General features: G+C 32.8%; 1 protein-coding gene across 1 annotated transcript; it reads right to left on the bottom strand.

Moving 5' to 3' along the window:
- Nucleotides 1-39,528: 39,528 nt before the first annotated feature.
- On the bottom strand, nt 39,529-143,615 carry LOC126890320 (neurexin-3-like). The gene is made up of 3 exons (XM_050659184.1): nt 143,497-143,615; nt 61,027-61,779; nt 39,529-39,657 (listed from the first exon to the last, which is right to left on the bottom strand). The coding sequence occupies exons 2-3, from the start codon at nt 61,609-61,611 to the stop codon at nt 39,529-39,531; spliced, it is 714 nt and encodes a 237-aa protein (XP_050515141.1). The 5' UTR covers nt 61,612-61,779; nt 143,497-143,615.
- Between the last annotated feature and the right edge of the window lie 564 nt (nt 143,616-144,179).

Genomic DNA, 144,179 nt, shown 5'->3' with positions numbered 1-144,179 from the left:
AGAAGTTTTGGAGTGTTCATGAATGCTTATCAACACTAATTAATCATGTTATTTCTAATCCGCAGGATATACCATCATTCCTAACTCAGGGAACCACTTATTTAATTCCGAAGGATCAAAATAACACCCAAGATCCAGCCAAATACCGCCCAATTACTTGTCTTCCAACTTTGTACAAATTGGTCACATCCTGTGTAGCCCGGCGTATCTACCAACACTGTGCTCTGAACAATATCATAGAGCCTCAACAGAAAGGATGCGCTAAGGGTTCCATGGGTTGCAAAGAACAACTCATCATCGACTCAGTCATTTCTAACCAGGCATATTCCAAAAAGAGGAATCTTTTTACTGCCTTCATTGATTACAAGAAGGCCTTTGATTCAGTGCCGCATGAATGGCTTATAGATATATTGAGAATATATAAAGTCGATGATAATATAGTGATCTTTTTAGAGCATATAATTACGGAGTGGAAGACTAGAATTCACCTTCAAATACCTGGTGAAAAAAACATCGAAACTGAAAATATAGCAATCAGCCGGGGCCTGTTTCAAGGAGATTCGTTGAGTCCACTGTGGTTCTGTCTAGCTATGAACCCATTATCTCAGCTATTGAACTCCACAGACGCAGGTTTTAGCATCAAAAATAACAACAATGTGGTGGCGAAGCTTAATCATTTATTGTATATGGATGATTTGAAATTAATGGCTTCCACTCGAAACCAACTCGATGAGATGCTAAAAACTGTAGAAACTTTTTCTAATGATATTAGCATGCACTTCGGACTAGACAAGTGCCGTATTTTAAATATAGTCAGAGGAAAAGTACAGCCCGGAGGATTCGATATGCAAAATGGCCAGAACATCGAGGCCATGGGTGAAAACGATATGTATAAATATCTTGGAGTAAAGCAAGCGCGGAGAATTGACCATAAACAAATGAAAACAGAGATAACTACTGAGTTTATACGAAGGGTAAAACAGCTGCTTCACTCACACCTTAATAGTAGAAATTTGATTAAGGCACTAAACACCTACGCATGTTCCGCGCTTAGCTATTCATTTGGCATGGTTAAGTGGACAAAAACGGACATAGAAAATCTTCAGCGAAAAGTAAGAACGCACCTCACAAAGGCACAAAAACACCATCCAAAAAGTGCAGTAGAAAGAACGACATTACCACGGAATTTAGGAGGAAGAGGACTTATGGAGATAGGTGAGCAATTAGACAAACAAATTGCTAATTTAAGATCGTATTTTCAGATGCAGGCTGAAACATCTACTCTACATCGCGCTATCTGCGCAGTAGATGACACAACACCGATAAAACTGAGGGAAGCAGAAATTCGCATAAACCACCTTACTAAGGACGAAAAAGTGCGCGCCTGGATGGGTAAACCTCTGCACGGGCGACATCCCAATGAGGTCAGCCAAGATTATGTCGACAATATAGCGTCGAACTACTGGTTGACATCAGGAAAGATGTTCCCTGAAACGGAGGGTTCATTACTGGCCCTTCAGGATCAGGTTATACCAACCAGAAATTACCTGAAATATATCATCAAAGACCCTCATGTTCAAAACGACAGATGCCGATATGGATTTCGAGCCCAAGAAACCATCCAACATCTTACAGGGGGCTGCCAGGCATTTGCTGCAACTGAGTACAAGGAACGGCATGACGCAGTGGGAAAAATCCTTCATCAGGAGATAGCTATCAAGCTGGGACTTCTCCAAACCGACCATCTCCCATATTATCAATACGTCCCTGAGAGTATGCTTGAGGATGGCAACTAAAAGCTAAACTGGGACCGCACTGTGCTCACAGACCAAACAGTGGCGCATAATAGACCAGATCTCGTATTAGTCAATAAATTAACGAGACAAACAACCCTCATTGATGTGGCGATTCCTAACAACAATAATCTACGTACTAAATTTACTGAAAATATCGCCAAGTACAGAGATCTGGAAATTCAAATACGGAGACAATGGAGAATGCAAAGTACCCAGACGATACCGATTATTATGTCTACTACTGGAGTCATTCCGAAGACCCTCCTCGAAAGCATAAAAAAGCTGGGTCTTAATGAACATCTTTATAAGACCATGCAGAAAGCAGTACTACTCGCAACGGCCAGATGTGTCCGAAAATTTTTGGGAGATACACCTGCATACCAAGTCACCTAGGGCTCGATAACACGAAAAGAGTCCCACCAGAGCTCAATCCTTTTGATACCGTAGGTATCTGGGGTGAGTCAATTTTCCCCTTAGAGGGAGTGCGTGCCGTATGGCTAAATCTGGATAATAATAAACACCTACGTTTGTTCCGCGCTTATCTATTCATTTGGTATTGTTAAGTGGACAAAAACGGATATAGAAAATCTTCAGCGAAAAGTACGAACACACTTCACAAAAGCACAAAAACACCAACCTAAAAGTGCAGTAGAACGAACATTACCGCGGTACTGAGGAGGAAGAGGACTTATAGATATAGGTGAGCAATTAGATAAACAGATTGCTAATTTAGGGACTTATTTTCAGATGCAGGCTGAGACATCTACTCTACACCGCGCTATTTGCGCAGTAGATGACACAACACCGATCAAACTGAGGGAACCAGAAATGCGCATAAACCACCTTACTATGGATGAAAAAATGCGCACCTGGATGGGCAAACCTCTGCACGGGCGACATCCGAATGAAGTCAGCCAAGACTATGTCGACAATACGGCGTCGAACTATTGGTTGACATCAGGAAATATGTTCCCTGAAACAGAAGGTTCATTATTGGCCATTCAGGATCAGGTTATACCAACTAAAAATTACCTGAAATATATCGCCAAAGACCCTCAGATCCAGAACGACAAATACCGATATGGATGGCGAACCCAAAAATCCATTCAAAATCTTACAGAGGGCTGCCAGGCATTTTCTGCAACTGAATACAAGGAACGGCATGACGCAGTGGGAAAATCCTTCATCAAGAGATAGCTATCAAGCTGGGACTTCTCTAAATGGACCATCTCCCATATTATCAATACGTCCCTGAGAGTATGCTTAAAGATAGCAACTACAAGCTATACTGGGACCGTACTGTGCTCACAGACCAAACAGTGGCACATAATAGACCGGATCTCGTACTAGTTCATAAATTAACAAGACAAACAACACTAATTGATGTGGCGATACCTAACAACAATATTCTACGTAGTAAATTTACTGAAAAGATCGCCAAGTACAGAGATCTGGAAATTCAAATATGAAGACAATGAATAATGCAAAGTATCCAGACGATACCTTTTATTATATCTACTACTGGAGTCACTCCGAGGAACCTCCTCGAAAACATAAAAAAAGAAAGATGCATAAAGCTGTACTACTCGCGACGGCCAGATATGTACGCAAATTTCTGGGAGATACTCCAGCATACCAAGTCACCTAGTGCTCGATAACACGGAAAGAGTCCCATCAGAGCTCAATCCTTTTGATACCGTAGGTATCTGGGATGAGTCAATTTCCCCTTAGAGGGAGTGTGAGCCATATGGCTAAATCTGATAATAACACCACAATTCTAACGCTTCTAATTTGTTAAGATTCTTTAGTTTCGTTTTTCAAAGGACAAAACGGACCAGACGTAGCACTTCAATACTCTTAGATTGTGTGGTCAGTGTCAGACTTCTACTGCACAATACAGAACGCCATCTAATAAAGCTTTTTCGTGCAAGGTCTATTCTGCTCGAAATTTCCTCATCACTTTCAACCCTGCAGTCAATCGAGCTACCCAGACATCTAAAGTGTTCTGCCCTTTCCAGGATTTTGTTACCTAATTTTAGTACTGAGTCTTTGATATTAATTTTTTCGACTACCATCCACTTTGTTTTCTTTGTGTTGATTGTTAAGCCCTTTGCAGTACATTATTTGTTGTTTACAGCGTTTAACAGGGTTTGTAGGTCTTCTAGACACTCTGAAATTATGGCGGTGTCATCTGCGTATGTGATGTTGTTAATTAATAATTTCACCACCGCTTGTAAAAACTTTGCGACGATTATTTAACGGTTCCTCAAAAACCGGTTCGGTGTAGGAATTGAATAATGTCGGTAGCATAACACACCCCTGTCTGACACCACGCTTAATAGAAACGTGCTAAATAAGCGAAATTAAAAAGTGAACACTTTTTAATTAACTTTTTTTTTCTTTAAAACTACCAATCCACGGAAAGGGATTTTAAAAGTTCCTGCTCTTCACCGTGTTAGTTTAAGGACTTAAAATAAATTTTAAAAGTTGCATGACACACACGGTAACCTTTCCGAAGTAAAAATAACTTCGATCAAAGTTCGATATCAAACTACTCCATTTTATAAATTGGCTGCCGAGAAGTAATGTATTACTTTCAAATTTCCGGATGGAAACACCTGATACAATTCATAAGGGTATCTGAAAATAAAATCACACGATATAACCGATCTCGTATACGGATACGTCTACAATACTATTTCGAGTAAAAAGGTAATGTGACTATCTTGTTTCTGTTTTATTGGTTACTCTTTTTCAGAATAAGATAAACACAGTTAGAAAAAAAACTTGATTTCCAATTTTCACAAAAAATGAGCATTTATAATTATTTGTATAGGTGAACGTCAATGCGCTTTATAAAGTACATAAAAATAGTTATTGGTTAAAATAGCCAAGCTAGATGAAGAGTCCATCAGCGCGTAGAAAACGCGTTCCAAGATTGCAGCTTAATTTTGAATATTTTGTCGAGATGGAAGTACAGAGCCCAATTTGAAAAATATGTTAGTATGTGGAAGCTACTCTATCATTAAATAAAATATTACAAAAACGAGCCTGTGGAGCCATTGAGAAGAACAAAAAAACACACTTTCTTTACATAACTTTATATAACAAGAAATTAAACTTGACTCACTTGGTAACATTTAGCACGCCTATTAGAGTGGGTTGGTTGTATCGTCGTTCTCGTTAGCGACATTATTCCGATTCGATTTTTTACACATAAAGTTACTCAAAAAAGTTACAAAATAACCAAGTTACTCAAAAAGAGGTCCTTATAAAAAATTCACCGGGTGCCAGGTGGTACCCTGGTCAAAAAATTGTTTAAACACAATTTTTTTAAACAAATACACAAAAATAATTTTTTCACTTCGAACAAATTTTTTTAGATAAGTGGGGTCATTCTGAGCAAAACAGTTTTCTTTTCATTTTTCTCTAAATTTAATTGTTGTCGAGTTATACGCGATTTAAAACTTGAAAAATTTGAAGGAAAGTCAAAAAGTGACCAAATCGACGTATAAGACCCCCCCTCCAAGAGCCTGAAGAAATTTTTGTCATTTATTACCAGAGAACGGCAGTTCTCGTCAGTGGCGCACAATACCCCTACATGCGACACTATATATTATATACACGAAATTTTCGATTTTCTAAACCTGACTGAATTGAAAATTGGGTCAAACCCCATCTTAAAGTTTACAAAAATACTCGTCCATCCATATGTCAACTGTCCATTTTGGTCCAAGGGTGTGGATTTTGCGGACCTTCCCATTTAGGGTCTGTTTTTCGTTCTCTTGTCCAAAACTCACACAAATTTCAAAACTTAAGTCCAACCTTTGCGGCTTTTGATAGTACTGATTATTACTTTTCCAACGCATGTCTAATTTTGAAAATCGGTTATACCCTTCAGAAGTTACCGAGCTCAGAAGTAGGACTCAATTTTTATTTAAAAAAAGGGGAAAATGCTTGTAAGTATGTATGTGTGTGGAGAAGTTACACCGATCTGAATTTTTTTTGAAGTGAAAACTTTTTTACGGACGGTGTGCGATTTTTGGAAGGGGGAAAAAGCATTGAATTCGCGACCGTCATCGCGACCGTCGTCTCTTATGTTATATATTATGTGCATGTATATTGTTGTATAATTTTTTTGAGAGAAAAATGTAGTAAATAAATTTATATCAAAGACCAAGAAATTAAAGATTTTCATCGCCCTGTATATGACCAAAAATTGTAATAGGATAATTTCGTGAGTAATCAGTGTTTTCGCGGAATAGTGAAATCGTTAGGAAGGTAGTTTTTCATAATGGGTTTTTGAACGGACTAAAACAATGGTGCGGTCAGAGTAGACAATACAGTTTTATTTCGCTTTGCAATGAACAATAAGACATTTTATAAAAAAAGTCGAAGAGGGTTAAGCAGTAAACAAATTTATTAATTTTATAATGTAAGGTTCTCTGTTTAGCAACGAGAGTAATTTGATGTCTCCCAGAATTTAACAAATTGGAAAGTTGTATACAAACTAAATCGTATCTTAAGAAATGAGAATATGGGTGTATTGGGTAGAAAGGATGTTTGGTGATTGGTGGAAAATGATGGATGGAAGGGATGAGAGTGTTGAGTCTGATTTTTACGATAAAAAAAATAGGCACTGTGAAATTAATATCTGAATACAGCAGTCCAGTTTTCGAAAAGTGAGAAGTGAGTGTAAAGTGGTGAAGTTGGCCTTTGCAAGCAGAATCAAGTTGAAACGAAATCGTTGACCGGTTTGAGCAGTTAATTTTCCTGTGTCCGAGGAAGATTCCTGTTTCTGTCTAGAACGAGTAGCCGATTTGTATCTATTTGCACAAAATATCGAGCAGAGAGAAAACTGAGTCGAGAATTCAAGCGAGTCCTGTTTGTTTGTGTGTGAAGAAATTTGAACGAGAGGGACCTTTCGCAACATCCAAAAGTACGTGTGGGAGGATCGAGGACGACGCAATCCGGGAAAAGAAGTGCAGAAGAAACAAAAAGGTTAGTCAAATCATTTGTGAAACGGAGAGAGTTTGTTTATATCCACACCATATTTGCGTAATTTTTGTATTGAACAGTTCTACAACACAATTAGTCATTAAAAATTTTAAAGAAGAAATAAGTAATCAATTAGAAAAAAGAGAAAAGTAAATTTTACTAAAATTTGTAAGAATAAATAACGAAATATTTAAATATTTTTTTTTTTTGTTAAAACAGAGGAGATATCAGAATTAAAGCTTAATTTAATAGATGAGAAATAGTTGCAAAAAATTTAAATTTTAGCATATCTTTTAAATTCTATGTTTATGGTATATTGGATAAATAAATACAGTCGAGAAAATGAAGCATTTTGGCTCTCAATTTTTTCGTCCAGCATGGATTTACTTGAAATTTTCACAGAAGGTAGGGAATAGTCCAAGGATCATTTTCTATATCATACTGCTGTACGCTAAAACCTTGGGGGTAGTTGCCACCCCATCTCGGGGGTGTGAACTTTTTATTACATTTTAACCATGTAAATCGATGTAAAAACTAATTAAAAAAAAAATGTTTTTTACATTTTCTTCGTAAAACTAATATTTTTAGTTATTCGTGGTTGAAAGTAACAGTTTTTCGACGGAAAAATCGACTCTTTTAGAGGTTTTTTTGAGAATAACTCGAAAAATATGCATTTTATCAAAAAAACTGTCGATATCAAAATTGTATCTTTTAGTAACACAAACGAAACTGTTTTTCTATAATATTTTTACGACCAATACAAACCGAGATACGGCATGTTAAAGGTTAGCTTTTTTTCGTCAAATGCATAATTTGAAATAATCAAAGCCAAATAACGAGAAAACTTTGCATTTTTCCAGGAAAACTTACATAATGTTTTTTCAAGTATATAATAAGATCTTCCAAAAAATAATAATAAAAAGTTTCTAGCATAAAAATTGAGCAACTCATGATCAAAAAAAAAGTCGGTACCTATTTTTCTCTACGAAAAAAACAGTGAACACAACCCCCTAACTACCATTGTAACTAAAAATTGATCTTTGCATTTCTGTAATTTATTTTATATTTATATTATCAATACACCCAAGAAGTTTGACTTATTTTAAAGGCCTAATTTTAGAAAACTTGGAGTGTAAAGCAAAATTGATTTTTTTGCAATTTTGCATTTTTTATCATTTTCTTCAAAATATCTCCGAAAATACTGGAGATACGAAAAAAATTATACACTAGCAAATTGTAGCTTTTTAATAGCTAAAATATCCTTATGCATAGATTTTCATTACAGTGAACAGTTAGCGAGATATAGCTGTTCAAAACATCTATTTACGAGCAAACATCCCCTTATTCGAGCCTTTTAAACCCACCTCAATTAAAAATTAAGGGATCTCACGGAATTTAACTTACACAGTCTTATTACTCTTCAAAAATCCTACTAAACTGTTATTGAAAAATCTTTTTATCGCCAAAAATGAAGGAGCTATATTTATAAAACTATTTTTTTTTTTCGAAAAATTCGAATAGTCCCCCTATAGAGCATTTTCAATGTACCTATATAATACCACAGAGCCGGTTCGTATACTGGATGACTAAAAAACTATTTGTATGTGTATTTTTATATATTTTTAAATTCGTATTTTTGTTTAAATAAATGTTTTTGTAATTCTTTAATTCACTTTTTTTTCTGTATAGATCTATTACATTTTCTACTTATAAAAATTGCAATGTTATTAAGGGTGCTTTTTAAGGGTTGAAATATTATGATATTATATCCTAAAGCGATAAACAATCATTATTTAACCAGTCAAAACCAAATTTTACCTATATTAAAGTTTAAAATGTTTTTATATAATTTTTGACAATAACGGTAGTTTACACCCCTAAAAATAATAAATGTCCTTGAGCATGATATAGAATATGAAGTAGAGGGTAAGATGATCCTAACCCCAAATTTTTATGTAAATTGATGCAAGCCGAAATTATTCTTTTAGGATAAGTAAACTTTTCATATATAGCTCCAACAAGGGTGGTTTTAAGGGTTGAAATATTGTGATATTATATCTTAAAGCACAAAACAATCATTATGTAACTAATAAGAAGCAAATGTTGACAATATTAAAGTTTAAAATGTTATTTTATAATATTTTACAATTAGGGGTGGTTTTCACCCTTAAAAAACCAAAAGCGTAAAACGGCTCAATATAGAAAATGAACTAGAGGGTGAAATGAGCCTAATCCCAAATTTTTGTACAAATCGATGCTGGACGAAAAAATTGCGAGGTTTTGCCATTTTTCCAGCTTCATTTCCTCGACTAATAATATTTTTAACATTTATACCTCGTCCAATTTACTTACCGTTGCACGTCATCCGCGCCATAGCCTGTGACACGATACCAACACGAAATATCTAGGCGGTAAGTGTGTTCCCCTTTAGAATCATTTTGATACTATAAAAGAACACACCCACCGCCTAAATATTTCATGTTGGTATCGTGTCACAGGCTATGGCGCGGATGACGTGCAACGGTAAGTAAATTGGACGAGGTATATATGACATTAAGTGTGTTTAATTTCCCTGTTTTTTCCTAGATGGAGTAAGCAACTAGAGATACCAGAAGCCACAAACCAAAGGTAAAGCATCACAATAAAATAGCCCTGAGAATAAAGTTTATTAGAAAATTTAATTTAAATTTGGTTTTGTTTTGGTTTGCAGTAATTAAAATAAATGAGTAATTAATTAAATTAAGAATTTGCTCATCACTGTCATAAAAGAGGGAAATACAGAGCATAACAATTTATAAATTGTATAGAGGTATTTAAATTTAAAATAAAAAATGTAAAACCTATTTTAGGATGGGGAAAAAGGATTGATTTCGCGACCGTCATCGCTTCGGCGAAATAAATTTGGTACATAATATATAGGTATATTATGTGTAAGTTTATATAAATTGTATAGAAGTATTTAAATTTAAAATAAATGTAAAACCTATTTTAGGATGGGGAAAAAGGATTTATTTCGTGACCGTCATCGCGACCGTCATTTCTTCGGTGAAATAAATTTTATACTTATAATTATTATGTGTGGATACTTGGGATCATAGCTACGAATTAAAAACTCGTATTGAAAAAGGCTCTTTTAACAGTCTTACGAAGATTCTCTGCAACTTGTCTTTAAGTATTAATACACGCATAAGAATTCTTAGATGTTACGTCTTTGGTGTCCTCCTCTACGGAGTTGAAAGCTGGAGTCTTACAGAAGATGCCATAAAACGATTAGAGGCGTTTGAAATGTGGTGCTATCGACGTATATTGAGGGTCTCATATATACCACACAACTAACACACCTATTCTCCAGAGGATAAGAAAAGACAAAGAAATAATTAAAAATTAATTAATTGAAATTATTATTGAACCGATTACTTTGTTTGCCCGTTACCAAACCAGGATTCTCTAGAGAGACTAGGTCTAGAAAATAGTTAAACTTCAAATGCCTTGGGTTAGCAGAATACTTTAATAACAAAATAGTATTTTCTATCTACATTCAAAAGTAAATATCTATTCAAATGTATGGTTTAACTGTTTAATAAAATAAGGGGTAGTAACTTTGCAGGAATAAATTGCACCTGTGGTGGCATTAAGCTAGAAATACAAAGGCCATTTGTTCGCCACCTCGCATCCATAAACAATTGAATCGGCGTTATCCTTAAGTTCTTCGATACCTAGTCCTCTTGGAAGCAATTTTAGTTTATTTCTTCTCTCCTAATGGTATTGAAAACACTTCACTTTAAAACGACATCGACACAGAGGAGACTCGTTTCGTGTCTGCAGTTTTAAAAATAGCACACTAATTTAGGAACACGAGGCGTACGCTCCTAATCTAAGTCGTGTAGTTTTTTCGTTATTAACTTTTTAAATCTGAAATAATTTTATTGTGGCATGTCTAAGTCAAATATTGTGCTTATATGAAATTAATCCAGGATTGATTATAATAAAAATTGCATTTTATCATAATTGTTATTTGACGCTTTGATTTCAACCCCGGAAATCGTTTTCAAAATTAATATATTTCTAACGAAAATTTTCGATTATTTTAATTAGTCACTCCTATTTTTAAAAAAGACAACAAACTTGATCCCAACAAGTATCGTCCGATTAGCTTACTACCAGTTGTTACCAAAGTCATGGAAGCCATTATTTCCGAAGAGATGACTAAATTCCTTCTCCAAGAACATGTTATTCCAACACAACAACATGGATTTGTTTCTGGTCGCTCTACTATAACCAATCTCCTACATTGTGTTAACGACTGGACGTCATCTCTTAAGAGTTCACAGCCGGTCGACGTTGTTTATCTAGATTTCTCTAAAGCTTTTGACCGTGTTTATAAGCGCAGAATTCTACATAAACTAGAACATTTCGGAGTTCGCGGTACTTTATTATGTTGGATTGATGATTTCCTGACAGATCCACATTACAAAGTTGGAGTTGGCGAATCGTTCTCACAGCACAGGTTAGTGAAAAGTGGAGTGCCGCAGGGTTCTGTTCTTGGACCCCTGCTTTTTACGGTTTATACCAGCGATGTTCCTTTCTATGTTTTAAGTAAAATATTTTTATATGCTAATGACACAAAAATATATTATGCCAATCCTATCACAAACCAGTTAAACCTCCAAAAGAGACTTGGACTCTATTTTTACTTGGTGTTCCTAGTGGTTACTACTCTTAAACGCGGAAAAATTGGTAGTGCTTAGAATTGGTAAAAATAATCCACTTGTGCCGTACTTCGTTAACGGACAACCATTAGATTTAGTGTTCTCGTATAACGACCTCGGTGTTATCGTAAACAGCAGCCTAACGTGGTCCGACCATATTCAGTTTATTTGTAAACGTGCGAACTCCAGACTCTATCTTATTCGGAGGTGTTTTTCGAGAGTTCCAATGCAGTCATTTTGTAAACTTTACACTAATTACATAAGACCGATTCTTGAATATGCTGGCCCAACGTGGTATCCTGATTTGGTTCGAGACAAAACTTTGTTGGAAAACGTTAAAGAAAAGCCACTCGAATTCCATTGGGACTGAGAAGACCTTCCTATGAAGAAAGGCTCAGTATGGCCCACCTAACTTCTTTTGGATTTCGCCGACAACGTGGCGACTTATTAACCACATTTAAAATAATAAAATTCAATTTCGGAAATCTCGACGAAATGTTTACCATCAATCAAGATGAACGCCTTAGAGGTCACCAATTTAAACTTAAAAAAGGGAACTTTTGTACGAGATCAAGACATTTTCTACCAAATAGAGTTTTCGATATTTGGAATAAACTGAATGATAACATTGTCTCAGCCCCCTCTACCAACACATTTAAAAGCAGACTTGACCGTTTTCTAATATAGCTTAAATCTTTTTGTATGTGAACCCAAATTGTATTTTTTTTGTTGTTGTTGTTTTTGTTTATTTTGTATTTACTAGTAGGTTACTTATCTTTGTTTTTGGGCATAATAGGGACTTGTTCCTTTTGCCCTTGTTCAAGTATAATAATAATAATAACAGTGGCGGCTCGTGGCCATGGATTCAGGGTCGGCAAGGTTTTTTTGTCTCCTCATATAGGTATACCATCAAACTAAAAGGCTCACATCATCATAGGAGGCTTTGTTGTTTTTTGTTTTTTTTTTATTTGATGTACTTGACATTCTCTCTTGTTTCATGGTGTTTCGACAATACGTGTTGATTCTTTTGAGACAAGATAAATCCCGTTTATTTGAGGCAGAAATTGGTGGTAATAAGAAAATTGATGAACAGTTTGATGTAATGAATTGCAGTACTTACTACATAGAATTATACATACATATTTTGTAACTTATCCCACTTTCTGAAAATATTTAGATCGGCATAATTTTTAAGTACCTAACTTGTAATAACAAATATCTTGGAAATTCTTTGGCGAAGGTAACTTTTAAATTTTGAATCGTCAAAGAGGTCAAAAATTTGCAAATCTTCAAAATTCGAAAAACGAGTATCTATTTGTATATAATAGTAGGTATCCAAAATTTCAAGATATACCTACTCGTTTTTCGAGATATGTATCATGTCGTTGTCTTTTTTGGGATGGTTCGGAAATATCAAGCGAATCCAAAACGTCACTGCGTATATATTGGAAACTACTATCATTACGAAAATCTCTGAGATTTTGCACCAGCTTTCGTATTCTACTTTTGGAATTAATAATGTCAGTTGACTGATTTTGAACAACAATGAATATCTTGGGCAAACTCTGTCTTAAAAAATTTAAAAGAATATTAAAAGAGTAATTATTTAATAAAGTTCTCAAGGATTGCTTCACGGATCGAGGTATCGCTACTTTCAAAATCGTCGCCTTCGATAATAAAATCAAAAATTTTCAAAAGCTGTTCACGAAAATCTGCTGCAGATACTAAAACTACCAGAGATATGAGATAATCTGCTTGGATAAAACTAACCGAGATTTAAAATTTCATCGCGTCTGACAAACTGTTCGCTTTTTTTTCGAAACAAATTTGTTCTAAAGCAGTAATCCGTTTAGGTGAGCTAAACTGGCAAGAAAAGACGATGGTATCATGCAAAACTAAATTCATTATATGCGCATAATAGTGAATAAATAAAGCTTGTGATACAATAGTTTTAACTTTTGCCTGGAGACCATTCAATTCACCACACATCACAGCAACGCCGTCATAAGATTGCCCCAGTTTGCCCTACCAATTTATTTTTGATATCAAAAAATTTTAATCTGTTCTTTAAAACACCAAAAATCTATTCAGCCTTATTGCTTTTACCCACGTCTCTAAAACCTAAAAACCTCTCATAAATATTACCACGTAGCGCGTACCGAACAACAATAATTGATAATTGTGAATGACATGATAATCAGAAGTTTCATCTACTTCCAGCGAGAAGCTAATGGTTTTCTAAATCTCAGATTCAATAACGTTATTCAAAATGTAACTATTTGATTATGTATATTAGTTCATTCTGTATTACGAATACACTTCGAATCAGAAAGTATATATTTCTAAAACAATTTTATTAATTCTCTATAATTACTTTGATTTTTAACAAATACTTCGATCCATCATGTCCACTAAATGATAATTCCTGACAACTTAAAAAAATTACAATATCAATTAAACGACGTAAAACGGCGTGATTATTTTTGACAATTTTTGCCGATGATTCCAAATGAAACACCGACCGGCAGACTTAAAATGTGCTGTACCTGCCGCTTATGCCTAAGGAGAGAATGTATGTTCGCTTGCTCATCGACTTGTTATTTCGTTGAGTTTTACGTGTAAATCGTCAAGCTACGGATGAGTTGGGTACGGCTAGCCGAAAGGTCAGATGAATGGCTCGTATCATTCATTTTTTGAGAAGTCTGTTATGCGCAGGGATCACTTAACGCTCGAATTGATCAAATCCTTTTAAAAACCATGAATAAAATTTAGTCTGTATTATCTGACAGATTTTTTTACTTCACAGATACAAATATTATAAAAATCTATATCTATAAATGTGTGGGTCGGCACTGCCGACCCTGCCGACCCTGCCGACCCTGACCGGCCGCCACTGAATAATAATAAATTCTGTTTGATATTTGATGTTTCTGATAATAAATATCTGTTTGATGTTTCTACTTTTTTAACTGTTTAGCAAAGTCCAAATAATAAATTTTAGTATGTGAGTGTCGGTCGATGAAAGAAATGCAAAACCAGGAACAATAGTCTGATATTTAATAACGGTGTGAAGTTATTTTTTGAGTGCAATAACAATAATTTTAAACGAAATGTCTAAGTAAGCATATTCAAATTTTGTTTCTATCGGAACATCCATGCGATCACATAGGGGTAGGGTCAACGGGGCTACGAACCCCTTACTGTATTTGGTCTATAAGTATTGTTTTTATTTTTTTTTTCTGTCAACTCTAAACTTCAAGCGATCAGTAGAACACTAAATAAATGTACACGACAACCGTTTCCAAAGAATTAAAAGAAGCCATAAAATCCAATAAATGTAAAAAAAATAATCGTTTTCGTTTTTATTCAATTCGAGTCTCTTGTCATCCTCTGAAACCGTGTTTCGGGGTCTCTACCCCTTATCAAAGAGGCTATGCAAGTAGACTGAATAGAATCAACTCAGTGTTGCCAGGTAGAGAAGAATGAAAATCCCCATATGGCGGTAAAAAAGTCGCTACATTGTCGCTACGCTACGTATCATTGCATTTGCTAGCAAGAGAATTGGGGGGGGGGGGTAGAGGTGTTTATTTCAAATATACATCGATGTATTTTGCGATGTATCAAGCAAAAAGCTTGCATCGATGTTTTTCGATACATCGATGTTTTCGATGCATCGGTAAAACATCACATGCGCATGCGCGTGTCACTTATTATGTGGCACACGCATGCGCAGCCGCCATGTTGAATCAAAACGGGTTAAAAAGATACGCAAATATGCAAATAAAAAAGTTGTTGTAGATGTAGATGTATTCCGGGGAAGCCCCGAATAAAAAGAAGCGCAAAACGAAAACTGGCAGATTACAAAGCAATTGGTAATCAGTAGCGCCACACTCTTAAATAAATCAGATTTAAATATCAAATAAATCAATTCATGGGTCAAATAATATAATTGGACTTCGAAAAATACAAAATTGCTTTTTGTAATATATTGTATTTTTTAAAATAAATATGATATATTTTATTTTATGCTCCAGAAAGTCGCTACAAAATGGCTTTTTTTTGTAAATCGCCGCTACGTCGCAAAGCACATAAAAAGTCGCTATTTTCGCGATAAGTCGCTACCAATGGCAACACTGAATCAACTCGAAACGAAGAAGAACTGCATATATTAAAATATCTGCAGCAGAGTGTGGTTAGACTGTCCTCTAACGGGGAATGACAAAATAAATAAAAATAAATTTCGACCACGAGTCCAGTATTCTGTTTCAACACTCTGCTGCAGATATTTTAATATATGCAGTTCTTCTTCGTTTCGAGTTGATTCAATTCAGTCTATTTGCATAGCCTCTTTGATAAGGGGTAGAGACCCCGAAACACGGTGTGAGAGGATGGCAAGAGACTCGAATTGAATCAAAACGAAAACGATTATTTATAAAACGATATAAGGTTCATACCTTACCCGGTTTAGAGTACAAAATGACCACGTTTCGTTAAAGTATTCTGAGACGCATTGTTGGAGTGCTCCTCCTAGCGGCGCCGCTTGGTACTTTCGTATCTCGGTTAACAGAATACTGGACTCGTGGTCGAAATTTATTTTTATTTATTTTGTCATTCCCCGTTTGAGGACAGTCTAACCACACTCTGCTGCAGATATTTTAATATATGCAGTTCTTCTTCGTTTCGAGTTGATTCAATTCAGTCTACTTGCATAGCCTCTTTGATAAGGGGTGGAGACCAAGAAACACGGTGTCTGAGGATGGCAAGAGACTCGAATTGAATCAAAACGAAAACGATTATTTTCTTTTCTTTTTCATACCTTACTTGGTTTAGGGCCGGTACTTTATGTCTTGATTAACAGCCCGTTAGTTAACGGAGGTTTAATCGGGACCTGTTTAGGGTCTCTTGCGTTGTAATAAACGCAATTATAATTATTATTATACTTATTTATAATTATAATAATACTTGTAATTTGTAATTGCATTTATTACAACGCAAGAGACCCTAAGGCTACGGCTCCACGGGCTGGAAATTGACGCTAGCAGTAGCCGCAAAACGAACTTAAGGTTCCGCAGAACGGAATAGGAATAGCCGAACTGTACCGACTACAGGACTTGTGCGTAGTCGGTTCAGTTCGGCTATTCCTATTCCGTTCCGTGGAACCTTAAGTTCGTTTTGCGGCTACTGCTAGCGTCAATTTCCAGCCCGTGGAGCCGTAGCCTAAAGAGGTCCCGATTAAACCTCCGTTAACTAACAGGCTGTTAATCAAGACATAAAGTACCGGCCCTTAGAGTACAAAATGACCACGTTTCGTTAAAGTATTCTGAGACGCATTGTTGGAGTGCTCCTCCTAGCGGCGCCGCTTGGTACTATCGTATCTCGGTTAACAGAATACTGGACTCGTGGTCGAAATTTATTTTGATTTATTTTGTCATTCCCCGTTAGAGGACAGTCTAACCACACTCTGCTGCAGATATTTTAATATATGCAGTTCATCTTCGTTTCGAGTTGATTCAATTCAGTCTACTTGCATAGCCTCTTTGATAAGGGGTAGAGACCCCGAAACACGGTTTCAGAGGATGGTAAGAGACTCGAATTGAATCAAAACGAAAACGATTATTTTCTTTTTTTTTCACACCTTACTCGGTTTAGAGTACAAAATGACCACGTTTCGTTAAAGTATTCTGAGACACATTGTTGGAGTGCTCCTCTTAGCGGCGCCGCTTGGTACTATCGTATCTCGGTTAACAGAATACTGGACTCGTGGTCGAAATTTATTTTTATTTATTTTGTCATTCCCCGTTAGAGGAGAGTCTAACCACACTCTGCTGCAGATATTTTAATATATGCAGTTCTTCTTCGTTTCGAGTTGATTCAATTCAGTCTACTTGCGTAGCCTCTTTGATAAGGGATAGAGACCCCGAAACACGGTGTCAGAGGATGGCAAGAGACTCGAATTGAATCAAAACGAAAACGATTATTTTCTTTTCTTTTTCATACCTTACTCGATTTAGAGTACAGAATGACCACGTTTTGTTAAAGTATTCTGAGACGCATTGTTGGAGTGCTCCTCCTAGCGGCGCCGCTTGGTACTATCGTATCTCGGTTAACAGAATACTGGACTTGTGGTCAAAATTTATTTTTATTTATTTTGCCAATAAAAGTAGCCTTCTCTTAAAAATACTGCAATAATAAAAACTGCAGACGCATCGCTAAATCTGAAATTTGATAACTAACACGGAAAGAGTCCCACCAGAGTACTTTGATACCGTAGGTATCTGAGATGAGTGAATTTTATCTTTACAGTAAGTGTATTAAAATGTGTAACGTATTAAAATAATTTCAATTTTGAACATTTTGCAACGTCAATAATATGGAATCCGCCAAAAGGAAGTTTTAAATTTGAAAGAAAAAGTCGATGTGGTTCATTATGCGGAGACGCATAGTTAAGTGTTAGAGAGTCAGCAGACAAATTTTCAATAGGAAAAACTCAAGCTAGTGAAATTTTAAAACATACGAGTGATTTAATTAATCAATTTTCTGAGAGCGTAAACCTGGAAGCAAAAAGAAAAGATTTAAAAACTTAGGGTGCTGCATTAGACCTAAATATTTTCGATTGGTTTGGTATAATTTGGTCTAAAAATATTCCTCTTTCTGGTAAAACTATTCAAGAAAAGGCATTAAAAGTTGCAAGGGAACAGGCAACTAAGTGTTAATATGAAAGCTTCGAGTAGATGTCTCGAGAAATTTTGTAAGCGACACAATATTTTCTTCAAATCTGTATGTGCCGAAGCAACTGCTGTATACAGCTGCTCTATATTTTTTAGTGCTTTCTAGCTGAAAGAAAAAGCTGCTTACTTTAATAAAAATATACTCTCCGCGAGACATTTTTAACGCAGATGAGACGGGATAATTCTTTAGAGTTTAAAGCATTACCCAACAAAACTTATACCCTGAAAGGCAAAGGGTGCACTGGAGGCTTTCAAAGATAGGATCACAATTCTACTTGGCACCAATATAATAGGGGACAAAGGAAGGCTACTGGTAATCGGAAAAAATAAAAACCCTCACTGGTTCAAGGGTATATACGTAGAGGGTTTACACAGTAACTCAATGGTAGAGCAATAGGGAGTCGTGGATGACAAAGGCAATAATGACAGACTGGCTAAACAAATTTGATAGAAGAGTGCATAGAGAAAGTCGGAAAGTTCTTTTGTTCCTAGACAATGATGCGTCTCATCCAGAACTTGTGTTATGTAATGTGTAATGTTAAACTAATATTTCTATTTAAATATAAATACATACAATTATTTAAAAAAAATTTAAGTTACCTTATTTTTTTCTCTTCAATGAACACCTCATTTAAACGGACACTTTATGCGGATAGACTACTGTCCGTTCAAAGGAGAGTTCACTGTATGTTTTCCATCTTTTGCATTATTTGTTCAGTTATTGGCGCGCTCATCACCGTATGTTATTTGTATTTTATCTTATACATAACTGATTCTCATTTATATACATGCATTAAAGTAAGTTAAAGTAAGCGCTCTTTCGTTACTAGCTACCAGAGAATCTACAGTGAAATATCTATGGTTTACAAACGATGTGACTCGAATATCTTACAAACTAAAATAAGCTCACAAACTTGCAAGTTCATCAAATTCTCCCTGAAAGGATGTGGGATTATAAATCAGCTCCACAGAAACGCAGTATATTGACGATGATAGATTTATAATTTTATATTTTATATTTTATATTTTATATTTTATTTACCAACAATGCCAGCTTTATTCCAAAACACCCTCATACATCCATCCAATTTTAAACCTTTTCAATTTAACTCAGTAACTTGTTAAAAATATCCCTAATTCTTGAAACATTTTTTAGTCTTAGATGTTTATGTTACATAAAAGGACCTCACATTTCTACCCAAGTTACGAGTTCAATTGATACCTTGTTTTCACTTCCAGTTGATACACCCACCTATCTATAGCCAACCAACCTACATATCTTTATATCATATCAGCCTCCTCCTGTAAATTATACTACTTATCATACTTTCAACACTACTTTGATATCAGACCTCCACATACTATAGACTATCTAATTTACTCTTACAATTAGTACATTTAAACCATTTTTCATTCATAGTAAACTCAACTTTCATCAACACAGTTGGACTTGCTTCCATTTTAAATTCGAACCACAATCATCAACCTTTACACATAAATAAAACATCGTAGCAAAAAAATTTTCCCACTTAATTACTGGGTCCCAGATGTTCCTATACATAAATGGATCCATTTTCGCCAATTAATTTATTTTCATTATTATTATGTATAGATGGTTGCATAAAATCTGGCTAATTCTCCATCCACATTATAAAAATCATTTAATACATCCTACATAATTGGGGTAAACTTTATTATAGCCACATCTTTGTTGATGTTAGTTACTACTGTTGGAAATTAAAAAAAAATATCATATCACAATCAGTTGGCTGAGGTAACACATTGTAACTATTATGTCATATTGTCACATTGTTCGGTTTTATCTTTGACACCTTTCAGAAACATCACTTAACTTTCATTCAGTTGCCGTAAAGTCATCGAAATGTAAACAACTCAATTTTTTGCATCCCACATGTTGGGAAGTTAAATACCTTACCTTAGGGCATTATTCCTGTTGCCATTTGTCCATCACAAGGCATTTTAAGTAAATATGCATCTGTCAAGCATAAATTTTATATTTGAAGGGTTATTACCCCTATATTTCTTTGGTGGCTCATCTAGCATCCAGACTGTGAGTATAACCGCTTGTTTTAAACCTTAGTCAGAATTTAAATATCAATTTTACATTAGTAAAATAGGTTATACTTACTTTTAGGTCTTACACTGATGATGATTTTGTAATAAAATCGAAAACGTTTTGTTCTGATGTAGCCCTTTAGGGATTTGAATAAATTTTATACCTTTTACAAAGGATTTATTCCAAATTTTTTTGTGATTGATGGTATACAGCCAACTACAGGAAAAATTTTCTTTCCTTGTGGATTTCGATTTATAATGTTGCAAATACTTACACTACCAATTTGGTAAGCAGTAGCGCCAAAACAAAACTATAGGTTATATTAACCTATAATTATATTTTTCTATTATATGAAAAAACAGAGAATAATGTAAATTACCCCATTATGCCCGTCGTATAGGGTACGAAATTTAAACAGGGAAAAGTCTATTGACAAAATTCGCATATAAGTATGTCTTCATCATCCTCATCTTCTACACCTGCATATGAAATGTGAGCCTATTTATGGCAACTGGAACAGCATATTATCCATCCCTCTCTGGATCTCGAATAAAAGTCTCCGTAGTACAAGCAGTCAGTGTCACTAACTTTGTCTTCAGAATCTGACTCTACTTTGTTAGTTCTTTTTTTCAATTTCGACTTTTTACTTGTCTGTGATTAGGCTTGATCATCGGCTATCGTACTTTTTGCTGATTTTGCCTTCATAGCCCGCATTTTTTCTTATTTCTGGGATTGATTCACTTTAGCCACTGCTACGATAGCTAGAAAAAAGTGAGAAATCAAGTACAAAAAGCAAATAGACTGGTATGGTGCCTTAATAACTTTATATGGCGAAACCTACGTATTACTGAGATGAAGTCAAGAATTTATAAAGCCAGTAAGACCAATAATATGGCTAAAGACATTAAAAGAAAATTTAACGTACTGTGTATAAACGAAAGGATACTAAATAAAAAAGAATGGGATAACCACATAAGCAGAATGAGAAAGACTCGTGTGGTCAAAATAGCAGTATCAGTCGACCGCGCAAATCATCACCGCATAATCAAAGGTATCAATTCGCCAATGAAGAAGCAGAATTACTTATAAAGAGAAAAAAAAAGCCTATACAGACCTATTCTATATAAGACCAAGACTTAGTTAGTCTAAACTGTTAAGATTTTATTTACCTCCAATTAAAATAACAACACTTACAGGTTAGTAATAATTACTTACAATTTTTTTTAAATCTTTGAAAATGATTTCCGGATAATATTTTTCAAAAGAATTTATTACATGGTATATTGCCATAATATGTCTTTTTCTCATAGGCACCTTTCAGTGCGTCACAGTTTTTCGATTTCTTTCTAACGCATTAAATTGTATGTGACAGAAAAAAAGGCACGTCCGTGATTACAGACATTTATAACATTTATTCTAGATGTCGATAGATGGCGCTATAATAAAAAAAAATTAATTATTTACGAATTATATAATATATCTACAAATATAATCTGTACAATTTATAGACAATACAAATCAAAGAAAATACCATTTTATAAAAACAATAAACACAATTGATTTGTTTTTTGCCAAATTGCAAATAAAATATGACAACTGTCAGATTTAACTAAAATGTCATGTTATAGTAGGGGAGGAAAGTATGCTAAATGTGCAATCACTCGAGCGCTTTGGCGACCCATTGGGTTGTGAAGAGTAGGTCCTAAAACCAAAAAAAGTTAAGTAAAGTTTTCCATTTTAGTGGGGACTTTCCATTTTATAATTTAATTTTCCATTTCCAACAATCATTTTTTTCGATTATAGCGCCATCTATCCATAATTTAAAAAAATATCTTTAACAAAATTACTTACCTTTAAGAAAGGAATCCAAATCTGCAATAAAAAATGGTGACTCCCATTTAAGATTTTAAAGTAACACCTTACCCCACCTCCATGGGGGGTCGTGTTTAGTGCCATTTTAAATTTAATGCCAAAGTAAAATTTTAAATTTACCCCCCCACCCCCATCCATGGAGAGTCGTGTTTGGTATCATTCGATAGATTTTTTAAAGATAATGAGCACGTATTTTTTAGTTTTTCGATCTGTCGTTCATTTCGGGAAATATTCGCTTTTTTCTTGTGAAACTTTGTGACTCACCCATTTCCTTACGTCACGCCCAAATCATCAGATTTTTAAAATATACACTGTTTTGCATGTCCTTAACTTACCTTTCCTTAATCTGACGATTTGGAGTTTTTCTAGGGATATATTTTTTTCGCCCCCCCCCCTTAACCTACTCCCCTGTATTAAGAGCCAATATATGGCAGAGGTACATTTACAGGGTACAAGGTTTCTCCCCAAATGATAATCTGACGCGCTCGAATAACTGCAAAAGTCCCTGCTTGGGCTCCCCTACCATTAGAATAAATGTTATAAATGTGTATTATCCAGAGACATGTTAATGATAGACCAGGCTAGTCATATGCCACTCAATGAATCGAGGTGTAACGCCGACTTAGGATTCAGTGGTCTAGCCTTCTTTGTCTGTCACATGCGCGGGATCGCTTGGTTAAAAGAGATAGATAGACCACCGATCGACTGTTTCCATGCTGTTTCCGCGTTACGCTTTTTTGGTGAGTATGCCTTGTCTACGCTTAATATGTCAATGGTATTAATTGTCACGGACTTATCTTTGTTTCTCTCATTTGTGACGCACTGACTCCCATGAAAAGGACCATACTCGTATTTAGTGGATAGTGTAATGTTAAAACAACTTTCATTTTTGATTCACAGGATTTAATTTGATTAGTTTTTTTTGTAAACTCAGTTCCAATTAGCATAAAGCAACACTTTCCACTTACCGTAAACCGCATTTATAACCAACCTTTAAGCAAAAAATCCAAGATACTCTCCTTCGTTTAAATTCGCTTTCATAAAAATTGATTAAAACGGAATATTATTCGCCATTATCCTTTTTCCTTCTTAAAATATGCAAAAGAATGTGAAGCTCAGCATCATGGCGCCAAAGAATATTTTTACTGATGAATAAAATCACAGATCAGGTATACTTAAATATTTTTAAAAAACTCGTTGTATGTGAAGTAAAAAAATTACATAAATCTTACTTTAAATTTTATTTTTAACTTTTTTGTTGCAATTTAAACATTCTTTTTAAATCGTAGTTACTATACATTCTTCTCCTTCCTTATTATTCGGCTCTACAGCTCTATGTGAGTCTTCGCCGCGTTTTATAATTATTTCCTCCACTCTTACCGGACTTGCACAATAACCTCCCAAGCTTTTACGCCATCAATTTTTGTCTTTTGTTCTTATTTCCGGCCATGGTCGTCTTATATTATGATCCATCCGGTTCCGAGTCTTCACATTGAGCAGTATTCGTTTTTACGATTGGTAGGTGGCAAACCTTGAAAATCACATTTCAGCCGGGCTTGGGACCGGCAGTGGTAATGGTAAAGCTACTATAAATATGCATGGTTATAACAGCAAATCTAATCGGACGTAAATTAAAGCTGTAGGGTCAGATAATAGAACAAGTAATGAAGTTTAAATATCTAGGCCTTACACTATCTGGCTACGGAAAGCTCAAAACAAGTGTAAAATTAGGTGAATAGGGCAAACAGAGCCGCAGGTTGCCTGAATGTCACACTGTAGAGAAATAAAAATATCGGAAAAGAAATGAAAGGCAGAATTTACAAAAGAGTCATCAGACCAATAACAGACATACAGTGGCAGTCATCAGACATACGTGGCACAATCTGACACAGAGAGGACAAAAAGATTTCTAGAAACAGCGGAGATGAAAACCTTTTAAAAAGTCGATGGTAAGACTCTTTAAGACAGAGCTAGAAGTAAAGATATACGACGGAGATGCAAGGTGGCATTAATAACTGGGTAAGAAACAGAAGAGTAGAATGGAGTGACCACATAAGCCAAATGACAACAAATAGAGTAGTAAGGACAACGAAAGACGGTTCCCCAATAAGAAGACGATAAGTAACAAGACCACAAAAACGATGGAACGACAACTTACTGGAGACACATTGAAAAAACAGAGTCATGTCTATACATAAATAAAAATAAGAAGAAGCTTGTACCCCCATCTTACGTAGATCACTCGTTTTTTCATCCTTTAGTCAGTGACGGTTTAAGGCATCATGGGGCCTTAGGTCGCAATAAGAAGTACGCCCCTTTATAGCGACCATTTATTTAAAACAAATTTACAGATATTTATTTTGTTTTGGGAAGTAGTTACTCCAAAAATAAATTACGACAATGTAAAAAAGATCATTTTTCTATTTTTTTACATTTCGCAACATCTTCTCAAATAGTCCATAGCTAATAGGCCAAATAAAAACAGGGATATTGTGTTGATATGTGATTTTGTCCTGGGTATGAATGCCACCCCTTCGGGGGTGAAAAATCATACATTGAAAATAACTGCGGACATGTATACACTGATTAATTCTAAGTAACTTTTGTTCTATCAAGTTTTTTAACTAAATCAATACTTTTTGAGTTATTTGCGAGTGAATATGTTTATTTTTCAACAAAAAAAAACACGTTTTTAGACGGTTTTTCGCAAATAACTTCAAAATTGTGTATTTTATCGAAAAAATATTCTTGGAAAAATATAGTGTATACAAAATTTAAAAAATGGTGTATGTAGTATGTATGAAGTATGTAGACCCAGTATAAGCTGAACTGGAAAAGTAAATTCTTATTCGACAAAATGAAGCACTTTTCGATGAATAATCATCAGAACTTTTTTAATGTGTTAAAAAAGTTTTATTTTTGTTTTTTTCTTTAAACAAGTTTCAAGTATGAAAATTAAACAAGTAAAGCTTAAAATACCGTTGACTCCTTTTTTTGGCAAAAAATCTTGAAAATTTACTAAAATCTTGAAAAAACTTTAAGTATATTATTTATATGATCTGTTTCGCCAGTTCACAGAGCTTATATTTCAAAACATTGGGATTTAAAGTAAAACAAATTTTTTGAAATTTAAAAAAAAATGCCTTTTTTTCAAAATAACTTAAAAATTATTAGTCGTACCAAAAATCATAAAGAGTAAAAAAATGTAGGTTTTGCTTTTCTGAATATTTCAGATTTTTGCTTTTTTGGAAGATAAAAATTGGTTAAGATATGACTGTTCAAAATTTGCCTACCCTGGGTAAAGAATTTTTCATTTATTCAAAATTAATTAATTAATTAATTCAAAATAAATTAATAAATGGCAATAGTTTCTATCCTTGTGGGATCGGTACTCACCGGAGGCACCGCAGACGTTCGGATATAATTAGCGTCTCTTTGCGAAAACAATGACGACTTTGCTAAATAACAAGACATTTACTCAACACACACACTACCCATTACACTAGGTACCTGATTGGAAAATTCACTGTACCATGTTAATGGCCATTAGTTGTCGAGGCATTAAGCCAAATAAAAAAATTGCATACACTCGTGATTAGTGACTTGTTCAAGCCCTTTCTACTACAGCCTTTTTATAAATAAGCACTTTATACCGATAAAACTTACAGAGCATATAAACAATACATAAGTAAAGTAGCTTGTGAAGCGGTAAGGATTAATTTCATTTGAGATGCCAATTAGGGGGTTATTTTCACCCGTTTTTTTTTACCCAAAAAATGGGATCAACTTTATTCTGAGCGTATCTTGCTTACTTTTTATGTTAGAAATTTTTTTAAAAGCAATGATAATGTGCTTCATTTTTTGATTATTTCACGTTGAAATATTCGATTTGGAATTTGACGAATAAGAACCTACTTTTCACTAACTACAACTCTGCTTCTACTGGGTATACAGACTGCACACATATACCTTTTTTTCAATTTTTTAAAAGCTAAGTATAGTTTTGCTAAGAATATTTTTTCGATAAAATACTTACTTTTTGAGCTATTTGCGAAAAGCCGTCTGAAAACGTGTTATTTTTTGTTAAAAAATGAAGATATTCACTTGCAAATAACTCGAAGTGTATTGACTTGATGAAAAACTCTACTGAACAAAAGTTGCTTAGAATTAGTCAGTTTATCCACTTCCGGGCGTATTTTGACAGTATACTTTTTCACCCCCGAGAAGGGATGGACTCAACTGTAGAGCAAAACACACATTGGCACAATAGCACTGTTCTTTGACATCTTAGCTATGCTTATACCAAATTTCATGTCAATCCAAACTCTTGTTTCAAATCCAAAGGTTCTTTAAATCCGGAGGTTTTGCAATATTTTACCGTGAGTGAATGTACTATAAGGCCCATCGGTGGGTAGAAATTGAAAAAAAAACGTACCATACCAAAATAATTACCAGCTTCTAAGCAAAATTTGCTTGCAAAATTGATTACCAAAATGAGGGAATGATTAGAACATGGAATATAAAAATGACTATGAAGATAACTGCTTAATTTGTCTTGAAGTCGGTTGTATTTTCCTGATATTTGAGAGAAGACAAATCAAAAAACTGGTTTGATTGGAAATAATAAATTAACCATTCTCTTTTTGTTTGTCTCAGTTAGCCCTATTTGATTTTTTAACATTTTCATTTTTTTTTAATTACTGCTTAGATAATTCAATATTAATTAATGCATTTGTGTGGGATGAGGGCCCGATCAAGTCTCCGGGCCCTATGCGGCCGCCTAGTTCGCCTAATGGTTAATCCGGCACTGCCTTTATAGTCCAGTCGGGTTAGACGAATAACAGGCCTAACCTTGCATTAGGAGCTGCCCCAAATTTTATTTTTCTAATCTCTACGGAGGGTCAATATTATTAGTATAAATTTAAAATCTCGACTGAATTCCACCGTTGCGTTAGCCGCCATCTTGATTTTAAACGAGAACGGTTTTTGCTCAATATCTCCGCCATTTTCAATTTTTTTACAAAAAGTGTGGAAACTAAAATTGTTGAAAATGCGATTTTCTATAATTTCATTTATTATAATTTTTTTCGTGCGGTCGATATTTTCCGAGTTATGAGGGGAAAATAGTGACAGTTGGAGCATAATTATTGTAATATTGAATTATCTCGTTTATTGTTAGTTTTACAACAAATATGTATCTATACAAAAATGAAGAGAATTAAATTCTACACAATTTTGATTTCTTTCATTTTTTTGCTAAAATTAATATTTAAGGTAGTACGTATGCGTTAATGGCCCGAGCGTAAGACCGGATTGATTTTATAGCAAATGTTTTTGTTCAATATCTACGCCATTTTCAACTAAAATTGTTCAAAATATAATTTCCTACAATTTCTTTTTAACAATTTTTTTCATGCGGTTGATATTTTTCGAGTTACATGGGAAAATAGTAAAAAATGGTGGGGGAGCATAATTATTGAATTGAATTTTGTTTGCAAGCTGCCCCAAATTTTATAATTCTATCCTTTAGGAGAGATCAATAGTAGTGTAAATTTAAAATCTCGACTGAATTCCGCGGTTGCATTAGCCGCCATATTGATTTTAAATGAGAACTGTTGCTGTTTAATATCTCCGCCATTTTCAACTTTTCGACATAAATAGTGGGAGAGAAAATTGTTGGAAATGCAATTTCCTACAATTTCTTTGGCACAATTTTTTTATACGATCAATATTCTCCGAGTTAAGGGGGACAATAATGGAAGCATAATTATTGAATTGTCTCATTTATTATTAACTTTACGACATAATTGTACATAAACAAAAATAAAGAGAATTATATTTTATACAATTTTTGAAACTTCCAATGAAACATCAACCAAACTAAGTATATAAAAGACATAAAAAGACATTATATGCATTAAGTTCACTTAATTTTATTAACTAGCGGGTTTTATTGGTTGAATTTGTCTGTCGATTTTTTAAGTTTTATGTCAGCTAAAATATCGTGATGTTTCAACATTTTTTTTTAATTTTGAACCCTGTTGGGGGGGAATTTTCCCATTTCCCCCCTTGTAGACCCGCCACTGGTGCTCTCGAAAAATTGTAGTAAATCGTAATTGCAACAATTTCAGTTCTTACACTTTTTGTCGAAAAGTTAAAAATGGCGAAGATATTGAGCAAAAACAATTGCTACAAAATCAATCAGGTCTTACGCTCGCACATTTACCACATACGTACTACCTTAAATATTGATTTTATCAAAAAAATGAACGGCATCAAAATTGTACAAAATTTAATTCTCTTCATTTTTCTATAGGTATATATTTGTTGTAAAACTAATAATAAACGAGATAATTTAATAATTCAATAATTATGCTATAACTGTCACTATTTTCCCCTCATAACTCGAAAAATATCGACCGCACGAAAAAAATTATAATAAAGTAAATTACAGAAAATCGCATTTACAACAATTTCAGTTTCTACACTTTTTATCAAAAAATTGAAAATGCGGAGATATTGAGCAAAAACGGTTCTCGTTTAAAATCAAGATGGCGGCTAACGCAACGGCGGAATTCAGTCGAGATTTTAAATTTATACTAATATTGACCCTCCCTAAAGATTAGAAAAATAAAATTTGGGGCACCTCCAAATGCAAGGTCAAATGCTATCCCGACTGGGCTATTAGTATTTTTATGGGGTGGCCAACTGACTTGTCGCCAGGCCTTTCCCAGAGGGTTGCATTTAGTAGTATTTGATCATTCGCTCTCAGTGTATAATGTCCTGTATACCTTACACTAGTTATTTGCCTTGATGTATCGTGCTATCGTATGGTTTCGTCTCCAGACGAAAGTCTTGGATTCATTGGAGTTCCTGGTTGGGTCTTCGTCTACACTTTCCTGTTTTATCATCTCAACAGGGCCCAAAGATTGCCCGGAGGATCCTCCGTTCTAAGATTAATATTTTTGTTGTTTTACGTTGTTTTATTGTCGAAGTCTCACTTCCATGCATAATTTTAGCTGCTACATTTCGTAACTGTCTCCGCTTTTCTCTCTGCTCCCAAGTATTAGAATCCTTAGAAAACTTCAAAATTTTACTCATTTATCGAAATGTTTTATCTAATTTTTTGTCTTGAATTTTTTGTGGTTACCATATACTTGGTCTTATCTTCGTTAACCCTTACGCCAGCATTTTTAGCCTAAGTTTCAGAAAGGGTAAATTCTTCTGTTGTACCCCTGTTGGATTTTGCAATTGTGTTACTATACATGCAATATTGTATATACGAAAATATGAAATAAATCAGATTCACGACTGACCGTATATACAAATGAGCTGATTTTCCATGAAAATATTGTCACTGCTGCCAAATTTCCTATAGCTTAGGAGGTACTACTTTATATTTATAGGCTGTGAGAATATTTCATCGCCGATATTCTACATCGAATGCAAAGGTAAAGAAAGCGGTATATTTTGGCAAAAGTGATATCGACCAGAAATATAATATGTATATTTATTATATAAAAATAAATCCCTATTTCCCTATGTCGACCATAACTGTAGATAGTCCAGGGTAATAAGGTTTTTTCCATGACACTCGAGCAGCCAGGATACTGAAGCGTTTTTTCGACAGGTAATACCTATAAGAGCAAATTGTAACTATTTCAAATATTGTAAACAATTAAGTGTCAAAAAATGGCATTTTTTCCTATTTTTTTTAATCAATGGAAAACAGTGAAACAGCTTTGAAATTTTTGTCATATAAGGGATCCTTGGTGCATAATATGTGTTAAAAATTTCAAAGCGATTCATTCAATTGTTTAAATTTTATTCAAATTGTTTATCCCAGAGAAAATTTTTTTTGCAATAACATACAAAGTCAGAAAAAAATGACGTTAGAACCATTCCACAGGTGTCAAATGAAAGACCATGAGCTATGTTTTCAACTTGGTTTAAAAAAAGCGAACAAAAAATGCATTTATTAGTAATAAATAATTATGCAAAAGTATTGTAAATCTTTCCTTATAAACTTTTTATTTTGTTATATAAGAAATTATATATATCCTTGTTTTTATGATCATTTTTCAGTGCGTCATTAATTATGACGTCATATACTGTATTGGGTGTGTCGAGACTTATTTCATGTAATTATTGACGAATCTGACAGATGCCAGAATCGTACTTTAGATGAATAAAGCTTGTGGAATTAAACTAATTAGTAATTTAGTAGATTTGATTTTTACACAATATGTTAACATGTAGGTATTTTTTGTAAAGGGGAATAAAATTAAAAAGTAAACAATATTGTTAATTAAATTTATAAATATGGAAACATTAAAAAATGACACAAGACTATCCATAAACTGTGTTTTTATCTTCTTCTCTAGGTGCTGTCTCCGCTTAAAAAGTTGGTAATCATCAGAGCGATCTTTATTTCTGAAACCGCGGCTCTAAATAATTCATTGTTATTACATCCAAACCAGTTCCTAAGGTTCTTCAGCCATGAGTTACGTCTCCTTACTATGGATATTTTTCTTGCATAATGACCTGGAGTATAAACTAACTTCTAACGAATTAAATTATAAACCAAAATACAAAACTAACTTTTAACGAACTAAATTCTAAACCAAAACACAAAATAATGTACAAAAAAGTTGTGAAACACAAGGGAAGTCGAATTCGAAATTTCAAAAGGACAGGTACACAAAATACTGACCTGAATAATAACCGTCACTTGACTCTTTGACACTTCTAAAAAATGGCCAAAATGGACGAAGTTTTCGTCAAATGTTCGTAATACGTGTATTTGATTGGCTAGAAAAAACGCGCATTCTAAATATCAACGAATCAAACGTAAGGTTAGGAATAGACATCTTATGTATATAACCATTGTAATGCTGCATTATTTTTGTGTTTAATTACGGAGCTACCGCTTTTTCCGTCTCATCAAACTTAATGCATTAGAGAGAAATCGAAAAGCTGTGACGCACTGAAAAATGATCATGAGAACAAGAATATATTGATTACAATTTTTTATCAATTATGATATAAATAACGTTACTTGGTAGTTGTGCACTTAAAACAGGGTAAAAAAGTTAATTTTTTTTAAAAGTTATTCAAAAAGTTTATAAGGAAATATTACCGATACTTTTGCATAATTATTTGTTACTAATAAATGCATTTTTTTATTCGCTTTTTTTAAACCAAGTTGAAAATATAGCTCATGCTCTTCCATTTGACACCTGTGGAATGGTTCTAACCTCATTTTTTTCTGACTTATGTTATTGCAAAAAAAATGCTGTCAGAGATAAACAATTCGAATAAAATTTAAACAATTGAGCGAATCGCTTTGAAATTTTTATCACATATTAAGCACCAAAGAACCCTCATTTGACAAAAATTTCAAACCTCTACACTAATTTTTACAACAGTTATTGCGAAAATATTTTTTTTTTTGCAATTCCTAACTTTTTTCGCAATTATATTAACAATAAATGAGTATATCAAACTTTGTAACATGTCATTTTAAAGCTTTATTCATAATCTCAAAGACATTATTTGTACTAAAAAATCATAAGTTTCACTGTTTTTCATTTATTTGAAAAAAAGGAGAAATGCCATTTTTTTGACAGTTAATTGATTATAAATAAAAATGACCGCCAGATCCTACGCAGGAAATAGTTACAATTTGTCCCTATAGGTATTACTTGTAGAAAAAACGCTTCAGTACCCTGGCTGCTGAAGTGTCACGAACAGGGTATATTCTTGTCTTATTACCCTGGCCTAAGAGCGACTTTACAGATTTCATTGATTAAATTTTCTAATACCTACTGTGTAGAATTCCTGATGGAAAGAAAATTTACGAAATCTGGATAGAAGTTAAATAAAAATTAAATTTTTTTTTCTTCCTAGCCTTTTATCATTCATTTTTGGACATAGGTCTCTACCATCTTCTTTCATCAATCTCTATCCTGAGCAACATTATTCCAATTTGTTCCAGCTATTGTTTCTATCTCATCTACTCATTTCATATGTGGTCTTCCCCTTGGTAGTCTTCCTTGTAGCATTTAAAAATAAGCATGTTTTTTAAATCCAAAATTCTCTCTTGTATTTTGTGTAGGTAATATCATTCATTTGAATTTTTTTGAATTTATTTAGTATTGTTGAAATTTTCTGTGGATCAGATCAATAAAATTGCTGGTAATTAACTTTCCCTTGTATTTTGCTAATTAGCCCAGAGTAGGGGAGACCGGGGCTAGTTGCCACCGGGGTAAGTTGTCACAATACCGATTTTTACCATATTTGGGAAGTTAACACGCTGTGTGATCTACACTCGAAAGGTCCTATTCATTACCAATTCCACACAAAATATTTCAGAGATCGGCCAGTAATTATTTCTCTTATTTGTGTAAATGTGTTTTGGCGCTTCTCATGTAAAATTTTTAATATTCAGTCATCTCGTTCTGTGAGTGAATTTGTTAAACAAATGTAAGAAAAATATATTTTAAAGGGTACTGTCAATCTTGTAGACTACAATGTAGGCATATTTTAATATTTTTATTCATTTGAATATTTTTGATTTGACATTCAGTTACGGAAGCTTATGTGGGGCTAGTTGTCACAAATTATACGGGGCAAGATGTCACTGTGACAACTTGCCCCGCAGCATTTAAATCTGTTGAAATGATTTTAGAACGTATTAAAATTAACTTAGACTGGTGCATAATACAGGGTAAATCATATGTGAATTTGTCAAAAGTAAACGTATTTGTGAGGAAGCGATTGAATATCTACTGGATTAAAATTATTGTTATAGTGTTGCCGTTCTAAGCCAAGCCGCACACCAAAGAAACATGAAACGAAAAACATGAAACATGAAACGAAAAACATGTTTCATGAAACTAAAACACTGCTAAACAAATCTCAAAGTCCGCCTACCAATGAAACGGGTGTGATTCATGTTCATGACACATTTTTATTTTCGGAGAGTCTCATAAATGGCCGGACGTATATTTGTTTAGCAGTGGTTTATTTCCATGAAACGTAATTTACGTTTCATGTTTCTGTGATGTGCGGCCTGCCTTAGACTATAATCCGTGTTACAAATAACATAATTATTGCTCAGACTCTGCTTTTGTTAGCGGCTCCGTAAAACTTAATATTTTACATATAATGTAATGAACAATTTTTATTGCTTTCGATAACTAATTACTCTTAGGTGATTAAAACATATAAGCGAAAGACCCATCGAGTTACTCTACCTTTGGATGTTTTCTTGAGAGCAGCAGCAGCTGTAAGGAATGAGGAATATATAATATCTCTTAGGAAAGCTGCACGAGATTTTGGTAATACATTATCGGAGTTTAGCAAAATTTATCAAAAGAATACCAGAGACCAATAATAGAACTGTCCAAATGTAATAAAAAAAATCTGGACTCGTGTTCTATGAGAGGGAAGAAATCGAACTAGAAAAATATTTGCAAAAAGCTTCTGATATGTACTTTGATTTAACACATATTGAAGTAAGAAATTATTCTTACTTCAATATTTAACACATATTGAAATAAGAAATTATTCTTACTTCTTAAGTTTATAGTGCTTCTATTGAAAGTTAGATCCAATGTACAGTGTACAGCATGCACACAATGGACACATACAGACTGCACCAATGGAAACCAATTTTATATGTGCCACAATTGTGACTCTGAGGACGATATGTAGTTCTTTCTAAGTTTGTGAGTTCTTCTTTCAATAAAAACGTTTTATTTCTTGTTTACTTTATTTTTGTAATACTGTGACAATTTGCTCCAGGTATTGTGACAACATGCCTAATCTAGGGGCACGTTGTCACACAAATCCTTTCGAAGGTTAAACCTACTTACCTTTTTAACTGCTGGTACCTAGAATTTTAAACAAATATTAATGGGTAGCCTACATACCAACTCATTGTTTGGAGAAAGTTTGGTTTAAAAAAAATAAAATGTTTCTGAGTTACAGATAGTCCATTAAAATGTTACATTTAGGTTGCATTTCTTAGAGGAGTCAATTTTATTTTTTTAATGTGTAGGGGGTTCAGTAGAAGCTTAAGCTCGAGTTTTTGGGGTCGCCACCCTTGTCCCCCGGCCGCCATATTGGAAAAAGCGGTGCAAAGGGGTTTCGCGATGTATCTTCTAAACTAGCAATCCTATAGAAGATTTAATTACACATAAAATGTAGCAAATTAAATTTTCTACAATTTTATATCTATTACTTTTTATCGTCAAGTGACCAACAAAAAAGTTATAAATAAAAATATGAGAAAATTTTGTAATAAGTTTCTTTTTGGAGGTTAAAACTTTTTTTCCGTTCATTTCACAATAAAATAACATCATAGCGATTTTGTAGAGGATTATTCAGTGAACAATTTTCGCTATAAAGCTGTTTAATTTTATTTATTATTTAGGTTTTACAGCGCTCCAATCTTGACCACATTCTCGAATTCCCATAGGAAAACAAAAAAAATACTTTTCTATCTATACAGGGTGTTTGGTAAAGAATATGCCATAGCTTAACCTCAGATTCCTGGGGTTAAAATAGGTCGATTTAAGCTAACTTACCTTACGAAAGTACGAAAGTTGATAATAACCGAAATACAGGGTGTCAAAGTTAAACTTTTATTTTATTTATTCTTGAATATTTCCTAACAGGCATGGGATAATAACACCAAATTTGGCAAGCGGCGGTTTTTTGGAACGAGAAATCTAAATTTGCCACCAAAAATGATGTGTTACCCAGAGGGCGCCACATACGCTTTTCAGCGCTCATTTAATATGTTCAATTTTTTTTATTACCCCCTCTAGATACTTTTTGGATCAAAACTTTTATTCTCTCAATATTTTTACTTAAAAAAGGTAAACTACATTCATCTCGCTAAAATTAACCGTTTTCGAGATAAACGCATTTTAAATCTACGAGGCAACACAATTTTTGCATATCATTGTATGTAGTTACACCCGAAAAATACCTTAAAACCATAAAAATTTCTAAAAATGTATCGTAAATTTCTTCATTGCGATGCAGTGACATAAATATGAGAACTGGCACAATTATTGTGGTTTTAAGTTATTTTTCGGGTGTAACTACAATGATATTATGCAATAAATTATGTTGCCTCGGAGATTTAAAATGCGTTTATCTCGAAAACAGTTAAATTTAGCGAGATGAATGTAGTATACCTTTTTTAAGTAAAAATATTGAGAGAATAAAAATTTTGATTCAAAAAGTATCTAAAGTGGGTAATAAAAAAAATTGAACATATTAAATGAGCGCTGAAAGGCGTATGTGGCGCCCTCTGGGTAGTACATCATTTTTGGTGGAGAATTTATATTTTTCATCCCAAAAAACCCCCGTTTACCAAATTTGGTGTTATGATTTCATGCCTGTTAGGAAATATTCAAGAATAAATAAAATAAAAGTTTAACTTTGACACCCTGTATCTCGGTTATTATCAACTTTCGTACTAAGGTAAGTTAGCTTAAATCGACCTATTTTAACACCAGTAACCTGAGGTTAAGCTATGGCCCATTCTTTACCAAACACCCTGTATATTAGTCGAGCAGCAGCAATCGTTAAGCCGACCACGAAAATCAAATTTAAGGTGAATGACCAATTTTGTTCTATTTTTACGTTTTCGAGGTCGCTGAATCCGAATATGAAGTTTATTTTTATCTAGATTTGGTGGAACATGTCCAAAAATCAAATTTTATACAAAAATGCCGAAAATCAATTTTGATGATTTTTCAAATTTACCTCGCTGTATCTTTGGTCGCTGTAAATATTTCCTTTTAAAAATTTTACTGTGTAATCTTTGAAGTATGTAGATAACAATCGAATTTGTCCTAAATATTTAAACACATTAAAAAAGGAGTTGTTAGTTTTTAAATATTTTGTCATCATATTTCGTTAGTTTCATGTTTACTTAAAAAAGTTGAGTGACAAACCTTTTAGTTTATAATTTTAACCAACACTACAATAAAATATATTTCATAAAGAAGTTTTTTGGAAAACTTTAAGTCAAAATATACAATAGGAAAAAAGTTATGTTACTTCATAAACAAGCGGCACACCCCAAAAACGCTTATATCTCGAGATCCCGACCACGTTGTGGTGAATGGCTAATTTTGATCATAGTTTATGATTTTGATATCAAAAATTCGTTTTTTGCTCTTCTTAAGAATTTTGCAATATGGGGTTACGTCATTCTTCTTCTGAACCGGCGAATATGTCCTCAAAAAACTTCTTGGGCCGTTTCTATATATGCTTAGGGTTATAAGTTTTATAGTGGGGAGAAAGGTCAAAAACAGATTAATAATAGCATAGAAATGTTAAAATCGTAATAAATTGTATGAATAAAAAATATATGTGATAGAAAATTAAGCCTAACTTTTGATTTTATTATATCCCTATGAGCATTCGATAATATGGTCAAGTTTGGAGCGCTGTAAAACCTATATTAATAAATAGAATTAAACAAATTTATAGTGGAAATTGTTCGCTGAAAAACCCTCTACAAAATTGTTATACTTAATGTTATTTTATTTTAAAATGAACTGAAAAAAGTTATAACCTCCAAAAGGAAACTTGTTAAAAATTTTTTACATATTTTTGTTTATATCTTTTTTGTTGGTCACTTGACGATAAAAAGTAATAGTAATAAAATTGTAGAAAATTTAATTTGCTTCATTTGTTTAATTACAATTTCCGTAGGGTTGGTAGTTTACGAGATATACCCATTTGCACACCATTTCCAAGATGGCGGCCGGGGGACAAAGGTGGCGACCCCAAAAACTTGAACTTAAGCTTCTACTGATCCCCCCTACACATTAAAGAAATAAAATTGACTCCTCTAACAAATGCAAGGTACGGCTTAAAAAATGTAACATTTTAATGGAGTAAGAGCCAGAACCAAAAACTGTGACAACTAGATCCGGTTTCCCCTACTCTAAATGAATCACCCTTTATGATAATCATACAAAGAAAGATTTATAATTTAAAATCACCGCGTAAAATTCGAGACCATTTAGAATATTATTAAGCGTTAAATAAATGGCGTTAACGACAAATTTAAATTCAAATAAAAGAGTCAGAAACCCATTAAATAGGACATGGGTAGCGGTAAAAAAAAAGAAAAATAAACTAACAGCTAACAGCTGATTAATTGAGAGTTAATGGATGGCAGGCTCTGTTTGAATTTTTGAAAGGAAATATTAATTTGAAGCCGAGATAAGTTTTTCTTAATTACCAAGAACGCTTAGCAGAATTTAGCAGCGAGAAAAAGGAGGTTTTAATACTGATTATACTTTGAAAGTTAAAATTCCAATAAATAACTTATGATTTAAAATGGTATTTTTATTTATGTGGAAAAAACTGACAAAGTAGATATCTAGTACCTATCTAAATTCCACACAATATTTTTTCAAACAAGGATAATGTGAAATTAACATTCAAAACTATAGTCCGTCCAGAAAGTATCCGGAATTTTATATTTTTCCTAATTTTAATAGATTTCCTTTTTGTAACATTTTAAGACAAAAGTAATGCATCAAGTAGGTTGTGGTAGGATAGTAGGTTATGGACAAAATCGCACCATTTGTCATATATTGTTGTTTGTAAACAGACTTAAGATTTGTGAAATAATGTCGCAAGTAGATAAAAGAAAAGTGGTGGAATATTTGTATAGAAAGGGTGTCCGAAGCGTTAAAAAATTAGTGCAATTGATTGAACTCGGAAAAATTGCAGTGTATGAGACAATAAAGAGGATCAAAAATGGCATAGATATTAGACATAGACCAGTTCCGGGTAGACCGCGTAAGATTCGCGGAAACAATTTAAATGCTTTACTGGCTTTAGGACAACAAATCCGCTCCTAGGGTTTCGAAAATTAGCGAACAGATTTGAAAATCAACAAAGAAGAAAAGTGTGCCCAGAGACTGTCCGCATGTCACTGAAAAAACAAGGCTACATTCTGATATTATCAAGGAATCAAAAAAAAATCTCTACAGTGACACCTCTGCAAAGGCAACGAATAATAAATTTTTGTCAACATTTTCGAGAAGATAATTTTAATAATGTCTTTATATCTGATGAAAGTTGTTTCCAGCTTCGTGCAAATCATCTAAAAGTCCTATCAACAGAAAATATTACCGTTCAAATTTCCAAATTTCCCACTAAAATAATGGTTTGTGGAACAATATCTCAGCGTGGTGCTACACCTCTCTATATAGTTAATGGTACTGTCGATAGTGCGAAATATTGTGACATCCCTAATGGTTTTCTTCTTGAAACGGCTCAGGTTTTATATCCAGAGGGGTGGCGTTTTCAGCAAGATAATGCAAGATGCCATACTTCTGCTTATACTCAAGCTTGGATGCAAGAACGCGAATTGGCAATAGTTCCGTGGCCAGCAGCATCTCCAGATCTTAGCCCCATTGAAAACATATGGAGACTGATGAATATTGAAGTGGAACGAGTAGCGCCACGAGATAAAGAAGGTTTAATTCGGTCAGTTTTACAGGCCTGGAACACCATTACCGAAAATTATGGCCTTGACCTAGTTTCGGGTGTACCTTGACGTTTAGTTAAGTGTTTAGATTAAAATGTAGGTCGGAGGTTGTATAAGTAAATGAGGTGAATTATTTGTAGAAATTTTATATTTCAAGTGATAGAAATAAATTCCGTAAAATTATAATTCTGCTTTCTTTTTTCCGGATACTTTCTAGACGGACTATATTTATTTGCTCAGTGAAATATCCTTAGTATGGAGTAAGTATGGGATATCTCGTCGGTATACTGCGAAAACCAGATAAATTACAAATTTTAAAATATTGAGTTAAGTATACCAAATTTTCAGCTTTTTACGCTCTAGATACAGGTAAAACCCAATAAATGATACGACTTACCATTTAGCAGATAATTTGTGTAATAAACAAATAAGGTACACCTAACCAACTTTTCATTTTCAAATAAAACAATATATTGCTACTTATTTCCATAAAATCAAAGTTCTGTTGCATGTAAAACCAACTAAGCACACACATATATTTTGCCAGACAACAATATATTTCTACTGCTGCATATCTACCATATTCAGTAAAAAGGTGATAAGTGTCTTTAATACAGTGTGATTTATTTTGATTTACAGGTAAAACCAGGTAAGTGATCACACCTCGATCTTAAATTGAGGTTTAATCAGCTAGGTCTCTTAACTTGCTCAAACTAATGATAGAATATTATTTCCGATATATGCAACTTTCACTAGCATATCGAATAGCAAACACAACTGGTCCGCTTAATTCAAAATAAAGCACTAAACTTTAAAAACGTTTTTTCTCGATTTCGGTATTTTGACATTTACCTGGTTTTCGTAGGATACCGACGACTGTGGAATTTATAAGCTTAAGATGATAGGCGCAAACTTTCGGCTCCATTAATTTTCTCCAATCCTGAAAAAATATTAAATATTTTTGAAAAATTTAAAAGCAGATTAAAATACTACATTATTACCGAACGCGGAAAGTCCCTGAAAACATCTATAGGTTAATAAGTTACAGGGGTGAAAAAAAGACTGAATTTAGCGTGATTTTTAAGTTTAAATATCGCCGGTCCGGAATAAGAATGACGTAACTGCAAATTTTGTCAATTCCTGTTTATTGCGTAATTAACTTCTAAAATTCTATCTACAGATGATACAAAAGCGACAGAACTGCACGGGCGACACTACAGAGTATTTGCGTCGTTATTGAGATATGCACCATTTTAGACCTTGTTTCGGATAAATAGTGACGCATCTCTAAATAGGGTCGAAAATAGGGGGACTAAATTAAGGTAATGAAATTTGGCCCATTAGGGATGAAAATAAAAGCCATCGCGGTAAGAATGAACGGCATAGGTACTAAATATTTAAAAATATTGTACAGCAAAATTTTAAGAACAAGAATGACGCAACTGTAGATAGGGTTGGAAATGGGGGGATTAAATTAAGATAATGAAATTCGAACCAAAAGGGATGAAACTAAAAGCCATCACTGTAAGAATAAACGCGATATCGATGCTCCGGATAATTACACTTTACTTAATCACTATTTCTTCTTCTTCTCTTCTTTCTCGAAACTCCTTATGCTCCTTAGGGGCGTCGGAGGTTTTATTCATCTTCTATCCATCTCTTCCATTTCTTGCGGTCATTTGCTAACTCTTTCATTTGTTGATGTGTTTTTCCTTTTTCCTGTCCAATTTCTATAATCTGATCCATCCATCTCTTCCTTGGCCTCCCTTTCCTTCTTTTACCATATCTTTTTGATTCCATCACCTGTTTTGGTAGTCTTCCCTGGTCCATTCTGATAATGTGTCCATACCATTTTAATTTTCTTTTTTGTATCTTGGTTATTATCGATTCCTGTTTCAGTCTTTGTCTAATATCTTCATTCCTTATTCTGTCAAATTTCGTTTTTCCTGCTATTTTTCTTAGCTGCTTCATCTCCGCTGCGTTTATTGTACTGTCTATTTTTGCATTGTTTACCCATGTCTCACTTGCATATATTAAAGTTGGTACAGAGATTGCGCGGTATACCTTCAGTTTTATTTCTTTATCTATTTCTTTCTTTCCAAATATTGTTTTATTTAGTGCATAGTAGATCTTATTTGCTTTTGTCGCTCTATATGAGATTTCTTGATCAATCTTTCCATTATCTGATATTATTACTCCAAGGTATTCAAACGTCGAGACTGTTTCTATTATTTCGTTTTTGCACCTAAATATCGTTTGGTTTATTTCTTCCCTTTTCTTTTGGGTTACTATCATGGTCTTCGTTTTCTTTACATTTACCTCCACTTTCAAATTTTCTATTTCCTCCACCCATATATTGATTAGATTTTGCATTTTCTCTTTACTGTCTGCTATTATTACTATGTCATCTGCATATAGTAATCCCTCCATTCTCACTGGTACTAAATTCCTGTACCCTATTATTGACTGTAATTGCATTGACCTTCTTTTAGCGCTCTTCATTACTCTATCCATTACTAATATAAACAAAACTGGGCTGAGACTGTCCCCTGTTTTTTTCCTCTCCTTAGGTTTATTTTTGGCAATCTCTTTCCATTTATTTGTACTTTAGCAAGTACGTTTCTATACGTACTTTTTACCACGCTTACTATCTTTTGCGGGATTTGCAGATCTTCCATTACTGACCATATTACTTCTCTATTTATAGAATCAAAAGCAGCTTTACTATCTATAAACGTAATGTATAGGTCTTCTCCTATTTCGTTTTTCCTTTCAATTATATTTCTCATTATGTATATATTATCTGTTGTTCCTCTTTCCTTCCTAAATGCCGCTTGTTCTTCTTCTAGTTTTCCTTCCAGTTCTTTCCTGAGCTTCCTTTCTATTATCCCGGTGTAGACTTTATATGCCACTGATGGTAAGCATATAGCCCTATAGTTATCACATTCCGCTTCATCTCCTTTCTTGTGTATTGGTATCAATAAATTTTCTTCCCAGTCTTCCGGTATCTGTTCTGTTCTCCATGCTTCCCTCATTATTTCCAGCAGCCAAAGCTTGCCTCGTTCTCCCACGTACTTCATCATCTCCGAATCTATGTCATCGGCACCTTCCGCTTTTCCAGTCTTTATTCTTGCCAATCCTTCTTCAATATCTTTGATATGAATTTCGTCTACTCGGTTGTCTCTATCCACTTCTCTTGTCTGCTGTCCTCTCTCCTCATTTTGTTGGTTACTTGCCTCGAATTTTTCTTTATAGTGCTTATTCCGTATGGTTCAATCACTATTTAAATATTTAAAAAAATTTAGATGACGAATGACGCAACTGTAAAAAGGGTTGAAAATGGGGGAAGTATATTAAGATAATGAAATTCGAACCAATAGGGATAAAAATAAAAGTAATCATTGTAAGAATAAGCGCCATACCGATGCTCCTGGACGACTACTCCTCATTTAATCCCTATTTTAAATATTTAAAAATCGTTTTTTTTTGCTCTCCTGAGAAATTTGGCCTTTTTCAGTTACGTCTCTCTTAATCCGAACCGGCGATATCACATTCAAAAGAAGATTTTTATTTATTCTAAGGAACTTTCGACCCTCGGTAACAATTATTTAGCCTTTCCTTCTGCATTTACATTTTTCAAAAATATTTATTAGTTTTTTCAGAATTAAAAAAACAAATACATTTAACTAGCATTAGACCAGAAAGTTTGCGCATATCACTTCAATGAGCCAACACTTAAAAATGTTTCTTGATGCTATGCCTGTATAAAAAACTTGAGGAAAACATTCACAATGTCCAGTTCTGTTTTAGGAGAGGACTTAAAATAAGTTAGATTAATGATTATCATATTGCTATTATTTTCTCATACAAAAATATTAGGACGTAAACTGAGATACATATTATGCATAATTTATTGATTTTGATAAAGCAGTCCACAGAACAAGTTATGCCACTAACACAAAAATCGGGTATCGACGATTAAGATTTTGGCCTAATTTGAAGCTTATACTAACTGCAAAGGGCAACTGAAAGTATGGAATAAAATTTCATAAGGATTTCGAATAAAACCGAAAGATTATAAAGGCTGATTTTATCGTTAGTAGAGGATACGGAGCTTAGAATCCTGGCCTATACAGAAAAATGCGGGCGGGTGTGGGGTAATACTGCACTTTGGTTGCATTGGTGGTGTATTGGCTAAACGTGCAAGGCAGGGTATGGTGCTGATAGAAAAGGCATTCAGGCATCAAATATTCAAAAAATCTTTTCAGGCCATAATAATGAAAAGACCTTCTCCAACGCAATAAAAACTTATACTGAAATGATGGCATCTCCTGAGGTAAAATGTTCCGGAAATAAAATGAGCCTCCGTTCGGATCTCCGGGTGAGGACTATCTCAGGGGGAACACCATTACAGGTTAGAAAAATCAGGATAGGGCCTTGGAATCTTGGTTGTCTTACAGGTAAGAGTCTGGAGTTAGTGGATGCGCTCAAACGAAGAAGAGTTCAAATTGCTTGTATTCAAGAAACTAGGTAGAAAGGACAAAGGGCAAAAGAACTAGGTGAAGGATACAAATTGTGGTATGTAGGGAGTAATAACACTAGAAATGGAGTTGGTATAATTGCTGATAGTGAAATGAAAGATAACGTAGTAGAAGTTGTAAGAACGAGTGATAGAATGATGTCAGTGAAATTTGTAATTGATAAAGAGGTATTGAATGTTGTGTGTGTGTATGCTCCCCAAACAGGTCTGGGTGAGAATGAAAGAAGAGCTTTCTATGATCAATTAGGAGACGTACTGAGTGATATTCCAGCAGAGGAGAAAGTTATAATAGGAGGTGATTTCAATGCACATGTGGGCCAAACCAAGACAGGATATGAAACAATACATGGGGGATTAGGCTTTGGAACTAGAAATGAAGCTGGAGATGACATGCTTGAATTAGCAACAGCATTGGATATGGCGATTTTTAACACATTCTTTAAAAAGAGAGAAACTTAACTTATTACCTACAAAAGTGGACAACATCAATCCCACATAGACTACTTCATGATAAGGAAAGAAGACATACGTGAATGCAAGGACTGTAAGGTAATAGTTAGTGAGACAGTAAGTCAACAACATAAGCTGCTTGTTCTGGACATCGAAGTAAAAAGCGAAACTAAACAAAAACATCGAAGAGGACCACAAAAAATCAAGTGGTGGCTGCTAAAAGATGAGAAAAAAGGTCTATTCAGGAGAAGAATAGTAGAAAAAATATGTTGGAACATGACAGGTAGCCCTAATACAATTTGGAGAAAAATGGCCAGTAATATTAGAGAGACTGCTATTGAAATACTTGGGAAAACGTCAGGAAAAAAATTTGAGGATAAAGAGACTTGGTGGTGGTCAAACGAAGTACAAGGAAAAATAAAAGAGAAGAGAAAATTATATAAAAAGTGGCAAGAAACCAGATCCGACACAGATCTTCAAAACTATATGGTGGCGAAAAAGGAAGCGAAAGTAGCAGTAGCAAAAGCCAAAGCAGAAGCGTATTCAAACCTATACGATCAACTTGATACCAGGGAAGGCGAAACGAAGATATATAAAATAGCCAAACAGACAGCAAAGAAAGCAAAAGATTTTAATCAGATTAGATGTATCCGAGATGAACATAATAAAATACTAGTTTACGAAAGGGATGTCAAAAAGAGATGGAGAAAATACTTTGACAGCTTATTAAATGAAGAATTTGACAGACAGCCTGTAGAGCCAACGGAGACAGTAGCAGCAATGGTCACCAAAATAACAAACGAGGAAGTGGCTCAAGCGCTTCAAAAAATAAAGAAAGGAAAAGCGTTAGGACCAGATGATATTCCTGGGGAAGTATGGAGAGCATTGGAGAGACAGGAACAAGGTGGCTAGCAGGTCTATTTAATAGAATTATGGAAGTTGGACAAATGCCAGACGAATGGAGAAGCAGTATACTGGTACCTGTTTACAAAAACAAGGGAGATATACAACAATGTACAAACTACAGGGCTAGAAAACTGCTTAGCCACACCATGAAAATATGGGAAAGAGTAATTGATAGACGGATACGTGAAGAGACCGAAATATCCGAGAATCAATTTGGCTTTATGCAGGGTAGATCAACAACAGATGCAATTTTCATTATAAGGCAGTTGATGGAAAAATACAGGAGTAAAGAAACAATCGCTCATATGGTATTCAATGATCTTGAGAAAGCATATGATAGAGTTCCTCGAGAGATTCTTTGGTGGGCACTCAATAAGAAAGGAGTCCCTGGTGAATATGTAAAGATTGTGAGGGATATGTATGAGGGAGTAACGACTAGTGTTAGGACAGGTGTGGGAGAGACTGATAAATTTCATGTGAAAGTAGGATTGCACCAAGTCTCTGTGCTTAGTCCGTATTTATTCTCATTAGTTTTGGACCAGATAACAGCGAAACTACAGGGTAACATTCCATGGTGCTTAATGTATGCTAATGACGTCGTGTTAGTAGGAAATAGTGAAAGAGACTTAGAACAAAAACTGGAACAGTGGAGACAAGCTCTGGAGGAAAAAGGTTTAAAACTTAGTAGGACAAAAACAGAGTATTTGGAATGTTCATTTAAAGATGGAGTTACTACAAATAAAATGGTATCTTTGGATGGTGAAGTGATTGTGAAAAGCAATAGTTTTAAGTACCTAGGATCGGTATTACATAGTAATGGAGAAATAGATGGCGATGCATGCAGCAGAATTAAGGCTGGATGGATGAAGTGGAAAGAAGCGAGTGGTGTGTTGTGTGACAGAAAAATGCCAATGAAGCTGAAGGGAAAATTCTATAAAACAGCCTTAAGACCGGCTATGATGTACAGAACTGAATGTTGGGCAGTGAAAAAGAAAGAGGAACAACGAATGCATGTGGCGGAAATGAGAATGCTTAGATGGATGAGTGGAGTGACAAAGAAGGATAAAATTAGAAATGAGTATATAAGGGGAAGTCTAGGTGTGGCACCAATTGATGCCAAAATGAGAGAGCATAGGTTAAGATGGTTTGGTCATGTTCAACGTCGAGACGTTAATCACCCAATACGAAGAATAGCTGAAGTGCAGATTCCTGGAAGGAGTAGGAGAGGAAGACCAAAGAAGACCTGGGGGGAGACGATAAGGCAGGACATGTTGGTAAAGGGGATTGACATTGATATGACCCAAGATAGAGTGGTGTGGAGAAATGCAATTAGGGAAGCCGACCCCACATAAGGATAAGGCAAAGAGAATGATGATGACGGAGCTTAGAATATATCTATTTATTTATCAAATTTAGTAGTTATTGTAATAACCATTAAAACTGACTTAATATCTCTTTTAACCTTTCGATGACCAAACTTTTTTTGTTACACGGATGATCAACGGGGGTAAAAGATGACCCCAAGTCAAAAATGACAATTGACAAAAGAAATAAGTTTTTTAAGAAATAAAACAATGTATTCGTAATTTTAATATTACTATTGTATCAATAAATGATAAATAAACATTAGTAAAATATATTTCAATCACAACTGAACCAAAACAGGAATCATCATTCTGAAAATAGAACTAAAGCACTAAAAACAATTCCACATAATAGACGGTATTTACTTAATATAAAATTGAAACATGGAAGGACAGTCGAGTTCGTCTTTGACCTCAAATTCAGAAAAAAAAAATTATTTGTCATAAAATATAGGGAATTTTTTTTATTACAAAATATGAGGGTATCTATAATGATATTAAAGTTAAATAAAAAAATAATGAGTTTAAAATTGAAAATATTTCTGAATTTATTAAATAAAAACATACATTGGGGTCAAAATTTTCCCTCCTCCTTGCTCATCTGAAGGTTTATCCCACCGCTGTCACCAATGTTACTTCTTTAAAATCACTTTTGTCGAAAACTCAGACAAAAAAGATTTTCTGACATTGTAAACCTTACGAGATATTTGAGAATATTCGATGACATCTTAAAACCATTCTAGATTTTTAATATTTCTTCTGCGCCAAAAGACTATTTCTATACGGAATAAATCTTACATACCTCTCGTAACAATAGGGAATTTAAAATCTTTTATTTAACTAGTGTGTGTTTTTGAACTTTGAACTTTTCCCATCGCCTTTGAAACACCTCAAGTGCCCTTATACAAATGCCAATACCCGAGTATAAAAAAAAACGAATGTATGTATATAGCATTTATTGTGACAGATCGTAGGTATTTTATTTTTAACATTCTGAATAAATTTGCAAGTTTTGCGAAATTCATAATCATTTATTTTTCTTCTTAGTCCTGTGTAAGTCTTAGTTTATTTTAGTAAGCCATTATTATTCTAAATTATTCATACTTAAAACAATGTAATAAGTTTTAACACTTAAACTCTCGAATTAGCAAATATATTCCTACTCGAAATAAGCGAAATAATAGAAAATAATTCGAAAACTACAGAGGAATAAAAGCCTCATCGCTACAATGGAAAGAATATATGGCAGGATCAGCAGGACAAAAATAGAGAAAAGTATAGAAGTTAAAATCGGTAAAGAACAAGCAGGATTCATAGCAGGGAAATAATTTTAGATCATTTGAATACAACAGACAATAGAGGAAAAAAAGCTAAGAACAGAGAATACCCTTAGGAAGGGATACGACACCGTGAGAAGGAAAGAACTGTACAATGCAGTCACAAAAATACAAATACCGGCTAACCTAACACAAGCAATCAAGAATATATGTATACAGGAGAAATGAATTATATAATACATATATAAAAATCAGAAACAAGATATTTGACCACTTCAAGACCAATCCTTGGAATACAACAAATCCACATATTTATGTTTCGTGGACCTTAAGAAAACATTTTTACAGGGCCACATTAAAGGACTTTATCCATTGGTTATACTCGAGAGAGGTACCTCTAGGAATAATTATTAAAACGATTGAAAACATCTACCAGAACAACACAATAAAAGTAAAAGTGGAAGATGAACTGACTGACCCAATTGAAGCCGGCAATGGGATAAGACAGGGGGATTCCTTGAGTCCTTTATTATTCAACCTGATCATGGACGAAATAATAAAAAAATTAAGAACTAAAAAAAAGGATACTAAATGGGAGAAAAACAACCTTAAATAACCTAGACAAGGCGAAAACGGCGGGTTCGTTGGGAAAAATATTCCCATGAGATTTTTTTGCATAATTACATACGTGAGACATCCCAGAATAAGGTTCAAGAAGTCGCCCATGTGAAAAGTGGGCCAATTTTTATTTAACAATTTTTTTTAATCGAATTGCAAATATCAGTATTTTTGGCCCGGAAAATTTTTTTTTGTAGATTTTTTGGACCATTCTGGATAGAAAAGGTTTCTTATAATTTTTCTCTAAAGTTTATCGTTTTCGAGTTATAAGGAATTTAAAATGGAAAAAAACGAAAAGTGGCGAATTTTAAGCTTAATAACAATAACTCGGTTATAGTCCATTCTTTCACGGTTTTTGCTCTAAATTTTAAAGAACCGCTTGGATTGACATGAAATTTGGCACACGTATAGCTTACATGTCAAAGAAAAAAAGTGATATTGTGCCGATGTGTGCTTTTGCCCTGGGGGTGACTTTCACCCACTCTTGGGGGTGAAAAAATATATGTCCAAACTAAGTCCGGAAATGGGTAAACTTACTGATTTTAAGTAACTTTTGTTCTATAGGGCTTTTTCGCCAAGTCAACAGTTTTCGAGTTATTTGCAAGTGAATATGTTCATTTTTCAACAAAATAACCACAATTTTAGATTTAGGTTTTTCGCAAATAACTCAAAAAGTAAGTATTTTGTCGAAAAAAACGTTCTTAGCAAAAATATAGCCTATAAAAAACTAAAAAATGGTGTACGCGTTAGGTCTCTGGATCTCGTAGAACCAGAGTTATAGCCAATGAAAAATAGATTCATATTCACCAAATTTCACATAGAATATTTCGACGTGAAATATCCAAAAAAATAAGCACTTTTTGGGGAAAACCTATTATAACTTTTTTAAAGTGTTTAAAAAAAGCTTTATTTCTGTTTTTACAAAAGTTTCTAGCTTCAAATTTAAGCAAGTTACGCTCAAAATAAAGTTGGCCCCTTGTATTTTTGCAAAAAAAAATCGGGAAGACCACCCCCTAATTAGCAACTTAAATTAAATTTATCGTTACCGCTCCACAAATTATTTTACTTATGTTGTGTTTATATGATCTGTAAGTTTCATCGATTCAAAGTGCTTATTTTTAAAAAAATTTGGTTTCAAAACAAAATTTTTAAAAATTTAAATTTTGAAAAATATGCTTTTTTTCAAAATAACTTAAAAATTGTTAGAGATACTAAAAATCTCGAAAAACAAAAAAAGTCAGATTTGCTTTTCTGAATATCATGTATTTTTTTGTTTTTCTGTTAGACAAAAATTGATTTAGATTTGGTAATTCTAAATTTGCATACATTCGTTATCAGTGACTCGTTCAACCCCTTAACTACAGCCCTTTCAATAATAAAAAATTTGAACCGATGAAACTTACAGATCATATAAACAATATATACACGTGTCAAGAAACTTGTAAAGGCGTAACGATTAAGTTCATTTAAGATACTAATTAGGGGGTGATTTTCTAGATTTTTTTACCAAAACCAAAAGGGACTAACTTTATTTTGAGCGTAACTTGTTTAATTTTGATGCTAGAAATTTTTTTTATAAAACAAAAATGAAGCTTTTTTTAAACAATTCAAATAAGTTGTAATGAGTTTTCCCCGAAATGTGCTTTATTTTGGTTATTTCACGTTAAAGTATTCCATTCGGAATTTGACGAATATGAACCTATTTTTCATTAGCTATAACTCTGCTTCTACTAGGTCTAAAGACGTGATATATACACCATTTTTTTAAAATTTTTACAGGCTATATTTTGCTACGAATGTTTTTTCGACAAAATACTTACTATTTGAGTTATTTGCGAGAAAGCGCCTAAAAGCGTGGTTATTTTGTTGAAAAAATCAACATATTCACTGCCAAATAACTCGAAAAGTATTGACTTAGTGAAAAAACTCTATAGAACAAAAGTTACTTAAAATTAGCCAGTTTATCCATTTCCTGACTTTCTTTGGACGAATATTTTTTCACCCCCAAGAGGGGATGAAAATCACCCCCAGGGCAAAAGCACATATCGGCACAATATCACTTTTTTTCTTTGACTTGTTAGCTATGTGTATGCCAAATTTCATGCCAATCCAAGCGGTTCTTTAAAATGTAGAGGTTTTGCAATATTTTACCGTTAAAGAACGGACTATTAAAAGTTATTATTATGAAAGTCAGAAAGTGACTAAATCAAAGTTTAATACCCCCTACAAGATCCTGAAGAAATTTTTGTCATTATTTTATTACTAAGATGTTAGTTTTAAGTAATAATATTGAGCGCCATGCACGTGGTAGCCGGCCGCATATACTGAGTGCGAGAGAGATGCCACTCCGGCAGTCCAATTGTGCATCTTACTTGAACTCAAACTTACGGCCGCCTACGTCGTGCATGGCGCTCATTATTATTACTTAAAAATAACAGATTAGTAATAAAATAATGACAAAAATTTCTTCAGGATCTTGTAGGGGGCATTAAACTTTGATTTAGTCACTCTCTGACTTTCATAATAATAACTTTTTACCGAGTTATTAAGCCTTGAAAATCGCCATTTTTCGTTTTTTTCAATTTTAATAGCTTATAACTCGAAAACGATCAACTTTAGAGAAAAATTATAAGACCTTTTTTATCCAGAATGGTCCAAAAAACCTACAAAAAAAATGTCCGAGCCAAAAATTTGATTTTTGCATTTTGATTAAAAAAAATTGTTAAAAAAAAATTGAACCACTTTTCACGTGGGTGACTTGTTGAACCTTATTCTGGGATGTCTCACGAATGTAATTATGCAAAAAAATCTCATGGGAATATTTTTCCCAACGGACCCGCCGTTTTTGCCTTGTCTAATCTGCTATGCAGACGATGTAATATATTCTCTAAAAGTGAAGATAATTTTCCAACGTATGCTGCACCAATTTAACATAACTGTCAGAAAATTTAACATGTTAATTTCCTCAAAAATGACAAAATGCACGATTATAACAAAGGATCCAATAAGATGTAAATTGGAGCTGGAAGGTCAGATAATAGAACAAGTGATGGAGTTTAAATAGGCATCACATTATCTAGCTACGGAAGGCTCGAAACAGAAGTGGAAAATCAAGTGAATAGAGCAAACAGAGCCGCAGGTTGCCTGAATGACACAATATGAAGAAATAAAAATATCAGAAAAGAAATGAAAGGCAGAATTTACAAAACAGTCATCAGACCAATAATGACATACGCGGCAGAAACAAGACCCGACACAGAGAGGACAAAAAATTGCTCGAAAGCATATTTTATGATATTTTTATTTACTTGTTACGTTAAAAATATCTATATCTAACAATTTTAAAGCTAATTAATTCTCACGAAAACCATAAATTACACAAAAAAAATAACAAAAAATTAAAAAAAAAATTAAAAAAGAATTTCTACGTATCACTACGATCTTCATCGAGGCACTTACGAGCGGAAAGCGATGTTAAAAAAAATCTCATCAAGTTATCGCGGAAAAGGATAAAATGTGAGATTTTTTCTCACGACTGCTCCCGGGTTAATTAGTTATAAACACATTTCATACGACACGCTTTCACGGAATTAGCTTTTGAAAGCTGTAGTAATATTCTACCTTTTAATTTAATAGCACTACAACACATCAAATTTAAAATGTGCTTTCAATAAATTATCGTATTTATTCGTCATGGGATTTTAATATAACGGATATTTAAATTAAATATTAAAAATGTAGATCAGTTTTCACATCCATAATATATTTTTATAGTAATCCTGTTTACTCGATAAAACGTATTCCACGAATTAAAGGATGTTTTAGTATTATATTATTAATTATGTAGTTTATTTGTCATCGTCATACCAATTATTATTTATGCAAGTTATGCTTACTTCGTGTTCACTGAGCCATAGCGTAAACGAATGTCTACGTTCTTAGAAGTCTGAAATATCAGGAAACACTTTCCAAAATTTGTTTTTGTGTGTGTATATGTGTGTGTGAAAATATAGGCCAGGTTAATAAGACAAAAATATACCCTGTTCGTGACACTCCAGCACCCAGGGTACAATTAACTGTCAAAAAATGGGATTTCCCCTTTTTTTTAAAATCAACGGAAAACAGTGAAACTTATGATTTTTTTAGTATAAGTATCTTCGAGATTATGGAAAATGCTTTAAGATCCCTTATTACAAAGTTTTATATACTCATTTATTGTTAATATAATTGCGAAAAAATTCGGAATTGCAAAAAAAATATTTTCTCAATAACTGTTGTAAAAATTAGTGTACAGCTTTGAAATTTTTTTCAAATGAGGGTTCTTTGGTGCTTAATATGTGATAAAGATTTCAAAGTGATTCATTCAATTGTTTAAATTTTATTCAAATTGTTTATCCCAGAGAGCATTTTTTGCAATAACATAAGTCAGAAAAAAATGACCTTAGAACCATTCCACAGGTGTCAAATGAAAGAGCATGAGCTGTATTTTCAACATGGTTTAACAAATTGAATAAAACATGCATTTATCAGTAATAAATAATTATGCAAAAGTATCGTCAATTTTTCTTTATAAACGTTTTGAATAACTTTTTCCAAAAAAATTACCCTTTTTACCCTGTTTTAAGTGCACAACTACCAAGTAATATTATCTATATCATTATTGATAAAAAATTGTAATAAATATGTATACTTTCTTATATAACAAAATAAAAAGTTTATAAGGAAAGATTTACGATACTTTTGCATAATTATTTATTACTAATAAATGCATTTTTTATTCACTTTTTTTAAACCAAGTTGAAAATATAGCTCCTGCTCTTTCAAATGACACTTGTGAAATGGTTCTAGCGTCATTTTCTTCTGACTTATGTTATTGGAAAAAAATGCTCTCTGGGATAAACAATTTGAATAAAATTTAAACAATTGAATTAATCGATTTGACATTTTTATCACATATTAAGCACAAAAGAACCCTTATTTGACAAAAATTTCAAAGCTGTACACTAATTTTTACAACAGTTATTGCGAAAATATTTTTTTTAAATACCGACATTTTTCGCAATTATATTAACAATAAATGAGTATATCAAACTTTATAGTACGTCATTTTAAAGCTTTTTCCATAGTCTCGAAGATATTTGTACTAAAAAAATCGTAAGTTGCACTATTATTTAGTTAATTTGAACTATAAAGTTAATTTGAAAAAAAAGGGAAAATGCCATTTTTTGACAGTTAATTGTTTATAAATAAAAATGGCCGCCAGATCCTACGCAGGAAATAGTTACAATTTGCTCTTATAGGTATTACCTGTCGAAAAATCGCTTCAGTACCCTGGCTATTCAAGTGTCATGGAAAAAACCTTATTACCCTGGACTAATATGGCTTGGATGCAGGTCCGTTAGACACCAATTTATCCTTGTTTATACCTTAGTCATCTATTTAATTAGTTTTGTTATGCTTATACCTGTTTCATTTAAATGGCTATATTTTTTTGCAAATAGTTAATAAGTCATTTAATGTCTGATTGATATATTATTTGACAAATAATGACGTGATTTCAAATTAGTTAAATATGATATGATATATTTCCCTAAGGACGCTATTTTTCAAAATAACGCCCTAGGGTATTAAATTTAAATAACTTGTTAAATATTGTCAAGTTAACAAATTATAACAACCTAAGTAAAACTATGGTTATCACAATTACGTTACGACTATTGCTGGTAAATTACTTATTTCAAAAACTAATTAATTCAAAATTCATTCAAATTTTTTGCATATAAAGAATATTTAGTCGGACATTAAACGTTGAAGGCACCACGGGTATTATGGATAATAGCGCTTTCAGTCATTAGTCATTATATACACAATATTGACCTTAAGCGATATTATCGTTAGAGTAACCTTGGTACCTTAATACCTATAATTATCCAATTTCATGGTAACTTAGTAGATACTCTATAATAATAATTGGAATCTCTTGCAAAAAAACTGCGAAGTGAATAGCTTTACGCGCTTCAATTACAAATTTAATATAATTTTACTATTATTTCGTAGAGGGCTGAACCTGTTTTATAAATAACCTGTAGAATGTAAAAGGCTAAAAATGACAGTTTAAATTGGCATTATTTTTTCTAGGGTCGATGCATACTTGCGTCTTTTGAACGCAACGTCTTTGCACGCTGCTACCAAGCTGCGTGCGATCGCTAGCGGTTGAACACTACATGAGTTGAGATTAGGCACTGCACACTCGCGCTGAGCCGCGGCGTGCAAGCTGCTTGCGAGTGACTTGCAAGCCGCATGGACCGAGAGCACGCCTGTTTCTGCTACGCCGCTATTGTACGCGGCTTGGCAGTCTGTGCTAGGCAATCAGTGAGAACACGTTGACCGCGCGATAGATTTCAACGTAGCGTAGATACATAGCTGTTTATTTCTGTCGTGTATTGATGCCGAGAAACAGCTCAAATGTGTGTTGATGGGAAACTTGGCTTGAAAACCAGTCAAGTGCATGCAGCTTAAAAACACTCAAGTGTGCATCGAACCTAAATATAATAACATGATACTATAAATAACGAGATAGTATCTTCCCGTAGCTCAAATAGGTTCGAGTTTGCGCATGATGACGTTACTGGAGACCGGAAGTTGAATTTGAATTCTTGTTAAAGTTAAATGGGATTTGTATGCATTCGGTGATGAAATATTTAATTAGCAACATAACATTAAAATTCAATGTATGCGAAAAAAATTTAGATCCGAGATTCATGTTAAAATAACTATTTTTGGTCCCAGAATATTTGGTCAAAAATAAAATATAAAATATACTTAGCTTACAACCGCGAACAATTCAAACTACTCGGACATTACGAATGTTTACGAACCCTTACGAACTTGCCGGTATCCAGTTACGTCACGACTTCAGGATGTGTAATAATATTATCTTGTTAATTTTTAGTATCATGTATTCAGTGATTCTAAACCTGTGGGGCGCGCCCCCCTAAGGGGCGCACTTTTAGCAATGAGGGGGCGTGAAAATATAAAAAAAAAACACCTAAAACATTGACTAATTTACTAAAATCAAAGCAAAACAAAATTCTGACAAACAAAAAAATAAAACACCCATGAACAAGGAGTTATACATAGTTATGAGCACTGAATATTAAATCAACTAATTTAATCTAAATTAGTGACTTCCTTGGGCCTGTTTTGCAGAGCAAAGCTTATCAAAACAGGGTGTAATATTAGAAATAAACGCTCTCAGTTCTTTCTCTATATTTAGCTGCGATCTATATTTGGTCTTTAAAGCAGCCATCGCGGAAAATCCTGTTTCGTAAAGGTAGGATGGTGAAAACGGTAATAGTATACGAAACGCTCTGGTTTTCAGTGCAGAAAACTCATCATTTACCCCTGCCCAAAATTCAAAGAGGGATCTAATGTTAAATTGTTTCTTGATTTCGGAATTTGCTGTGAAATCTATGAAGGTTTCTTCTTCTGCAGTAGAGAGCTCTTCGGGTGTAATTTGAAACGGATTCCCGACCCACTCATAACTATTAGGTAAGTATTAATTGGTCGTCGGCAAAAAAGTATCTTTTAAAATTTTTTGTCAGCATTGCTAAATGATTTTCAATGGTTACAAAAACAACTTTCACGTGTTGTTCTTCAACCTGGTAAGTTTTAAAACATTCATCCACATTTTCAAATATTTCTAGGTTTTTTGCTTTAAATTTTTGCTCCACAATTTCAATTTTCTACAGAAAGCGTAAATTTTATCATTCGTATCAAATATATGTGTATTGGCCCCTTGAAGTTGTAAGTTCAAAATATTTAGTTTCTCGAATATATCAACCAAGTAACTCAATTTCATCAAAAATAAACCATCGTGAAACATCTTGGCTTGCGGCCTCTTTTCTTCTTCTAGAAAAATGGCGATTCCATGTCTTAATTCAAAACACGTTGTAAAAATTTCCCACGTAATAACCAGCTTGCTCACAATAAAATAATAATGCTGAATGTACCGCATCCATGACTTTGCAAAGTAAAGAAAAGATTCTAGTTTTCAAAGGTCTCATTTTTATGTAGATAATTAACTATTGTTACAACCGTAGTTAGCACAATATTCAAGCCAGAGCTTCTCTGTTGATCATACAGTGTCTCTATGTTTGCTTCATTTATACATATAATCATTTAACATAGCAAATAATGCAAGCACTTTGCTATCAATTATACAGGGTGTAACGAAAATAGAGGTCATAAATTTAATCACATATTCTGGGATCAAAAATAGTTCGATTAAACCTAACTTACCTTAGTACAAATTTGCACATAAAAAAAGTTACAGCCAATTGAATTTACAAAATGAAAATCGATTTTTTCGAATATATCGAAAACTATTAGAGATTTTTTATTGAAAATGGACATATGGCATTCTTATGGCATTAGTATCTTAAGAAAAAATTATAGTGAAATTTAGACACCCCATAAAAATTTAATGGGGGTTTTGTTCCTTAAAACCCCCCCAAACTTTTGTGTACGTTCCAATTTAATTATGATTGTAGTACCATTAGTTAAACACACTGTTTTAAAAACTTTTTTGCCTCTTAGTACTTTTTCGAAAAGTCAGTTTTTATCGAGATATTTTGAATATTTGTCAAATCCACCACATATTTGTATATGGTTAAGGTAGTCCTGTCGCCAGGGGGGGTACAACAGCCTCGTTAATTCAGATGGACTTACTCAAGTTTTTTTTATGTATTTTGACCCGTAGAACACGAATTTTTTGGGTAACAGTTGATCCGGATGTCGATAAGATTGTTATAGACCAAGAACTTGAGGAATCAAATAACAGCGATTTTTGGCAAAACAAAACAATATTTTGTATTTTTTGGGCCATTTTAAGTAAAAAATATTTCTACAAGTTTTTTCGTAGGATGCACAGTTTTCGAGATAAACGCGGTTGAACTTTAAAAAAATCGAAAAATTGCAATTTTTGAACCCGAATAACTTTTGATTAAAAAATAAAATAGCAAGTCTGCTTACCGCATTTGAAAGTTTAAGTCAAATTATATCGGTTTTGATTATTTGCATTGGTAAAAATTTATTTTTTTATTGTTTAACAAAGCTATAAACACGTAGGGTTTCCCGTGCTTTTACATGCGTTTTAACGCATGTAACGTAGAAATAGTCTTGATTGCACTAGTACCTATTCTACCTACTCGTTCGATTTTAAATGAGAAATCATAGAAACATCACTCACGCACTAGTTGTTTGTAGCTTTGTTTAGCAATAACACAATAAATTTTTAGCAATGCAAATAATCAAAACCGACATAATTTGACTTGAACTTTCAAAGGCGCTAAGCAGAATTGCTATTTTATTTTTTAATCAAAAGTTATTCGGGTTTAAAAATTGCAGTTTTTCGATTTTTTGAAAGTTCAACCGCGTTTATCTCGAAAACTGTGCATCCTACTAAAAAACTTGTAGAAATATTTTTTGCTTAAAATGACCCAAAAAATACAAAATATTGTTTTGTTTTGCCAAAAATCGCTGTTATTTGATTCCTCAAGTTCTTGGTCTATAACAATCTTATCGACATCCGGATCAACTGTTACCCAAAAAATTCGTGTTCTACGGGTCAAAATACATAAAAAAAATTTGGGTAAGTCCATCTGAATTAACGAGGCCGTTGTACCCCCCCTGGCGACAGGACTAAGGACGATGATGGAGACTTGTAATAATAGGAAAATTTATTTATGATTTACATTGTTAGGTATATTTTGAACCATATTAAAAAAGAAGCCACATCTCGATAAAAGGTGCCTTGTAGAAAAAATACAAAGAAGCAAAAAAGTTTTAAAAACACTGTGTTTAACTAATGGTATCGCAGTAATAGTTTAATTGGAACGGACACAACCATTTGGGGGGTTTAAAGGAACAACACCCCCATAAAATTTTATGTAAACATATTAAAAAAGTAGCCGCAACTCGATAAAAACTGCCTTATCAAAAAAATACCAAGAGCCAAAAATTTTCTAAAAATATTGAATTTAACTAATGGTATCACAATAATAATTTAATTGGAACGTACACAAATGTTTGGGGGGGTTTAAGGGAACAAAACCCCCTTAAAATTTTTATGGGGTGCACAAATTTCACTATAATTTTTCTTTAAGATACTCCTGCCATAAGAATGCCACATGTCTATCTTTAATAAAAAATCTGTACGAGTTTTTGATATATTCGAAAAAATCGATTTTTATTTTGTAACTTTAAAGGGCTGTAACTTTTTTATATGCGTATTTGTACTAAGGTAAGTTAGGTTCGTTCAAACTATTTTTGGTCCCAGAATATGTGGTTTAATTTATGACCTGTATTTTTGTTACACCCTGTATTGGTTTGCAGAAAAGTAGTTCTGCTACTGATCTGCCATCACAAAATCGAACGTAGGCAATAAAATGAGCATATTTATTGCTACTGTTGCCTCATCAAGCTGAATCGAAAACGGCTTTTCACGCAACTTCCTGATTAGCTGATCCTGTACATATTCAGCTATATCACCAATTCGGCGGGCAACAGTATCATTTGATAGAGGTATAAACTCCAATTTTTTAGCAAAATTATCTCCAAACACAGTTTCTACAATTTTGATTGCAGTTGGTAATATAAGATCTTCACCAATAGTGTTAGGCTTTTTAGATCTGGCTATTTAATATCAGACTTTATAAGAGGCAAGTAAAGCTATTTCATTCACAGTCAAAGTTTTTATTAAAACTAATTTTTGCTTTTCACGCCGGTTTAATTTTAACTCGAAGAATTCTCGGGGTTTGTTAATGTACTCACTACGAAGCGTTTCCCAATGTCTTCTTAGTTTATTAGGTTTCATGCTGCTCAAGTTATATTATTATTGCATAGATATATTGTTATTGAACGAGGGGGGCGCGGTGAAAATAATTATGGAAAATTGGGGCGTAAATGGTAAAACGTTGAGAAACGTTGTTTGTATAATAATATACAAATGAACTTAGAAGTTTATGTAAACCTATGTGTACATGGTGACCGTACACCATGTACGCATAGGTTGTAGAAGAGAACAGAAAAGATAAAATAATTATCCTTAAATAATTCTCAACATTTTCAATTTTATGAAGACTATTTAGCAGTAAATAATTTGTTTACTTTTATTTCTACTTTGATTAACCTTACTTGATAATATATTACTTATAGTTTTAGAAATCAATTATTCTTATTATTAATAATAGTGGAGTCACTGAAGGTGGATATGAGCTATTGCCTCCGATTTCGTTGAACCTCCATCGATTTGCATGAAAATTGGTGAGTGGTTAGGATATATCTCAAGAAACAAAGGTGACATGGTGTCAACTTGCGCTTTTACCCTGGGGGTGGGTACCACCGTTTCTCGGGGGTGAAAATTATTTTTTTAAAAATAACCCCATAATCCGATAGAGGGACAAATTTAAGGCAAAATTTGTTATATAAAGTTATTAAAATAAATCAAAGCTTTTTGAGTTATTAAAGATCAAAGATTTTAATTTTTCTTGAGAAAAATGCATGTTTTTAACCAATTTTTGATCAATAACTCAAAAAGTGTAAGTTTTTGTAAAAAAGTTATAATTATTAAAATTGAAGCTAATAAAAAATTAAATAAATTCCTTACTAGAAAAAACTTTTAATGTTAACTAAAAGTGAGTTATAGGTAAACGAATGTATATTTTTTTCGGCGAGTAAAAAACTCTAAGTATTCAAGCTGAAATAACGGGAAATTGATGCATTTTATAACATAAACTTATTAAACATTTGTCAAAGTACTTAAAAATATATATCAAATGAGCCCCCGAACATATTGATAGCGTTAAAATTTATCCTCCAAAACTTTTCAAAATTTATGTTTTAAAAATTTTTCCAAAAAATGTTGTTTTTATTTTAATAACTCCGTTCGTGTTTAAGATATCAGGTTCATCTAAAAACTGTTTGAAAGTTAATTCCAAGTGGTATTTTTAATCACGTTAAACCTAATCTTTCTTTCTCACTTTTTTAAAAAATAGAAGGTTAAATGACCCCGGTTGCATGGTTCCCACAGCAGAATTTAAGATTTTAACGTTTCTATCTCGGTTATTTTTTACCCTATAGAGATAGTAGAGGTAAAATAATTGGCACAGAAAAAACTAAAATTTGGTTATATATAATTTTTTACGGATATTGAGTATTTTTGGAGTTATTATCAAAAGAATATGAGAATTACAATAATTTTAAAAAATATGATTTTTTTAAATTATACCTTTTTTCAAAAATATGCATTCTAAATCGGTCAATTTTATCTAAAACATTACTTATGCTAAGATAAAGAAGTTCTTGTAAGGATTACTATAAATTTTAATTTTTGTGGAAATGGTGTATGTTTTATTTTTCACTTTTTCCTAAAAAATTCGATACGTTTCTTTTATTTTCATTATAACTTGCTTAATTTTGACGCTAATACCTTGTTCTGAAGCTTATTTGATAGGTATTCCGAAGTACTTTGACAAAAATGTTTAGCAGGAATATTTTTTAAATACATTGCATCGTTTTCCCGTTATTTAAGCTTGAATACTTAGATTTAAGTACTCGTCGGAAATAGTACACATTCAATTGCCAATAACTCACTTTGAACTAACATTAGTTTAGTTCTTTATGTAAGGAATGTATTCAATTTTTTATTATCTTCAATTTTAGTAATAATAACTTTTTTGTAAAAGCTTATAGTTTTTGATTTATACGTGAAAAACCGATTTAAAACATTCATTTTTTTACGAAAAAATAAAATTTTTGGTCTTTAATAACTCAAAAAGTGTAGATTTATTTTAATAACTTTATATAACAAATTTTGCTTATAATTTGTCCCTCTATGGACTTATGGTATTATTTTTAATGAAATAATTTTCACCCCTGAGAAGGGGTGGCATCCACCCCCAGGTAAAAGCGCAAGTTGGCATCATGTCACCTTTGTTCATTGAGGTATGCTCTAATTACTCACCAATTTTCATGAAAATAGATGGAGGTTCAACGAAATCGGAGGTGAAAACCTTCAGTGACTGCACTATAAGTGGATAATCATGAATTACTACAATTTGTAGTAAAAATGCAAAATATTTATTAGAACTTACCCTATGATCCTTAGGCCTGGTTTCCTGCCGCCTCGGTGTGCCGCCTTCAGCATCTGGATAAATAAGATTTCTAACCGCTCCGACAAACCGCGGCTCGAAAATCACACTCGGTAACGCGAGCAACGTTAACTTCGTATTATACCACGTCGGCATACCTCCCACGAACACGTCCGAATTAGTAGTAAACCGCCCGAAGTTGAACTCTTTTCCTCTGGAGGTCCTCATTTGAGACACCCCATCTACAGTTAGTATCGTCCTGTCCTCATGTCTCTGAACATGGACCTTATGCCAGTGACCGTCGTTTAAGTCTCTACCTACAGTTATGATCTGAGCACCACCTCCCAAGTTGTACCTCAAGCGCAACGCTCCCTCCACTAGCTTGATCTCGAAAAAATCGTAAGTGCCTCCGTCGTCGGTGTAAAGCAACAAGCCGTTTGGTTGATCTGTCTTAAATTCAAACTCTAAGCTTCCATTAGTACCACCACCCCATTTTCTGAACTGAGAGAATGAGTTGGCTGAGCCGTCTAATAGAAAACCGTCCGCTAAACATAGGTAAAATACGATAACTAAAGTTGGATAATACATATTTGAGCTTAAAACAGACTACGAACTGTAAAACTTTGGATCTGAAATTTTAGCGAACTCAACACTTATCACTAAATAACGCATGACGAAAACAGTTGGTAGAAGAACTCGATATGTTTCTTTGGAAAACCAGAGATGGGAGTGCACTTAAGTGATTGTAGGAACAAGCTGAAAAAGAAAAAAATAATTAAAGATTTGAAACACACAGTTAAACGTTAAAGAAATGTTTTAAATTGAATTAAGATTTATGAAAAATATAAAATATGCAAAAATTAGTAGCCCGGCAATTTTACTTGTACAAAACCTCTAATTTAGTGTTACCCAAAATCGGTCTTGGTTTTGCAGTCTTGGTCTTGTTCTTGAGTTTTCGCAAGACCAAGACCAATACCGTCTGATTTTAGCAAGAACAAGACTAACCGTGCAAGATTTGGGCAAGAACAAGACTAAGACTGCGAGACTCTTACGTCTTGCAGTTAGGACTGAGTGTCGTTTTAAGGAGTACATAGTTCAGGTATATGTTTAGAGACTCTATGAGACGCAAAAAATTATGTAACAAAATTTTTTAAAATTGGGCTTATGCGCATTACTAAGAATAAAATAACCATACATAACGAATCAAAATATACATTAAAAGAACATTTGACACATTTGATACGTACTCAGAGGTCATAATTACAACGTAAAAATAAAATAGTTTGTACATGCTTTCCCAGCAGACCGACTTTCCATCTTAGCTTAGCCGATAAAAGATAAAATAAGGTTAGCATACCTTCTATTAAGGATAGTCACTCAATAATTATTTTTTTACTTTATAGTAGGGGAGTGAAGTATGCTAAATGTGCAGTCACTCAAGCGCTTTGGGGACCTATTGGGTTGTGAAGAGTAGATCCTAAACCCAAAGAAATTTAAGTAAAGTTTTCTATTTTAGTAGGGACTTTTCATTCTCTAATTAATTTTCCATTTCCATCAATCGTTTTTTCTGATTATAGCGCCATCTATCCATAAGTTGAAAAAATGTTTCAAATAAAATTTGCTTATTTTTACGCAAAGATTCCAAATCTGGAATAAAAATTTGGGCTCCTTTTTAAGATTTTAAAGTAATCCCCCACCCAACCTCCGTGGGGGGTCATGTTTGGCACCATTCGGTAGATTTTTCAAAAATATTAATTAATTTGTTTTACGAAATATCTCGGTATTTGTTAGTTTTTCGATCTAACGCTCATTTCTCGAATTATTCGCTTTTTTTTGTGAAATTTTTAACTCACCCATTTCCTAACGCCCCGCTCAAATCGTCAGATTTTTTAAATATACACTGTTTTGCATCTCCTTAACTTTCCTTATCTTAATCTGACAATTTCGAGTATTTAAGGATAAATTTTTTTACGGGCCCCCCTTAACGAACTCCCCTTGGTTAAAAGCTAATGGTAGAGGTACATCTGCAGGGCAGCAGGTATCTTCCCATAATATGATAATCTGACGCGCTCGAGTTACTGCAAAAATCTCCGCTTGGGCTCTCCTACCATTATTAGTTAGTAGAAATATACATGTATTTAATACCGCAAGTCTTATCGGCCTACATTATTAGACTAAACATCGTTTCTGCTGAGTGTGCGATGAGATCATTCTGATAAGCTAAGATTTGCTGAAAGAGCACGGCTAATATTCAAAAGTGACAAATATATATGGACGAATTAATAACAGATAATTCCGGCTACCGTGTAAACAAAATAAAGACATATTTAAAGTAACTAAGTAACGCCTAACGGTACTTAGGGTAATGGAAAGTAACGAGTATAAATTATTATATTACTTTGTATTAATTCGCGATAAAATATAATAATATAACTATAAAGTAACAGAAATGTCAAAGCTATTGCGTACTGTTCTGTAATTTAATTCGTATTGTATTTTATTTTTTATTTAAAAAAATGGCAAATTACAAAAGACTCAGTTTTTAATTTAATAACAAATAAAACAACACCAAAAAATGCTGTTTCACATCCTACCAGGCTGAAAACAATGGGAACCTTCTCTGGTAACACCTCTGAGGCTTCTACAATTTGCAAGCCATAACTGATGCTGAGACTAAGGAAGATGAGGGAATTTTACAATTTATAAATCACGTCCCATCTGCTGAGCGTGGTAAAGTTCCAATGAGAACGGTTCCCTTCGTAGTCAAATCAGAGTAAACATGTAAATCAAAAATAAGTAACCATTTTCAATTTCGTTGCAACACGAAACTACAGCCGCATCATTATTTCGGTTCAATCAGAAACTGCAGCAAGCACCTCTACCAACAAGGAAAAACCCCGGCAAAATTAAAAATGGTTATTCATTTTGGATTAACATGTTTACTCTGATTGGAGTACGATGGGAACCGTTCTCGTTGGAACTTTACCGCGCTGAGCAGATGGGATGTGAATTATAAATTGTAAAATTTCCTCATCTTCCTTAGTCTCAGCATCCGTTATGGCTTGCAAATTGTAGAAGCCTCGGAGGTGCTACCAGAGAAGGTTCCCATTGTTTTCAGTCTGGTAGGATGTGGAACAGCATTTTTTCATGTTGTTTTATGTGTTGAAAACTTAATATTTTGCTAGCAGTTGCCGCTAGGGCATCCCTGCCATTTCGTTCGTTGCAATCCGTGACTGCACGCCGGGGTTTGTCCTAGTTGGGTCAGAGAGAGCAGCATGTGTGCCTCCTGATGAGAGACTAATAAGTTTCGAAACCGGTAGAGGTGCTTGCTACACTCTCTGATTGAACTGGAATAATGATGCGGCTGTAGTTTCGTGTTGCAACAAAATTGAAAATGGTTATTCATTTTTGAAATGGCAAATTATATAACCTTTTTTCATTTAATATAGGTGAGGGTCCATCAATCCCTTTTTAGGCAGATAATGTTCTTTATAGAGTTAAGTTTATGTCACTAATAAATGGTTATTTTTTGTATTTTAATCATGTTTTCGCAGAAGTCCTCCTCCTCCTAAGTGCCTTCTCTATAGAGGTTGGCCATCAATATGGCAAACTCTCTGTTCTAGGCTTGATGAATTAAGTAATTTCCTGTTGTGTGGATCAAATGTCTGATGTTTCGTAGCCAAGATTTTTCCTTTATCGTTCTTCGCACATGTAAGCTTGTTAAATGCAAACGTCTTTTTATTAGAAAACAGACTAACTCCCGTGAAACAAGCTATATAGCTCAGTTAGTTAGAACATAGGCACCGATCGCTTAGATAGTGGGTTCAAACCTTACCCGGTGTCAGTTGTTTAGACATATATTAATTTGGTTGGTCTTTACTATGACTACGTTAATTAAAGTTTCAAATATACCTACTCTCTTACGTTGTTCTAAGATTTAAAGTAACGTTTAATAAATAGCAAAAGGCTAATGGCTAACTGCGGGACTAGTAAGACTGTTGCTGCAAGGCCAAGACCAAGACCAAAACCAAGACCGGGAGCGCAATACCAAGACCAACACCAGGTGTATTGGCGCAGGACCAAGGCCAAAACTGCCCAAGTCTCGTTTTTTTTCTTGTATTTGGGCAATATTTCCTAATGTAAGCTCTTTTAATTTATGGTTACAATAAAATTAGTCAAATAGAGGCCACCGTGGCCTTTTAATTCTGATAGAAATACCTAAGTATTTTTTATGTATTTTTGGCTGCTGATTACGAATTTCGATGGTGGATTGCGAAGTATTTTTCGCTTGTTCGATAATAAGTCGGCTTCTGCAAATCCAAAAGAGCTTTACGAAGTACAGTTTTAAAGTATAATTCATATACTTTCAAACAGTTTTTGGTAAATTACTTTACTTTATTTGTGTTTAAGTTATAATCGTTTGAAGTTATAATTTTCTTAAAATATTTGTAGATTACTTTGCAGTTTTAGTTTGAATTTGAGCAATAAACATTCAGACTTTAAGTAACAGGAACGATAGAAGGACTTAAAAGAAACATTTTGAGCTTAGAAAAATAATCGTAGGTTTATTTTTGGCCAAGATATAGACATAGTAGCGCGCTCTGCGGTTAGGTGCACAATCGGCTCACAGCTAATCTCTAGATAACCTCATTCGTGTGCGAACCTCTAGATACAATTTATAAAATTTCTTTATACACGGTGTCCAGAAATTTTACCGACAAACGAAGACAGGAGATTCCTCAGAAAATTTTAAGACAATTTAACCAAATTGATCTAGTCTGAAAATGCTTCCCAAAGGAGATAGAACTATTTGAAGATGGCGTCTGGTAATTAGTTTTTCTTAAATATCTCCAGAACTCTTTTATTTAGAAAAACTAAAATTGGCACACATATTTATCTTCCAGAGGTTAATCGATTCCGTTGATTGCAAATTTATAGTACGGGTCATAGGCGTCCGTTTTGGGTAGGGATATAGTTATATTATCGCATAACTTTTTTTGTTTTTAATTTTTAAGCATTTTTGAGTCTGGATTATTAAAATGTAAGGTATTATAGTACTAAAAGGTACTCTTCTTATAAGTCGATAGGAGACACCGTTTTCTAGAAAAATGAATTTGAAAATTTTTCGTTTTTTGAATATCAAAAAAAAAATAAAAAAAAACTATTTAGAAAAACGAAAACTAGTACGTTTATTTATATTCCACAGATGAATCGATTTCATTAATTGCGAATTTCTATTACCGGTAATATGCGTCCGTTTTGGGCAGGTCAACGGTTATTTTATCGCATAACTTTATTGTCTTTAATTTTTAAGAATTTTTGACAAAAGATTATTAAATTATGTCATGAGGTATTCCAGTACTAAAAGTTCCCCTTGCTTTAAGTTGGTAAAACAAACCGTTTTATTTTTGAAAATTTTTTTTAATTTCTTTTCAAGTTCAGGAAACGAAAAATTTTCAAATCGATTTTTCTAGAAAACGGTGTATTGTACCGACTTAAAGCAAGAGTACCTTTTAGTATTAGAATACCTCACAATTTAATAATCCAGTATCAAAAATGCTTAAAGGTTAAAGACAGCAAAGTTATGCATTCAAATAACCGTTGCCCCACCCAAAACAGACGCCTATGACTGGTACTAGAAATGTACAGTAAATGGAATCGATTTATCTCTGCATGATAAATATGTGTACCAATTTTTGATTTTCTAACTAGAAGCGTTCTGGACATATTTAAGAAAAACTAATTACAAGACGCCATCTTCAAAGAGCTCTAGCTCCCTTAGGAAGCATTTTCGGACTAGGTGAATTTGGTTAAATTGTCTGAAAATTATCTGAGGAATCACCTTCGTTTGCCGGCAGAGCTTCTGGACACCCTGTATATTATACATTATCTTTATTTTTCATTTTTGATTTTTGAAAATCGTAATACCATTTTATCATATAATTCTTATAATTCAATTATCATAAAATACCTCATATCACCTTTCATTATATTTATATGCCTACTTATTTTTCGAAACGAAGTACGAAACAGATTACACAAACAAACTAACAAAAAACAACATACAAAAAAACAGTCAGAATTTGATAACACTGGTACTTTGGACTAATTAGCAAAATTCATGGAAAAGTTATTTACCAGCAATTTTATTGTTGGAATCGAATTATAAGATCCTGTATATTAATAATATAGGTATGCAAAGTCCGCAGATAGTGTGCTACTTTTTTTATAAACAAAATGGCGCCGACAAATCGTATTTTTTTCAATTATTGCTCTATAACTCCGAAGATTCTAACTTTACAACAAAAACACCCAAATAAAAATTCACCGCAATTAAATTCTGCATAGAGATATGTTTTTCACGATTTGCTCCGACGAAAATTTTCCTCGGAAAATGCGGGTCTTCCTAACAAAAACTATAATTTTCAAATAAAGTTTTAGCTAAGTAATTATTAATCAATAATTAAATAACTTAGTGACATCAAAGATTTCTTGGTATGGATTGTAATTCCAGAAGCCGGTGAAAATTAAACGAATATTTTAGCAACAATTCAATTGTTAATTAACAATTTACAGTCGCAATAACAAACAAAATAATCATGAGACATTGATCAAACTTAGAAAGGTTATAAAGGTGTGATGCCTATTTAATATTTTGTCGACAAAATATAAATTTTTTATTTTTTTGCATAATCTTTAAATGTTTAAAAAAAAATGTTATAAACAAATTAACATTTCTTAGAAATTGTTTATTATATTCTAATTTTAAAAAATACTTAAAATGCGTATTTCTTAGGTCTTGAAAATGAATGCTTTAAAAAAATTTTACAACCATTTGCAAATAAGTTAAGAAACAGCAAAATAAATATACGATAGCTCCATTGTTTATAATTTGTTTTAATTGTTTCAAAGCTTAAAAGTGAGTCTATGGTACAATCTAACTACTCACAAAGAATGTCAAAAATTAGTGCAATGGTTATATTTTAATCAAAGTTTAAAAATACTTTTTTTTTGTAATTTTTAGCGCGAAAGTAGGCTTGATACAGAGCCGGAGATAAAATGTTCACTCGAAGCGACTGACACGCTTAAACTCGCGCGAGTTGTGTATGTGGGCGGGTAGCTACGGTACTGTATTATTCTACTTTCGCGCGTGTAAATTACAAAAAAATATATTTATAATCTTTAATTAAAATGTAACCATTAAGCTGATAATCGATATTGTTTTACAAATAATTAGCTTGTACTTTAAACTCACTTCTACGCTTTGAAAGAATTAAAAAAATTAATAACACCGTAGTAATAGTATGTTTATTTTGCTGTTTCATAACTTTTTTGCAAATGGTTGGAAAAACGTTTTAAAGCATTCATTTTCAAAATATTTGAAATGCGCATTTTAGCTATTTTTTAAAATTATAATATAATAAAAACTTTCTGAGAAACGTTAATTTGTTTATAACTATTTTTTTTAATATTTAAAGATTATGCAAGAAAATAAAAAATTTATATTTTGTCGACAAAATGTTAAATAGGCATCTCATCTTTATAAGATTTCAAAGTTTGATCAGTGCATCATAATTATTTTGGTTATTATTGCGACCATAAATTATTAATTAACAATTGAATTGTTGCTAAAATATTCGTTTAATTTTCACCAGCTTCCGGAATTATAATCTAAACCAAGAAGGCTTTTAAGTCACCAAATTATTTAATTATTGGTAAATAATTACTTATCTAAAACTTTATTTGAAAATTAAAGATTTTGTTGGGAAAACCCGCATTTTCCGAGGAAAATTTTCGTCGGAGCAGATCCGAAAAAACACGTATCTATGCAAATGACGGTGAATTTTTATTTGAGTGTTTTTGTTGTAAAGTTAAAATCTTCGGAGTTCTAGAGCAATAATTGAAAAAAACACGATTTTCGGGCGCCATTTTGCTTATAAAAAAAGTAGCACACTATCTGAGGACTTTGCATACCTATATTATTAATATATAGGATCTTATAATTCGATTCCATCAATAAAATTGCTGGTAAATAACTTTTCCCAAAAATGGCCTATTCTCCGATAATCAGCCCAGACTATGGTGGCAGTAACAACATTTCAAATAATTTTTTCAACTACAAATTACTAGGTGACTTAAGATCAAGGCCAAATTCTCATTTGTAAGGAAGGTACACATATCCTAAAATGATCAGGTTGTGAGAAGTTTTCCCGAATTTTCAAACCTAATGTCTTTTTGAAGTTATACTTCTTTAGGCGCGATTTCATTGAGGGTGAAATTTTAATAATCTGGGCGCATGCGCACACCGACAGTATGGTATTAGTCGTTATACGGGCTCTGATTGGGTGTTGAAATGATCTGTCAATAATTGTTCAATATAGAGTTTATCGGTAAACAAAAATATTGTATACAGGGTGTTTCACTAATAATTGTCCATATAGTAACTGGAGAAACTTTAGAACAAAATACGAAGATTTAACCTAAAACACTTAAATAAAATGTGATCCCTTACTGAGTTACAGGGTGTTTTATCTAAAAATTTAAAAACTATTTTTGCTCAGCATTTTAAAACTATTCAACGTATCCTTTTCATACTTGGCAGAAAGGGCGACTACTATACACCCAACTAAATTATGATAAACAAACGTTTCTAGCTACTACCAGAGGCGTACGACAGGGGATAGTGAATGGTTGACCCTTCTCAAATTCTACGCCACTGGAGGAATTACTATTTTAGTGCCGTTTTTAGATTCTCCAATACTTTCTACGTAAATAATATACTATTCATTGGTAACGATAAAGTCATTCGTTTTCCAGATATTTAAAGTTAAATATGAAACGGCACAGTTATTTTGATGAATTTATAATATATGATTCATATGATTAAAATTTAAAAAGTATTTGTACCAAGTACTTCAAAACTATTTGGCGTATCCTTATCATACTTGGCAGAAAGTGTAGGTACTGTGCACCCTACTAAATTAAGATAAATAAACGTTTCTAGCTACTAGCAGAGGCGTACGACAAGGGATAGTGGCTGGTTGACCCTTCCCAAATTCTACGCCACTGACGAAATTGCTATTTTAGTGTAATTTTTTGATTTTCCAGTACTTTTTATGTAAATAATATACTCTTTATTCGAAACGATAAAATGATTAGTATTCGAGATATTTGAAATTAAAAATGAAGCGACACAATACATTAATCAAAATAACTGTGTCGTTTCATTTTTAAGTTCAAAGATCTCGAAAACTAATGACTTTATCGTTATGAATGAGGAGTATATTATTTTCATATAAAGTATTGGAGAATCCAATAATTAAACTAAAATAGCAATTCCGCCAGTGGCGTAGAATTTGGAAAGGGTCAACCATTCACATTCCCCCGTAGTAAGCCTCTGGTAATAGCCAGAAACGTTTGTTTATTATAATTTAGTAGGGTGTCTAGTAGTCGCACTTCCTGCCAAGTATGAAAAGGATACGTCGAATAGTTTTAAAATGCTGAGCAAAAATAGTTTTTAAATTTTTAGATAAAACACCCTGTAACTCAGTAAGGAACCACATTTTATTTAATAGTTTTAGGTTAAATCTTCGTATTTTGTGCTAAGGTCTCTCCAGTTACTATATGGACAATTATTAATGAAACACCCTGTATATTAGTTTTTATTGTTGTGAGGACAGAAATAAAATCAAATTTATAATTATAGTGACTTTTTAAATAGTTTTGAAAAGCCGCAGGTACGTAATTCTAAATGTTTTAGTTGTATTCCAATAAAAAATTACCTTCATACCTATCTATTTGGAAAATGTAAAAGAAATAATGTAGTTACCTATTAGTAGGCAATGCTTTAATTTACATAATCTGATTATGAACAAACTTTCTACAAACTCTTCATCTAATATATCGTTTTCTTACTCTATATTTTGTTGTATTTTAATTCGACAAAAATCAAACTAATAATTTAATTAAATTCATATAAATAAACAAAATGTCAAAAAGTTTATGGTGTAAACGTTTAGTTTGTGTATATTCCCACATGACGTACACGCGAAAGTGGTCCAGTGGAAAATCGCCTCGACATTCGTATAGTGCGATAGACGTGAATTGGGTTCAAGTCCCAAGCAAGTTGTTATTTTTTTATTTTTTTTATAGATTTTATGATTGTAAGTATATTATTATATAATTGTTTTCAGAAAATACGTATTTAATTAAAATTTTTGGCAACAATTATTGTTCAGAAATCATTTGTGGCATTTTTCAATGTGTTTGTGTGTGTTTTATTCTTTTATTTTTTTAATTGTTGGTATTGTTTTAATAAAAATTTTTGGAAAGTAGTAGAGAAACTGTTTAAAGTACATTGATTTCGTTGAAATCATATAATAGAAGTATAACTTCTTACGTGCGTACAAAGTACACACATTCTTTTTTTGAAGTTATACTTCTTTAGGCGCGATTGAGAGTAAAATTTCATAATACTGCGCGCATGTGCACACAGACAGTATGGCGGTTAGTTGCTATCTTTCAAGTTATGTATAAATATATCAGTGCAATAAAAGGTATGAAAAGAATATATTAGTGTTTGTAGTAAATATATTTATTATAATTTTTGTGTCTTTCAATTTGTCTTCCTCAGGAGTAAGATGAGTATTATTAAAACATTTTATTGTATATTTATTATACTTCACCTTGCCTGTTTGTTACCGTGAATTGTCATTAGGTACGTCCAAACCGATACAGACACAGTCCTCGTAGCGTATTTGGTATAGCATTCGGCCAGAGATCGAGAGGTCTTGAGTTCGAATCCGGAGCAATCCTATACTTTTTTTTTATTTTTTTTAAAGCGGTAAGCACAAAGTTAGTTTGGTGTTTAAAAAAATTAAAACAAAACTGTTTAAAGTATATTTATGTTTAAGAAATCATATAATAGAAGTATAACTTCTTACGTGCGTACAAAGTACACACACATTCTTTTTTATTTTATGAGGACGATTTCCGGAGTGGAAATAGACACGTCAAACAGTAGTTTATTTAATATATGTAATTTTCATTACACCAACAATTGTGGCTCAATCCCACAAACATAATACTAAACTAAAGTAATTTCTCAAGCTTCTTCAATACTAATGCTTCTTCAATACTAATACTCTATTATTATTATAGATAAAAATGGTAATAATGTTTGTAGTCATCCATCAAAATAATTCTAGTAATAACTGTAGATCGGGGATGGACGGTGTCGATAATGTCATGTCGACAATTCGATTGTCGACATGTCGACAATCATGTCGATGTCGAGTGATTTAAAGTTGTTGCCAATGTCGACAATGTCGAGTATGTCGACAATTAGCAAACGATCAGAATGACGTTCCGTGCGCACTAATTTGAAATTTTAGGTTAATCTGGCTGCGCTGACTTATTGAAAAAGTATGCATTAATGTTTCAACAAGTTGCAAAGAGACCAAATAATCTCAAACTTTTGAAACTTTTAACCTCACTATTAACTTGCGATTGTCAAATTCATAGGATATTCCATAATTGTTTGATTGCAGGTTTTTCAAGTGTAAATGAATTTTAAATAGATTCATATAGAGACAATTTATTATGTGCAAACCTCATGATAGAGTAATGCAATGTAATGAATCTAAAATATTACCATATAGATGCAAAACCAGAAAAAACCAGCAAAACAAATTTTCATAGATTTTTAATTTTCTATCGTTACTCGTAAACTCGTAACATTTACAGAAAGGTTTAAAAAAATTAAAAAGAAACGTAAACCTAAACGTCAGTAAACGAGGTAAGATTCAAAACCACAATCAAACATATCTCAGTACATTGAAACCTTACCTTGTTTCCTAACATTTCGTTTACTTTTTTTTAAATTTTACTAACTCTTTATTATAATAATTATAGTATAATAATTACTGAAACAGCGTTGAATCTCTTCGTGCTTTGGCAGAGACTGCATAATAAAAACATTACAACATTTTGCGGTTTTGCTAATTTTTAACCAAAGAAAACATTTAACCAATAATACATCAAATAGTTGTACTTTCCCCGTCCATATCTACAATTTCTTCCTCGTCCAGGTCATAACTATTTTTATCAGGATACTCTCCCTTTAATGAAACATAAATATGTACCGTGTGCTTTCCTTCTATCTTTAATACTTTGAATGATAATATATCATAGTTTTTATTCAGTTTTCTGCCACTCATTTTGATTCTGATCAGATCAGATTATATTCAAAGTTTACAACTGAATAATTTCATAACATAACCTCACTTTTTTCCATTATGGACACGTTGCTGACATTGTCGACATTGTCGACATTGTTGACACGTTCTCGACATTGTCGACACGTCTGTGTCGACAATTAAAGTCGACGTGTCGATGCCCATCTCTGCTGTAGATAGAGGAAACTGTTTGACGTGTATAGATTTCGACGTTTCATAGGCCATTCGTAATTCTTGCTATTAATGTAATTATCAGTAGTAATTGCACAAGACTCTAAAATTATTGAATTTTTCCCGAGTGACACTTTGACAGTTTTAATTTCACGAGCCGAAGGTGAGTGAAATTATGTCAAAGTGTCACGAGGGCAAAAATTCTATATTAATTTTAGAGATCGAGTGCAATTTGTTGCGATTATTTCATGAATAAAACTGTTCAAAACCAAAATTTTATTGTAATTTATTTATGTAAGTACAAATTAGTACAATTAAATAAACAGTTGTTATAAATATTAATTTGACGGTTGAAAGTCATCACTTTTATAATTTTTAAAACATTAATTGTCATTAATGTCACTGAATGTATTTTTTTGTAGCAACGAAGGGCATCTGACGTAATATTCTTGACGACGGAAAATTATCAAAAGTTATCGATTTATTTAGAATTCTGTAGCTTTCTATTGGTCAGAATCTCCTATGAATGAAATCATTATAAATATGTAGTGTTTTGGACACCGTATGGTGCAAATGTTTGGAAGAAATTCGGTATTTCATAAGTCCTAGTCATTGAGGAAAAATCTCGAAATAGGTAATTTTTTTTTAAATTATGAGATTTTGGCATATATCATACCAGTGACGTCATCCATCTGAGTGTGTTGACGTAATCGATGTTGTTTTTAATTGAGAATAGGGGTCGTGTGCTAACTTATTTAAAAGGTTATCCAATTCTCTATTCAGAAATATAAACATTAACATATTTATTTATACAGGGTGTCCAAAATGATTTTTTTAATTAAATTAATTGACAAAAAAAAAAGAATCTATGTAATTTATTTAACTCAAAATGCATTTTACGTCTGTGCTTTTAATGTTCAAACTGCCAAGAAGCAGGTCGGTGGCAGATTGAACATTGAATTTAAGCGAAAATCAATAGGTCTGGATCCCGCGTATGAAAAAAAAAGTTGATTAATAGCAAGCTGAAAATTTGTTAATAGCTTAAGGGTGTCTAGTCGGATAAACTTTGATATATGGGAACACTGGAACAGGGGCAGTTTTACTTGTGGAACAGATTAAAAATTTGGAACGGTCAGACCACGAAAACGGCACATTTATTTTGTCCGACAGAACAGACTTAAACTCTCCGAACAGAGATTAAACTCTCATGCAGAAATCAGACTGCTATTTATCACCTGTCATAATTCCTGTCATTTCACATATTCTACATGTTCCACTCATTAAAACGCCCATTTGGTGATAAATAGCAGTCTGATTTCTGCATGAGAGTTTAATCTCTGTTCGGAGAGTTTAAGTCTGTTCTGTCGGACAAAATACATGTGCCGTTTTCGTGGTCTAACCGTTCCAAATTTTTAACTTGTTCCACAATTAAAACTTCCCCTGTTCCAGTGTTCCCATATATCAAAGTTTGTCAGACTAGACACCCTTAAGCTATTAACAAATTTGCAGCTTGCTATTAATCAACTTTTTTTTCATACGCGGGATCCAGACCTACAAGGTTTATTGTTTATTTCTCAAATATTTTTATTTTTTATGTGCGGTGGTGTGTAATAAATATTAACAAATGCCAATCAACTACAGAACATGTTACTGCTACAAGTTCGTCAGTCTTGTATAGTTCGTAGTGAAGAGATTCTACTTGCTTTAGTTTATTTGTAATTATTTATCACTGTTTCTAATATTGATTATGGTATTCCCTAAGCGTTTATTTATTGGTTTTATGTTATATACTGTATAGTATAATATGTATTAATGTATTTGTGTTGAATGAGATATTTTTGATTTACTTATTCTCTTTTCGTTTTTATAATATAAAAATTATAATATTGTATCACGATGAGTTCTAAATTATTTATATTTCTTCTAGTTATATTTGTATATAGTGATGAGCGCGCTAATAACCGACAAAATGGCACAAAAGGTGGAAAGCGTATTAAGTTGTGAGATAAAAAGAAATAAAACTAGTCGAGCTGGGAAATTTAGCGATATTAATCTTAAAATTTACATTTATATTGATTGTTTCCCACCTTTAGGCGTATCAAACGAGTTTGGCAACTGTCAATTTCACAGTGACAGTTTTAGTTGACATGCTCCTCTGATAGAAAGGTGAGAAGCAGTAAATATAATATGATATCGCTATATGTTAATATCGCTAAATTTCCTAGCTCGACTAGTTTCATTTCTTTTTATCTCACAACTTAATACGTTTTCTATCTTTTGCGCTATTTTGTCGGTTATTAGCACGTTCATTACTGTATATTACATAAGATACCACTTTGTATACATATTTAAATAAAATATTACACAAATAACTTTGAGTTTTTGTTTGTGCAGTGCAAGTGGTACAATATCGCCGGTGAGTAGGGAATGAGTTAAGGGTAATTTATTGTTACCTGTTCTTTACTTTATTTATTTTTTTACACTTTATTTTAAATAAAACACTTAATTGATGTTTGAATTATTATTTACAAGAATTTATAAATCACATTTAACATATATAATAAAAAAATTAAAACTTTTTAATTCCTCGGTTTGTCGGTCTGATAAAAAGTTTCGGCTACTTGTCATTTTCAATAAGCAGTTTAATTAATAATAATAAACAATACATAATAAACACAGCACTATACTGTAGGTACACTGCAGTTGTTGGTTTGGCGTTTTTCTGTGGAATATTGATGTTAGATTCTACAACAAAACACCAAAACAACAAGTTCAATGTATATTTTAGTGCTGTGTTTATTATGTAATGTTTATTATTATTAATTAAAGTGCTTACTGAAAATGGCAAGTAGCCAAAAGGTTTAAGCCATATCACAAGTACCCAAGAATTAAAAAGTTTTTATTTAAAAATCCATGGTCACGAAATAACAAACTATGATAAAAAAGTATATAATTTATTTATCTAATTACAAGTTTTTTTACATTAAATTGATTGACTCAAAAAGAAAAATGTACGTAATTTAATTAATTGAAAATACAGTTTGCTGTTTTCAGAAAACATAAAAAATATTTATTTGAGTAATAACCATTGCCAAGATGCAGGTGGGTGGCTGTTTTCTGATGTCAGTAAATTGTATTTTGAATTAAATAAATTCCATAGATTCTTCTTTTTGTGTTACTTCAGTTTAAAAGTGAAAAAATGCGTAGTTTGTTATAATATATCATGAGGAAATGGTGTACTACTATTTTGGAAGACAGATGTACATAAAAGGAACACCAATTATTAGTTTTTAAGTTCAAACAATGGTGTCCATAAATATATGAAATTAAATACAAAAACTTTTTTCTGGGAAATCCCATCGTTGAGTATACAACATTTTGTTATAAAAAAACTAAGGACTTTTGTTTTTTTAACCTGATAGATGAGTACTAAGTTTATTTTTAGAAATAAAATGCAATAAAACACAGTATATTTTTTTCAAAGCTTGGGAACTAATTGGTTAAATATAAATTTTTTTTAAGATGCGACCAAAGTCTTCATAACGACCATTTTCTTCTTTCATTTTTAACCAGCAGCTCCTTAACCCATTAACCGCCAAGCAAAGAAATACTGCAATAATATGTAATATATTTGATTAACTAGAGTAAAATAAACTTAAACATTCGTAAAAAATTTTTTTTACACTTTGATAATGGCAGGTGTCACAACAACAAAATGGTTCGTTTTCGAACCTTTGGCGGAAATGAGATATAAAAATTGAAATACACAATTTTATTTGTTGTGAAAAGTCTTAAAACATTTAGAGTGTAAATGGACCTGGAAGTTTTCATAAACAAAAATAATATGGTTAGAACATTGCCTACACCTTCTTCAGCTTCTTTGTCAAAAACTAAGTCGAACGGCCCTCTATCCGTTTTAGAAATTATTTTAGATATTTCAAGTTTACACTTTCCAATCCTGTATCTTGCACTGTGCCAGTTGCATAAATTCGACAAATCGACATATTGTCTACTGTCTGCAACACTACACAAACTCCCTTATGGAGCCCCCCCTCCCCCACCCTAGATTATAACAAAACTGAATACCAGAATACCCGTCTTTCTAAAGGTACGTATCCACTATGTTCGTAATATTGGACCACCGAGGCACTGTTGCACGGTCCGGGAGCGCCAACCATCCACTATGTTCACGAACCTCTTGCACTCCGCGCTCCCTGCAACTGCTCCAATCGATACGGTATGTGTTCCTCTACATATAAACCGACACGAATTGGAACGCCGGGGCGGAGCGCGCACTGTTGCACGGTCCGGGAGCGCCTACCTTTCACTATGTTTACAAACCTCTTGCGCTCCGCGCTCCCTGCAACTGCTCCCATCTACATGCATGCGCTCCTCTACATATAAACCGCCACCTATTGGACCGTTGAGGCGGAGCGCACACTGTTGCATGGTCCGAGAGCGCCAACCATCCACTATATTCACGAACTTCATGCGCTCCGCGCTCCCTGCAACTGCTCCAATCGATACGGTATGCACTCCCTTACATATAAACCGCCCCAAATTGGAGCGCCGAGGCAGATTGCGCACAATTGCACAGCCCGGGAGCGCCAAACGTGTCCACTATGTGGAGCAGTTGCAGGAGCTCGGAGTGCAAGCATAGTGGATACGTGTTTTTACACATGCTAAAGAAATATCCCAACAAATTACTGCCTGTGCATCACCTTGAACTTATTCCTGATCAGACAGGATTATATGTCGACTTCCGCCAATGGTTCGTTATCGAACCATTATTTTCAAACACGAGATTTGATGACTCAGAAATTATTTTTTTTGTATTTTTATAACAATTGGTGTACAAATAGGTTAAAAAAATAATGTTTTAATTTATTTGACCACAAAAGTGTTATGCCGATAAAATTACTACAGTAAAAATAAGGTTGCGTTGAAGGATTGAAAATGTCGGACATTTAGAAAATATTTTTGTGATGAAAGCATGAGTTTCTAAATTAAACAAAATTAAATTTAGTTACACTTATGTCTTCTGGTTGTTTAAAAAATACAAAGATTTAAAAAAATTAACGAATTGCCAAAAAAAAATTCTACAAAAAATGATGCGTTTTTGCACCTTTGGCGCTAAATGGGTTAATGAGCAAAAGGCCCCTTTCGGTGTTTCTTCGACCAATAATTTAACTTATTATATTTATTTATTTTTATTAGAAATAATTTTACAAATTGTAATTACTTATATCTTTGACATTTGCCATGGCACTCTTCCAACATCAGATACAAAATATGTACAAAATATTATCTTCATAATATTATTTGCGAATATACGCCTTTTGTGCTCTCTACGACAATAACATGAATGCTGTCGTACAGTGTGAAAGCAACATGGGCACGACAAACAGTCGTACGACCATTTGTCGTGACGACCAAACTCGTATGGTGTAAAAGGATCGTAAGCGTTAAGTCAAACATATTACTAGAAAAGAAAATTACCCGACGAACAAAGAGCATTATGTATTCTTAACCGACAAAAGCATAATATATACGTGCTACTTGCATCATTAACCAGTCTTTTGCCTTTTTCCGCTCATTCAATTTTATTTTTCATTGATCGATTATGTGTTGTAACAAAGTTACTTGTATTTTATATTTTGTCGAAAACGCGATCGCTTCGAAAGACTATCAAAAAGTAATAGAGTTAGCCATGTTCTGCCAGCTAAATTCTTCACGGAATACAAAATACGACCTTAATATTTAGAGAATTTGATACTTATTTCGATAATGGCCATAAGGGAATGTTTTTCGAGTTATTTTCCCGGTTTTTACTCAATATAAGATAGCAGGTTATTGGAAAAAAGGCATTTTACAAAAAATTTAACTTTTATCGGAACACGGTTGATTTTCTAAATTAAAGACATTGGGTCCTTGTTCCACTACAGAGAACGAAAGATAGATACTTTGTGAACATTTTAAATTGACAACAAAAGACTACCCATTGTTATTTATAAACATAAATAAAAACCTCTAAACGCCGTAACAATTAGTGGCGCATAAAATATTCCAGCTACAAATGAGCTGATATGAATATACGTAGCGCGAAAATATATTTTTTCTACAACCACTATTCAAAGTGCACTTTTCTGCACGGTTTTATGTTAGCAAACTTGATATTTTCTCACAGTATAAGATATTTGACATTAGTGTGCAGAAAAGTGACGTTTCTGTGCCGCAAAGTGACGTTTCTGTGCCGCAAAGTTCTTTTCTGCACAGTTGACTACCTCATTCTGAGTAACGTTATATTCTGTTTACATCCGTGGACTACCGCATTCTGAGTAACGTTATATTCTGTTTACATCCGTGGTTAAACTTTAGACAAATATATAACCTATAAGACAATTATTATATTTAACTATAGCATAGAAACTAAATTATGGATGTTACAACTGTTTTATTTTACAATTTTATTCTTATTAAACATTTTATAATTATCAAATAACCAATAAGGATTTAGCAACCTGTGCAAGAGACGTCGAATGAAGTAGGTTTTGTGTAAATCCGTGACTGCATAAATATAATGTGAATAATGTGTAATAATAATTGTTTAAATTTAAACAAATTAAGGCAGTGCATTAATTTTTTAACTGATTTCTGTGCAATTTATTTAGGTATAAGGAATTTAAATTGATTAATAGGTATTAATTAAATGCAGTTTAAAATTTATCACATAGGTACCTATTATAATTAATCCTCGTTTGGAAATTGTGATTTTTATTTTTAGGAAAAACTGTGCTTGTAGAAAAAGTATAGTGTGAAACACGTGCAGAAAGATAATTTCTCACTCGTTTGAATTGCGGCACTCGCTTGCGCTCGTACCGCAACTTTTCAAACTCGTGAGAAATTAGTATCTTTCTGCACTTGTTGCACAATATACTATTTTCTACGAGCGTGCAAAAATGTCTACTTTCGCGCACGCATTTTAGTTTAGAAAGTTTCACTTTTCCGCACGCGTGTTATTTTCCGCACGCGTGTTACTTTTCCGCACGCGGTTTTTACTTTTCCGCACGCGTGTTAATTTAGATATGTTAATATGGCCTTCAAGTAATTATAATACGTGCAATAAACTAATATTTAGATATTATTTACTGATTTATTTCAAATATATCTTATTTTGCTCCTGTTTTAATGAAATTAACGCGACAATTCGATGAAATAAAATTATTTTGACATAATATTCGAAAGTCAAATCGGTAGAAAATAACAGTCGTTTTGAATCATCGTCATGGAAACCAAGATAGTCGTCATGCTAACTAATTATATTAAAAGTTTGGTTTTGACAACATTGTCAAAGAATTAATTAGTGTATGTATTTTCATATTAATTAAATTAATTGATTAAGGTTTGGTAATTTTTTTAGAGACTCTTAGAAAAAATATTGTTCCTAACTTTTGCAGAAAGCCTCTTTTCCGCACTTGACTGCTTGCCGAACTCCCGCTTCGCGTCGTTCGGCAAACTGCAGTCGCGTGCGGAAAATAATGACTTGCTGCACTTGTTAGGAAATAGTATATTGTGCAACAAGTGCAGAAAGGTACTAATTTCTCACGAGTTTGAAAAGTTGCGGTACGAGCGCAAGCGAGTGCCGCAATTCAAACGAGTGAGAAATTACCTTTCTGCACGTGTTTCACACTATACTTTTTCTACAAGCACAGTTTTTCCTAAAAATAAAAATCACAATTTCCAAACGACGATTAATTATAATAGGTACGTACCTATGTGATAAATTTTAAACTGTATTTAATTAATACCTACTAATCAATTTAAATTCCTTATACCTAAATAAATTGCACAGAAATCAGTTAAAAAATTAATGCACTGCCTTAATTTGTCTAAATTTAAACAATTATTACACATTATTGACATATTTATGCAGTCACGGATTTACACAAAACCTACTTCATTCGACGTCTCTTGCACAGGTTGCTAAATCCTTATTGGTTATTTGATAATTATAAAATGTTTAATAAGAATAAAATTGTAAAATAAAACAGTTGTAATATCCATAATTTAGTTTCTATGCTATAGTTAAATATAATGATTGTCTTATAGGTTATATATTTGTCTAAAGTTTAACCACGGATGTAAACAGAATATAACGTTACTCAGAATGCGGTACTCCACGGATGTAAACAGAATATAACGTTACTCAGAATGAGGTAGTCAACTGTGCAGAAAAGAACTTTGCGGCACAGAAACGTCACTTTGCGGCACAGAAACGTCACTTTTCTGCACACTTATGTCAAATATCTTATACTGTGAGAAACTATCAAGTTTGCTAACATAAAACCGTGCAGAAAAGTGCACTTTGAATAGTGGTTGTAGAAAAATAACTATTTTGCACGATTGATCATTTTTGACTGTTTACCGTGACAGATTTTACGTCAGTAGGTGACATTTACTAGCAACTCGACGGTAAGTAATCCAACTCGACGGTAAGTACTCCAACTCGCCGGTAAGTAATTCACTTACCGTCGAGTTAAAAAATCTCTTAATTTTAATTTATTTTTTGAAAGAATAAAGAAAACTAACGAATTATTTATTAATATTGAAACTTATGGTAAAATTTGTTGAATTATTTAATGAAATCCCACTTGTTTGGGCTGTGGTTTCACTTCTAACAGAAACTCCTGCAGAATCGCATACATTAGTAGTATTACTAGTATTGCATAATATTTTGTATTGGGTACTTTTACAATCATTAAACCAGCGGTTTGTTGGATGTCATTCATAGTAATATTATATAATTTTTCTCTTCTACAGGTACCAGATATTCCCAATATCATTGCGACCTACAAATTATGAAAAAATCTTCATCAGAGTATTTCTTTTACCTAAACTAGCTTATGTTACCTTGTGAACTAGAAATTCTTCATCCGGTGCTTCCATCAGAAATTTTTCAAACTGCTCCCGTGTAAAAATGCTCGCTTTCTTATGCCTATAGCCAACATTTTTCTCTTCAAATACGCGTGTCAGTGCATATAAATTTTACAACAAGAAAAATCAATACATTCCTGTTAACTTAAATAATACTCAGATACCATATGCCGACACCGCAAAGTATTTGGGTATTAAGGTACGATTCCGAAAGAGGCTGCAGACTGCAGACCGCAAACCGCAGACTGCAGCGACAGTGTCGTCTGCGATCAGACCAATTCCGAGCAGAACTGCACTGCATCTATACACAGTATAATAGCGACACAGTATAATCTATAGACAGTATAATCTATAGACAGTATAATCTATACACAGTATAATCTATACACAGTATAATAGCGACAACAGCATTGCACGATGGGAATTTATAATAGTATAATATTAAAAGTCGCATAAGTAGCATGTCAGACGCAATGAACAACGATGAATTAATGTTATACCTTTTGATGGAAGAAGAAGATGACGACGATCTTTTACTTTTGCATTATAAAATAAAAAGGAAGTCAACTAGGTCTCTATTTAAAAATAGACAATTTGAAGGAAGCTTGCGTCATAAATAACTGAATATTTAACAATAAAACACTGAAAATGTTTGTTTTCTATACCTCCACAAAATTTATTATAACTATGTGACTACAGATGTTTCGGAAGTATAAAAAACATACGTTTTCAGTGTTTTATTGTTAGATAAAATGAACTTCCATCAAGTAACAGTCGAATCAATCAATTATTTAACTGAATATTTTGCTATACAATTAATTAATTGCTCTTCTTATTCATTTGAAATACTCATTTTCACAAGAAATTCAATTCTTTTCACTTTTCAGTCAATTTGGAAACAGCAAGAATACGTGTTGTCGCTCTGCGGTCGGCGACACTACTGGTTTTGGTGCAGTCCTGCGGTCTGCGGTGGCGACGTTCTGCGTGCGGCGGCGACACTGCCGCTCTACTCGACATCAAGCTCATAAGAAACCATATGAACCAGTAGGTCTGTCGATGCGGTCTGCGGTCTGCGGTTTGCAGTTTGCGGTTTGCGGTCTTGTTCGGAATCGTACCTTTACACTAGACGCTAGGCTACGCTGGAAGGCCCTTGTTAAAAAGAAACGAGAACAGCTTAACATGAAGTATAAAAAAATGTATAGGCTATTGGGAAGACAATCCACTCTCTCGATCTACAATAAAATACTTTTGTATAAACAGATTATAAAACCTATATGGACATATGACATCCAACTATGAGGCTGCGCTAGTAATACAAATTTAATTATCATTCAACGATTCCAAAACAAAGTGCTAAGGAGCATTGTCGACGCTCCATGGTACTATAGGAACAGTGATCTCCATAGGGACCTAGACATGGATACTGTTAACAAGACCATAGAAAAATATGCCAAGGGTCACGAACAACGACTTCTTCAACACGTCAATGTTGAGGCCATCCAGCTCCTCGACAACACGGATCTAGCTAGAAGACTCAAGAGGAAGAAACCCTTCGAGTTAGTTAAGTGAAAAATAGTGCACGGTGCAAGTGATGGTACAAGTTAAAATTTGTGCAATATATTAACAGAACCTAGGGGGTACTATCGAGTTTGTCCTTAGTCTTAAGTTTTTAGTAGTAATTTAGGTTAGAAATAAGTTGCTCATTGATCACATTATTTGATCAGATTGTAATGTCCTTAAGCATCCTATTGGTGTTTAATAAATAAAAAAAAATACGCGATCAAAGTTGAAAACTTGGAAATATCAATGCCATCATAAAGAAAAACGGTGGATTTAATCACTGAATATTCTGCCCAGAGGCTTCCAGGAGCTTTCAACTGCATATTATGTCTTTGAACGAAATATGCCAATAGAGTCTTTTCTTCGATTCTTAAATTCTTGCCTTCGCACCATTTTTTAAAACTTTGGTAGGTATTTTGATAACGGATTTTGGATTTTTCGGGAATAATTGCGGAACACCCTTCTTTCCAAGCCCGTTCAATTTCTTCAAATTCACTTTCGCTCATATTTTAATTTATAATAATCAAAATTGTACTTAAAATTATTGACAACTAAATAAAAACTCAATTCTCCATTGTTGTTATGCACCCTAGTTACTACCTAACAACCAAAGTATCTAATGAATGAAACTAGTCAATATGACGAAAATGTTTAATTTTATAATTTATAATGGTATCAATCGTGTAAAAAAACGTTATAAGCATGTCGAACGTTAAGGGTAACCGATCTCAGACAATAATTGGAGTCGTCGCTCTGCTCCTCCTCCAAACAATTGTCTTCGATCGGTATAAAACCCTTACCGTTCTCCATACTTAATATACTATTAATTTTGAAGGAAAATAAAATTGAAGTTTTATTTTGAAAGATTTTTCCATGATATTTGCCAAATTTGAAATAAAACGCGCCACAAAAGAGCTTAAAAGTACCAACCGTATCAAAGTTACTCTTATGTGGAAAAACCTGTCAAAATAAAACTAGAATTTTATTTTCCCTTAAAATTAACGTTACACGTTATGCGTTATAAATGGTCGCCTTTGTCGCATTATCTCCCAAATGATCTAGTGGTTACGACACAACTTGTGATAGGACAATCCGTGTTCATATCCCAGCCATCCCACTACTTTTTTTAAAAATTTAATTCTTTGTATCCATAGAATGTACACTAGACTATTTTTTCTTCTCGAAATAGACCGAGAAAAAAATATTGGGATGGCCGGCCGGGATACTTTTGGAGCTCTATAACTTCTAAACGTCTCAACCGATTTTGATCACTAAACATGAGTTTGAAACGTATTGACAAGTAGTATCTGATTCATCCGAGGTCAAGTATGATAACTGAAGGTATTACAGGAATTACTAAGCTTGAGAAACCGCTTTTGCCCATAGGAAATAGATTTGATCATAATCACGAAGCTTATAACCTAAGAATTCGGATTTTCCCAGATATGAGTTACACCCCGTTAGACGCGTCTAGATTCCTTCTACAAACAGCTCAGTTATTGGCGCAATTCGTAGATTGAATCTTTGAGTAATTGTCGAAAAATCAAAATTTCCAAAGTTTAGTTTTTTAGATTTTTGGCTATACTGAGCCATGTGTATGTCTGATGCTGATGTTTATGCACCATTTGAAAGCTTAACGCTATTGATTTAGTGTATTTGCGGGTTTCCTGTCTCTCCTTGAACCATAGATATATACCCCCAAAAAAATGCCGTTTTGTACCTACCCAGTCCTATAGCTGCATTATGGGTGGTCAAAAGTCACAAACTACACCGGTTCTGAATCGGCCTTCTTGAAGCACAGAAAAAATAATTCAGTTAGGAGTAACTTTTCCACACACATATACATACACATACACAAACACCCACAAACATTTTCTCCTTTTTAAATAGAAATTTAGTCATATTTCTGAGCTCGATAACTTTTGAATGGTACAACCGATTTTAAAAATTATACATGCGTTAAAAAGGTAATGATTAATACTATCAGAAGCCGTAAAGGCCGGACTTAAATTTTCAAAATTTTTGGGAGTTTTGAGGACGAGAATGAAAAACAGACCCTAAGGGCCGTAATCCCTAATGGCCAATAATCATGAAATAAACAGTACAAAGGAAAAAATCAAAGAAGCAGCTCTGATTCTACTAACTAAAGAAAAATATGTATTAAATACTAATTGTTAAAGCTTTGGTTGCCAATCCTTAAAGAAGAAGTGAACAACAAGAACATAGTCCCAACAATAGAGGATAGGAAAATGTGAAACACCAGTCTCAATAATTACTATACATATAATATACTATCTTCTTTCTTCTTTAGCCCATTTCTATCCAACTTTGGACCTTCCCCAAATCTTTCCATTTCCGTCTGTCCTTGGCTGCGCTTTTCCAGTGAGTACCTGCAGCGTTTACAATATCGTCTTTCCATCGCATCTGTCTTCCTCTGCCCCTTCCTCCTGTCCACGGTCTTTACTTTTGTATTTCAGCATTCCATCTTTTGTCTTCCTGTCTCGCATTGTGGCCCGAAAATCCCCACTTTAACCCTGTTATATTATTTTAAGTTACATTTTTACTTTTGTTTTCTCTCTTATCCATTTGTTTGATTTTCTGCCTTGCAGTTTTATTCCCAGCATTGGTCTTTTCATTTTTCTCTGAGTTTTGCTTATGTTGGCCTTTGTTAGTGTCCATGTTTCTGAGCCATACGTCAAAACAGGAAGGATGCACTGGCCAAATACTCGGGTTTTTAGGTATTGTTGTATTTTTGTGCTTTGTGGTATCCATCTTAACTTTCCAAACGCTGCCCAGGCGAATCTAATTCTTCTTTGTATTTCAATTGTTTGGTTCTCTTTACTAGCTTTGATTTGTTGACCCAGGCACCCAGGTATATGTATTCGTCAACAACCTCAATATTTACATTATTTATATTTATATTTTTATTCTGTCATTTTTATTTGTCATGATTTTTGTTTTCTTCTTCTTCAGGTGCCATCTCCGCTACGGAGGTTGGCAATCATCATAGCTATTTAAATTTTTGAGGCAGTAGCTCTAAGTATTTGTTTTGAGCTGCATCAAAACCATTCTCTCAGGTTCTTCAGCCATGAAATTCGTCTTCTTCCGATGCTTTATCTGCCATCTATTTTTCCTTGCATTATGAGTCGCAGGATGCTATACTTCTCGCCCCGGATCACATGTCCGAGATACTCTAGCTTTCTTTCTTTAATTGTAAGTTCAATTTCCTTCTCTTTACCTATTAAAAAAGAAGGATTTCCTAGAAGGAAATTAAACTTACAATTAAAGAAAGAAAGATGGAGTATCCCGGATCACATTTCCGAGATACTCTATCTTTCTTTCTTTAATTGTAAGTTTAATTTCCTTCTTTTACCTATTCTTTTCAGTACTTCGTTTTTCGTAACTCTATCTACCCAGGAAACCCTCATAATTCTTCTATAGATCCACATTTCAAAGGCGTTAAGTCGTCTCGTTGTCTTTACATTTAACGTCCATGATTCCACTACATAGTATAGTACACTGTATACGTAACATTTTGTTAGGCGTACTTTAAGAGCTAATGTTAAATCTTTGCTACATAGAACCTTTTTCATTTTCATAAAATTAGAACGTGCTTTTTCGATTCTGACTTTGATTTCTGCAGTGTAGTCATTATTTTCTGTTATAAGTGTTCCTAGGTAAGTGTACCTTTTTACTCTTTCGATCTGATGGCCCTCTACTATCAAGATTTCGTTATTATTATGGTTGTTTTTACTAATTTTCATAAACTTCGTCTTTTTGATATTGAGAGAGAGTCCGTATTCCCTACTACACCTTACTATTTTACTCATGAGTCTTTGCAGGTCTTGTAAACTATCGGCTATTATTACTGTATCATCTGCATCTCTGATGTTGTTAACTAAGACTTCATTTACTCTTATGCTGACTGTTTAATCTTCCAGAGTTTCTCGCATTACCTCTTCAGAATAAGCGTTAAATAATAGAGGTGATAAAATGCAGCCTTGCCTGACTCCTTTCCTTATTTCCATTTATTCAGATGTTTTTTTTTATTCTGACTACTGCTCGCTGATTGTAATATAGGTGTGTTATTAGTCGTAAATCTCTTTCATTTATGTTTTTAGTTTTCATAATTTCCATGAGTCGATCATGTTTTACTTTATCAAACGCTTTATTGTAGTCTATAAAACAGACGTAAAGAGAACGGTTAACATCCAAACATCTCTGTGTCAGCACGTTTAAGGAAAATAATGCCTCTCTGGTACCCATGCCATCGCGGAACCCATATTGAGTGTCACTAATATCCAGCTCCAGTTTAGAGTGTATTCTGGCGTGGATAATTTTCACTAGTAATACCACTAGAGGTCAAATTATTTCCGGAAATTTTTTTGAGATCATGAATATTTTGAAAATTTCCCGAGTCGCAGACGAGGGAAATTTTCTAAAAATATTCATGATCAAAAAAAAATTTCCGGATATTAATTTGACTTCGCGTGGTATTCGGTAAGAAAATTCCACACCAAATTTGCATTTGAAAATCCAAAGCTGCATGAACAGATTAATAGCGCGCCATAGCTTTGTCAGCAATTATTTAGGCTTTCAAATTCGTAATTTCTATTCATTGTAGTTGCATGGGAATACCATTTCAAGATAGAAAATAGTATATTCTTCAATTTTACATAAGTTTTGAGTAACTACAAGTGATAGAAAATGAATCAAAACTAAATTATGTAAACAAATAAAAACCAGTCTGTCAAAAATGTTCTGTTATTGTAAACGTCAAAAAATTTCCACTATAATTCGCTGTTGGGTACCCCACGAGCAAAAAATTTCCGATAAAATACCTCCGTTGCCATGGTGATCTGTCAAAATAACGTATTTTGATTGGTTCAAAATTACAGGTGTGGAATTTTCAGCAGAATTTTCAAGGTATGTGACATTAAGCTTATGGTTCGGTAGTCAGTGCATTCACTTTCTTTGGCAAACACGAAAATGCTGATGTCAACATTTCTCTAGGGATGATTTTTGTTCTACTTAATCCTATCTTCTCTGATGCTTGTGTTAGGGTAAGAACAGAACAAGTGGGTCGCGGTGGAGGTGGAGGTCGCGGTCGATGTCGATATCCATGTAAAACAAACACATTGTAGTGAATTGAAGAGAACAGAGCAGGTAAGTCGCGGTGGAGGTTTAGCAGCGAGGCCTACGAGGATGCTTCCCTGTGATTGGTTCGTTCGAAGCCAAGTTGTCATTACCTGCGCTATCTGAGTTAATACTGTTTATATAATCCCTCTTTTGTATTCAGTTTATTTTTGAATTCCTAGTAAATTAGTAAATTAAATTCAGTAAAGTAATTAAATTCAGTAAATTTTTAAAATATGAAGGAGGATCTGATTATTTACAGCGGACATTTCATCACTATCATCACTTGACTGACACAACATCGCAAAAGCAATCATTTTGTCAATCAAATTTCATTAAACTACTTCACTTGATAGTGGTTCTGGCTCGACTGACAGCGCAGGTGACCTCCTTGCTATGTGCTGTCGACATCGACCGCGACTTATTAACTAGTAGCATCCACCGCGACCTACACCTCCACCTCCACCTCGACCCACTTGTTCTGTTCTTACCCTTAGTTGAGTCAGAATTGTGGCTAGTTCTTCTTGGTTAATTATAATAAGAACAATATCATCGAAATATCGGAGGTGATTGACTTTCTTTCCGTTTATGTTGCACGTGTCGTATGTTGCAACATACAGTACACAAAATACATTTACAATATTTATACCCCAAAAACTCATAATTTACGAACACTCCCAAACACAGAATCACATAAAACATGGAATGAATGAATAAACACACAGAATAATCATAATTTAATGTATCACAGGGTATAAAACATCGACCCTCATATCGTTTCAGCCAAAGGTGGCTGTTACCTAAAACAAAATTGGCAAGTACTCAAACTTCTTCAACATTTTGATTTTGATATAACATAACCTCAACAACAACTGTCAGTTTGTAACGGGCCGCTCATTTTGGACAACAGACTCGGCAAAACATGGGTTCAAAATAAATAAATATATTAAGGGTATTTATATACAGAGTAAAATTAAAATAATATTCTGTCTTCGCTTCGCCCCGAAGAAAGCCTCCTTGGCGGATGCCTGTAAGGGAAAACTAAATTGTTTTAACTATTATCAAAAAAGTAATAACAGTATTAGTAATATCGCACACCTAGTTCAATAGTGCCACAAGTGCAAAACACAATATTCTCGAGAAATGAGCAAAACGTTCTGTAATAAACGCGTTATGCCATGTAAATAATTTATTTTGAGAGTGACTGGCTTCAAAATTACAATTTAGGTAGTAAATTATACACTTATTGGCTGGATCTTATTACAATTTATTAAAAATAAAACGTTCATTGCATTTTGATAGTTATGGCGATATTGCATTGTGAAGAAAGTCATTTATAAAACAATACTTAGGAGATACGGCGGCAATATAATGAAAAAATCAATTGATTTTTGCAGTTGTGGCCGTATTGAATTTACCGGTTGTATTGTGGCAGTGTATACTATCACCACATCTCTCTTGATTTTTGCAGTTGTGGCCGTATTGAACGTATTGAATTACATCGGTTGTATTGTGGCAGTGTATATTATCGCCACATCTCCCAGTTATGGCCGTATTGCATTTTCAAAACCTCCAAAAACCCTACAGTGAAATACCGAAGTAACTTACTTTATACTTATCCAAAACAATATTTTAGTTCAGGCTGTATTGCATTAGATGGGCCATTATATAGGCAATATTTTACAGCCTTAACCCAAAATTCGAATTTTTTGCTGTTGTGGCACAATTGAACTAGCTGTGCGATATACAGGACACAATCACGCTATACGGAATCAACACTCAATACAAAAACTCCGGATTGGAGATAGCAGCAACCGCTCACGTCGGTTACAGTTACCGGCGAAGCATCTCTTCAATACAGAGTTCCTTGGCCCCGGCAAGATTCAGACTCAATCCGTCGCATCACTGCCGCTGGGTGGCCGCATGCTGGCGATCAGGTTTTCAGTTCAGTACACTGCTTGAAACTGCCTTCATGATCCTCGGTTTTATTCTTAAAAACACTCTCGGTAGCCATCACTCTTTGGATCCATCGCAGAACTGAGTGGGGTTGCGTTAGTACCGATGCGCGTTCGTTCCTATGTGAACGAGCTGTTGAATGCAGGGCGGAAGGCATATTTTTAAAAGTTATATACGCCTTTTTCAACAAATTTATTTACTTATGAATCTGCTAAAGAAGATTTCCGGAGTGCAAATGTAAAAGTCAAATCTTTTTTAGGTAAAAATGGAATTAGAGACTATTATTATTACTTATTGATGCCATAAGAAAACAGTTTCAGAACGTTGTTAATTTACTTTGTTTGATAAATAAGAAGAGATTTACCTGTATTGGCTATTAGATCAGGACGGATCTGTTTTGAGGTGGATGTGAAAGGTGTTATTCGGATTTTTGCAGATAAAGTTAGGTGACAACTTCAATAATTGTAATTGACTTATGCTCCTTCTCAAATATGCCCGGAATATTATTAAATAATTTAAATATTTAAAAATCTCGAAAAATATTGATTTTTTCTACTTTAATTGCTTATAACTTTAAAACGATTCACTTTTGGAACAAAGGCGTAGGGTAAGAAAATAAGGATAATTGAATTTTGCATAATATACGACTGGTTTAAAATGTCTTAAATTATTACCCTTCCGCAAAATAGCAATAAATAGGAAATACAGTCGAACCCGCTTATTGGAATAGCCTTCGTGCCAATCAAAAGTATTCCTATAACCGGGATATTCTAATAACCGATCATTGGTCGCTAGTGGAAATGTTTCGGGACCTCAAATTTTTATTCCTTAAACCGGGATATTCCTTTAAGAGGTATTCTAATAAGCGGGTTTGACTGTAATACTCAAAAAGGGAGACTCGAAAAATCCTGAAAATTATAGAGTCATTAGTCTGATGAACAGCACATTAAAATTGTTGACGGCAGTCATAAAAGATAAAATCGAGGAAAAAGCGAAAATGGCAGATGAACAACAAGGCTTCCGGAAGAACCGCAGCAAAATAGATTCAATTTTTATTATCAGGCAAATAGTAAAAAAGTCTATTGAATATGGAAAACCAGCATACATGTGCTTTGTAGATTTAAAAAGTGCTTTTGACAGGGTGAAGCGAAATGATATCTTAAATTTATTACAAGCTGAACAAATAGACCACCAGATAATAAGGCTAATTAATGAAATTAACAAGAACAACAAGACCAGAGTTATAATGTCAACAGGAGAAACAGAATGCATAGAACTAAAAGGAGGAATCCGCCAAGGAGACTCGCTCAGCCCGTTGTTATTCAATATGATGATGAATCAAATAATTCACGAAGAACGAAAACGACATGGATACCACATGGGAGCGCATAAAATCACGATAATATGCTATGCCGATGATTCAGTACTAATTGCTGATAACGAGGATGCCCTACAAGGGCAGCTCCACACCTTCAATATCACAGCAAATAAACTTAGTATGAGAATATCAGAAGAAAAAACTAAATGTATAGTGATAAGTAAAGAGCCGCGTAGATGCAAGTTAGAAATAGACGGCAAAATTGTAGAAAAAGTAATGAAATTCAATTACCTAGGAGTAGATATCACTAGTGACAGGAATATAAGAACAGAGACCACAACACAAGCAAACAAAGCGGCAAAAGTAAGTGATTGTCTCCGAGAAACCACATGGAGAAACAAATATCCGACCACGGAAAGCAAAATAAAAGTATATAAGACAACAGTAAGACCTATCCTAACATATGCAGCGGAGACAAGGACCGATACAAGAAAGACGAAACAACAAATCAACAATATCGAAATGAAAGTATTAATAGCGGGCATATAATTAAGCAATATTAATATGCAATAGCGGGCATATCATTAAGAGACAGACAAAGCAACAGAAATATACGAGAACGATGCAAAATTCAAAATATTAACAGGTGGATAAAAACAAGAAAGAAAAACTGGAACGAACATGTAAACCGGATGGAACCAGATAGACTAGCGAATATCTGTAAAAACAACAAGCCGTATAGCAGAAGACCCGTTGGAAGGCCGCCGAAAAGGTGGAAAGACAATGCTAAGTCAACAACAACTGAAACAGAATAAGAGGCAGATAAACAGGAGTAATCTAGAAGAAGAAGAAGAAGAAAATAAGGGGACAAAAAGACTGTTTTTATTCAATGTTTTTTAACCACTTTGCTTGCACTTAGAACCTTCATAATTCGCTTTGAAAATTCTTATAATATACATAAACCATCCACCAAATTTCATTAAAATCGACCTAATACATAGATTTTTGTATAATAATTTTGCAATTTAAATTTTTTTAACTATTTTTTTAGCAAATTTTTTAAAAACTTTCTAAACAAAAAGTAGACCATTTAGAAGTTTTCTAATTTTTTTATATAAAGAGGTTCTCTACCTATCTTATACACTTTACATAATTAAAATTGGATTATTTAAGCGGCCTCGGCACTGTTTAAAGTAATAAACAATGTTTTGGCTTATGTATAAACAAATACAGTGAGGACGTCTGAGCTGGAATAAATTCATTTTCTTGAGTATGGAAGACTCTGGAGATAAATCCCGAAACAGATTTTTATTTTTAAATTATAATTTTTTGGCATAAATATCATACTAGTGACGTCATCCATCTGAGTGTGATGACGTAATCTAAATATTGGAATTAATTTAGTTCAAAAACTTTTTTTTTGAATTCAAATGCTGTATAAATAATTAATTAATGCTGTATAAAATAAATAATTGAATAGCCTTTCGATTGACCTATCACATGGCACCTATTCTCATTTAAAAAAAAAGTTATGACGTCATCCATCTGGGCATGATTACGTCATCACGTCTAGATGGATGACGTCACTAGCATGATATACTATATGTGTACCAAAAAATTTGAATTTAAAAATAAAAATCGACCTGTTTCGGGATTTATCTCCAGAGACGCCTATTCTCGAGAACATGAATTTATGCCAACTCAAACGTTCTCACTGTATTTGTTTATAAGCAAAAAAATTGTTTATAACTTTCAAACAGTGCTGAGGCCGCTTAAATAATTGTTCTGATTTTTATGATTAATTATTATGATTTTAATTCTGTAAAGTGTACTAGATAGGTAGAGAACCTCTTTATATGTAAAAAAATTAGCAAACTTCTAAATAGTCTACTTTTTCTTCAGAAAGTTTTTAAAAAATTTGAACTTAAAAAAAATAGTGCAGTCACTGAAGGTTTTCACCTCTGATTTCGTTGAACCTCCATCGATTTTCATGAAAATTGGTGAGTAATTAGAGGATACCTCAAGGAACAAAGGTGACATGATGCCAATTTGCGCTTTTACCCTGGGGGTGGATGCCACCCCTTCTCGGGAGTGAAAATTATTTTATTAAAAATAATAGCGTAAGTCGATAGAGGGACAAATTATAAGCAAAATTTATCATATAAAGTTATTAAAATAAATCAACACTTTTTGAGTTATTAAAGGCCAAAATTTTTATTTTTTCGTAAAAAAATGCATGTTTTAAATCGGATTTTCACGTATAAATCAAAAACTACAAGCTTTTACAAAAAAGTTATTAATACTAAAATTGAAGATAATAGAAAATTGAATACATTCCTCACATAAAGAACTAGAGTATTGTTAGATCAAAGTGAGTTATTGGCAATTGAATGTGTATTTTTTTCGACCAGTACTCAAATCTAAGTATTCAAGCTTAAATAACGGGAAAACGATGCAATGTATAAAATATCCCTGCTAAACATTTTCCAGAGTATCTCGGAAAAGCTATCAAATGAGCTTCAGAACAAGGTAATAACGTCGAAATTAAGCAAGTTAGAATGAAAATAAAAGAACCGTTTCAAATTTTTTAGGAAAAAGTGAAAAATAAAACATACGCCATTTCCACAAAAATTAAAATTTATAGTAATCCTTACAAAAACTTCTTTATATTAGCATAAGTAATGTTTTTGATAATTTTTACCGGTTTAAAATGCATATTTTTGAAAAAAAGATATGATTTATAAAAATCATAATTTTTAAAATTATTGTAATTCTCATATTCTTTTGATAATAACTCCAAAAATACTCAATATACGTAAAAAATTATATATAACCCAATTTCAGTTTTCTCTATGCCAAATATTTTACCTGCTTTACTATTTCTATGGGGTAAAAAATAACCGAGATAGAAACGTTTAAATCTTAAATTTTGCTGTGGGAACCATGCAACCGGGGTAATTTAACCTTTTATTTTTAAAAAAGTAAGGGGTTTAAAAGATTAGGTTCAACGAGCTTAAATATCACTTGGAATTAGCTTTCAAACAGTCTTTAGATGAACCTGATATCGTAAATACGAACAGAGTTATTAAAAATAAAACAATAACATTTTTTGGAAAAATTTTTAAAAGATAAATTTTGAAAAAATTTTTGGAGCATAAATTTTAACGCTATCAACATGTTTCGGGGGCTCATTTGATAGATATTTTTAAGTACTTTGACAAATGTCTAATAAGTTTATGTTATAAAATGCATCAGTTTCCCGTTATTTCAGCTTGAATACTTAAGAGTTTTTTACTCGCCGAAAAAAATATACATTCAATTACCTATTACTCACTTCTAGTTAACATTAAAAGGTTTTTGTAGTAAGGGGTTTATTTCATTTTTTATTAGCTTCAATTTTGACAATAATAACTTTTTTGTAAAAACTTACACTTTTTGAGTTATTGATGAAAAATTATTTAAAAACATGCATTTTTCTCAAGAAAAATTAAAATCTTTGATCTTTAATAACTCAAAAAGTTTTGATTTATTTTAATAACTTTATATAACAAATTTTTCTTGAAATTTGTCCCTCTATCGAATTATGGGGTTATTTTTAATAAAATAATGTTCACCCCCGAGAAGAGGTGGCATCCACCCCCAGGGTAAAAGCGCAAGTTGGCACCATGTCAACTTTGTTACTTGAGATATCCTCTAACTGCTCACCAATTTTCATGCAAATCTATAGAGGTTCAACGAAATCGGAGGTATTAGCTCATATCCACCTTCAGTGACTCCACTAAAAATAGATTGCAAAATTATTCTGCAAAATCTATCAGGTCGATTTTAATGAAATTTTGTGAACGATTTAAGTATGTTGTAAAAATTTTCTAAGCGAATTACGAAAGTTATAAGTGCAACCAAAGCGGTTGAAAAACATTGAATAAAAACAGGTTTATTTTGCCCCCTTATTTTATTTCTCTACGACTTTGTTCCAAATTGAATCGTTTTAAAGATATAAGCAAAGAAAGTTGAAGAAAAAAATCAAAGTTCTTCCAAATTTTTAAATATTTTTATTTTTTTATTAATATTCCGGCCATATTTGAGAAGGAGCATAAGTCAGTTATTATTGTTGAAGTTGTCACCTAACTCTACCTGCAAGAATCCGAATGCCACCTCGCATATCCAAAAATAGACGTTTTTTCATAGATCCGCCCTGGTCTATATGTTGCTTATATGTTAAAATGTCTGCTTTTTTTTTTATAAAAATCTTTGTCTACATGCGACTTTTTCTTCCACTTCTGTTGCCTCTGAATCGATTATGGATTAGTTTTTATACTAAAGAGGGCAATTAGGAAACTTTATAAACATCGAAATATATAGCCGAAATTTTCACATTTTTTTTGTGACAGTTGAGTACATTCAGTTTTATTTGTTTTGTAAGTCGAAATAAATGTAAATAAACAGTTACTGTGTTTTATTTATGTCCTCAAAAATAAGGACAGTAATTCACACAAAATGTGTTTGAAAATCAATAAAATATTACTTAATAATACACCGAGTTTTTATTATTATATTTTTATGTATATTAAGTGGAAATAAAATGTGTAGTTTGTATACAATCGTATATTTTTGAGAGTTCACATGTATGTGAAATTCTTTCTCAGTTTTTCTCTAAGCTAAAGAAGTTTTTGTCGCTATCCAAGTAAGACAAATGAGTGATGGTGTGGATGGCACACTTGTGAGCCACATGATGGTTCCACCAATGTGCTGACGGCGCGCATGTATTCCATTGATTATATACATTTTAATATATGTGTTTTTGTGGTCCGTTCAGAGTACGAGTCACTTTCTGACTGTACAAGTAGCTTTGTTATATGGTGTTTAAATTTAAAGCTATATTATTGCCTTAGAAATGTGTAGTGATTCAAGTGATGAAAACATTATTCTATATAGTAACAGAAGAAGTAAAAAGCAGAGAAAAGGAGGTATTGGGTTCATCCCTACATTACAAACAATATAAATTGCAGAGCCTTTGTTGTTGAAAAAAAAATTACAAGAATGTGATGCTAAATTTCCTGCATTTTATAGTAGGGATGGCGGTTTTTGACAAGAAACCGGTTTTCGGTTATACCGGTTTTTTTTGCTTACGGTTTAACCTGGCGGTTTTAACCGGCCAAAAAAACCGGTTTTTGGAAAAACCGGTTTTCGGTTTTTTTAATCCAATAGGTTACAAAGTTACATTTACAATTACAATTTTCCTCTCCTCCCAAAATCAAAAAATTCCCCAACCATTTCAACTTATAAAAAATTTCCCAGACTCTTTGAAATGGGATTTAAAAAAAAATAATATCAACATAAATATTTTACTTAAAAATAAATTGGATAATGCAATATATCTTTTATTTTTACTACCATCAAAAAAAATTTATCATGTATTACTTTTAACACGTTTGTATATATATTTCTAAAATAGGTACATTTTAACTCATTTAATACTTCCTGTATGGGTGTATCGTTTTGAAAACGTAGGGAAATTCTTGGAGATTCGTATCCGTAATCAGTAATACGATATGCATATCATTATCATTCACCGACTTTCAATGTCAAGAGTTAAGAGTTTAGTGTGAAAAATAGATGATGTTTGGCTTGCGTCTAATTCAAACAGACACTTCTTATGTACATATTATGATTACAAATACCTTTTCAAGGAAATATTAAATAAAACTTAATAACTGATTCTGCTGGCTGATGTGAGATTGCACTTTCAGTTTGCTTTTGTATTTATAAAATAAAATAAAATTTGAATTATGGTTTTGTTTGGAATAGTTACTTGAGAATAATAATTATGATTGGGATCCCAAATAATACCTAACCTAATCCTAATCACCGTAAAAACCTAATAACCGGTTTTTACTTTAAAAAGAAAAAACCGGTTATAACCGGGACAAAAAAAATAACCGGTAAAACCGGTTATTGCGAAGTAAAAAAACCGGTTTTAGGTTTAAACCGGTAGGTTTTTCCCATCCCTATTTTATAGGATGTCAAAAGAATCTTATTTACATTTAGTACAATTGCTTTTACCTGCAATTTACAAGAAAAATACTCCAATGCAAGCATGTTTTGAGGCGGAAGAAAGGGTTTTTATAACCCTCAGGTAAGGAAGTAACATATTATAAAAAGGAAAGAATCCCTCTCATTTGCTGTATGATGAGGTGTAATTTTGAGGCTTTTATCATGTAATTTTAATAGTCAAGATGTGTCAGACTGCTTCAAACAAGAAACCAAGAATGGAGCAATAATTGTTGCAAAGATGAGATCACGTGATATAAAAACTAAGTTTATCAAAGCACGAAAAAATCGTAAAATGGAATCTAATATGCTGAGTTGCAACAAAAACAAAGAAAATACTTCAACTATCTATATAAACGAGCAGCTCACCTTTACAAACAGAAACTTGTTTAACATGGCATACAAACTAAAAAAGGAAAGGAAATACAAATACTGTTGGACAAAAAATGGTAGGGTATATGTAAGAAAATCTGATGATTCTGAGCCAATTTACATTCACAATGAGGATATTATCAAAACTCTTTAATATTATTCTGTGAACATTACTGTAAAATGGAAAATACGTTAGTAAAATGGATAATGATTGTAAATTGCAAATAAAATTTAAACTGGATAAAGTACAGTGTGATAATAGTACTGAGTTTAACATACTCTACCTGAATGCTCAGTCTCTGAGAAATAAGATATTGAACTTTGAAACGTTAGTTGTTAAGTTAAATATGCCAGATTTAATTGTAGTGGCCGAACATTGGCTGAGAGTGGGTGAAGAAACATATTTTAATGTGAATGGTTATAGTTCAGTTTTTGTTTGTAGGGATAAAGAAGGTGGTGGTGTAGGGTTATTTGTTAAAAGCTGTTACGAGTACTCAGAAGTCTACAGTACAGATAGGTATAATAAAAAGTGTTCAATGTTATTTTTACAGATTGATAGAAGTATCATAGTGGGTGGAGTATATCGACCTCAAGATTTCTACTGCAATGAACTTTTTGATGCACTGGATAAAGCACTAAACATATTTGTGAATAAAAAAATTCCAGTTTGGATACTAGGTGATTTTAACATAGACCTTATTCAAGAGAGTATCTCACAAAAATTAATTTGTCAAAAAATTGTGTCCAACGGTTTTAGTATATTAAATAAAACTAACCCTACCAGAATCACCAATCATTGGGCTACCTGTCTCGAGTTGGTCATTCAGAATTATATCTGTATTTTTCAATTGATTAATTTCCATAGATTCTAAAAAAAGATAGCTTAAGGCCTTTATTTTGGATATGCAGAATTTGAAACTCTTCATTGAAAAAATGATTATGATCTAGAAGTCTTTGGAATCTATGGAAATTAATAAATTGAAAAATACAGATATAATTCTGAATGACCAACTCGAGACAAACAGCTCCCCACTCCTCAACCTCTTCAGTTAAAGACTTAAAAAGGCAAACACATTGTAAACTTATCACTTGAGAAAGGAACTCTGCCGAAACAGCTGTAGTCACTTAGTTGCAATAAATTTTGTGGAAGTATAGAAAACAAACGTTTTCAGTGTTTTATTGTTAGATAAAATGAACTTCCATCAAATAACGGTCGAATCCATCAATTATTACTCTAAGACGTATAGAAGATGTGCATGACCATAATACCAGACAGGGAGGTAGTTTTCAAACCGTAAGAATGCGAACTACTGGTGCACAAAGAAGTATATACTCAAGTGGTCTGATTTTGTATAATAAGTTACCCACAAATATCAAAGACTGCAGGCTAGAAAGATGATTTAAAACTGAATTAAAAGAGTTACTTCTTACTAACTACTGCAACAGATAGCTGTAATTGAATATAATTTTATAATAATTTAATAATAAATAATAATTTAACTTTAATTTAAGGAAAACTTAACCCTTCAGTGTAAAATAGTCTAAAAAGTTTTTTGTTATGTAATCTGTTATTATTATATTTATGTTTATTATGTTACCACAAAATTACTTTAATAAATGGAATAAAAAAAGGGTGGGTAAAAAATGTCCACCTCGAAAATAGCTAATATATTTATTGAGAGTTGTTGAAAATGGATTAAAATTAAGAATCTTATGCTTAATAAACGCAGCATCTTCTAAAATATTAATATAAACAATTTACAAACCTTACAACAAAATTACAATGTACATTAAAATTAACATACCAGTAAAAGCCAGTAATTCAGATTTGTCGATTTTCTCCATATTCTTTCTTTCAGCCTGCTCATTGGCGGATAATTATGTAGATTATGTAATTATACATCGATAGTTATATGGATTATCTTCCTACCAACGATAAATTATATAGAAAACTTTAGTAACAAGTTTTGCCAAGGGTGTACTTTTTATGCCCATCCATATTTAACTCATGATGCTGCTTTTATTTTCAAAAATATTGGTACAACCAAATTAACATTCGATAATGGGCTGTCTTTTTAACAATAAATGATTTTTACAAAAAAATTTAAACACGTAATAAATATGTTACAAGGGAATACGCGTTAGGTGGACATTTTTTACCCACCCTTGGGCGTTTAAGGGTTAATACTACTTTTGGAATATGTCCAAGAAGTGAATTGGATGCAATAAAACTGATCTAAAACGGTAAGCTTTAAGGGAAAAAATGACATAAATAAACCACAAAATTGTGGAAATAATCCACAATATAGCTTACTTTTTCTCTACAAAAATCTATTAATGAATTTCATAATTAAACAACACTTGGGTATAAAATTACATTTTTCCTAAATATATGGGCCGAAAGTTCGTTTAAACGTACGAAACTCAATGTTATTTATATGTATCGCACCTTTTACAGCATTATACGAGTAAACCGACAATATTTCCAGATTCTCATTGTATTCAGTAACTCATTAATTTTATCATTATGTTGAAACAGAAAGAGAGTTTACATTTTTGTTATGTTCCAAGAATAGAAGTGGAAATTCAACACAGCAAATAACTGTCATCATGTAATTCTATGGTAACTGCTCTTTGCCATATTTTCGTAAAATAAATATGTCAACAACACAGCTTACATACAATATACAGTGAGCACCTAAAGGTTGGAATAATTTAATTTTTTCATGAATGGGTGATTTTGGAAATAATTTCCGAAACAGGTCGATTTTTAATCGATGATTTTTTGAAATGAGAAGAGGGGTCGTGTGCTAGCTCATTTGAAAGATGGTTCAATTCTCTATATCGTAATATAAACAATAACACAATTATTTATGTAGCACATTTTATTTCTGACTTCCAGTTTAAATCTCATTTTATTTATCAATGAAAAAACTGGAATCATTCGCGTTAAGGGTGTGTAGAACAATTCTGAAAATATCGTGGACATAACACGTCACAAACAAAGAGGTTCTGAGAAAGATGAATAGAGAAATACAAATCTTAAATACCATCAAAACAAGAAAATTGGAATGTCTCGGACATATTACACGTGGAGGGAGATACAACTTGCTTTAATTGATTATGCAGGGAACTATTCAAGGAAGGATTGGATCATAGGAAAAAACTCAAGGAAAAAGAGCATAGGGAGACGTAGACTGCCATAGCTGCGCCAACTAAGAGAATTGTATTAATGTACATCAAGTGAACTTTTCAGAGCAGCAGAAAATTTTTCATAGCATTACTATGATAATTGACTACCTCCGTCACGAATATGGCACATAAAGAAGATATCATCCAATTCAGGCCAAGAAAAGTTGGTAGTCATTTACCCAGAGCGTTCGCCAACGTCGTTCTCAAATAAATGTGGTCTGATGAGGCCGTTAGCCAAAAATTCACACTGGGCACTAGTAACTGAATATAGACTGCTTGTATAGTTTCTTGTTCTTGTTCTTCATTCTTGTATGTAGGCTTTAAAGCCTGTTTCTTCTTCAATATTAGCCTCCTAATTCGTACTATCCTATCCTCTGCCATTCTACTAATGTGTTCGTTCCACTCCTCTTTCCGATTTGTCACCCATCCATGTATGTCTTCTACATTGCATGATCTTCTTTTGTTTTCGCTTCTCTCCCTATCCAAAAACTTTTCCCTGAAATTCGTCGACGTATTTTCATTTCTGTTGTTTCTAGTTGTCGTCTCGTTTTAGATGTGTTAGGTCTTGTCTCCGCCGTATATGTCAATATGTGTCTAATTGCTCTGCTTTGTAGATTTTTGCTTTTGCGTCTTGTCTTAGGCGTTTGTTCTTCCAGATTGTGTCATTAAGAGATCCCGCCTCTTTACTTACTTTTAAGCTATTTGTCGTACTTCCTCTTCAACACCTTTGTAACTGGTTATATCTATACTCATACCTGGTTATACTTATACTGGTTATATCTATATACCCAGATATCTAAACCTTGCTTCCTGCTTTATTATTTTCCCATAAATTTCGATTTTAAATGGTAGTAGGTATTTAGATGTTGTCATACATTTGGTTTTTTCTGCTGATATTAGGTTTGTTCTAGCATCAGTTTCAAACGGTTTGAAACCATCAGCGAATAGTGGACCAGCGTGAGTAGAGGAGATAGCACTGGTGACTGTATTATGTTCTCCCACTGACCAACTATTTGCTGACGGTTTCTGACTAGTTTGACTGTTTGCTAGAACAAACCTATCATATTGTATTTCTTAGCTGTTGTATTGAATACGTGTGTTAATCTTTGGAGACCGTCTTCTATCTCGGCGATTAATGCGGCTACTTCTGCATAATATTTGGATTTCTTTGTTCCCCGTTCTGTAACCATGCCCTTTACGTACCTACTGCTTCTATTATTTTGTCCATTATTATATTAAATAGAAGTGGGCTTAACGAGTCACCTTGTCTGACACCGCTTTGTACTGGTATAAACTGTGTTAGTTGTTAGAACTTTTGTGGTTAGCTTAAATGCGGTGTTCAGTAGATTTATACCTCTATAATTGTTGGGGTCTTCTTTGTCTCCTTTCTTGAACATTGGAATCATTATGCTGTTTCTCCATGCGTCTCAAATGCTTGTATCGCCTCAAATTCGGCAATTATGTTTGCTGACGTACCATTTAATTCAAAAAGAAGCCATATAGATTCAGATTATTATTAGATAAAACTTAAAGCCTACTTCCAATTGCATTCAGCGAAATAGGTACGTCATTGTTTATGCTCGTTATTTATTATTAGCCACGTGAAATCGAGTCTCTTGCATTTTCTTTCACACTATTATAAAGAGCAGCGATGTTTTCGACAGATATTTCGTTTTTGTCGATATATATGGATACCGTTAGTTATTCTTGACTAGGCTCCAAAGAATAAATTTAAATGCTCAAATTGCAATAAACGATGTACAGTTAGAAACAGTGACATAAATCTGGTGTGCAATTATGAGGGACCTGGGATCACAACTAGGAAAGCCACAATATATTTTAACGGCCTTTTTCAACTTCTTTTTAAGTATCAACATACGCATAAGAATTATTAGATATTACGTCTTTAGTGTCCCCCAGTATGGACAAGAAAGCTGGAGTCTTACAAAATATACCATAAAATGGTTAGAAGCATTTGATATATGGTGCTACCGGCGTATGATATAGGTCATATATATAGACAGCACACAACTAACATATCTATCCTCCAGAGGCTAAGAAAAGAATTTTTTAAAGTTATACTTTTTTAGGCACGAGGGTGAATTTTTACATTCCCTGGCACATGCGCACACCGACAGTATGGTATTAGTCGCTACATCTTTATGTAGCGCAAATAACGTGAGCGTGAAAAGAATATATTATTATTGTTTTTAGTAAATATATTTATAATTTTTGTGTCTTTTGATTTGTCTTCCTTGGGAATAAGATATTTTATAATAATAGTAAGTATACAGGGTGTCCCGAAAAGATTGGTCATAAATTATACCATACATTCTGGGGCCAAAAATAGTTCGATTGAACCTAACTTACCTTAGTACAAATGTGCTCATAAAAAAAGTTACAGCCCTTTGAACTTACAAAATTAAAATAGATTTTTTTCAGTATATCGAAAACTATTAGAGATTTTTTATTTGAAAACAGACATGTATAATTCTTATATCAGAAACATCTTAAAACAAAATTATAGTGAAATTTGTCCACCCCATAAAAATTCTATGGGGGTTTTGTTCCCTTAAACCCCCCCAAACTTTTGTGTACGTCCCAATTAATTCATTATTGTGGTACCATTAGTTAAATACATCGTTTTTAAAACTTTTTTGTCTCTTAGTATTTTTTCGATAAGCCAGTTTTTATCGAGATGCAGCTTTTTTTTAATATATTTACACAAACATTTTCTGTGGGTTTTGCTCCTTTAAACCCCCCAAATGTTTGTGTACGTTTCAATTAAACTATTAGTGTGGTACCATTAGTTAAACACAGTGTTTTTAAAACTTTTTTGTCTCTTAGTCTTTTTTTGATAAGTCACCTTTTATCGAGATGTGGCTTCTTTTTCAAAATATACATAAAAATGTACATTATAAATAAATTTTCAGATTATTAACAGGTCTCTATAATCGTACATATACAAATATGTGGTGGATTCGACAAATATTCAAAATATCTCGATAAACACTAGCTTATAGAAAAAATACTAAGAGGCAAAAAAGTTTTAAAAACATCGTTTTTAACTAATGGTAATACAATAATAATTTAATTCGAACGTACACAAAGGTTTGGGCGGGTTTAAGGGAACAAAACCCCCATAAAATTTTTATGGGGTGCACAAATTTCACTTTAATTTTTTTTAAGATGTTGCTGCCATAAGAATGCCACATGTCCATTTTCAATAAAAAATCTCTAAGAGTTTTCGATATATGAAAAAAAAATCGATTTTCATTTTGTAACTTCAAAGGGCTGTAACTTTTTTTGTGTGCACTATTGTATATAGGTAAGTGAGGTTCAATCAACCTATTTTTGATCCCAAAATCTGTGGTATAATTTATGACCAATCTTTTCGGGACACCCTGTATTTAAAGTATTTTTGTATACTTCACTTGGTCTACTAAATTTGTCAGTATGTATAAAAAATCTTGTAACCTGTCACAGCAAAGGGAATATAGCTTAGTGGTAGAGCGTGTGACTGGAGATCGAAAGGTCCCTGGTTCGAATCCCAGTGTGTTTTCTATTTTTTTTATTTTTGGTATTGTTTTAATAAAAATTTTTGGAAAGTAGTAAGTAAAAATTAATTTAATCATTAAATAAAATACAAATAACCTGTTGAAAGTATATTTATTTCAAAATGTCGAAATTTATTTCGTTGAAATCGTATAATAAAGTATAACTTCTTACGTGCGTACAAAGTACACACACACATTGTTTTTTTATTTAGTTTAAACGCCTCGACAACTAAGGCTATTGCATGGTACAGTTGATTTCGCAATCATATTATAGTGTAATTTAGTAGTGTAATAGTGTAGAATGTGTGTTGAGTAAATGTCTTGTTACTTAGTAAAGACGACTTCATTGTCTTTACAAACAGAAGCTAAGTCGATACAAACGTCTACGGTGCCTCAGGTGAGCATCGATCCCACAAGGATAGAAATTATTTTTATTTATTAAATTTTTGATTTTAAATGGCCCCACCGAAATGGCAACGCTCAGATATCCCCATCTCCCCTTTGCTTGCATGGAGATTAAAAATGGCGGCATACTACTCATACGTCTCCTTTTATGTTCTACTCTTTTTATTTTTTAGTTACAGGCTCTTACTTTGCTTACACTGATTATTCCTAGAGCAGGATATTTAGTACAAAATAAATCTATTTTTAAATACGACATTTAGAAACTTCTTTTTGTTTTGTGTTCAGGATGACGTCGGGAAAAAAGTCTACTGTAGAAAAATGGGTCGAAATGCATAGTTGCATTTTAAAGTGCATAAAATGCATCTAAAATTGCTTAAACATGTCAAAATAAGTGTATTAAGGGCCAGATTTTGTTACACGGGGTTTTTTGGGGTCGCTGAAGACGAATACGCTATCAAAACCGACCACTAGAGCACCTCGTGTCCAGATTCGCTGATATGGTACGTCATTTAAAGTTTCGAGGGCTTTCGGCACTAAATTGATGCAAATAGATTACTCGGTAGTTTTTGGGAACGCTGAATAAGAATACGCTATTAAACACGAGCCCCTGGTGAACCTTGAGCTCAAAAATTCCCCAAACTCCAGAAGATAATAGTCCTTTGCAGTGACCTTGAGCACCAGGTGGCATGGGGGGTTTTGATGGCGTATTCGTATTCAGCGATACCAAAAACCACCTAGTAATTTATTTGCATGAATTAAAGGCCGAATACCTTCGAAACTCCAGAAGATGACGTACCTTAGCAGTGACAGTGGGCAGCTGGTGCTCCAAGAATTGGTTCTGATGGCATATTCGTGTGCAGCGACTCCAAAAACCTCCAATTAACCTGTTTGCATCAATTTAGTGCCGGTAAACCTAAAGCCTCCAGATGACGTGTCTTGACGTGTCAGTGATCCTGGGCACCAGGTGCACCGGAGGTCGGTTCTGATGGCGTACTTGTAATAGGGAACTTGCACATTTGTTTTATTACATAATAATGTTCAGTTTTGTATAAAAATGAGATTTCCAAAATTTCACGCTTCAAAAACTCATAACTAGTACAAATTTAAAGTTTTCTTTATCTTAAAATAGTTAAAACGACCCTTGACGTCACAGAGTTTAACTATGTGGTTCCGTTTATGGTTATATTTAGGTATATTCTTCTTCTTCTTCTTTAGTTTATTGGCCTCCACCTACTTGGGTATTTGGCCAGCTCGTCGTCGGGGAATAAAGGAAAAATATTTATATTCTAATGACATTTATCGTATGTCGTTGTAATAATATATACCAGTTTGTTAAGATTGGAGTTTGAAACAGTTTTTGAAGGAAAGGAAATAAGGTTTACTATTGAAAATAAAACCATTTTGTAAAAGTACAAATTTTCTATGAATATTTCAAACGATCAGTCACATAACTGTATTTTTTACTGACGTTTATAATGTCTAATTTAAAATTATATATACAATTGGTGTAGAATGTTAATGTACAACCCCATGACGTCACGACACGTTTTGGGGTGGCTGGTAAAAGTTGAATTTTTAGTCGTCTTTAGGGGCCAAACGAAAGACAAACAAAACTTTTTTATCTTTGATACAGGTTCTAAATTATGTTCTGTTGTGATTTATACCATTTTCTTCGAATTTAAAATTTTGTGCAAGTTCCCTATTATTTTATTTATTTCCACCCATTTTTTTCTGTCATCATCCTGAATACATTGCAGAAAGTTCCAAGTCTCTAGGTGCTGTATTTAAACATTGATTTATTATTGTGTTTTTAGTACTAAATGCCCCGGTCTACTATATATAAACTTTTAAGTTTAAGAAAGCGATGCGCTATTTTTGAGTGGCATATTTAGTTACTTTCAAATTAAAATTGAATAAAATGCAAACATGAAATATTACAATGTTACAAAAGGCAAGTTACTACTTAAACTAAACGTAACAGTAATAGCACGCCACCAATCAATATTGTATTGGATAATGGCACTCTCTTTGCTTTAGTGATTATATTACCAGATTATTAGTTTGGCCATAAAGAAGATTAAACGTACTTCAGTATTGATCTTCAATCCAGATAGTGTTATTTTACAAATAGCAGCAATTAATTGAATTACCAGTACATTATATTGATGTTTGTATTTATATACAGTGCTTGCCTAAATTCTTCCCCCAACGGTTATTTTAACCATAAAATTTAGTAATACATTTGTGAGTTACTAAACTGATCCAATACTGCATACACATAATATGATGTAGTAGGGACCTGAGTTTAAAGCTGAGAAAACGATTACTAAAATGTTATGTATTTTCTGTTCTTTGTATGGTGTGGGGACATGGACTTTTATTAAACAATTTCTCAATCGATTGGAAGCGTTTGAAATATGGATATATCGAAGAATGTTGAGAGTATCCTGGACAGACAGAATAACCGACGATGAAGTACTAAGAAGACTAGGAAACAGCAAGGAGATACTTGATTCCAACAAAATAAGAAAACTACAATATCTGGGTCATAATAATATAACACGTGGTGACATATATGAATTCCTAAAACTAATAATGCAGGGAAAGATTCAAGGAAGGCTTAGCATACGTAGAAGAAAAATTTCCTGGCTGAGAAACTTCAGAAAATGGTTCGGATGCAGCTCAACTAAACTCTTTCGGGCTGTAGTGTCAAAAGTTAGAATAGCAGTGATGATTGCCAACCTTTATCGCAGAGATGGCACGTAAAGAAGAAGAACTGATGCATCGGGCGTTTTTTTTGTTATTTTAGCTAGTTAATATTAAAAATGACGGACAGACGCTATTTTGTAACATGATTAACAAAAGGATAATATGGCATGTATTTAAATACATAATTTAAAAACGCTTGCGTCACTCAGTTTGCTTTAAAATTTTGTGCCATTTAGACCTGCCATTTTAAAATTGATGGTTCAAAACGCTGCTTTATATTTAATGGAGTGCCTATGTAGAAAAATTATGTTCTATCCCTAAAAATTGGGAAGACTATAGAATTTGTAAAATGCGCTCATTGTTCTAAAGGTGTCTCTTCTAGTAATGTTGGCGACCACATTGATCCGGCTTATTATTTTCACAGTAACCGAAAATAAATCAGTTGACGTTAAACTAGTCCATTTTCTAAGGGAATGGGACATCTGGGCGTCTCCGTTTGGGCGGGGCCACTTGGGCGTCGAGCCAAGTGGACGTCTGCCGTTTCAGCGTCAACCATTTCGGCGTCGGAATTATTTGGTAACGGTATAGGTTACTTTTGTCATTTCAATAATTAAAAAGTTGACTCTAGATTTTAGTTCAAAAATATTTTTGTGCACCGGCCTGTAATAATGTAAACATTGCAACTGTAATACAGGAAAGAAAGACAGTAACGAAAATGTAATAAATTGTAGCTATTGCAAATATAATGTAAGATACATCTACCAGTTGACAGAAACAAAAATAAGCTGCTCCGTGTCAGACACATTATAATGCATTAAGTGGTTAACCCTCGGATGACCAAGGGGGGTAAATTTGGACCCCAACGCATGTTTTATTTAATAAATTCAAAAAAAAAATTTAATTTTAACTCATTATTTTTTTATTTGACTTTAATATCATTCTCGTTCTTTTATATTTTGTAATAAAAAAATCCCTATATTTTACGAAAAAAAAAAAATATTTTCTGAATTTGGAGTCAAAGACGAACTCCGTTGGCCTTCCATATTCCAATTTTATATTAATTAAATACCGTCTATTATGTGGAATTGTATGTAAGAAACATTTCAATATTGAAAAAAAATTGTTTGCTAAACCTGTGGCGACGTAATTAGTGTATATTTGAAAATTTCTTTAGTTCTAAGTTCAGAATGATTAATCTTGTTTTTGTTCAGTTGTAATTAAAAATATGTCTTACTAGTGTTTATTTATAATTTATTGATACAATAGTAACATTAAAAGTACGAATACATTATTACATTTCTTAAAACAACTTCATTTTTTTGTCAATTGTCGTTTTTGACTTGGGGTCAGTTTTTACCCCCGTTGGTCATCCGTGTAACAAAAAAAGGTTGGTCATCGGAAGGTTAAACAACGCTGTAGAGTGCACAAATCGCACTCTTGTGCGTTTTAATGGCAACATTAGTAACCAAAGTAAGAAATATTTTAATGAATAGACTCAAAATACTGATTTGTAAAATAAACAATCAAATTAATCTTATTATCATCGATAAAGTATTCCCATATTTCTCTAATCCCTTTGAAGTGTCTCTTGGATACAAGTAAATAAAGATGGATAAACCTTTATAATATTATATTTGGTTTTGATAATCTTAGAATTTGATGGGCGTTTTATTCAGTGTGTTGCCCCATTCATTCCAATGTACGATAATTTGTTATTCTCTGGAATATCAGCTTCATCCTTATCAGAAATATCTTTTTTAGATTGACTTCCTCCCAGATCTACGCACTCGTGGTCTGATTCTTCACCATCAGAATGGTCATAGGCAGTTTCGTCACTGGCCGTCTTTACCTCTTCCATAAACTGTTTTAACATCTGCTATTTTTCTGTATAATTTCTATAACATGTCTGTAATTCGTAGACGTATTCGTAAGACGAGATTCGTAGGCGCATCATAATGGCCAGATCGGCAACAGCCAAACTCACAAAAATATGGAAGAATACTGATATTACAAAAAACACAAAATTACGCCTTGTTCGAGCGTTAATATTTCCTCTCGCCACCTACGCTTCAGAGATTTGGACCATCAAAAAAGCAGATTCAAAACGTATAATGGCATTTGAAATGTGAGTCTACCGGAGAATGTTGCGCATACCATGGACCGCACATCGCACAAATATTTCAATGTTAGCCGAACTTAACATAAAAACTAGACTCAGCACAACTATCAACCAAAATATACTGAGATATTTTGGACATATAACTAGAAGAAGAGAAGGCATGGAACGAATGATAGTTGAAGGCAACAGGGCAGAAGATCCAGAGGAAGATCTCCATTACGATGGTCGGACCAAATAAAGGACATGACCGGTTACTCATTCTCCGAAGCAAAACAACACGCACAGGAGAGAGAGAACTGGACAAAAATAGTCAAACGACTTACATGACGCCACTACATCCTTACGAAGGAGAACAGATAGAGGAGGAGGTCTGTAATAAAATGTATATACAGTAGGAAAAATGAAAGAATACCCATGAACGAACATATAAAACACGCTGTAGTTTCCTGTCACCATGTCACACAAAAAAAATGGCCAGCGCAAGTACATGTAATAATTATTGTTAAATGTACGTGCACTGGACAATTTTCTTTGTGACACGGTGACAGGAAAATACAGCGTGTTTTATATGTTCGTTCATGGGTATTCTTTCATTTTTCCGACTGTAGCAGGTAAAAACTACCGGCTCCAATAATAAGTACCTTTATAAAAAATTGAGGAAGTCAAAACACTGCATGAGTCCTAAGATCCGAATATAGGTCGACCTGTACCCATCTGCTTGCCGGATGAAACATTGTTTTTTATTAAATTTCACACATAGACAAGGTACATTCCATGTCAAATCACTCAGGCAAAAAATTTTGGATCTCCGATTTGTCTGAAAATTGGTATATAGCTTCTGAGGCACGTAAAAATAAGATATTGATGGTCAAAAATTCTTCTTCTTCTTTTTTCTCAAAATGTTATTTTATGCGATTTTACAGTTATTTGGTGTTTATTTAAACAAATTTGCATTTTCTGTCGTAAAGTATCAAAGAAAAACATAATATTTTAATAGAAAGGACTCAAAAATGTCATTATATGGCATTATAACAAGTTATTTTAAATCAAAACAAGTTTTTGATCAAATTTTATAGTGTAAAAAACGTTAAAATACCGTTTACTACATTTTCCTCCATTTCCAAAATACATTATCATCGATTTGACTGAAAATTTGCACACGGATAGCCAAAAGATAGGACAAGTGGTTAGAACGATTTGAATTATATTACAATACCAAAAAAGTTACATGCAGTAATATCAGACTCAAAAGTATATATTAGTCCAGTCGGGATAGCATTTGACCTTGAATGCCGAGCTGCCCAAAATTTTATTTTTCTGATCTTTAGAGGAGTCAATAGTAGCCTAAATTTAAAATCACGAATCAATTCCTCCGTTACGTTAGCCGCCATCTTGATTTTAAAGGAGAACCTGTTTTGCTCAATATCTCCGCCATTTTTAACTTTTCGACAAAAATGGTAGAAGCTGAAATTGTTCCAAATAAATCGTATATACAATTATTACAATTTTTTTTTAACAATTTTTGTCGTGAAGTCGATATTTTCGAGTTAATTGTATTTACAGTAGACGCCTATATTTTTGACTATAATATTGCATGTAACTTTTTTGGTATTGTAATATAATTCAAATCCTTCTCACCACTTAAAGTCCTATGTTTTGTCTATCTGTGGGCAAATTTTCAGCCAAATCTATTATGATGTATTTTGGGAATGGGGAATAATGTAAAAACGTTTTCTACATTATAAAATTTGATCAAAAGCTTGTTTTGAATTAAAGTAACTTGTTATAATGCCATATAATGACATTTTTGAGTCCCTTCTATTAAAATATTATGTCTTCCATTGATACTTTACGATAGAAAATGCAAATTTGTATAAATAAACACCAAATCACTGTAAAATCGCATAAAATAACATTTTGAGAAAAAAAGAAGGAGAAGATTTTTTGACCTTAAATATCTTATTTTTACGTCCCGCAGAAGCTATATACCAATTTTCAGACAAATCGGAGGTCCAAAATTTTTTTTGCTCCAAAATTGAGTGATTTGAAATTGAATGACCCACAAATACTACTTGCATGGGTTGCGTATCAAAATCGTGTCATAGCTATCCGTAAGGGGAGGGGGTGGGGCGTAGAGTTTGAAATCAACATTTCAAGCTCACTTTTGTAATTTTTTCTTGAAAGTATGGTATAATTATTTTATTTTTAAATTAAATATGTATATTGTGTACAATACATAGATTATTTAAAAAAAAAGAATGTGTGTACTTTGTACGCACGTAAGAAGTTATACTTCTATCATATGATTTCAACGAAATCAATATACTTTAAACAGTTTCTCTACTACTTTCCAAAAATTTTTATTAAAACAATACCAAAAGTAAAAAAAATAAAAGAATAAAACACACACAAACACATTTAAAAATGCCACAAATGATTTCTGAACAATAATTGTTGCCAAAAATTTTAATTAAATACGTATTTTCTGAAAAAATTATATAATAATATACTTACAATCATAAAATCTATAAAAAAAATAAAAAAATTATATAACTTGCATTTGGCTTGAACCTACTTCCCGTGTATCCCGCCGTACGAGAGTCGAAGCGATTTCAAACTGCACCACCTTCGCGTATACGTCATGTGGGAATATACACAAACTGAACAACTTTTTGACATTTTGTTTATATGAATTTTTATTAGTTTGATTTTTGTCGAATTAAAATACAACAATATATAGAGTAAGAAAACGATACATTCGATGAAAATTTGTAGAAAGTTTGTTCGTAATCAGATTATGTAAATTAAAGCACTGCCTACTAGGGGTATAGCATAGCAAGTACTAGGTAATTACATTATTTTTTTTACATTTTCCAAATAGGTATGAAGATAATTTTTTATTGGAATACAACTAAAACATTTAGAATTACGTACTTGTGGCTTTTCAAAACTATTTAAAAAGTCATTATAATTATAAATTTGATTTTATTTCTGTCCTCACAACAATAAAAACTAATATATTATACAACATTTTTGTTTACCGATAACCTCCATATTGAACAATTATTGACAGATCATTTCAACACCCAATCAGAGCCCGTATAAAGACTAATACCAAACTGTCGGTGTGCGCATGCGCGCAGATCAATATAAATTCACCCTCAATCTCAATCGCGCCGAAAGGAGTATAACTTCAAAAATTTAAGAAAAAATATTGAAAAATAAGCCAACGGTAGCAAATTTTTAAAGACACATAAAAAAACAATGATTCAAAAAATGGTAAACAAAAAATTCAAAAGATTTTATTAGCTTTTATATTTATAAGATATTTATGGTCAAATAGTTTTTTGAGGTAACACTGTCGAGTTTTTTAGTTTTAATGATTTTTGACTCTTTGATATCACTCAGAAGTCAAAACAACGAGTTTTTTTTGCAAAAAAAGAGTGAAAATCAACATATTTATTATTGTTACACAAAAAATAAGCAAATAAGCGAGTTAATGTAAAATAATTTTTTAACTAATTAATCAAATTAATGTTGTTCTGAAGCTATTTCCTTGTGGCATTTTTGTAATTAACTATTCTAAATGGGAAATAAGCCACAATTTAACTAAAAAATAAAATTATTATATTCTAAATTAAAATTTTTTATTAAATATAATTCTAATATTACGAATAATTAAAACGTTATTTTAAATTAACAAATAATATAAATAACTAAATATTAATAAACAAATAATTCGAATTTATTTATTAATAATAAAATTAATTTTTATATATAAATTTTGAAATTTATAAAATAAAATTTAACATTGCTTAGTTAAATTGTGGCTTATTTCTTCATTTATAATAGTTAATGAACAAATTAAATTTTACAAATTGGAAATGAAGGAGCAACATTAAAGCTATCTTATAGTTATAATACAAACTAAACAATTTGATTCTGCATTAGTACAGTGTGGGTGGAAAGTGGGACTTATATATGAATTTTGTTTAAAAATGTGTAAATAGATAATACAATTTTACCTATAAATCTCTCTTTGCTTAACTTATTTTTCAAACATAGGACTAAACGATGTTTCATTCAAAAATGATCTCAAAATTTTCATTCAAATGATATGACGTCTCACCAAATGTCATTTTTGAAAACTTCGTATTTTTACAGAATTACTAAATAGTACATTATATACCGCGGGACTGAAGTAGTACATTTAATCCTGAAGGTAAAGTTTATGGCCCGACCGCAGGGAGGGCCATAATTTACCTGAAGGATTAAATGTACTTCAGTCGCAAGGTATATACGATACTTTTCGTACTTCCGGTATGATTTTATTAATTATTTCAATAATTTCAATCAGTTTTTTCTCTCTTCAACTCATTTAATAAACTGTCTTTAAAATAAGTTACCATAGTAACATTGCGTTGTGACAGTTATAATTTAGAAACATTGTCATTACTAGTGTCATTGTAAAGAAACATTGTTATTGATAATTATTGGTATCATGAGTGAAGAAGGTGTATCTGATATTGATAAAAGAGCAGCCGAAGTAGGTGAAGAATTGTTACCACCGAAATCTAGAAAACTATACGAGCAGCAGTACGATGCTTTTAAAAAGTGGTGCCGCTTAAAAAATGTGAGACAACCTACTGAAAATGCGCTGTTAGTCTACTTCGATGATAAATCAAAAGCGGTTTGTGCCTCAACTCTCTGGGCACATTACTCAATGCTGAAATCGGTTATTAACATTAGAGAAGATATTGATATAAGTAAATTTCCAAAATTATTAGCTTTTTTGAAGAGAAGAAATGAGGGATTTAAGCCAAAGAAGTCAAGAATTCTCACGTCTGAGCAGGTAGATCAGTTCTTACGGGAGGCTCCGGATGATAAATATTTAATGCTTAAGGTAAATTTGGAAATTTGTTTATATTCAGAAATTTTAAGAAATCAATTTTTTTGTAGGTTGCACTTATTTTGGTCGTTGCGGGAGCTTGTCGTGGAAAAGAGTTGGTTGATTTAGAAATCGACGATGTGAGAGATTTGGGCGATTCCTTCCTAATTGCGATTAGAAACACCAAAAATAAAATTGACCGAAATTTTGTGATCAAAAATTCAGAAAACAGTGCCATCAGTTTTGTGGCGATATTTCGGAAATATGTGGCATTGCGAAAGACAGGGACAACTCATTCAAAATTTTTTGTTCAATACATCAACAAAGAATGTACTACGCGAGTAGTAGGAAAAAACATGTTTGGTACAATTCCACGGCAAATAGCAGCTTTCTTGAAATTAGAAAATGCGACGTCTTATACGGGACATTGTTTTAGACGCACATCTGCGTCTTTGTTAGCTGATTCGGGAGCAACAATAGACGTGCTGAAGAGACATGGAGGATGGAAATCCTCCAACGTGGCCGAGGGATATATTGAATCGTCTATTAAAAATAAACAAAAAATTTCAGATAAAATATTTGGTCAAGTCGCCGATTCGTCCACTATAGTTATGCCACAGTCCTCATTCTCGCTTCCTGTTTCCGCAGGATCTTCGAAACAAACACCAGTTCAATATGAAAAGGACCTATCTGTTACTCGTCAGTTACCTGCTGCATTAACCCAGGAAAGACTGGTCAATATGACGAACTGTCACAATATTAATTTGAATATTAACGTTAATTACCATTCTAATTAATTATATTTTTCAATAAAATATCCCTTAAATTCGTTTGTTTGTGATTTAATCGTTCCGGGAGTTTCGTCAATATTTAATCCCGGACGGATTAAATGTGACACTTTAGTACCTGTCACAAGGGAGTGAAGTTGTCACTTTAGGCCCGGAAGTACGAAATAGATTTTAAGAGGATATTAGTAAGTTTAGACAGATATATTACAATTTTATAGATTTTTTTAAAGCGTAAGATGTAGTCTTTAAAATTAACGCAATTATTTTACCTTAAATATGAAATAAACAACTTCTTTTTAAGAAAATTAAGAAAGCTAAAAAAATGTGATACAAAAACCGAAAAATATCATTTAAAAATGTTTATACAAAGTCATCAAAACTTTTTTATCTACAACTTGCCTAAAATTCATTTAATACCAGGCTTAAAAAATAATAAATGTTAAAAATTTTTGTTTGAGCTCTTATACAGTATGTCCGCGTAACTTGGAACCTATTGAAAACATTTTTATTATCAATTTTACGAAAAAATGTTATTCTTCATAAAATGCTTTGCATGGTATAAAATCTAAGATGCAATAATCTTATATCAAATTTTATCAATTTTATACGAGGTATGTCAAAAAATATGAATTTCATTCAAAACTATAGTACCTTTATATTTCACAATATCGAAAATTTTCCTTGTAAAATGTTGTTCTACATTAAAAACTATGTTTGAATATGCAACTACATCCTTCTAAATGAATATTGTGAACTGTAAAGGTATTTTACTGTTGAGCGAAATTCATATTTTTTAACATAACTCGTATAAAATTGATAAAAGTTTATAATATATTCTGATTGCGTCTTAGTTTTTAGGCCATGCAGAGCTTTTTATAAAGAATAATTTTTTTTCGTAAAATTGATAAAATAAAAAAGTTTCCCATATGTTTCCAAGTTATGCACACATACTGTATAAGAGCTCAAACAATTTTTTTTGAATTATCCAATAATTGTAACCTCGGTACCCCGTCAAAATAACCCCGCCACAAAAGCTCCGACAAAATAACCCCGACATAATATCCCGCACACAAAATAGCTCCGACAAAATAGCCTGCAGACAAAATAGCCGCGGAATATTAGCCCGCCGACAAAATAGCCCCGACAAAATAGCCCGGACAAAAAAGCTCCCTTCAGAATTCATCATGAAATAATTCCTTTCGGAAATGGTAATTATCCTCTATTCAGATGTTTATCTTAACTACATTAAATAAAAATGGTCTTTTCAGAGAACTCGAGTCCTGTCTTCCCTGCCTCTTGGAAGTTAGAACATTTAAGTTAAGCGAAAATCAATGTTTATTTATCATATTAACATTTTTTCTGTTTTCGGACAACAGTAAAATGCATTTTAAATTAAATAAATTAAATACATTCTTCGTTTTTGTTAAATAATTTAAATTAAAAAAAAGTTTTTGGACCCCTTGTATAAATAACTATGTAATTGTTTATAAGAGGCTGTTTTACCCGGGGCTATTTTAGCCGGGGCTGTTTTGACCGGGGCTATTTTGCGTGCGATCTGTTTTGTCGGGGCTATTTTGTTTGCGGGATATTTTGTCGAGGCTATTTTGTGTTCGGGCTATTTTGACGGGGCTTTTTTGACGGGGCTGTTTTGACCGGGCTATTTTGAAGGGTCACGTTGTAACCTCAGATTCGGATTCAGCATAATTAAAAGCGAATAGAAAAATTTTTCATCAAGGTAAAATGATGAATTCACAGATATTTTCAAAATTGTTTATACAAAACAGCTTTTGTTGTTTAAACAATTGGACCGCGTTATGTAATAATGGATTAAGCGCCAAAATATAGTTTTGAGATAATCGGTTTAAAGATTTTAAATTTGTTTTTGGTACTATTTCTAAAATATAGTACTGACATGTTTCATATTTAATATATTAATGCAAATGTAAATAGATTTTACATGTGTTTAAAATTTTTTAAAAATAATGTAAATTTTAAATGTTATTCGATCACATGTCGCTTAATTCGTTATTGATTTTTTAAGATATGCATGAGTTAAGATCCGAATACCGGATTAAGAGACATATTAGGCGCTTAATCTGATGTTACCTGACAAAGGATGTCTTTTAATTCGATATCTTAAACGTTAGTAAATATGTTATGTTTTGTAATAAAGAATTAACCGACTATTCGTGGCGCTTGATTCGTTATTACACTTAAAAAGATGCGGATTTTTGTTTATGACAATGGATTATGTACCATTATTGGCGTTTAGTTCGATATTACAAATCCTAGTGTGAGATTTTTTTTAATAAAATAAAAAATGTCGCTTAATACAGGCATTTAAAAACAGATTTTTTTAAATTTTTTTTACAAAAAACATATTTTTATACATAGATTTGCACCCAATCTGCAAGATGGCACTATTATCTCGATTTTGGACTTTTGGCGGTTAATCCGTTATTACATAACGTGGTCCAATTATATATTAGTTAACAGTTACCGGCCAAATCTGTGACTAGAACTTATTACTTTAACATATTTATAAACTAACAAAAATGGTTTTAGAAAAATATAAGCTTGTTTGATTTTTTCCAAAACAATGCAAATTTTCGATCTAAACTGACTCCCATAGTAAAGAAGTATAACTTCAAAAATATTATTATTTTTTAAGAAATTCGATATTTACACTCTTACGTGGTATTCACTTGGCCACTTGTTTCGTTTTTTCATAACCTTGTTGTACGTTCCGCCTCTGATGCGATGAAATTTATTGTAGTGAACAGAATTTTGAAAGTCGATATGAGCGAAGTCCTAATGGATTTTAAATGAAAAGATGATTGATTAAAAGGAAATTGTTTTATTTTGTTTTTGTATGGATATATGCCCGTCACTACGAAGTTCCTATTTTACATACATAATAAAACCGCTATTTGCTCATTGATTTTTTTAAACGAGTTTGTAATTGCTAGTATTACATAAAATATGTGAGATATTAATTATATAGGATGGCAGGCTTACTGAAAGTGTGGAGATCAAAAGAGGGGTCCGGCAGGAATGTATCTTATCCCCACTCCTATTTAATATTTTGTGGGCGTACTGTGAAAATCCACTAATTCCATTTTTTTCAATTTTGATATTTTAATACCATTAAATCCGCAAACATCAATATGTTAACAGGAAAAATCGTATATCTCTAAATTCGTCATCCACCGTGCTTAAATTGGTACTTGCAATGACAAAGAAAATCAACTAACTCCATCTTTTTCTAAGTTTTCATGAATAAAATAATGTTTTTCAAATTTTGTTTTGTACATGTATGTGCACACCACCTGTACTGTGGTTAACATCCTTCAAAATCATATCCAGGTACCAAAACAGCCAGTGTACCTGATTTTTAAGAGATAAGCCATAATGTTTAAATGCGTTTTTCTCAAAACTTTACTTTTGTGAGGTAGTGGATTTTCCCAGTACGCCCACGATTTATTCGGAGCAAATATTTAAAAAATGCATGGAAAATGCAAATGAGATATGCAAAAGATATGCCGATGACACGGCATATCTTATATGCCGGTGTTCCTTGCTAGTAAGATAGATGAATTGCAACAGGCAATGGAAAGGGTTAATTCCGTTAGTGATGAATACTGCCTGAGCATCAACTTCAAGAAGACACAATGGATGCTGATAACCAAAAAGCAACAACCTGCTCCACAGTTACGGATAAACAACATACACGGTTGCCGGGAAGGGGGGTTATCGTGGAAGGTCTTGTCACTGGGAATTTTTCGGCGTCTACTTATTTCTTAATGATTCTTTAGTCAAAATTCACTGAGAGCGAAATTGCAGCACGTTCTTTTTTAACTAAGCGCGAAATGCATTTTTTCTGCACAAAGCTCTACTATTCCGTAAGTATTTTACATCGTTTGAAATTCACATTGTATTACCAATATTTTTTCTTTCAAAAACTATCAGAAATAGTTTTGGGGACATTAATACATTAGCCTGAATTTTTTCAGATTTTTCTGACCACTCTAAGACCACTTTTTGAGGCTTTGAAAATGATTTTTTTACTCCTTTGACCCTTTTAAACGCTTTTGAGGTAGTGCTTTTTTCCGGGTGTGAGTATATAAATATACTTTATTCAATTTAATGATATTATTAGTATATATATAAACACAAAATACAAGCTTAAATTAGGCGCCAATTTGAAAAATAAACTAATATACACTCACGGACAAAAATATTCCATATTTTGAAATTAGCGTGTGAAATAAAAAAATTTTGTGCTGCCCGCAGTGTCATCATAATTTAATGTTTCATATAAATGGTATAATCGGATTTAAATTTAAGGTGGGGTATATGGTGGCCAATATAAGTTTTAAATTCAATCTCATCAACGTAAGTATTCACTATTCTACCGACATTAAGACCTGCATCATGGTACACGAATTTGTTATCCAATATGGCTGGTAAATGGCAAAACATGATCTTCTAAAATGTGTTTAATGTGCATATCAGCTGTCACTCACCCAATCACCTCCACAAGTTCAGTATCTCCTTACCAAGAAATACCACTCCATAGCACTGTGCCGCCACCACTAAAATTAACCCTCTGTATGAGGTTACATCTAGCACACCGTTCACCATATGGAAGCAAGATTCACAAGACTTCGTCTACAGAAGAGTTGGTGAACAGTATGTCAGTTGTAACCTCATACAGAGCGTTAGTTTTGGTGGTGGCGACATAGTGCTACGGAGCGGTACTGCTTTGAAAGGACATACCGAACACGTGAAGGTGATTAGGCGAATGCCAACTGATATGTACATTGAAAACATTTTAGAAGATCATGTTTTGCCATTTGAAAGCCATATTGGATATGACATATTGGTGCTAATGCACTTCTTCTTGTCGCTAGCATAGCGAATACTGATCTTGATGAGATTAAATTTAAAAATTATACTGGCCAGTATATAGCCCAGATCATATTTAAATCCGATTATACCATTTATGTGATACTTTAAAAAATGGCACTCAGAAAAAAATCCTACTACTATGATACAGGGGGCTAAGGATAACAGCACAAAAAATTTCATTCCACATGCATATGCAATATTTTTGTCCTAAGTATATAAGTGACATACGTATTTTTGCATTATAGATGTTACAGGTAGAAATTCGATAACATACATAATTATAATATATGTATTATTTATTTATTATGTAAATAAATATGCAGATATATGTTGACCGCAAAGTATTTAAAAATTAGAGATATTAGATGTATAATAAATTGGCAAAGTGTTACAACATTTTTTGTACTAAAAAAGAAAACATTTTTTTTAATAATAATATTATTATGATATTATAATGCCATTTTAAATATGCGTTCATGGCATTTTAAACATGGTTATTGAATTTCTACCTGTAACACCTGTGATACAAAAATATGTCTCTCTTATATTAGTTAATTTTTTATATTGGCGCATAATTTAAGCTTGTATTTTGTCTTTATAATACTAATAATATCATTAAGCTGAATAAAGCATATTTATATAGTCACACCTGGAAAAAGAGCACTATCTCAAAAGAGTTTAAAAGTGTCAAAAAAGGGAAAAAAATCATTTTCAAATCCTCAAAAAGTGGTCTTAGAGTAGTCATAAAAATCTGAAAAAATTCAAGCTAATGTATTAATGTCCTCAAAACAACTTCAGATAGTTTTTGAAAGAAAAAAATATTGGTAATACAATGTGAATTTAAAACGATGTAAAATACCTACGGAATAGTAGAGCTTTGTGCAGAAAAAATTCATTTCGCGCTCAGTTAAAGAAAGAACGTGCTGCGATTTCGCTCTCAGTGAATTTTGACTAAAGAATCATTAAGAAATAAGTAGACACTGGAAAATTCCCAGTGACAAGACCTCCCACGATAACCCCCCTTCCCGGGAACCGTGCATACTTATTGACCATGTAGAATCTTATATACAGTGAGCACGTAAAGGTTGGAATAAATTCATTTTCTCGAGAATGGACGACTTTGGGAAAAAATCACGAAACAGGTCAATTTTTGTTTTTAAAATACGACTTTTTGGCATACATATCACACTATATGACATAACCAATTTGGTGGTGGTCCCAATAGGGGTCGTGTGATAGCTCATTTGAAAGGTAGTTCAATTCTCTATACAGTAATATAAACATTAACATAATTATTTATACAGGGTGTCGAAAATCTATTTTTGTGAATTAAATTTATTGACATAAAAAGAAGAATATGTGTAATTTATTTAATTCAAAATACAATATAGTGCTCTCAGAAAACAGAAAAAAATGTTTATTTGAAAAAGAATCATTGATTTTCGCTTAAATTAAATGCTCAAACTGTCAAGAGGTAGGTGGGTGGCTGCTTTAATATTGAATTTAACCTTTGGATGACCAAGGGGGGTAAATTTGGACGGCAGCGTATGTTTTTCTTTAATAAATTCAAAAGTATTTTTAATTTTTAACTCATTATTTTTTTATTTGACATTAATATCATTCTAGATATCTTCATATTTTGAAAAAAAACAAATTACCAAAATTTTACGAATAAAATATATATTATGAATTTGACGTTTACTAAAATACCGTCCATTATGTGGAATTCCAAGTAGTTTTACAGTGCGCTGTATCAAAATATATTTTTAGACTGTGGTGCCTGTTATGTACGAATCATGACATTCCTGTCTGCTACAGTTAGTCATTATTATTATTTCCTGGCGTATATTATTATAGTTTCTTAGTATTTTGTAATATATATAAGATATGGCCCGCAAATATCTTACTGAGGCTGAGTTACAGGAAATTGTTACTGCTAGCGATTTTTATAATGATATAAAAGATTACCAGAAAACGAGTATGTATTGTTAGATGAAGATTTAAATGCTGAAAACATTCATTTCAGGTCATTTTTGACCTGGGGTCATTTTTTACCCCTGTTGGTCATCCGTGTAACAAAAAAAGGTTGGTCATCGGAAGGTTAAGCAAGAAACAAATTTATTTGTCAAATAAACATTTTTTCCTGTTTTCTGATAGCAGTAAAATGTACTTTGAATTAAATAAATTACACAGATACTTTTTTTTGTCAATAAATTTAATTCAAAAAAAATTTTTTTGACACTCTGCATAAATAATTAGGTTAATGTTTATATTACTGAATATAGAATTGAATTACCTTTCAAGTGAGCTATGACACGACCCCTATTCTCACTTAAAAAAAATCATCGATGACGTCATCACGCCTAAATGGGTGACGTTACTAGTATGAGATATATGCCAAAAAGCCGTAATTTAAAACTAAAAATTGACCTGTTTCAGGATTTTTTTCTAAAATAGTCCATTCTCGAGAAAATTAATTTATTCCATCCTTTACGCGCTCACTGTATATCTTGCCACCAACGTAAATGCAAAATAGGAAGAGGGCACAGAAATTAAGGCGAGAATAGAACGAGCTAGATCAGCATTTAACAATACGAAAGAGTGCCTCATAAGCAAATATTTATCTCCTCCCCTAAGACTACGTCTAATTAAATGCTACATTTTTCGGATTTTACTATATAGTGTGGAGGCCTGGACACTGATAGAGACGCTCACGTAAAAACAAGAAGCGTTCGAGATGTGGGTGTACCGACGCATTCTTCGTATATTCTGGACCAAACATGTCACCAACATAGAGGTAGTCCACAGAATCGGAAAAGAGAAAGAAATCGTGAGCACAACTAAACAAAAAAACTTGAACATCTAGGCCAAATATTGCGACACGATAAGTCCGTCTACTGCAGTTGATTGTACAGGGGAAAATAGTCATATAATGTTCAGAAAAAAGTCACACCATTTTGAGCGTCGGGTTTGAGGGGGAGAGGGGGGACAAATCGGTAAATATAAAAGTATCGAAACCTCCACTTTTCACCCTCCGTAACTCTGGAACCGTTGATTTTATAACAATTATGTATAAAACCTTTTTTGTTTTAAATTCTATGTAGAACATTTTTCTATAGAACATTCTTTACGCTAAAGCATAGTTTTAGAAATATTGACGAAAAACTTAAAAAACTACTAATTTACCGACTTCTCCCCCATTTCCCCCCCCCCCCCAAACCGGACGCTCAAAATGGTGTAACTTTTTACTAAACAATATGTGGACCCTATAGAACAATTTGGTGTTGAAGGAAAACTTTTACTTTGGATGTCTGGGTTAGGCCTTTTTTTGGACCAATTATAGTATACTACCTCCGTAACTTTGAAACCGTTCATTTTAGAAGGGTTATGCATAGGGCCTTTTTTATTTCAAATTTAATGTAGAACAATTTTGTATAGAAGATTGTTCATGCTAAACCGCATAGTTTTAGAAATATTGACGAAAAACGTAAAAAACTACGAATTTACAGATTTCTCCCCCCTCTCTCCCCCAAACCCGACGCTCAAAATGGTGTGACTTTTTTCTGAACATTATATGGACCATATAGAACAATTTGGTGTTGGAGGATAACTTTCACTTTGGATGTCTGGGTTTGGGTCTAACTATACCATACTATGATATGGAATTTATTCCATCATTTATAAAACTGGTTTTCGTATTAAATTAATATTTCCGTGACAAACTTTTTCTCTATGCTAGATAAAAATATATAATAATATTCATTATTCATTATATCATTACATATTAATGTATGCAGCTTTGAAATGGACTAAACAGCAGTTGGATTCAATTCAATTCACAATAATAATAAAATATATAGCTGTATAACCTGTACATTGAAAAAAGGTTAATTGAATAAAACATATATTCACTAGCAATAAAAATGAAGTAGTTCCGCCATTTTTAAATCCGAGAGGAAAGGACTATATTTCAGTGTGTCCCTGGATAGGTATTCAAAAAAATAATCTAGCCAAAAGGGAAATTATATCTAATCGATTATTTCCCGACATAGTATCCGGTATGGCATTCACAGTGCAACAAACACTATAACTGTCTGCGAAATTTTGTCAAATAATGTTTTCTGTTGAAAGTCAATACTGACTAAAATTTTGTATGAACCGGTAGTAGGAATATTACAGGTATAAAAAGAGACAGTGCTGCTATAATAATAATGTACAACAGAGCAGAGATTTTAAGTACCCACACTGGTGTCTGACACCGGTGTCCGCCACCGGCACAGTGCCGGATTAACCAATAGGCAAAGTAAGCCGTTGTTTAGGGGCCTCGGCCTCAAATGGGGTCTCGCAGGGCCACAAATGAAAAAATAATAAATAGATTTAAAAAAAAAATTATAAATCATATATTATGTTGAACAACTCAAATATTGCGCAATACCATAAAAGTGATGGTGGGCGTTTAAAACTACATTACAATGCACACTTTTGTTCACATAGAAAGTCTGTGTTGTGAGAATAAAGTCTCTAATGAATGCCATTTGGTAAAGGAACAGTACTTCCTATCAGTCTGCACAGTCTCTTAGAACAGTAGTAAGAGCAAGAGCAAGAAATGAGTCAGCGCCCCCTCGCTACCCTCTACTTCATTACCCATGCATTTCGCTACATGTCAGGTAAATACAATGGTCTCCAGGCTCATTCATCTAAGATTAACAAAATTGCAATTTACATTTTTCTATCAGTACTTCCTATCAGTCTGCACAGTTTCTTAGACCAGTAGTAAGAGCAAGAGCAAGAAATGAGTCAGCGCCCCCTCGCTACCCTCTACTTCATTACCCATGCATTGCGCTACATGTCAGGTAAATACAATGGTCTCCAGGCTCATTCATCATTGCAATTTACATTTTTTGTGCCGCACACTCGCTTTAGTTGGAGTTAGTGCTGCTAAAAGTTGCGTTGGACATGTATTGTGGATTTGTTTAGTCCGTGTATAACTTTTTTTCAGCCTCGACCCACCTTTGGGAATCTACGATCAAATGCTTAAATGAAACTCAACTAAGCGATCCCAGTCGCCACCATCTCAACCTTGTAAGAACAAGCAGCACTCGATGGACTGCAAGGGCTGATGCAACAAGAGCTTTGTCTAAAGGTTACTACGCCTTCAAATCTGCTCTTCATACTCTTGCTGCTGAAGACCCTAATCTGAAAGCTGAAACAGTTCATGAGGCTAAGTTGAAAGAAATGTCAAAAGAGAAATATTCATAATGAATGAGTTTTGGACAACAATTTTAGAACTCATCAACGCTGTCAGTAAATCATTACAAAGTAAAGAGATTGAACTTGAAACTGCAGTTCAGCTTTTAAAATTACTTTTGGAGTTCTTAAAATCCCAAAGAGATAATTTTGCTCACTATGAGTAGAAGGTCTGCGATCTACAGTAGATACTCTGAATATACCGACGAGAGTAAACAAACGCGAGCATGAAAACTAGGTTTTGATGATGCTAATTCCAATGAAGTTTTTCTACAGGGTGGAGAAAAATTAAAGGTTGAAACGAATCTACCAATTCTGGATAAGCTTATTATTGAGCTGAGTCGTCGGTTGACAGCGTATGAGTCAGTAACTCCGGTAACTAAGTGATATTCAAATGAAATAATGTGTTTCAAAACTACATCAAAACGAATGCAGTTCAAATAGTTTATAGTCCATGTTCAGGACTTGTAGCGAAAAAAAATATTCCTGCTTCATAGCCTTTTTGGGCTATTTATGAGAACAAATTAGAATCAAAGTTTCGAAATTTGTCAGTAGCTTGTAGGGTTTCTCTTACGCTAATGCTTACAAATACAACAGGCGAACAGTCATTTTCAAAAATGAAAATTATTAAAAACTGTCGCCGTTCGACAGTGACGCAAAATAAACCAGCATTTTCCTCAATTATGGCTATTGAGAATGATCTGCTCGGAAATTTGGAAGTTGAAGATATTTTAAGTAGTTTTGTTTCTATGAAACTCAGATCAGTTGATTTCTAATAATAATTAGAAGGCTTTGAAAACTCAAACTAAAAATCAATAAATATTAATTATTACATAATGTAATACTTAAGTAATAGTATATTATTCAACATGCAAGTAATGATGGGTATAACTCACGATGATGAAGTTTACGGCACGAGCCGAAGGCGAGTGTCGTTATTCATCAGAGTGAGTAATAGCCATTACATATGAGTAGAATACTATATTTTTTCTACGACCTACATCTTTTTTCTTCATTAGTAGAAAAATTTTTATACTTTAAAATGAATCGTTCGTTTATTGATAACTATAACAAAAAAAAACTAAAATATTTTTTTTATTTCATAGTTTAAGCAAAATTATAAAAATAAACAGTTCCTTGGTCATTTCTTTGTTTTATCTCTTCAAGCAACAAATGAAACAAAAATTTAATTATAAATGTACAAAATGTCCACTAATATATTAAAGGAATACCGCTCGAAGATGGAGGAGTTATTCGAGGTTTTGGAGGAAAAAACAAAAGTATTTTAAGGGGCCTCCTAGCTTGGGTTGCCTATGGACCTCAAGATTCTTAATCCGGGTCTGCACCGGCTGCAAAGCATTGTTTTAAATCAACGACTACAGACGGGCCACTTTCGAGCGTCTGACTGATTTTAGTGGCTCACCAATGCTTTGCTGCAATTGAACACCGGTGGCGAACACCGGTGTTGAACACCAGTGTCTTGGTCTGTAAGGTTACTAATTGTTACTGCTTGACTTCATTTAACCCTGCAGTACTACCAGCTTGTAGGTAAGCTTTCCGGATAGTTTATTAAATACTTTGGTGAGGTGCATATTGTGGGTGAGTTTTCTATTCAGAGTTATTGGTGAGGTTAAATTTGGTTCTGGGATATATACATAAGCCATGCGACCTCTGAATTATATTGTGAGCTTAATTTGTTGGTGAGTTATGTATTTATTTTTATTATATTTTGTTTTTACTATATGAATAATTATTACTTATAGCTTTCAAAAATTTGCAAGGATTCGGAAAATTGGTTGGCATGGTACAAAGAGCTAGAAGAGGCAGAAGTATTCGGAGTAGCAAATCCAGATAAAGATTATGGAGATTTTTATTCAAAACGTGTTTTCTATAGATAGAGGGCTCTTTGTAATATTAGCAAGAATAAATGTCCAAGTCCAAATCAATAATTCGAAGACTATGAAGAAGCTTTGACTTCTGCAGAAACAACTACATCCCAACCAAAGGGAGCCAAAACAAGAAATCGTCGATGCTACGTGTTTTCGTAAAACAGAATGAACACCAGAAAGAATCACCGGTCGTCTGCTTAAAATGCGCTACAAAAGAGGATTAGGGTTACCATTTTTTTGGCCAACGTTAATTTTTGAAATGTATTTATTCGCTTTCAACAAATTATAAGGTTATCTAATAAGCATTTTACAAGAACAAACTTTGTTTAACATTAAAACAGCAATTGAATATATATTTTAGACCTGATTTCTACTGGGACACACATGTGTCCTACGCGACTGCTCATGTAACATTTTGCTACTCGAGTAATCCAGGGTTAAATACATAGGTTTCTATATATCTACACCGAGAGAACAATTTCTTTTCTCCAAAAACACTGATTTCTTTGAGCTATCTTTCTTAAAAGTTACCATATCATATTAACTTAGACATACCGTTTTACATATAAAGAAACTAGTTTTTTAAACACAACTCAATAATTTCTTACAGATAATTTTAATTTTCTTATCCTAAAGTTTTTGTTTCTTAAATTGAAAACTACACATATTTTGCAGTATAAGAAATATATGTTAAGTTAATCCATATTTATGTTTGTGAACAAGAAATTTTCTTGCAATCAAATAAATATTTTAGACCACAAGAAATAATTCTTCAGAAATACCCTCTGTAGTAGCTGTGGTCATTAAATAAAAACTTTATCATTAATGCCGAAATGCTACTTGCAAAGAGATTTTCTTTCACAAAAGAATTGCGCAGTAACCATTATTCACTATATTTGTGATTTAATCTCAGTGTTTGGCAAGATAAGATGGCGTGCATAGCATTAGTTCACTTTCATAATTGGATTTTGGATTTGTTATTTGTTGGTTTTCTTTAAAATCTAAGGGATAGTTTGAAGGCACGTGCATAGGTATATAAAAGTAAATTGATTACCTATTTAAGATGTAATAATAATATTGTTGCATACCCGAATATGTAGTTCTAAAAGAAACATAATAGTATCTTTATATGCATTTTAGATATCTATAGTGATGGACAACTCTGAAAGAAATGATCTTATTCTAACTGAAAAATAAGCCACAATTTAACTTAAAAAATGGCTTTCATTGACGTTTCGACTTCCACCTCGGAGATAATAATAGAATATCTATAATATAAAGCTTCAGAACAATATTGAAAGGAGATATTAACCAACTAGGGGCTTCCATAAATGGTAGAACTGTATACAGGTAAGTTCATTTATAAAAATGTGTATACTTAAGTATAAACTATAATGTTTCTTGAATGTATCGTCTTCTATATACAATCGTACAATTCAAGGTTATATCAAACATGGCGTGTGCTATATTTGTCATAAATAGTGTGACCAACTCCAATTCAGTCGAATCCGGGACAATGCTGAAAAAAAATACCTAAAATCCGGGACTTTTGAATGAAAATCGGGCCATTTGTTATTTTTTTAAATATAGGACTCTAATATCATCATTTTATTGGTTATTTAACATTTTTATGTTGACAATGATATTTTTGATGGTCTTAATCAAATGATACGCTCAAACACCTTCCCGAGCTGCTGTCTCTAAATCAAAGCTCGATGAAGCTGTTGGCTTGAAAAATTGAGTCAATTTTTTGCTGCTGGACGCGGAGCAGATACCTCTTCGGTGTTTTTCACTTTTGATGTGACTTAGTATATCCGCTCTACCACTGTGGGCGATCGAAAATTCCGATCCACAAGTATCACACTTCATGTCACTGTTAGAGTTACTTTTTTTTTTCAAAAATAGAAATTCTTCTTCCAATATTTTATTGAAAGTGCAATATCGTTTTCTGTTTTTACTTTCGTGTGTTGGTTCCATATTCATATTAACAATAATAATATATTGGAATGAAAAAGTCGGGTCAAAAACAATAATTCCGAGATGGTCACTAATCGATTTTCGGATTCAAACTGATTACTGTACTGACAATAAAATAAATGTTTAGATAAAAAAATCATATTGCAACGCAGCAGATTTGAATTTGGCTCAAAGCATGCAACGGTTTGGAAATTAATCATATTTCGCGAACGAACTCAAGAGGTTTATCTACTTAAAGTAGTTGACAAAACCGAAAAAAAAGATGCATCAGCAATCATTAAATTACATCGTTCGATGCGGCATGCGTGCCTATAGTCTAAGAGCTAGTGAACCCTCCGACTAACGGTCGTCCTGTAAGGCTAAAAATTTTTCTAGTGATAATTCATAGCACACCAAGGCTAAAAACCATGACCTGGCAGGCCTCAGCGGTGCACGTGTATCTACCAGGTGAATCGAAAAGTGCAAATTTAGGGGGTGAAATAAACTTTCTCCTGTAAGGTTTAAATTTAAGTATGTGTTTGAGTAAGTCATTTAGAAGAAATGTGTACAATGACAGGCGATTCTGAAGAGCATAAGACCTTGCCAGGCGAGGGGAAAGATTAGGGGTTTTTCCTAAAATTATTCTTTTTGCATCGAACAAATTTTTTTTAGGTTTTTTGAATCATTTCAAACAGAAAACGTCTTTAGTGATTTTTCTCTGAAGTTAATAGTTTTTGTTATATGAGCGATTGAAAATTTTGAAAATTGAGAAATCGGCCATTTTTAACCCTAAATCGGACATTTATCTAAAAATTTCAATGTTTCCAAGGTACGTAGATATTCTTTAAACATTGATTGATGAAATCCCGAAGAGCTTTTTGCAATAAAATATCGAAAACCCCTTTGTTTTTTTAATTGCTAATCAAGCGTGTGCGACACTGTAGTATAAGTGAAGACGTTTGAGTTTGCATAAATTCATTATCTCGAGAATGGGCAAATTTCAAGAGAAATCCTCAGACAGGTCGATTTTTATTTTTGAATTAGGACTTTTTGGCATATATATAATACTAGTGACGTCATCCATCTGGGCGTGATGACGTAATCGATGATTTTTTTAAATAAGAGTAGGGGTTGTGTGATAGCTCATTTGAAAGGTTATTTAATTCTCTATTCAGTAATATAAACATTAACATATTTATTTATACAGGGTGTACAAAAAAAATTTTTTCTTCTATTTGTCAAATTTGATCCAAGTTAATTTAATAAAAAAAAAGTTTTTGTACACCCTGTATAAATAATTATGTTAGTGTTTATATTAGTGAATAGAAAATTCAATAACCTTTCAAATGAGCTATCACACAACACCTACTCTTATTTAAAAAAATCATCGATTACGTCATCACGCTTAGATGGATGACGTCACTAGTATTATATATATGCCAAAAAGTCCTAATTTAAAAATAAAAATCGACCTGTCTGAGGATTTCTCTTGAAATTTGCCCATTCTTGAGATAATGAATTTATGCAAACTCAAACGTCCTCACTTATACTACAGTGTCGCACCTGCTTGATTAGCAATTAAAAAAACAAAGGGGTTTTCGATATTTTATTGCAGAAAACTCTTCGGGATTTCATCAATCAATGTTTAAAGAATATCTACGTATCTTGGAAACATTGAAATTTGTAGATAAATGTCCGATTTAGGGTTAAAAATGGCCGATTTCGCAATTTTCAAAATTTTCAATCGCTTATATAACAAAAACTATTAACTTTAGAGAAAAATCACTAAAGACGTTTTCTGTTTGGAATGATTCAAAAAACCTAAAAAAAAATTTGTTCGATGCAAAAGAATAATTTTAGGAAAAACCCCCAATCTTTCCCCTCGCCTGGCAAGGTCTTATGCTCTTCAGAATCGCCTGTCATTGTACACATTTCTTCTGAATGACTTACTCCAACACATACTTAAATTTAAACCTTACAGGAGAAAGTTTATTTTTCCTCCTAAATTTGCACTTTTCGATTCACCTGGTAGATACACGTGCACCACTGAGGCCTGCCAGGTCATGGTTTTTAGCCTTGGTGTGCTATGAATTATCACTAGAAAAATTTCTAGCCTTACAGGACGACCGTTAGTAGGAGGGTTCACTAGCTCTTAGACTACTAGGCATGATTCATTGTGACATGAATTATTATTGTTTTTGAATGGTCTTTTCGGAAGACGATAATTAAAACACAAATAAAAAAAATTCCACAGTTTTCGTTTTCTTTCATAGAACTATTAAAATTTATACCACGATAAAAATTTTTTTTCGTCTCAACAATTTAATTTGATATAAATTCTTAGAATAAAAACGAAAATATAGATTTTTACTAAAAAGTTGAAAATTCGGATGGCCCGGAAGCCTTGTCCTGGACGCCGGGACACAACTTCGTAATTCGGGTCATGTCCCGGATTTTTCGGGCTAGTTGGTCACACTAGTCATAAAGAAATATTAGTTACTCTAAAAGAAACATCTTGACGGTTAAGAACTTTTATTGCCGAAAATCGTGAATTAGTTAATATGTATTAAATGACTTAAGATGTAACCTAATAATACTTTCCCGTAATAAAATTTCTTAATGATTAGGTTTGCTGTATCTTTTGGATTATATAAATAAATAAAATTACAATATTTGTCTGCTTCAATGTTTTACATTGGTTGTATTTTTCTTATTGTTTTAGCTAAACAATGTCTATTGTGTTACTTACTATTATACAGATAAATAATTAATATTTCATATAAAAAAAGAAAAAAATTAACAAAGAGGGTAGGATAAATAAAGCCATGTTTGAACTAAATATGATTGATTATTATTTGTTGAAATACCAAGAAATGTTTTTGGATTGTAGACTGTTTTACTGATACCTACCGTTCTTATACCAAAACATTAATAGTTTTTATGTGGGCCCGTGTATTTGTTCTTTTTTTTGCATTTCCTTTTGTCAAAATAAGTATGTAGGTACTTATATCCTTATAAAAATGTTTTTATTAAAATAAGTTTACTCTTTCTACATAACGGTTTTGTTTTAGGTAATTGCTGATATACAAAGTGCTATTAACAAAAAGAAAGAAAAATTAAGGAAGTTGGATTTGCCTCTCCATCCTTTTATTATTGTATAGAAGCCAGTGGTTTAAGAGTGGATAAATTATTTGTATGTATTAATATCTAAAGTTTTATATCCTGTTTTTATTATCTAATAAAGAATAATTTTACCTTAACAGAATGGTTTATTTCGCCGTATGTAATATCACTTTATTTTTAAGAATTGTAACTTAATTCTAAATATACAATTATTTATGCGAAATATATTTCTTAACATTAAATGCATTAATTAATAGCGGTACCTTACAATAACAATATTCCTTACTAAGAAATATTATTTCTCAGAAAGAAGAGTTTTGTAATGCCAAGAAAATATATTCTTATGACAAGTATAATTTCTTTCTGACAAATGGGTTTGAAATTTGCAAGAAAGTGATAGTTCAATCATGTTTAAGATATATTTATTTGGGTTAATTAAAATTTATTTGAAATATTTTAGAAAATTATATCTTACATACAAAGATATATTTCTTAGGCAATATGCCAAGTCGATCTTTCTTAAATATTAATAAAGTTTCTTTATGTCAAGAATTTTTTTCTCTCGGTGTAGTGAGGAGACATGCTAATTATAATTTTAACGTATTATAGGTCTGGATCCCGCATAAGAAAAAAATTTGATTAATAGCTTAACGGTGTCTAGTCGGACAAACTTTGATATATGAGAACACTGGAACAGGGGAAGTTTTAATGGTGAAACAGGTTAAAAATTTGGAACGTCAGACTACGAAAACGTCAGATGTCTTTTGTCGGGCAGAACTTCCAATTGATTTGTTGCTCTTTCATTAGATTCTCATGCAAAAATCAGACTGGTGTGTATCACCAACTGGGCATTTTAATGAGTGGAACACGAAGAACATGTCAAATGGCAGAAATCATGTTGGTTAGTAATAGCAGTCTGATTTTTGCATGAGAGTTTAATGAAAGGGTAACAAATCAATTGGAACTTCTGTCGGACAAAATACATCTGATGTTTTCGTAGTCTGACATTCCAAATTTTTAATCTGTTCCACAATTAAAACTTCCCCTGTTCCAGTGTTAGAATATATCAAAGTTTGTCCGACTAGACACCCTTAAGCTATTAACAAATTTTCAGCTTGCTATTAATCGATTTTTTTTGGTACGCGGGATCCAGACCTATTATGATATATTATAATTTTAATTACTTAAGACGATAATCAGAGCATCAAGTGAAACTATCACCTATTTTAGTATTATGGTATGCGTACAGTCGTACGTTGCGGACAACGATAAAACTATCGTATAAAATGATAATAATTTTCATACACGTGGAAACGCAGGATATTATTTTAAATAGTGATAAATTCGATCAAAAATATTCGGGTTTTGATGGAAAGACTAGAAGGAAATATGATTTTAATCTCTGTCTAAAAGTGGAAACATATATTTTATCCATTAAGTTTTCTTCTTTTATTTGGTCAGGACCTACCTCCTTGCCATTTTGGCTGTTCTGACTGTCATTTTAATTTTCTCTTTAAATATCTTTAAAATTACACCATCTTCTAATTCTACTTCCATCTGTCCTATTCTACTGTCTTTGAATTACTCATTGCTGTATTTTGTCCATCTTTTTAATTTCTCTTTAGTATTTAACGAAATTTTAAAGTTTTAATACTTTTTGGTTTAGATATTTTTAGTGACTTCCTCAGACAGATATAAGAACAATTTATGGTGGTTATTAAAAAATTAGTCAGTACTTGTGTATAATATAGTATTTGTGTTAGTATTTCTGGCTAATTTTGTAATAACCACCATAAATTTTGATCTTATATCTGTCTGAGGCAGTCATCTTAAATATCTGAATCAAAAAAGTATTAAAACTTACAAAAATTTTTTACCATTCTATATTATATTATAGTATTTGTGTAAGTATTTCTGGCTAGTTTTGTAATAACCACCATAAATTATTGTTCTTATATCTGCCTGAGGCAGTCACTTAAAATATCCATCCCAAAAAAGTATTAAAACTTTAAATTTTTTTAACTGTCGTTAAATACTAAAAAAATTAAAGAGATGGACAGAATACATCAATGAGTAATTCAAAGACAATAGAACAGAACAGACGCAGTGGAATTAAAAGATTTTGCGGGTTTAAAGATATTAAATAAAAAATTAAAATGAACGTAAGAACAACCAAAATGGCAAGGAAGTAGGTCCTGTCCAAATAACAGAAGAAAACTTAATAGATAAAATATGATTTTAGTACACTTTAACACAATATACAAAACACGCCTTAATCCAAAAGAAAGATTACTCTCCTCCTTTTGAGCTATCCCTAAAAACTATCGCTAAAGACTGCAGTCAATACAAAACAATAACAATAAATCATAACACTAGTCAACAAAAAATGCGACTGATGTTAGAATTGCTGTACCGGGGAGTTTAAAGCGTCCTGAATGCGAATTCAAACACTAAAATTTTCCACCACGTATAAATTTTGAATTATCTTCTTCTTAACGTGCCGTGCAGTTCTGCGTATGGATCCACGCATATGTACATTTTCTTGTCAGGTGAAATGTTAGATGTTGAGTTATAGAATGCATCAAATATTGCTGTTTATTATATAAATTATTTTATACTATATACACATAAGTTCAGAACTAGAGAAAAAAACCATAGTAAGTCAAACACAATTTTCTGCCTGTCCCAATTTTCCCATAACACTATGTGGATTAATACAAACACACATTTTATCCTACATAGTAAAAAACTAGGATAGCTCCTGATTATGGTTCCTAAATATTGTAAGTTTTACTGGCTAGTAAATTCCATTTAAAAAAATCCATTATTGTAATGTAGAACCTAGAGTTAAGCATGTCCTTTTGGCAAGTGAAGGTCTTGAACTAAATCATGCAATTCGGCTTGTTGAATGCAATAAGGTGCTTTTTCGTCGCTTTCGGGAAAATAATAATCATCATTTTCTGATACATCATCGGGTCTACTTTTATCGCCATACATTTTCAAATCTTCTTCCCAATTTGCCATGGGTCCTGGAACTGGTAAATCTTCTCCATGGAAAACAGGTTTTATTGCTGAGATAATATCTGGATATTCAATTTTATGCTTACCTTTCCTTGGAAACCCAGACACTTGTCATGCAGAAGTACCAGTCGTTAAAACGGTTTAGAACTAATAAGTTTAAATGGGTAGGTTTACTGATTAAGGATTTGTCTTTGGTTTATTCTTTATTTAAATGTTAATGTGTTATTCGTAGACATTAGATATCCCAGTGTTGTCAAATTATGCACAATTTTTAGGAAAAACGTTAATTTGATAACATCACTCATCGATATATTACAAATGAGTATTTAAAAAAAAATTAGTAAAATACTCATAACTCAAAAATTGTAACTCATTTTTTTTTGAAAAAATCATAACTCAAAAATCTTACGTGTTAGAAACTTTTTATCATCATATTCATATTCAGAGAGCAAAAATTAACAAAAAACTGAATTTCTCATTCCAGTCGAAAATTGGTTGTAAACTAGATAATTAAATTATCCTTGAAAATAGTACATGGTCGTATAATCAAAAAACTGGAAGAACAAATAGATGATAGTTTGAATTCCAAAACTGACTAAAAACCAGAGAGGTTTTGTTTGCTTTTAGTGTGATAGTTTTAATAATAATAATAATATCTTATGGCATTTTTACCGGGGAGATCCTTTCGGATTGTTCCGGTGCCATTTACATCTTTAACCCTGTTTCAAGTAACTAATGTCGATGTACACTAGCCCAGGGGGATCGACGGCTTAACGTGCTCTCCGAGGCACGGTGAGACGGCTCGTATCATTTTTAGAAATGAAAAATTTAGCTTAAATAGATGCATGTAAACGAATCTGAATATGCATGTATATTACGTTGATTAAAAAAAAACATTTGACAAAATTGAACGCGAAATGTTAGTCCTAAATCTAAGCACCAAGAATATAGACAAAAGGAATATTTAAGACTAATAAAAAACCTTTACGGAAATAAAAGAGCACATACATGACGAACTCAGTTTGGAAATTGATATCAGGGGAAGAGTAAGGCAGGAATGTATAAGGTCTACATTATTATTCAACGTATATCGTGAATCTACTTATGAAGAAGCATTACTTCGGTTTAGAAAGTAAAGAAATTATAATTAACAGAACAACTACAATCAACAGAAGATTTGCAGGTGATACCGTGATTACAGCAAGTTCTGATAAAAAACTCCAACTACTAGTGACAAGAAAAGCAGTTTCTGTGAAAAGTATGGACTAAAAATTATTATAAAACTAAACATATATGATAATAACAAAGTAGGTACGTTATAAAAAGAGTTAATATGTAAATAAAAATATCTGGGAACCTGGATTTCTGGCAATAATGATCAAATAAGAGAAATAAGGGTCAGGATAGAAATATCAATATTTGTAAAAATGAAAACAATTATCTACAATAAAGGCTTTAAATTAGAGCTGATAGTAAGAGCTCTGATCTTTTTGTGTTTTCGATATTAAAATATACAAAGGTTTAAAAGCTGAACATTGAAGCAAAAACCATCGAAATCTACAGTTCTTTGACATGACGTGGTGCTACAGAAGTATGCTTAAACTACAGAAGCACGGAAACATAGAGAGAAGAAAGCAAATACTGGAAAATTGCGAGAAATGGCAAAGAAGACGAAATAATAAACAGAATAATATAAGCACACTGCAATATCTGGGACACGTAATGAAAGGACAGCGCTATGAAAAGCTAAGATTGATAACACACGGAAAAATAAGAGGAGAAAGGGATATGGAAGAAGGAGAGTGCCCTAGTAAAAAAATGTTATGGACTAGTTGTAACAGAGTTTAATAGAACTGTTTAGAGCAGCGATAGATGTAGTAAAGATAGTGAGGAGGATATCTAACGTCCATTGGGACACAGCACTTACATAAGAAAAATAAGGTGTAAAGCTAGGATACCAGAAAAAAAAAAGCATATAGAATGCTACAAAAAGGAAAAAGGGAAACGGTACTTCCACGATAAAAAATTATTAAACTATTACCGTTATTTTGAGGCAAGGAGTTACTCAATCTATATACCTTTTTCCGTTGAGCTGCTGGGACACAAAAAAGACGAATAACTTTTTTTATAAAGATGGTACCAGAAACAACCTCAAAAATAGAAAGATATGAATTAACCTTCAAACAATACTATACAAATTGTACCTCTTAGCAAAAAAGGACAAAATAAGTATCAGTAGAATTGTTCCTAGAAACCAGACTATAAGTCGAAGAATACGAAATATGAGTGGCTTTAACAGGCTTTAACAAGTTTTTTAAGTATTATTTTTAAGTGAATAATCTACTTGGGTTTTGCTTACTACAAAGGATCTACTATATTAGTATTTTAGATTGTGTTTTTAATATTTTAATTTGATTAAAATATGGTTTTTACCAATAGCATAACAAAAAATGGACAGCAATTATTTAAGTGTCATTTAATTTTAAAGTTTGGTATTTGTTATTTATTAATAGGGAGTAAACTAAGATTTACTGACCCAAAACCTAAAGGTTTAAAAAATTACTACAGTAAATGACTATTTTCCTAAAGGTTATTTTTACATAATCTTCTCTCCAGTTTGACAGCCAGTCTACCGCCAACCTAGTCACTATCACGAAAACAACCACTTTGATCGCAGCGATACCTGTTCCCGTCATCTACTCTAAATTTACCGCTCAGTATTACATGGTAAGGCTTACCGTAAGCACTAGTAGCATGCAATCACCATAGACACCCTGAAATTGTCACAAATTAGTACTAACAAACGAAAGCAAGCAGTCTGTGCACAGTGTGTTTCGCGGTCTGTACACAATTATGTGTTTTGCAAGAAGAACTCCAGAGCAGTTTTTCTGCACTGAAAATAGTAGGTACATGGTCGTATAGACAAAAAATTGGATGAACAAAAATAGATGATTGACAGTTTAAATTCAGAAACGGACTAAGAATCACAGAGGCTCTATTTGCTTTTACTGTGATTGCTTAGAAATGCATGGCTATAAATGTGAATGTGAATGTTTATTACGTTGATTTTGAAAAAGGATTTGACAAAGCTAAACATAAAAAATTAGTCCAAATTCGAAAGACAAAAATTTAGACAAAAGGAATTTAAGACTAATAACAAACCTTTACGGGAATCAAAGAGCAAAAGTGTAATATATCATGAACTCAATTCAGAAATTGACATTATGAGAGGACTTAGGCGGGGATGTATTACGTATCCATTACTATTCAATGTATATGGTGAATCTACTTTTAAAGAAGCATTATTTCCTTAGAAAGTGAAGGAATAATAATTAATGATACCATGATTATAGCGAATTTTGCTGAAAAACTGCAACTACTATTAAACAAGAAAAGCATTTCATGTGAAAATAGGGACTAAAACTAAATATAAAAATCAAGCCAATGATAATTAGAAAGTATCTATAGAAAAAGCTAATAAATAAAATATCTGGGAATCTGTATTTCAGAAAATAATGATGCAAGAAGAGAAATAACGACCCGGATAGAAATATCAAATAATGCTTTTGTAAAAATGAAAACAATTCTCTACAATAACCACCTTACATTAGAGCTGAAAATAAGAGTTTTGCGATTTTTGGCGTTTTGCATATTACGATATGAATTTGGAAGCTAGACACTAAAGCAAGGAGGCGTATATAAGCTACAGTCATTTGACATGGCGTGGTGTTACAGAAGTATCCATAAACTACAGTAGCACGGAAACATGGAAAGAAGAAAACAAATAGTGGAAAATTGCGAGAAATGGGCAAAGAATACGAAATAAGAAACACAATAATATAAGGAAACGTCAATACCTCGGACACGTAATGAAGGGACAGCGCTATGAAATGCTAAGATTAATAACACACGGAAAGATAAGAGGAAAAATGGACATAGGAAGAAGGAGAGTGCCACAGTTAAAAAATTTCATGGACTGGTTATAACAGAGTTTAATAGAACTGTTTAGAGCAACGGTAGATGAAGTAAAGATAGTGAGGAGGATATCTAACGTCCACTGGGACACAGCACTTGCAGAAAAAAATGAGGTATGAAGCTAGGATGCCAGAAAAAAAAGCATAGAGACTGCTACAAAAAGGAAACGGTACTTTTGACATTTTGAGGCAAGGAGTTACTGAATCTATATAACTTTTTCCGTTGAGCTGCTGGGACACAAAAAAGACGAACAACTTTTTTTATATAGAATAATCATTGTGTAAATACCAGAAACAACCTGAAAATAGAAAGATACGAACTAACCTTCAAACAATACTATATAAATAGTACCTCTTAGCAAAAAAGGACAAAATGAATATAGGTAGAACTAGTCCCAGAAACAAGACTAAAGTAGAAGCATACGAAATATGAGTGGCTTTTACAGGCATTAACAAGTTTTTCAAGTATTATTTTTAAGTGAATAATCCACCTAGTTTTACTTACTACAAAGGTTCTACCACATTAGTATATTAGATTGTGTTTTTAATATTTTAATTTGATTAAAATATAGTTTTTACTAATAGTATAACAATGAATGAACAGCTATTATTTAAGTGTGTTTTAATTTTAAAGTTTGGTATTTGCTATTTATTAATAGCGAGTAAACTAAGATTTACTGACCCAAAACCTAAATGTTAAAAAAATTACTACAGTAAATGACCATTTTCCTAAAGGTTATATATTTCTACATAATCTTCTCTCCAATTTGACAGCCAGTCTAACGCCAACCTAGTCACTATCACGAAAACAACCACTTCGATCACTGCGATACCTTTTCCCGTCATCTACTCCAAATTTACAGCTCAGTATTACATGGTAAGGCTTATCGTAAGCATTAGTAGCATTCAATCACCATAAATATCCTGAAATTGTCACAAATTAGCACTAACAGACGAAAGCAAGCAGTCTGTACACAGTGTGTTTCGAGGTCTGTACACAATTATGTGTTTTGCAAGAAGATCTACAGAGCAGCTTTTCTGCACTGAAAATAGTAGGTACATGGTCGTAAAGACAAAAAATTGGATGAACAAAATAGATGATTGTCAGTTTGGATTCAGAAACGGACTACGAACCATAGATGCTCTATTTGCTTTTACTGTGATAGCTTAGAAATGCATGGCTATAAATGTGAATGTGAATGTTTGTTACGTTAATTTAGAAAAAGGATTTGACAAAGCTAAACTTGAAAAATTAGTCCAAATTCTAAAGACAAAAATATAGACAAAAGGGATTTAAGACTAATAACAAACCTTTATGGGAATCGAAGGGCAAAAGTGTAATATATCATGAACTCAATTCAGAAATTGACATTATGAAAGGAATTAGGCGGAAATGTATTATGTATCCATTACTATTTAATGTATATGATGAATCTACTTTAAAAGAAGCTTTACTTTTTTTAGAAAGTGAAGGAATTTTAATTATTGATACCATGATTATAGCAAATCCTGCTGAAAAACTCCAACTGCTCTTAAAGAAGAAAAGCATTTTCTGTTAAAATATGGACTAAAACTGAGTAAAAAAGATCAAGCATAATATGATTATTACGAAGTGTCTATAGAAAGAGTTAATAAATAAAATATCTGGGAACCTGGATTGCAGAAAATAATGATGAAACGAAAGAAATAGCGACACGGATAGTAATATCAAGTAATGCTTTTGTAAAAATGAAAACAATTCTCTACAATAACGACCTTAAATTAGAGCTGAGATTAAGAGCTCTGAGATTTTTGGTGTTTTCGATATTAAGATATGTATTTGAAAGCTGAACTCTAAAGCAAGGAGGCGTACATAAGCTACAGTCATTTGACATGACGTGGTGTTACAGAAGTATGCTTAAAATACATAAGCACGGAAACATAGAAAGAAGAAAACAAATACTGGAAAATTGCAAGAAATCGGCAAAGAACACGAAATAAGAAACACAATAATATAAGGAAACTGCAATATCTGGAACACTCAATGAAGAGACAGCGCTATGAAATGCTGAGGTTGATAACACACGGAAAGAAAAGAGCAGAAAGGGATATAGGAAGAAGGAGAGTGCCATAGTTAAAAAATTTCATGGACTGGTTATAACAGAGTTTATTAGAATTATTTAGAGCAGCGGTAGATGGAGTAAAGAGAGTAAGGACCATTAGAGCAAGGAGAGTAAGATCTAACGTCCATTGGGACACAGCACTTGCAGAAGAAAAGTAGTATGAGCTAGGATGCCAGAAAAAAAATGCATACAGACTGCTACAAAAAGGAAACGGTACTTTTTATATACCTTTTTTTATATAAGATAATAGTGAGGTACCAGAAATAACCTGATAAATAGAAAAATATGAACTAACCTTCAAAAAATATTATACAAATTGTACCTCTTAGCAAAAAAGGACAAAATGAATAACAGTAGAACTGATCCCAGAAACAAGACTATAAGTAGAATAATACGAAATATGAGTGACTTTTACAGGCTTTAACAAGTTTTTCAAGTATTATTTTTAAGTGAATAATCTACCTGGTTTGGCTTACTAAAAAGGATCTACTATATTATTATTTTAGATTGTGTTTTTAATATTTTAATTTGATTAAAATGTGGTTTTTACCAATAGCATAACAAAGAATGGACAGCTATTATTTAAGTGTCTATTAGTTTTAATGTGTGGTATTTGTTATTTATTAATAGCGAAAAATTAAGATTTACTGACTCAAAACCTAAATGTTTAAAAAATTACTACAGTAAATGACTATTTTCCTAAAGGTTATATATTTTTACATAATCTTCTCTCCAGTTTGACAGCCAGTCTACCGCCAACCTAGTCACTATCACGAAAACAACCACTTCGATCGCTGCGATACCTGTTCCCGTCATCTACTCCAAATTTACAGCTCATTATTACATGGTAAGGCTTACCGTAAGCACTAGTAGCATCCAATCACCATAGACACCCTGAAATTGTCACAAATTAGCACTAACAAACGAAAGCAAGCAGTCTGTACACAGTGTGTTTCGCGGTCTGTACACAATTATGTGTTTTGCAGGAACAACTACAGAGCAATTTTTCTGCACTGCCGTTGCGCCGAGAGTTGGACGGAGCGCATGACGGCATGCGTCGGGGCGCTTTTCGTCGGTGGTTGTTTGGAGACGTTGGGGAAGCTTTTCAAAGGATTAGTGGTAGCGGTATTTAATAAAAAAATCAAGAACACAGTGTTGATATGTGTGCTATTAGGTCAATGATGAAATACGATTATACGATTCCAATGCAACGTGAATGAGATCAAAGAGATTGGTATGCACAATTACAAGGATCTGTCTTAGATGTAGCTTGTTACATATAAGCAAATAAATTTTATATTTCATTTATGGTTATAATCAAAGGAATAGATTACGTCTGTAATTTCTCAGTGTTTCTATTTTATACATATTGTAATATACACTCACCGGCACAAGCTTCCGCCACCCAAAATTTTTGATTAAGTTTGACAATATATAACTTTCTTATATATGTACTCCGATTTTCAAGATTCTTGCATCAGTTTGTAGGTACATGTATTGTTGTCGTTCGTTATTATTCCGGTAACACAAATTGTTTGCTT

The sequence above is a fragment of the Diabrotica virgifera genome, chromosome 8 (assembly GCF_917563875.1).
Source record: "Diabrotica virgifera virgifera chromosome 8, PGI_DIABVI_V3a".
NCBI lineage: Eukaryota > Metazoa > Arthropoda > Insecta > Coleoptera > Chrysomelidae > Diabrotica > Diabrotica virgifera.
This window is presented reverse-complemented; position numbering and strand designations above follow the sequence as displayed.

Bases quoted from the DNA above. Each gene is read 5' to 3' on its own strand.
- LOC126890320 (XM_050659184.1), bottom strand. From the start codon at position 61,611: ATGTATTATCCAACTTTAGTTATCGTATTTTACCTATGTTTAGCGGAC. The intron at 39,658-61,026 runs GTAAGTTCTAAT...ATATTTTTTCAG, and splicing joins CCAGGCCTAAGGATCATAGG to GATTGGAGAAAATTAATGGA.